This window comes from Anolis sagrei, chromosome 1 (genome assembly GCF_037176765.1).
Source record: "Anolis sagrei isolate rAnoSag1 chromosome 1, rAnoSag1.mat, whole genome shotgun sequence".
Classification (NCBI taxonomy): domain Eukaryota; kingdom Metazoa; phylum Chordata; class Lepidosauria; order Squamata; family Dactyloidae; genus Anolis; species Anolis sagrei.
The window spans coordinates 164,280,994-164,402,889 of record NC_090021.1 but is presented as its reverse complement, the minus strand read 5'-3'; the positions used below and the strand labels follow the sequence as shown (position 1 = coordinate 164,402,889).

Below are 121,896 nucleotides of genomic sequence, written 5' to 3'. Positions count from 1 at the left end.
GAGAAAGGGGGAAGTTATAACTTTTTATTCAGACTCTGATATACTAAGGAAGACTCTTTCAAAATAGTTCTTGGCTATTTTTAAGTATGCCAAGGTTTGGAAAATGGCTGCTGGGGAAAAAAGAACAGAATCCATTGCTTTCGTGGGAGAAAAAAATGAAGTTTCTCTTGGCTGAATAGAACATGAGACATTTTGCTCACAACTTGAACCTTTAATTGCCTACCAATCCCATCTAAAATTTGCATAGAACTGAACACTGACAAATGCCTTTGACCTCTAGAAAATTTATAAATTTCAGCCAATTTTCAGCTATGTATATCTATTTGGCCATGAAATCTGTGGAAGTAAATATTATCTGGATTATTCCCTGCAGCTTGAGTAGACAGAAAACCATAAACTAAGGTGTATCAGGTTTCCCCAATTTCACTAAGTAGACAGGAAGAGAGGAAAAACATAAATAAATATAAAAATAAGATGAAGTCTTGCTGTGAAAGAGGAAGTGTTGGAGATAGCAACCATCTCAAGCCTTCTCTATTTAATGTTTTGTCTGTTTATAATGTGTTGTTTCTTTCCTGAAGTGTATGTCTTCTTTGGTTTGCAGTTTCCTTAGCTCTATGTACTTGAGGCAGCAGGAGGACTGCAGATCATGTGACTGTTTAGAATGCAGTTTAAAGAGGATGACAGTGGAGAAATGACAGTTGAGACTTGAGTCAGTTTCAGTCATAAGTCTGTTTAGAGTACAGAAGCCAGTGTAGGAAGTTAGAAAACTGTTAAGGCTTGAGTTTCCTTGAAAGTAGACTGGTATGAAAGACAGCTGTACAGAGCAATATATTATTGAAGAGACCATTAAAGATACAAACGGAAACGTTTGAAAGTTAATCTGGCAAAAAATGTGCCTGTATATTTAAATAAATGAAGTTATGAGTAAAACAAACACGTTATTTTAAAGAAGTCTACTTGAATCTTTGTTTGCTGAGAGTATTGAATAGTAACAAGATATTTATGTGCCCAGTGATCTTCCATTACCCAATAAACTAAAGGAACACTTCCATAATTCTGCTACCCAGTGGGTTATGATCCTAACAGGTCATAATCATAGGTTATGGTCCGAACAGGTCATGATCCATTATCCTAATAGGAAACTTGCTGACACAACTTCAAATGTAGCCCATTAATCTGGAGTCTGGAGCCCTAGTTTTGATCCAGCCACCTCAAAGTCCCTGCCTTCCATAAGGACAAAGGAAACAATACATTAGAATTCTTCATGAACAGCTTTAATAGGATCTTGCCATGCAAAATCAGAACCTGTAAGTGATAGATAACTTAGGAGCAAAAGAAAAAATGTCTTCAGTGATGCCCGTCATCTTTCTTTGGTGGGAAAAATGCATATTCAATTGCAATGGATACAACGAAAGCTGCAAATCCCCACTTGAATCCTTTGCCGAAAACATCCATGAGAGTGACAGGTTTTGCAAAGCCACCCATGTATCGCCATGCTTCATTGCTGCGATAAGAGTAATACAAAGACAAAAGATGAATGCAGAACATTTTACAATGCTATTTACTGGCCTGAAAAATTATCAGTATTTTCTGAAGCAAAATTTTGAGTGAAAAGAGCTGAATGATTTGGCTTGTGTCCTTAAGAATAAGTTTTTGAAGGAAGCTCATGGCTGGTTATTTCCTGTCCTTGCCTCTCACTTGAAAAATCAAAAGATGGTCAGAGAAAATTATGTTGGGTAGAATGTGAGATCCCTGACAGAGAGGAATTGCCTAAAATTGTTTTGAGATAGATTATTTATTTTAATTTGATTTATTATATTTATTTACTATATTTATTTACTTTATTTACTATATTCTCACTCTGAAGGGGACTCAGAGCGGCTTATAATAGGCAACAATTCAGTGCTGCATAAAGAGACATACAAATAAAACATATACATATAAGCTCTATTAAAATTTGCAAAAAGAAAGCTTTCAATTACCATTCCCACAAAGTATTTTTTTCTGTATTATTCATTACAGTACACATTTTATGTACAGATTGTCAATGGCCTGTGGTTTCTTAATTACAATCTATAATACTATATTCACAAGGCAACATGCAATTTTCCAGGACTGTTTATCATAATCATTATGTTTCTGGTACCATTTTGGAATGAAACAGCCTTCGAAAGAACAGCTGTTGACATGGTTAGTGTCATGAGATCTTCTTTCAGATTGTCAAAAATCATTGACTAGGCATTGCAACACCTCTAGCAACATGGCAATCAGTAAAGTCTCAGGAAACCAGGACATATGGGCCCCACCCAGTTTGCGGCTCTCAGATCCTTCAAAGCTTCCAATGGGGAAATATTAGCTTAAAGTGTTGCCCAAATTCCCAACCCCCTTGTCTAAACTCTTAAAAATTAGCCATAAGGAAGAACCCACATCCAGCCATAGGGTGAACATGTGCAGTTCTCCACTACACTATAAATGCTGAATATTAACAAGCATTAACTTTTATCTGGGAATAAGTCCCATGTAACTCAACTAAAGTTATATCGAAATGTGCAAAGAACTGGACCATTAGTGTACTGCAGTGGGAGATTCACTTTATGCTTCTATATATAGAGAGCTCTTTCAGCAGACAAATATTAACATGTGAATAATATTTTTATGGATACTGTCAAAATGCTTTCCAGAGCATCACTCTAAATGGTTACTGATCCATTACCCCCCCCCCCCCCAAATGTATTTGTGGCAAGCAGTTCCCTATGTTGGTGAACTGAAGAGGCTGTATTACAAAAGCTTTGTATTGTTCTTTGGATAAAGAACTTCAGAGGCCATATACCTGAAAGATTTTGTAATAGTTCCATTTAGTTAAAAAAATCGGCATTAATAAGTCATGGTATTGGGGGACCAGCCTGCTAATGCCAGTACTAATTGATGTAGAGGTGCTTGATCTAAGAGTACAAAACACTGAATGGAAGAGCACATTAGTAAATAATTAAATGGGACAATGTTTTTTCCACTGAGAGAGACCAGCTTCGGTCCAAAACTAATATTTTTGTCAGATGAGATGAACTATTATAGTATTAAACCAGCAATCAGCAGAGTTAGGCAAATAGGATCCTTTTGTAACCATGTAATCTAAAAATAGAAACCTTCTGAATCTTTTTTCTCCTTTCAAATCAATGAAGTCATCCTCAGAACTAATGCTCTCACCAGCTGCAGGTTCTCAGTTTGGTGCTTTGTACTTAACACAGGGCAAGCAGCTGCTTTTAGGGGATAGAAACCCTGATGTGGGTTTCTAAGACCCCTTCCACACTTCCCTATATCCCAGGATCTTCTTACTCCAGATTATCTGGCAGCAGAGACTCATATAATCCATGGATCAGAACCTGGAATATAAGGACAGTGTAAAAGGGGGCTAAGTGTCTCAAAACACTGTGCTACTAAAATATATTTTTTAAAAGAACTGATTTTATTTACAACAGAAATGGAAAATGTTTGGTCCTTTGGACTACAATTCTATATTCTGACTGTTAGGCACATGGGTGGGCTGGTAGGAACAATAAGCTCAAAAATCTTTAGAACCAAAGGCCTCCATATGAGGAAAACCTTGTGGCTGAGAACACATCTGTTGGGGGTGCTTTGAATGCAATTTTCCTGCTTCTTAGCAGGGGGTTGGATGGATGGTCCATGAGGTCTCTTCCAACTTTATGATTCTGTGATTCTACATTCTATGATTCTACATTAACAATAGCTCTTACCGAAGCCATGGATCCTTGAGTCCCCGCCGAGCCAGCCTTTCTTGGACTACCTCCAGGGGAGTACCTTCTATCTTCCACATTTTGTAATCTGGAAGCTCCATTTTTCCATGACCGTGCTCATGTCCATGTCCCATGTCTCTAGAAAATATTTGTAAAAAGCAGCTCACAAGAGATACTACTAAGATATATTTTGATATAGCATGTAATATTGTCTTCATAAAAATACCTTTTCTCCCTTTTGGCACACAGAGCATCAAACACCATTAGGAAAATTATTTTGAACAGAATCTTTCTAATACATATAGTTTCAGGAAGACTAGCAACAACTGGATGTGCTGCTTGTCCTAAGGCCCTTTAAGACATAATAAGAGAGGGGAAGCACACACATACACATACATACACACACATATATATACACTATATACTATAGAAATATACTATATTTCTATACCACCCCTCTCATCTCGAAGGTGACTTGAGGCGGTTTGCATTTGGTAATCAATGCCCCACAAGATAAAACACAGTCAAAAACAATTAAATATAAAATAACCATATAAGAACAATAAAAAATTAACAATTAAAACCATAAAATACAATTCTCAGCGTCTCATGGTTAAAATCATTTTCCGTTGCATCGTCTTGTCATTCTATGAGCCTCAATCAATCAGTTATATTGCGTCTGCAAATGCCTGCTTGAATAGCCAGGTTTTAACTCTCTTTTGAAATGTCAGGAGGGAGGGGGTCAATCTAATGTCCCTAGGGAGGGTGTTCCATAGCTTGTCCTAAGGCCTTTTAAGACATAATAAGAGAGGGGAAGCACACACACACACATACATACACACACACACATATATATATATATATATATACACACACACACTATATTTGTATACTGCCCCTCTCATCTCAAAGGTGACTTGAGGCGGTTTACATTTGGTAATCAATGCCCCACAAGATAAAACACAGTCAAAAACAATTAAATATAAAATAAACATATAAGAACAATAAACAATTAACAATTAAAACCATAAAATACAATTCTCAGCGTCTCATGGTTAAAATCATTTTCCGTTGCATCGTCTTGTCATTCTATGAGCCTCAATCAATCAGTTATACTGCGTCTGCAAATGCCTGCTCGAATAGCCAGGTTTTAACTCTCTTTTGAAATGTCAGGAGGGAGGGGGCCAATCTAATGTCCCCAGGGAGGGTGTTCCATAGCTGGGGGGCTACCGCTGAGAAGGCCCGTCTCTCATTCCTGCCAACTGGATCTGTGAGGAAGGCGGGACTGAGGGCAGGGCCTCTCCAGACAATCTTAAACACCTAGATGGTTCATAGGTAGAGATGAGTTTGGACAGGTAAACCGGGCCATATGTATGTATGTGTGTGTGTGTATGTGTATATATATATATATATATATATGTATGTGTGTGTACATAAACACATATACATGCAGAGAAAAAGAGAGAGAGAGAGAGAGAGAGAGAGAGAGAGAGAGAGATACTGGGGTTGGGTCCCAACTATAAACACAAAATTAATTTATGTTTCATTTATACTTTACACACATAGCCTGTATACACAATGCTTTTAAATAATTGTGGGCATAAAGCAAAATGTGTGTCCATGGAATCATCAGAAATGAAATACGTCACTATCTCAGCCACCCATCTGGAAAATTTTGGACTTTGGAATTCTAGATAAGGGATGCTCAACCTATAACGTATTGGGTATCATTTCCTGGCCATGTAAAGTGCAGCAAACAGACTGATAACAGGGGATGGAAGGGATAGGTTCTTTCTTTAAACGTTTTTAATGCAATACAACTGTTTTGGTTCGCTCCTGACACGATAAATAAATATCTTTAAAAGTAATTCAAATCAAGAAGGAATAGTATTTATTCTTGTAAAGAAACAATATAGTATTTATTATTTCAGAACTATTTTAAGTTGCCTTTAAATGCATTAAGTTGCCTTTAAAGAGCCTTTATTTGTTACAATTATTTTTAGACTTAATCTTTATAGGATTTGGATCCTGAAAACTTTGCTGTGCAAAGTCATGAAACATCAATTGCTTGAGAACAAGATGTACTGGCTTGCATTAGTCATACTCCAGATCTGTACATAAAAGAAATTAGAATAGGAGGCTTAAGAGACATTCTGCTCTTTTTTGACTCAGCAGCAAGATAAGAACACAGAAAAGTGCCTGCAAATGTCAGATCTAGAATTGTGCAACTAAAAGGTGACTAGAAAGTTAAATTAGCCTCTTTTGATGTTTTAATTCAAACACATTGAAGAGGGGAAGATTGAAGGGGGAAAGTCAGAAAACGATCATAATATGTATATAACCTACATCAGTATTGAGCAAAAATGTTTTCAGCTCCTGAGGAATTTCAAGTTAAGTTAAATGTGTATTCTAACCTCTGTCCTCGCACACCTTGACATGTTCTGCTGATAATGACACTAGCTAGAAAATCACTGAGACATACAAAGAACAAGCATGACGTGTCTGTTGGAGGAACAGTGGCAGCTCATTATTTGTGAACCTATACAACTGTCACAATATGTGGTTGTCAACTGCCACTGCTATGGAGCTTTTTAAAAGTTCTATTGGGCTTGTTTTACCTGTTTGCTCCAAATATATGCCGAATTCTGCTCAGCACTATGTCTGTTTCACTAAGCCATTGTCTTCAATTCACTGATACCTTTTTTCTTGAACCCTAAGAGAGGTTAGAAGACAGTTTTGTGTTCCTGATGCAAGTGTGAATTTGGAATAAGGCCAGATCTTATGTTCCTTGCTGTATATGTTCTACACCAAGAGTTGGCCACTGTGGGAGGGGAGGAAAATGAATTATAAAGGTGCCTCCACCCCTTTCGAAAAAGAATCAAACGTTTTTTTTTTTTGCCAAAAGTCAATTCCAGTCAACTTCTAGTTCTAAAAAAGGTATTTTTGGAGGCTAAATATGGTTTGGAGGTGCCTAATTTGATAAAAGTGCCTTTCACATCTGTACAGGGCATTTGGGAGATTTTTTTTTCTTATATTTGTTTTACCTCTGCATTGGGGGGCGGCGGCAGCGGCTGAGGGCCACAAAATACCGTGGAGCAACTTGAGGTCTGTGCATCACACCTTGCCCATCCCTTACTCTACAAAGTCCACTGTCTAATATTGATGACCATTCTATTCATCAAATATTGTAAAGCCAAAAGCCAGATATTTTAAAAACATTAGCTTTTAGGATATGCAACGTGCAGGGCTTGACGTATGCAAGGCTGGGGTTAAAATTGTTGGAAGAAACATTAACAACCTTAGATAAGCAGATGATACCACTTTGATGGCCGAAAGCTAGGAGGAGCTGAGGAGCTTCTAATCATGGTGAAAGAAGAAAGTGCGAAAACTGGGTTGCAGTTAAACATAAAAATACACCAAGATTCTGACAACCGTACTGATTGACAACTGGCAAATAGAGGGAAAAAACATGAAGGCAGTGACAAACTTTGCATTTCTAGATGCAAAGATTATTGCAGATGTAGACTGCAGTCAGGAAATCAGAAGACATTTACTTCTTGGGAGGAGAGCAATGACCAATCTTGATAAAATACTGAAGAGTAGAGACATCACACTGGCAACAAAGATCCGCATAGTTAAAGCAATGGTATTCCCCGTAGTCACCTATGGATGTGAGAGCTGGACCATAAGGAAGACTGAGTGAAGGAAAATAGATGCCTTTGAACTGTGGTGTTGGAGGAAAATTCTGAGAATGAGAAGATCCAACCAGTCCATACTTCAGGAAATAAAGCCCGACTGCTCACTGGAGGGAAGGATATTAGAGGCAAAGATGAAGTACTTTGACCACATCATGAGAAGACAGGGAGCTTAGAGAAGACAATGATGCTGGGGAAAATGGAAGGAAAAAGGAAGAGGAGCCGACCAAAGGCAAGATGGATGGATGGTATCCTTGAAGTCACTGGCTTGACTCTGAAGGAGCTGGGGGTGGTGACAGCCGACAGGGAGCTCTGGCGTGGGCTGGTCTATGAGGTTACGAAGAGTCAGAAGTGACTGAATGAATAAACAGCAAAGCCTTTATGAAATGGCTGCTGCATTCTTTATCAGTTGAATCCTCTAACCCATCATCAAGAACAGCTCACATAAAATAAGTTACAGCAACCTAAACTCAAGTCACTGAAATCACAAAGGAGGTCTGCCTGCTCTTTTCAGTGGATTGATTTAGTGAAATGCTTCTCCTTTTTGTTATAATCAATGATGTGATGAGTTTTGCTAGACCATCATACTAGAACTGAGAGGTTTGAATTCCCTCTGACTTAGAAACCTCATAGGTCAGACACTATGGATAAAAATAATGCAAAACATTGCCAATGAGGAACTCAAGACCATTCAGAGACTAAAAACCTGAGTAACTGGAGCAACAGAGAGCACTAGCAATGCATAGCCAATCAATATCATGCCCATTTTGTCTGGATTCATTTTCAATCACCTTGCCTAACATCCAGTTGCTGACTATGGCCAAACATTGCTGAAATGCTCAGCAATCTATTGTTGCCTGGAAGTCACTATGCCCAAATCTCTAAATATCTGTGCAGATATATTTTAAGAGACTCAAATAATTTTCTTCACTTTAATGATTAAATTCTGTTGCAAAAGATCATTTCAAATGCTTAATTTTCACCAATCTGCCAGACGATAGCCAACATGTGCATTTATTCAAAATGCTACCATAATATATGTTTCCTTACATCAGAGAATGTGGGATAAAATGAAATCATAATGATAAAGCAGACTAACAAATTCTATTCTGCCAGTCCTGTATATGTGGAGTTAGACTTGAAAAAATACTTGACCCGACTTACATACAAATTCAACTTAAGAACAAACCTATTGAACCTCTAACGTTCATACCAGAATGCCCTCTGGCTTTGGGCCATTCCACACAGCCATATAACCCAGAATATCAAGGCAGATAATCCGGAATATCTCTTTGAACTGGGTAATCTAAGAGCACTTCCAGACAGCATCAAATTGTGGGTTTTCCACGAGGGGCAAAAAAAAAAAAAAACAGGACCTGAAGCAGGTCTGCACACAGACCTGTTGGTCCCAGGATTTGTGCCTGTGACATCCAGACTTGCTGCTTCACTATGGGATTTTGAAGCTTGCAAGATAGACACTGCGGGATGTCTACTGGAAATGTTGGCTTTTATTTTAGAAAAAAAACCCCCTTTAAATACGCAGATATGAATATGCGCATTGTTCATACATTTTGTTCCTGGGTCATATATATCTGTTCCTCATTGCTTTTATTCTGAAAAGATGGGAAAAGTTGACTAGCAGGCGAAAACTTTGTTTTGGCAAGATAAACTTAGTCCTCCACACATTTAATGAAGTTTGTGGCACACAAACAAAGTTTGTGTAGTAGTACTACTACTTTTAAAATCAGGACTACACTATTAAACAGGAACAGATACTTTTAAGCCAAGAACAGAACTTCATCATTACTATTATCATTCAGAGATTGCATGGCCATCTGTCCAGACAGGTTTGGTCGTGTACTTGTGCCTGGGAACAACATTGTGATGTTCCTGGGTTATACATGTCTGTTCCTCATTCCTTTTATCATAAAAACATGGGGAAAGTTGATTACATGGCAAAACCTTTGTTTGTGTGTCACAAACTTCATTAAACATATGGAACGCGAAGTTTCTCTTGTCAGGATAAAGTTTTCACCCTCTAGCCAATTGTTGTCATATTTTAGGATACAATCAATCAAGATCCAACATGTATAACCCAGGAACAAACCAACATAAAAAAATCCCGTATTTTTTTAGTGTAGGGACATACAGAGATTTGAATATCTGCATTTTCTGGCCAGAACTGGGTTATTCCTGCATTTTTAGACCTTTGTAGCGATTCCTTCTGTGTTTTCAGGGGGTTTCATTTGGCCACCTGCCATTTTGAACCGGGAGCTCCTGGGATATAGATACTGTATGGATGGGCCCTAGGCTGGTCTCATCTTTGCGTTTTGGCAATAGTATATTTGACCCTATGGAAAGAGGGAAAAGATTGTATAGTAGCACAACTTATGATTTTTCTGCCTACTACCGTACAACAAAAAGAAATAAGACCCCCGCGACCACGGTATTGATACCTGTGGTTTCACTTATCTGCATTGAGGGGAAAATGCAATTTGTTAGGTTTTCCAGGCAATTCTACGCTATTCTTCCCCTAAAAGTTGCATACTGTTGCCCTAGAGGACCTAGCAATTTTATAGAAAGGATACCTTGCTATGAATTCCTTAGTCCTGTGAAGTGATTCTATGATATTCTGGGACTGGAAGCCAGATCGTAATATCCATAGTTTCAGATCCAGCCAGGAACGTATTCTCTGTGGATTACTTATTGTATTACTTCTACCCAGTTCTGAAAGTGCACTGATGTGGGCGGGTGGGCTCAATTTTTGTTCCATTTCGGACAGTGAAATAGTATGGATGAGTCCTGTGACATGTTGCCATATAATACTCTTTGAAAGCAATATGTAGCTGCCATATAATCCAGTTCAATGTGGATTTTATACAACTGTGTGGAAGGGGCCCGAGAAGATGATGATGATGATAAATAATAATAATAATAAAATTGGTAAAGTATCATAAACCTGCAAAGGTAGTGGAAAATGAACACGCAAAATACTGCGGGACTTTCAAATCCAGACTGACAAAATTTTGGAACACAATACACTAGACATCACGATTGTGGAAAAGAAAGAAGTTTGGATTATTGATGTTGTCATACTGGGTGACAGTTGCACTGAGGAAAAACAACAGGAAAAACTCAGCTGTTATCAGGACCTCAAAATCGAACTGCAAAAGCTCTGGCATAAACCAGTACAGGTGGTCCCAGTGGTCATTGGCGCACTGGGTGCCGTGCCAAAAGATCTCAGCCGGCATTTGGAAACAATAAACACTGACAAAATCATGACCACCTTACTTGGATCTGCAGGCATCATTCAAAAATACATCACACAGTCCTAGACGCTTGGGAAGTGTTCGAACTTGTGATTTTGTGATACGAAATCCAGCCTATAGATCTCATTTGCTGTGATATACCGTGTTTTTGTGTCAGTGAAATAATAATAATAATTTTGTTTTTATACCCCGCCTCCATCTCCCCGAAGGGACTCAGGATGGCTTACAAAGGGACAAGCCCAAGAATTACAGATTAAAACAAGCACAATAAAATGCAATCAGCAACAACAAATCAATATAAACATCATAAACATGCAACATCATAGAAACAACATCATGGCTGAACAACAAATTGATGCTGGGTTCGAGGGCTCAGAGTAAGTATAATGATTCCTAAGTAGAGCCGAGGGAAAGTGGGCTGGGCTGGAAGGGTAATGCCCTTACATGGCTATCATATCTCCTCTCAGCCTTCTCTTCTTCAGGCTAAACATGCCCAGCTCCTTAAGCCGCTCCTCATAGGGCTTGTTCTCCAGACCCTTGATTATTTTAGTCGCCCTCCTCTGGACACATTCCAGCTTGTCAACATCTCTCTTCAATTGTCGTGCCCAGAATTGGACACAACATTCCAGGTGTGGTCTAACCAAAGTGGAATAGAGGGGTAGAATTACTTCCCTGGACTTAGACACTATGCTCCTATTGATGCAGGCCAAAATCCTATTGGCTTTTTTTGCTGCCGCATCACATTGTTGGCTCATGTTTAACTTGTTGACCATGAGGACTCCAAGATCCTTTCCTGTAGTTTCCCATTCAAGAGAAGCCCCACCAACTCTTCCCTTCCTTCCACGACCACCATGTTGAAAACGTGACACCCCTTTTCACCCTAAAAGAGAAGACTTGGAGGAGAAGAAGGCCTGAGGCCCTACCTGGCTGCTTAGTGAGTGACCCTCCGCCAGGACTTCAGGGAGCTTCACCGGAACCGGAAACCCGCTCCGTTTGCGCCGTTACCAGTCTCCTCAGGAAAACATCACCCGCTTCAAGGTTCCGTCAGCAAAACGACCAAAGCTGGCTGTTTTGGGGTTCAAGACACAAACTCGTGCGTTTTCCTTCAGGCTCCGACGGGGCACTTCCCTCAATCTCCGTGGAAGCGCCTCCGTTGTTGTCTTCCTCTTTCCTTCGCCTCGAGCGGACGGGCCAATGAGCGGCGCGGTTGTTGGAGGGCGGGACGGCGCTGGCCCAATGGGCGCGCGCCTTGTTGGTTGCGGGGGAGGCTTGGCCGGCGGAGGCGAGGGAGCCGGGCAGAAGGCGCTCGAGGAGCCAGTCCTTCCTCCGCGGCGGCCGCGATGGTGGCCCAGGCGGGTTGGGCGCAGGGAGGCCTCCGCCGCCGCCGCTGCTGCTGAAGGGAGCAGGAAAGGCCGCAGGTAAGTCTCTCCTTCGCTCCCTCGTCCACAGTCGGAGGGAGGAGGCGGGGATGGAGGGGAGGAATAATAATAATAATAATAATAATAATAATAAGGGGTTGTTGTAGGTTTTTTTCGGACTATATGACCATGTTCTAGAGGCATTTTCTCCTGAGGTTTCGCCTGCATCTATGGCAAGCATCCTCAGAGGTAGTGAGGTCTGTTGGAACTAGGAAAATGGGTTTATATATCTGTGGAATGACCAGGGTGGGGCAAAGGACTCTTGTCTGCTGGAGCGAGGTGTGAATGCTTCAACTGACCACCTTGATTAGCATTTGATGGCCTGACAGTGCTTGGGGCAATCTTTTGTTGAGAGGTGATTAGATGTCCCAGACTGTTTTTTTTTCCAGGCTATATAGCCATGTTGTAGAGGCATTCTCTCCTGACGTTTCGCCTGCATCTATGGCAAGCATCCATATTTATTATTATTATTATTATCATTAATAATAATAATAATAATAAACACCTCTCTTTTGGCTCACGTCACTGTGGAGCTCCCTTCCTGGCCTCTTCTCCTCTTCCCCCATCTGTAGGAATTGATAGAGCCATACAAACCTGCCTTTCTCCCCTTTCTCTCCTTCATCCCTTTTGGACTCCTCTGTAAATATTCTCCCTCCTGATTTTTGTTCCTGGGTTATTGGTGTCATTCCCCAATTAATCCTGTCATGACAACATGGCAAACTACAGATGGGGGAAGAGGAGAAGAAGCCAGGAAGGGAGCTCCATAGTGAGGCAAGGCAAAAGAGAGGCGTTTATTATTATTATTATTATTATTAATAATAATAATAATAATAAATAAACCTCACAACCTCTGAGGATGCTTGCTATAGCTGCAGGCGAAACGTCAGGAGAGAATGCCTCTACAACATGGCCATATAGCCTGAAAAAAAAAACAGTCTGGGACAACCCGCAGCACATTTTGCTCTGGTTTTGTCAAGGAATATCGATCTCAACCTAGTCAACCTAGGCCCCTTCCACACAGGTGAATAATATTCCACATTATCAGCTTTGAACTGGAATATATTCATTTATTTACGACATTTATATGCTGCCCTTCTCACCCCAAAGGGGACTCAGAGCGGCTTACAAGATATATATACTACTACAACAACAATTCTTTATTGATTAGTCAATTTTGACCATATCAAAACACGCAAAACATACAAAAACACACACTTGCCCATACATACAGTAAAACCATATATGAATACAAGGCATCCCGGCCTACTGTCCTGTCAACCCACTCCTAAATGATTGTGCAACTATAAGATAAAAAATTAAAAGATTAAAAATGGATTCATTCCTTAAAGTAGGGTTTGGGCAGGGGGCGCAGGTAGGTAAAACTAGTGGCATGTATATATATATACATATAATAATAATAATAATAAATAATCTTTATTTATACCCCCACCACCATCTCCCCAAGGGACTCGGAGCGGCTTACATGAGGCCAAGCCCAACAACACATCAATAAAAACAAGAAAGCAATAAACAAAAACAATACAATACAATGAAGTTAATATAAATCACATATAAACAATAACACAATATATATATATATATATATATTATTAGCATAGTACAATATCAGTATTATATATTACTATATTATACTATACCATTATATTGTAATATTATTTATAATATTATATGTAATATAAAATATATAATTATGATATTGTATTATTAGTAGTATTATATTGTATTACATTATAATATTATAAATATTATATGTATATGCAATATGTTATATTATTAAAGCACAGGAGACAAGATGGAACTGTCTTCTGCCCCCTTCTCTCTTCACTGTGGCCCAGAGCAGCAGTTGGTGCTGGGGAGGGAGAGGGGGGGCTCTCAACTGATGACATAGGCAGGAGACAAGATGAAACTTTTATGGCAGTGTGGACTTCCAGACAGGCCCTATATTCAAGGATCTGATCTCTGGTTTTCTGCTTTAAAAAGATTGTATGAGTCTGTGCTGCCAGATAATCCGGGGTAAAAAGAAAACCTGGGATCAGATCCTAGGATATAAGGCCTGTCTGAAAGGGCCCTCAGATAGCCTAGTTCAAAACAGATATTGTGCGATTTTCTGCCTTGATATCCTGGGTTATATGGCTGTGTGGAAGGGTCCCTAGTTTGTGTCATCACAAAAAAAAGCCAAGGCCTCTTCCACACAGCTGAATAAAATCCCACATTATCTGCTTTGAACTGGGATATATGGAAGTGGAATCAGATAACCCAGTTCAAAGCAGATATTGTAGGATTTTCTGCCTTGATGTCCTGGGTTATATGGCTGTGTGGAAGGGCCCCAAGTTTCTGGAGTAGAAGAACTTATTTCCAAGTAAAGACCACACAGTTAAACAGGAAATGACACTTTCAAACCAGGAACAGAAGTTTTTTCTTCTTCAAATTTTGTAACCTAGAGTAATATGAGCCTCTTCTAATCCCCACTTTTGTTGTTAGAAACCTTTCATTTCTGACAAAAGGAAATTTGCCTTCTCTTTTTAAAGCATTGCTTTAGAAGGCCTCCCAGTCTTCAAGCTTTAAACATCATTAGGAGGTTTTGTCATTTTCCTTTTTGTGCAATCCTAAAGTTTGAAGGGACCCCCAAGGACCATCTAGTCTAACCCCTTTCTGCCACAAAGGGGCACACTGTGAAAACACTCTTGATAACCTCTTCTTAAAAATCTCCATCTTTCTGCTTGGAGATCCAGCCCTGCAGACTTCCCCTCTATAGGAATGCTCAGGTCCATCTCAGGGCCCTTCCACACAGCCCTATATCCCAGAACATCAAGGCAGAAAATCCCACATTATCTGACTGTGGACTCTGATAACTCAGTTCAAAGCAGATATTGTGGGATTTTCTGCCTTGAAATTCTGGGATATAAGGCTGTGTGGAAGGGCCCCCAGACTGGATCTACACTACACTGTATCCCGGGATCTGATCCCAGAGTATGGGCTTTGAACTTGATTGTCTACACTGCCATATAATCCTATTCAAAGCAGATTATCTGGATTTTATATGGCAGTTTAGATAAAGGCCTCAACCTGTCCTGGGTTTCCCAAACACCTTAACAGGACCTTTTCTTCCTTCCCAACAAATCTTCCAAGAGTGAATCCACACTGTAGAGTTACTGCAGCTTGGCCCCACTTTAACCACCAAGGTTTAATGTTATGGAATCCTGGGAGTGCTGGTATTATTATGAAGCCTTTAGCCTTATCTGCCAAAGATTGCTGATACCTCACCAAACTACAGATCTCAGGATTCTATCGCATTGAGCCATGACAATGAAAGTGGCGTCAAACTGCATTCATTCTACATACGAAGGCTTCCTTCCTTTTTTTTTCCATTCCTTTTTGTCTTCCTTTGCAAGACAAGGCTTTCTTAGCTCTTCTATGTATATTCTTGCTCCCCATAGTAAAATGCATCTCTGCAGGCCCTCCTCAAAAACACACTGCCATTATTTAGATATTTAATTTAGGGACAAAATGGGGCTAACTCAATTAATCCTTTTGCTTTTAAGATATTGATTTGAAAACATCCTGGTCTCAAGTATAAAAAAATATTGAGAGATGCTGTCATTTCCTGAAGGCACTGGAGGTTTCAGTGTGTATTCTTGATAAAGGTAGAAGCCTCTGACTCTGTGCTCCTTTCCTCAAAATAACCTCTTCCCCTCCTTTCTGGCCAAAGCTGCCTGTGCTGTAGTGATCACTGAGATGTTTAACAGCCCACTTTAAAGACCAAGTAAAATTCCTTTTCATGTTGACAGCCTTTAATTGCTTCTTAAGAATATCTGCTTTAATGTGTTAATGTATGATCGCATAGACAGTGTAGCAGAGCAAATGCATAAGCAAACATGATAGAGACATTTCTATAACCAGTTATGTAACCATTTGGCTATATTACAATGCAGATGTTCACTTACAGAGTTGGTGTGGGGCATCCAGACTGATACAGATTATAGAAAGGCTATAACAAAACTATAGGTGCTTATAAGATTTGAGGAGAAAAGGTCACCTTTTTGCCTTTCATACAGTTTATAATAGCTTCCTTAAAGTCATGGGTTGGGCTGTTACAATAAATGCTGCTTTTTCAGGAATTGGCATAAATTACTAAGTAAAAGTCAGTATTTTTTAGCGAGACACTCAATTATCATTTTTACTGCATTCTTACTTCTAATCATTGTCTGTAGGTAATGTCTAGGTTTTTGAAGCTGTGAGTAAATTGGCTTACTAAAATGATACTAATTTACAAGTGATATGTCATTATGCAGGCAGGTTTGCTTATTTATCTGGGCAGTGTTATGTCCTCCCCCCTTCCCGTTTCTGCTATAAGGGCTGAGGATGTTTCTTTTCAGATTAAGCTATTTTCTTAAACATTGTTTTGCATGCATCTGTGGCAGGCATCTCAGGTTTGTTCAGAGGTCTGAAAAAACATCTGAGGATGCTTGCCACAAATGCAGGCAAAATGTCAGAAGAGAATGCTACTGGAACATGGCCATACAGCCCGAAAAACCCACATTAACCCAGTGATTCTGACCATGAAAGCCTTCGACAACAGATTTTTGGAATATTTGAATCACACTTTTATGCAGCCCTATTCAAAGTAAACTTTCATTCGTTTTAACCTTGATTAATAAATTCTTAGAATGTCTTAAAGTTGATCACAGGACAATCAAAGGCTGGAGAAAAGAGCTTGGATCTAACTTTTTTCATTTAGATTAGTGTCTCCTATTCTTATTTTATTTTGTAGCCAGTATCTTTGTTTCTCTTAAATAAGATCTGACAGATGGGTAGCCTCCTCAGTTTCTGGGATGCAATGACAAACTAGGTGGGAGTAAAGTTGCCTTTGCAGGCTTAGTTTTACATAAGATGTAAAACCGATTAGCTTTGTATCTCTAGAGTCTAGACAAAATGGGCATTTTAGATGGTAATATGTGCAATAATTCTGTTTGCTTGATGGTCTGTTACATGCTTTACCTATGTGTAGTTAATATTAAGTGGACATTTTGGGGTTTTTTTTGTTTTTCGCATTATTGATAATGGTAATCATTTAAAAAGAAAGTATTATTTTGTATGCTATTTTTAATTCATTGGACTTAGTGAGAGAATATGAGAGTATTGCCATCCTAGAGGATAAGGAAATTTCCACTCAGTTCTGTTGAGATAAATGAGGATACCAAGGAAGGAATGACTGAGAACATTGTAGGCTACTGTGTTATTGTAGTTTGATCTTCAGTCATTCATTGCATCTGAAAACATAATCTTACTGTCTTTCTTCCTGATCCCCAGATTTAGGGGCAGGTGACACAAGTGTGTGGTGATACCTATGAAGAGCGTTGTGAAGAATCAGTATTGTGAAAGCCATATCAAATAAGGATCAAAATCTGAAAATTGTTCTTGAATTGCCTTATGTTCACTGTAAAAGCACGGTGCCTTCTGCTGCACTACAAGGGAGCATATGCTGTTAGCTTGTTTTCTTGTCATTTAGGTGCTCTAAGTTCTAAGATCTATAACAAAATGTGAAGATTAAGCACTGTAACTGTTTGTTCTCATCACTTGGCCTTCTGTAAGTTAGTGGATGGGTAAATATGTGGCTGCAGCAACTGTTTGAATAATATAGCAATATCAGATTTGCATAGAGGGGAATGGTTGCTACCAAGGTGTTGCTTGTACTCTAAAAAGCTAGGCGGTGCTTTGTTTTCTGGCCAACTATTTGTTCTCTTTTTCTATCTCTGAGCATGGTTTACTCACTTTCTGTGCCTTAATTGCTCTGGCGTCTATTTCTGGCATGTGGAAACCAACAAGATGTCTGGACTTGAGGGTTGTGGTGAGGTGTCTTTGGGACAGGGTGGTATTCAGTTGAATGTTGGGAATGCTCTTGCTCTGAAGTTGTCATTGACAGGCTTATTGAGAACGGAGGGAGATGTATGCAAGGAGTTTAACTTGTTGGTAAGGGTTACATGAGTTCACACTCATTTCCCGCAATCAAAGTCTGTGCAAGGCTTACACATTTGTCACCTGATTCTATTTCCATTAGCCGACAATCTGTGTATATGGAAGCAGTAGTGGAAGTCTCTTGGTTTGGGGCTTGAAGCATTTTGTTTACCTCAACAACCCATCTGAAACAGTGCAAATGCTTTGAATAACTTCTGTTGTTTTTCAGTCTTGCACCCCTGAAAAACCATGCCTTGAAGAAAAGAATTCCATATGTTTCAGTCTCCAACTTAGAACGTTTTGAATTGTGAAGGCAAAATAATGATGGTGCTCTCTGAATGGTCTTCAGGTGACAAACATTGTATTCCTTTTGCTGATTTGTTTTGGATTTGATCAGTGGTGGGCAAAGTGCACCTTTCCAGATGTTCAGCTAGGATCAGCCCTAGTTCGAATCCGGGGAGAGGCAGATGAGCTCCCTCTATCACCTCCAGCTCCTCATGCTGGGACATGAGAGAAGCCTCCCACAAGGATGATAAAAACATCAAATCATCCGGGCATCCCCTGGGCAGCGTCTTTGCAGACAGCCAATTCTCTCACACCAGAAGCGACTTGCAGTTAAGTCGCTCCTGACACGACCAAAAAAAAAAAAAAAAGCCCTTGTATTGGGAGCTGCAGCTCAACTTCACCTGGAGGGCTGTATTTTGCCTGTCACTAATATAAACAAATATAATTAATAGATAGTGGATATTGCAGGATACAACTTCATTCATTTGCACATGAATACTATAGACCAGTTGCATGGGTGGTGTTTACATAAGTATTGCCTTGCTATTCCGCGGTTGATTTAATGAGTCTACTACAAGTTGAGCATCCTTTATTTAGAAATCTGAAATACTCCAAAATCGTCATGATGGGAGCCTGAGATAGTGACATATTTACTTTCTGGTGATCCATTGTACACAAATTTTGTTTCATGCATAAAATTAAGACATTGTATAACATTAGCTTTATGCTGTGTGTATAATGTGTATCTGAAACAGAAATTATTTTGTGTTTACTTCGGGCTCCCATCTGCAAGATATGGCATCTCATTCTGAACATATATGCAAATACAGGTTTTTAAAAGTCTGATAAATCCAAAATAGCCCCGGGATTGTGGCGCAGCTGGCTGAGTGTCAGCTGCATTAAGATCACTCTGACCAAAAGGTCATGAGTTCGAAGCCAGCCCGGGCTGGAGTGGGTGTCCAGCCATTGTGTAGCCCGTTGTCGACCTTTGCAACCCGAAAGACAGTTGCATCTGTCAAGTAGGAAAATAAGGGACCACCTTGTGTGGGAGGCTAAATTTAACTAATTTATGAGGCCATAAAGAAAAAAGACTCCGGGGAATGTGGAAGAAATTCATCGGTGTCGTTGATGGACGATGAAAAGCAGCAGCTCCCCCGGCGGCCAGAAAAAAAAAAGTTAAATAGCCTCGGTGTATTTGTGTGTTAAATGTTGTTTGTCAAACTGGCATTGAATGTTTGCCATATATGTGTTTACTGTAATCTGCCCTGAGTCCCCTGCGGGGTGAGAAGGGCGGAATATAAGAACTGTAAATAAATAAATAAATAAAATAAAAATACTGAACACTTCTAGTCTCAGATAAGGTACAGGCAGTCCCTAAGTTGCGAGCAAAATAGTTTCTGTAGGTTTTTTCTTAATCTGAATTTGTTTATAAGTCAGAACAGGGACAGTGTGTGTGTGTGTGTGTGTGTGTAAGCTTTGGATCGCAAAGGGAAGGGTTAACAGCCATGTAGTGTTTGTTTTTCTGTCTGTGCTCCTGTTCAGAAGATTTCATCTCATTTTCTGTGCCAGTGATGATTGAATTTTGAAAAATTTGGCTTGTTGTGGAAACAAGGGTTGATGGTGAAGCTTCAGTAGAGACACCTTTTCCCCATGATAATAATTCTTCCGGGAGTGTATTTCCCTTGTGAAGGGTAGATTTCTCTCACTTCTTGTTGTCTCACCCCATTCCTTACAATGAGTCATTTGTAAGTCGGATGTTTGCAACTCCTAGACTGCCTGTATACTCCATTTGTATTTGGTTTGGGATTAGTAGTTAAGTGCTGTCCTACATTACTTCATCAAGTAAGGGCTTCTGCAAAACTATAGAGGTAGGAATGGTTTTTCTGTTTCAGAGAGATGAACATTTTCTTTTCTTTTGTGGGGCTAATTTATTTTTCTGTGTGTTCTTTTTGGAAACCCTACATATTAAAAACCCCTGCCCCTAAACGTAAGGTTTCATAAGAAAATCCTACTATCACACTAGGAACTGACAAGACCTACTTTGAATCGAAGCTGTTATATGTATAATATTTTCCCTTGGTTAACATCCTTATATCCACAGATAGCTTTTTGTTTACAGTTTTTGAAGCAACCTCAGGTTCCTGTGCAATTGGTTCTGAAATTGGAGAACCGCCTCCCTGGTTATTATGAGCACAGTCCTTAACAGAATTACAGAATAGTAGTATAAAATACTTATCAAATGTCCCTTTGGTTTGTGACCATTAGTTATAATCCAATAACTGTGAAGTTGATTTTGTAAATTTAGAGGTGCTTCATATTCATTAAGTAGCATCATGTATTTCGTACATACATTAATCAAATTTCATAACAGCTTATGAATAAATCTGCCATGTGCTCACCTCTTTAATTCTCATATTTTAGACTATATTATCTGTTTAAATAATATGTCAGTTCACATTCAATTTCCTTAATCTCTTTAATGAAATCAAAACCTGTTACTGAATACTTTTATCTGATTTTCAAAGGCTTTCTAATAAGGGAACATCCTTGAAGAAAGTAGGTTTCTGACCTTATTGTCCGCCTTGATGGCAGTAGCTTAAAACATCTGCAAGGAATGGCTTTTCTCAATCCTCTATTTAAACTGCAATTCATCGTTTGCATAGATACCAAATGGTGTTAAAACTAATTAAAAAGTTGTTTTAGAAATTCAAACCCACATCTATTACATAATCCTGAAATTATTGTTTGGACATAAAATCCAACAGATGGATAGATACAAGAGTATTTAGTGTCAGAAATGGACAGAATGTAGGACTCTTTCTGTTTTCCTGCCTTTCTTTCTTTAATATTTCATTGCCTTTAACTCACAAATACAACTGTAAATACAGGTGAAGCTAGCCTTAAGTTTCTACATTGTTGGAAGTTTTGAGGACACCTTCTTCTGTAATGGAGCAAGATGTTATGAGGTTTGGAATATTGTTTGTTCAGTAATAGACTTTTGTTTGCTTAAGCAATTTACTGGAAGCATTTCCTAATACGTTTTGTATATCTATACTAGAGGTCCCTTGCCACGTGTTGCTGTGGCCCAGTCTGATAATCTGGAAAATAAAGTAATGAGAAAATGTTAGTTTCTAGTATATGTAATGTCTTTATGCTTATGGGTTAAAGTATTTCTGGCTGTTTCTTTGTCAGTGTTGATGTGGAGATTGTCTGGTTTGCCTACTCTGGAACATGCAACATATAATTGTCCTTCTTTAGGGGTCCCTTTCAAATCTTTGATACTGCATCTGTCATATACATATATGTGTGTGTGTGAATGGCTGGATGGCCCTTTGTCAAGAGGGCTTTGATTATGTTTTCTTGCCCTGGTGAAGGGAGTTGGACTGGATGGCCTTAAGGCAGCATTTCTCAACCTGGGAAGCCAAGACTCGGGGGGGGGGGGGTCACCAGGGTGGTGTCAGAAGGGTCACCATAGACCACCAGAAAACACAGTATTTTCTATTGGTCATGGGGGTTCTGTATGGCAAGTTTGCCCCAATTCTTTCATTGGAGAGGTTCAGAACGCTCTTTGTATGTGAACTATAAATCCCAGTAACTACAACTCCCAAATGTCAAGGTCTATTTTCCCCAAACTCCATCTGTGTTCATATTTGGGCATATGGAATATTTGTGCCACATTTGGTCCAGATCCATCATTGTTTGAGTCCACAGTGCTCTCTGGATGGAGGCGAACTACAACACCCAAACTCAAAGTCAATGCCCACCAAATCCTTCCAGTGTTTTCTGTTGGTCATGGGAGTCCTGTGTGCCACATTTTGTTCAATTCCATCATTGGTGGAGTTCGGAATGCTCTTTGATTGTAAGTAAACTATAAATCCCAGCAACTGCAACTCCCAAATGATAAAACCATAATGTTTTGAGTGATGGTCACTCCTTGTGTTGTGAGACGTTTTGTTGCCAAATCTGGTGTGATTTTGTTCATTTGTTTTTAAGGTACTCACTACGCACAGAGCATTTTTATATATATAGATTGGGATATAATTTTTTTGTTTTACAAGATAGTACTGCATTGACCTTTCTAAATGCATTTCTATATTCTCTGCATAGCTGCTATTTGACATGGTGTATAGCTCAAGGCTACAATGATATAATAATAATATTCTGCTCCTTTATTCAGATCGTGGTATGACAAATTCTGATTAGTTAGAGCCTTTTGTGTATAAAATGAAGTAATGTGTTTGCAGGGATTTCCTTTTCTAGTTTGTTTTTGGAATTGGTCCCACTAGTCAATAAACCACCTCGCAGAGTGTTACTCTTAGAAGGGAAGAGTTTGGCCACTTAATCTGTTCTGTTATGCACTGTCATGTGCTCTTTCATGCTTCTCACTCTCAGACTGAATGCCTGGCTCCTCTACTTTGCACAGCCATTGGACATACTCTGCCCATCTTGAAAATAATTGATCAGCAATGACCAACAAATTACCACATTGAAACTTGGCTTGGGTACTATTGATACCGGTATGACTTGTGAATAAACCATCTGTGTGACACATTTATAAAAGAAATACTATTCAGTATCTTACTGTGCACGCTTGATTCCTTTTTCTTAGCTGTTCAAGAAAGATCAGAGTAGTAAATTCAGTGTAGCATCTCAAGCCCCAATAGCTTGCGTCAGTCAGAGTTGAAGATGATGGGGCAAGTGTTCTCCTTTTCTTTCTTTGTTCTGCTAGTCCAAATGTGAGGGATCTAATGACTGTGCTGTTTGGGGAATCTGAGGATTTTGGCTCTGGAGGGTTCAAAGCTGCTAGTACCGTGGCCAGTTACTATGGTAACTTCCAGTGGTAGCTTTCAGTTCACGTGTGCACAGGATTTTGGTAGCACTTCTGTGGGTGATTTCTTTAAGTGGAAGGCTTTGCAAATGAAAAACTTAAGTTTGGGACAGCATTTTCTGTGTCCACATTGGCCCACAGTGGCCCTATTAATGCCACACGCATCATAGTAAGATTGCTATAACCATCCATGCTTTTTCCCCTGCTGAACTCATGTCGCTGTAAGGCAGTAGTTCCCAACCTGTGGTCCCCAAGAACTAACATATAATGTTGCAACGAGAGTGACTGTTCTTGCAAAACCTTCTTATAGTGTTGAGGCAACAGGGATGTTAGGAGGGGAAAGGCTGACTACCCATAAAAGGCCTCCTGAGTGCTGCTTCTCCTCCTCCTCCTCTCTCCTCCTGACCAGAGCTGTTCCATGTGAAGCCTGGAAGCAGGGATGCCTTTGTCTTCAATTTTTAGGCCTGTTCCTGGGGTTATTTGGGATGCTGATTCAGATAATTGCATTGGATAGTCCACAAGAACAAAAATATGGTCTGTGGCCTCACCATTACCACAATGTCACCTCAAAACCACATGGCAATGAGACGGACTGGTTCCACGAAACCCTCCAATAGTGCCAAGGCAACGGGGATGTTGGGAGGGGAGAGGCTGACTAGCCACACAAGAGTACTACTACCACCATATCAGCTCTAGATTATTAAATATGGTTTTCTGTGGGTGAGCAAATGGCGACTACTGGGTGGCATATGTTCTATATCAGAAACTAGAACTGATGTGGTCTATCCAATGCAATTTTCTGAATCAGCATCCCAAATAACTAAACTGAATCTAAAGTTGACCAAAAACTGATTCATGACCCTTTTGGTACTAATGTTGAAGATTAGTCCCTGGGCAAGTGGTTCCTGTTCAAAAAAGTTTGGGAACTATTACTGTAAGGCAGTGGTTCTCAACCTGGGGTCCCCAGATGTTTTGGCCTTCAACTCTCAGAAATCCTAACAGCTGGTAAACTGGCTGGGATTTCTGGGAGTTGTAGACCAAAATACCTGGGGACCCACAGGTTGAGAACCACTGCTGTAAGGGTTCAGTCCACATTTCCAGTTTTTCACATTATTTTCAGTGACATGGCTGTAGACACTCCCCTTCCCTGTCATGTATGCAAATAAGCATATTTTTTTTGTTACAAGGAGGCAAATAAATTGGTAGGAATGCTAACCTCCCACCAACCAGTTCTGTCCACCACGAATTCCTACGTAGTGAAACAATGACACTTGGAGAACCGGCCATATGCCTAAAAGTCTAAAATTTTTGTAAAACAGATGAAAGCCCAAAGAAAGGCATTGCAGACAAATGGTCACAGATATTATGTATCAGAAATAAAGCACCTATGATGTGAGTATGATTGTTTCAGTCAATGTAGACAAGTCCAAGAGGGCTAGAAGAGAGCAGTCTCTACACTATCCTTCTCCTTTCTAGCCACTGACATTGAGGGTCAGGCTATATCACAGTGGGATAATAATCGGATTGAATATGCTAATTTCCTTCTTGATTATTACTAATGGAAAATTGGAACCATTTAGAAATTATTTTCACGAAGGATATCAAAAAAGTTATCTGAAGTTATCCCAAGTAAAGAGATATTAAACAGTTAGTTATATTTTTTTAAATGTGCAGCTAATTGTGAAGTCAGTTAAAACATGTAGTATAGCCTAACATTTGTTTATACATGCTCTTCACTTTCTTCCTGGATTTACTTGTTTTTCTTCTTTGTTTCTTTTCCCACAACCTGTTCTTAAAACATAAGCCTAACATTGTACTTAATATAGCTCTATCCTTGATGCTAAATTTGTTGCAGAGTATAAAAGACTATTCTTTTTCTGGTTAAAGTTATTGTTGCAGTGTTTGCACCAACCAATTATTGGGTGTAAAATAATTGGGTTGTTGTAGGTTTTTTCGGGCTATATGGCCAGTGATTCCTGCCATGAAAGCCTTCGACAATACATTGTAAAATAATTGTTCCATTACGGATGTTCCAACTGAAATGTTGGAAATGTTTAGATTTCGTTAGTTAAAACTTAAATATTACATTGCTGCCATGTATGTCCAGTCCCTGATGGAGCATCTTTTCTTTGATATATCAGGCACAAAATCATTGCATGTATTTAGTATTCATTAACCATTTACCAGTTTGTATTGTCAAAGGCTGTTTCTCTTGACTTTTCCCAACAGGTAACTGATTAAGTGGATTAACTGAGTGTCCTGAAGACCTTTGTAATACTATTATCATTATTATAGTTCTTGTATTAAAGCAACAACTGTATGTTGTTTTATTGTTTAAACTACCCATCCCCTGACACATGTTGCTGTGGCCCAGTCAGTGTATATGTGTTTTGTGTGTGTATATATTTATGTGTATATGTATTTACATATATATGTGTGTGTGGTTTTGCGCATGTGTTGTTTTTCCTTTTTAAGTCTCTTCTGCTGTGTTTTTCAGTGTTTTTATGAGTGATGGTCACTCGTTGGCCTTATAGGTACGTTGTGTCCAAATTTGGTGTCAAATTGCCCAATGGTTGCCCACAAACGAACTTTACATTTTTATATTTATATAGATGAGATGGCATATGTGGGCAAATTGTAAACTATAGGTCTGTGTCAGTGGTTCTCAACCTGTGGGTGCCCAGGTGTTTTGGCCTGCAAATCCCAGCCAGTTTACCAGCTGTTAGCATTTCTGGAAGTTGAAGGCCAAATCATCTGGGGATCCACAGGTTGAAAACCATTGGTATGTGGAAGGAAATTAGAAAAAAATATGTGCTTCTGAACAACTTCAGGCAGTTCTGTATCTGAGATACAGAACCACCTTGGAGAATACAGAAAAGTGGACCCAATCCACTTCACATTTAAATTGGAAAAAAAAATTAGTTGAACTGCAGCTCGTGGGGGGGGGGGGGGGTTGTCCTGGGGTCTTAAAATGAGCTCCCAGTCCTTTCCCAGGCGCCCAGCATTGTTTTAACAAATAAAAGGCCTAGCTTGTAAGTGCATGTTTAAGTCTTTTGTCTTACAGAAATGGATACTGAGCAATTTTAAAAATACCTCCTTTCTTCAGATGTATGTAATGCTTATATCTAGATTGTTTTGATTCTCTGAGAGCCTCAGAGGCAGACTGTCTCCATTGCTTAGGCTGGCAAAGTAATTAAAGAAGCAAAAGGTTTGGAAAGCTGGTCTTTTGACTACTGCAGTTCTTTTTCTGAGCAATCTGTTCGGAGTGGCCGTTGCCACAGGGGTTAGTAGGTCTCTTGCAGTTCTCTCCTGTTTGTCTTTGGAGCATGCTTGCCTTTTTCAGAGGAAATACAGAAGGGTTGTCAGCCATGGAGAGAAATTTTTTGTCACTTTTCAAATGCTGTTGCCACCCGGGTGACACAGGGGAGCAAGTGTTGTCTTCCACCTCACCCCACCAGTGCTTCCCTTGCAGTAGCTGTTCCTCATTGCTCTGGTTTCTGCTTCCTACTAATTTTTCCCCATACAGTTCAAGTATTTCGAGTGTCTGTATATGGAGAACAAACCATAGGTTGTTGGCTGGTTGCAGAATTATTTTTCTTGCTTTTTGCCCCCTTCAAGGGAGTGTTATGCCCAGTGTGTGTTTCAGAAGCAGGAGGTAAAATGGTAAATTGTTGGGATCATCAGCTCAAATTGTGATGAGGAAGAAGATGCCAAATGTTTCTGTCCTGATTTTTAAAAGAAACAATATAAAGCAGCATTCAGTTTCAAAAAGAAACACATACACAAGTGTATTCAAAACCCAGATCCTTTGAACGGCTTTCATGTAACGTTTAGAAATCTTCGTTTTTTGAAAACAATGAACAGAAACATGTCAGTGTCTGTGGGAAATAGCTTTAAAGAGCAGTGAGCTTGTACTGAGATGTCAGCTGTTTTAACTGCAGGAGAAGCATCTGTTTATAGCTTGTGTTTGTGCTCCAGGCCAATGTGTACTGAACAGTAATAATGCATCTATATTAGGTTGGTATACACATCTGTAAGGCTAGTATTATTAAGTTATAAAATCAAATATTATACTGTCAGAAATAAACTGCTTCTGTATATAGCCTCACAGATATGCTATTCACAGATATGTGTATAGCCTTATGCCACCTTGCTATTGCTAAATTGGGAAGAGTAGTCAACTAAAGATACACCAAACATTGTCATATTGAAGGGATGGGGGATTGCTTGCCCTCCAGATACTGGTGTTGATTTTTACTATCTATATATATAAATTTGTTAGGGGCATCCAACGAGGAAACAAAACTCAAAAACCCCCCAATGAAACTTAACCAAAATTCCCATGCCCAAAACACAACCCACAAGGTACAAACATATCTACTCAAAATGAAAAACAACACAACAACACACTAACAAAACGGCAAAACAACAAAACTCAAAAATCCCCCAACGAAACTTAACCAAAATTCCCATGCCCATAACACAACCCACAAGGTACAAACATATCCACTCAAAATGAAAAACAACACAACAACACACTCACAAAATGGCCAAAGAACAAAACTCAAAAAAACCCCAACAAAACTTAACCAAAATTCCCATGCCCATAACACAACCCACAAGGTACAAACATATCTACTCAAAATGGAAAACAACACAACACACTCACAAAACGGCCAAAGAACAAAACTCAAAAAAACCCCAACAAAACTTAACCAAAATTCCCATGCCCATAACACAACCCACAAGGTACAAACATATCCACTCAAAATGAAAAACAACACAACAACACACTCACAAAATGGCCAAAGAACAAAACTCAAAAAAACCCCAACAAAACTTAACCAAAATTCCCATGCCCATAACACAACCCACAAGGTACAAACATATCTACTCAAAATGAAAAACAACACAACAACACACTCACAAAACGGCAAAACAACAAAACTCAAAAATCCCCCAACGAAACTTAACCAAAATTCCCATGCCCATAACACAACCCACAAGGTACAAACATATCTACTCAAAATGAAAAACAACACAACAACACACTCACAAAACGGCAAAACAACAAAACTCAAAAATCCCCCAACGAAACTTAACCAAAATTCCCATGCCCATAACACAACCCACAAGGTACAAACATATCTACTCAAAATGAAAAACAACACAACAACACACTCACAAAACGGCAAAAGAACAAAACTCAAAAATACCCCAACGAAACTTAACCAAAATTCCCATGCTCATAACACAACCCACAAGGTACAAACATATCTACTCAAAATGAAAAACAACACAACAACACACTAACAAAACGGCAAAACAACAAAACTCAAAAATCCCCCAACGAAACTTAACCAAAATTCCCATGCCCATAACACAACCCACAAGGTACAAACATATCCACTCAAAATGAAAAACAACACAACAACACACTCACAAAATGGCCAAAGAACAAAACTCAAAAAAACCCCAACAAAACTTAACCAAAATTCCCATGCCCATAACACAACCCACAAGGTACAAACATATCTACTCAAAATGGAAAACAACACAACACACTCACAAAACGGCCAAAGAACAAAACTCAAAAAAACCCCAACAAAACTTAACCAAAATTCCCATGCCCATAACACAACCCACAAGGTACAAACATATCCACTCAAAATGAAAAACAACACAACAACACACTCACAAAATGGCCAAAGAACAAAACTCAAAAAAACCCCAACAAAACTTAACCAAAATTCCCATGCCCATAACACAACCCACAAGGTACAAACATATCTACTCAAAATGAAAAACAACACAACAACACACTCACAAAACGGCAAAACAACAAAACTCAAAAATCCCCCAACGAAACTTAACCAAAATTCCCATGCCCATAACACAACCCACAAGGTACAAACATATCTACTCAAAATGAAAAACAACACAACAACACACTCACAAAACGGCAAAACAACAAAACTCAAAAATCCCCCAACGAAACTTAACCAAAATTCCCATGCCCATAACACAACCCACAAGGTACAAACATATCTACTCAAAATGAAAAACAACACAACAACACACTCACAAAACGGCAAAAGAACAAAACTCAAAAATACCCCAACGAAACTTAACCAAAATTCCCATGCTCATAACACAACCCACAAGGTACAAACATATCTACTCAAAATGAAAAACAACACAACAACACACTCACAAAACGGCAAAACAACTGAGCATGCGCATTGGCGCCCAGCCGCAAGTTCCCTGGTGCGCGCACATGGCCTTCCGGCCAATGTTCCCTCTGCAGAAACCATGGCCACTCCAAGCCCCGCCGCGCTGCTTCCCGCACACACACACCCCCTGCCGCACACACACACACAACCCCACACTCCATCACTCCCCCCGCCGCCGCACACACACACGCAACCCCACACTCCATCACTCCCCCCGCTGCCGCACGCACACACACAACCCCACTCCCCCCGCCGCCGCACACACACACACAACCCCACGCTCCATCACTCCCCCCACCGCCGCACGCACACACGCAATCCCACTCCCCCCGCCGCCGCACACACACACGCAACCCCACGCTCCATCACTCCCCCCGCCGCCGCATACACACACGCAACCCCACGCTCCATCACTCCCCCGCCGCCGCATACACACACGCAACCCCACGCTCCATCACTCCCCCCGCCGCCGCATACACTCACGCAACCCCACGCTCCATCACTCCCCCCGCCGCCGCATACACACACGCAACCCCACGCTCCATCACTCCCCCCGCCGCCGCATACACACACGCAACCCCACGCTCCATCACTCCCCCCGCCGCCGCACGCACACACGCAATCCCACTCCCCCCGCCGCCGCACACACACACGCAACCCCACGCTCCATCACTCCCCCCGCCGCCGCACACACACACGCAACCCCACGCTCCATCACTCCCCCCGCCGCCGCATACACACACGCAACCCCATGCTCCATCACTCCCCCGCCCCAATCTTACCTTCTTTTACTTCACGCCACCTCCAAACCCCACCCCGCCCCTTCCTGCCCTGTCAAAATCTAGGAAAGACAGGAAGGAAGGAAAGAAGGACGAAAGAGAAAGGGAGGTAAAGAAAAAGGGGGAAGGAAGGAAAGTTAGAGAAAGAAGGAAGAAGAAAAGGAAAGAAAAGGAAAGATGGAAGGAAAGAAAAGAGAGACAGCAGAAAAGAAAGAAAAAGGGGGAAGGAAGGAAAGAGATAGAGAAAGAAGAGGAGAAGGAAAGATGGGAGGGAAGGAAGGAGGGAAAGAAGGAGAGAAAGAGGGAAGATTGGCCACAGCAACACGTGGCGGGTAAAGGTTGTTATTTCTATTATTATTATTATGCTATTGTTCCTATGAGACCCTTTTAGGGGGAATGGGAGAGGTGTCAGGTCCCAGAGGCAATGCATTGCATTATTGTTATTGTTATGATGGTGGTAAAATAAAAGGAAATAAAAAGTGAAAGAAGGAAGCAAACAGGGAGGGAAGAAAGGCAAAGGAAGAAAGGGGGAGGGAATGAAGGAAAGAGAGAAGGATGAAACCAAGTAGTGAAAGAAGGAAAGAAAGAAAGAGGTAGAGAAGGAAGAAAGGAGAGAAAGGGGGAGGAAAAGGGGGAAGGAATAGGTAGGGACCTCTCTTTCATAATAGTCCAGATATCTACCTCAACTTTGATAAGTTTTACTATAGGCCACAGCAACGCGTGGCAGGGCACAGCTAGTAATTTATAATCTTCTGATAGTCATGTCTGATTACAGAAGGACAGTTAGGAATTAAATGTTTTAAACAAATATGAGGTCCTTTCTTAAACCCATCATACCAAATGGGTGCAAACATTAAAAGGGATTTAAATAACAATTATGTATGTACTATGGGATAACATTTAAGAGCCACCAGACCCTGAACATACCAGATACACTGCTTTCAATAGCTAGTACAGATTTAGTATCCCTTCTACAAAACACATGTTTTTGGATTTTTAAATTTTGTGTAATATTTGTATTTCTATATGTGTACAAAATGGAATCTTAGAGATGGGACCCAAATCTAAACAAGAAAATTATTGTTGTCTTATGTACACTTTACACACATACCCTAAAACAATCTTATATAGAATATTTTAAAAGAATTCTGTGTCTATTAAATCATCAAAATCTGTGTTTGAACGATCAATCTCTTGACCACCCATTTGGACAATTACAGATTTGGAGTATTTAGGATAGTAGCGTTTGTATAATCTTGCTGTTAGTTTAGCATTCTAGTTTGTTGGAATCCAAGCATGATTTGGTGATTTTATAATATTATATTGAATTGGGTTTTGGACTACAGGTCAGAGACTCCTTTCGCTATTATTCTGAGAATTTTAGTCCTTAAAAGTAACTTCTTACATCTGGCTCGGCCATAGGTTTTTAAATCATTGTGTGTTATTGTCTATGTGTGAGTCATATTAATTGTATTGTTTATTTTGCTTATTGCTTGTTGTTTTTACTGATGTTCTGTTGGGTTTGGCCTCATGTAAGCTGTTCCGAGTCCCTTGGGGAGATGGTGGCAGGGTATAAATAAAGATTATTATTATTATTATTATTATTATTATTATAACTTTCTTGAGTTCTAGGGCAGCATGTGATAGGTCACATTCAGAACCTAATGTATATTAACTAAATTTGCAATTGAGACATTATTTACTCAGATTGGAAGTTAACTGAATTTCCACAATGTGTAATTTCAGAGATCTATAAGGTTTGTGGCCTACTTTGGTACATAAATATCTAGGTTTAGTCCTTGGCTGCTAGGGTGAGATGGGGCTTGGACAGCAAGAATAGGGAAGACTTCTTTCTTGGACTCTTGAGAAATGACTCATGTATAAGTCAACCACATTTATAAGTGAGCTGCAAGTTTTGGTGCCATAATTATGGAGTTTGCTTTGACCCATATATAAGTTCAGGGTTAAAGTTAAGGGCATGTAGCAAATTGTTTCCTCTCCTTTTAAAATGTCATAGAGGAAACATACTTAAGAAGAGCTACAGAGGAGGAGGGGATCTGTTTATTTGTTGGGTTACAATAGCTGATCTCAAAAAAAAAAAAAAAAAAAAAAGAAAGAAAAAAGAAATCTACTGTACAAATACAGATAGGGAAAGGAATATTAATGAAAATTAGCAACAAAAATGGCAGGAGAAAATAAGAGTATTTGTCAAGTATCCCAAATTGCTGATGAACTCCATTTGGGCAAAAAAAGAAGATGTGGATTGGGGTTGGGTGGGATGAACTTTTTTCCTCCTGTTCAGGTAAAGAGGTGGAAGGTTTTGTTTTTTTACTATGGGCTCTTCCACACAGCCCTATATCCCAGAATATCAAGACAGAAAATCCCACATTATCTGAGTGTGGACTCAGATAACCCAGTTCAAAGTAGATATTGTGGGAATTTTTTCCTTGATATTCTGGGATATAGGGCTGTGTGGAAGGGCCCTGTTCCTGTTGTCACTGCCTTTGAGCTGTGTCTCTCCTCCAGCATTGACTCATGAGTAAATCAATCCAGTTTGGGGGAAAGTAATTTTTTTTACTTGTATGTAGTTATATACAGTAGGTACTTCTAAGACAGTGGTTCTCAACCTGTGGGTCCCCAGATGTTTTGGCATTCAACTCCCAGGAATCCTAACAGTTGGTAAATTGGCTGCAATTCCTGAGAGTTGTAGGCCAAAACACCTGATGACCCACAGGTTGAGAACCACTGTTCTATGATGAAGTAATGCGTGTTCAGTCAGCTAGTGATCTGGCTTGTTTCAGATGTTAAGTGTTTGCTTTTTGAATCACACAAGGTCTCCGACAGACCTCTGAGTGTCTCTTGCATTGTTGGCATCAGATCTGAAGAATAACTGTACTGTGGAAACAATAGGCAGCATTGTATTTAACTATTCAGTAGCGCAGTGAATTATTAAACTAGTATTAGAGGGTAAAGGAATGGGTTTATTGTTTTACAGAGCAATGCCTTGTTTATTTGTTGCTGTAGTATGTTTTGCTAAATGGCCATAATATGCCATTTGGCAAAAAGATACCATAAGCAACATTATGAAAAATTATATTTTTAAATAGCAGTGGCCCCTTTTTTCATGATTGTTGCAGGTTGCATGTAACTGATACGTGACCTTAATAACATTTGATCTGCTTGTTCTTAATTAGTGACATTATTTATTGTTTGAACAGTATGAGTACTGTATTTCCTGGCTTCATCTTGGTGTTTTGCTTCTCGAGAAGCTATGTTGGGGTTGAGACCACCTTCTATTAGTTAGTTGCAGTGTTGTCATTGGCTGTTCCTCTTTACAGGAGTGGATTTCCACTTAGAAGAAATGCATCATGTACATTTGAGGAAATAAATGTAAAACCTGCCTTCTAGTTTCAGAATTTGTTCTAGGAAAACTCAAAACATACAACACAGCCTTTTCCAGCATTGGTTTCCCAGATATTATATCTTTTCCATCAGTATAGTGTGGTAACTGGGATTTATGAGAGTTGTGGCGGAATGACATCTGGGAAACTGAGCCTGGGAAAGAATCTCGGAATAGATATATGATTGTTAGTATTCAAAACATAATAAATGTATTCTCATCTTGAGCAGGAGGGCATAACAACATGAGGAATCAAGGAAAGATTTGAGGTCTTCTTGGTCACTTTAGCCAACAAACGATGGTCTTCATTGGTCATTGCTTTATTTGAGCGTACTTTTTGGTTTGTAATCTTTTATGATGTTTGACTATAAAACAATGGAAAATGTCTATGTATAACACCAAGATACATTGACTTCTGGAAAAATTAAACAGGTTTGATTCTCACATTCAAAAAAAGAAGGATATCTTCAGGTAGCGATACGGTGGTAGTATAAAGCTGTTTTAAGTTTTCTTTCCTTTTCTGAAACAGTCTACCACATTTTATTACATAATAGTCACCATCGCGAAATAGTTGCATCCCTATTTTTTGGATGCCCAAAATCGTATTTTTTTGTTCTCTTGCATAATAGTTGCACCCACAGTTGATAAGTGTGACTATTATGGAAGGGGGCAACTCTCCATACCTTGTGGGGAGAGGCGATCAGGTCTTTCCCCCCAAAAGGGGTGTGTGCAACTATTATATAGTCTCACCCCCCCCCCCCAAAAGGGGGGGATGCAGTGAAATATGGCATTTAGTTCTATATGTATGTTCATTGTAAAATACATACTGGTCAATGCATCTGTTATTTTGGAAAGGCAACCATAAAAGCACTTGATTTATATTGTGTCACTTCTGCCTTAATCCTTGGGTTTTCAGTGTCCAGTAAATGTTTATCATGCGCTGCTACTATATTTTGTGACATTGGTCTGCAGCACTCCAGTCAAGTCTTTATTTGATGGTAGAATAAGTCTTTAAAATATGGCATCGTTTTTTTCTGTCTCAAGTACAACTTAAACATATGGTAGGAACCAAGAAATATAGAGGAAATAATAACCATAACAACAACAGTAGCAGCATTTTTTTTTGTCGTGTCAGGAGCGACCTGAGAAACTGCAAGTCACTCCTGTTGTGAGAGAATTGGCCGTCTGCAAGGACGTTGCCCAGGGGACGCCCGGATGATTTGATGTTTTTATCATCCTTGTGGGAGGCTTCTCTCATGTCCCCGCATGAAGAGCTGAAGCTGATAGAGGGAGCTCATCCGCCTCTCCCTGGATTCGAACCTGTGACCTGTCGGTCTTCAGTCCTGCCGGCACAGAGCTTTAACCCACTGCGCCACCGGGGGCTCCAGTAGCAGCATAACTATCTTACATTTCACATCTGGTTGCTAATTTGAGATACCATCCTTGTGGGAGGCTTCTCTCATGTCCCCGCATGGGGAGCTGGAGCTGACAGAGGGAGCTCAACCCACTCTCCCTGGATTTAAACCGCTTACCTGTCTTTCAGCAGTCTGCCGGCACAAGGGTTTAACCCATTGCACCACTGGTTGCTAATGTGGTTATTAGGTAATACTGGTTTTCATCAGAAATAAAAGGTGATAGCAGTGGTACAATAGACATTGATCTAGTTCAAGTTATTTTACTGGTGTGTGGGGAAATCGTAATTGGTAGAATTGTTTGTTTCTGAATGAATATATATATCTTTTCCTGGATTATGATAGTTTTTGATCAACTTTGTTTTTACTTTCTGGTTTTTAAATTCTAATTCCATTGAAGCATTTGAACAGCATTTTTGAAAAGCTAGCAGCTTCCTTCATCAGTTAGCAATGCTGTCAACACATGCAGACAACTGTTCACTTTTTATTTATTCTACTTTCAACAGCTTAACATTCTGTTGTTCAAATGTGTATTTTTTATTTCTGGAGATTTCTGAAGTTTCTACCACCAAATCAATAATAAGGGTGAAGATGTAGATCACAGTTACAGAAATAGTAGGGTTTAAGATGCTTCCTCCTCTCCCCTGTTCCTTTGCTTTTTATGAATGTTTGGTCAAATTGAATACCTGTCTCTGGCCTACAATGGAAAGAGACTTTGTTAAGATGATTAATGATAGAGTTTCTGTTCTCCTTTAATAGGTTACATTCTGTGCTGGGCTTTTCAAACATTGAAAATAGTTGGCTGCAGCACTTTTAGTTAATATGTACCTAAATTCGCCCAAATTATGCTCATGCTACAGAATGATGAAGAGCGCAATTGCTGTTGTACTCAAGTGAGAGAATTCACAGTGTACCTGTCTAAAAAATCTTTAAGGTGTTCATCTTCTGATTATCCTAATATAATTACAAAAGGTTGGATTTATTTAGTACTTGTACTGCACATAAATTTCTTTCCATGGAGTATTCAGGCCCTAGGCCTGCTTAGCCTCAGGTAGGGAGTTGTGTCCCACCTGATGGTAGCGTGCCGTCATCACCATTGCAATGAAAGTTTCAGCTTGCAGACCCTGGCCTTGAAATAAATTCTAGTTGATCGATAATGTTCAATGGAGAACTCACTAGATGTCCTCTGATCCTTTTCTGTTTTCATTGGGAACTTTCCTATTTACCTTCTCTGGTTCCCTCAACTTTTGTTTTCATTGACACTGTCAACAAAGGGTATGGATAACCTTGCTGAAATGCCTTAGCAAACTCGAGAGAGCGACTGAACAAAGGTGAATGCAGTTGCCCTCTGCTTCCTTCCAGGAGTGGTGGAATTGCCTTTGTGTCCTTATGGAGAAGATATTGTTTGGTTTTGCTGGAGTATAGAATGGGAGCTTCTAAATATGTGGTGTCTTCCCTAGAAGGTGAAGCATGTATATCTTCCTAAGTTGCTTGGCCATAGAAGTCAATTAAAACCTTTCAGAATGAGAACTAATGTGGCTACTTTCAGTGAAGTATTCTTCTTTCACAGTGTAAAAGAACGTATCTGTATAGATGAGAGTAATATTGTTGTTCCTTAAAGGCCCAAATACAAACTTAGTTTTCCCATGTATCTTTGGGAATCATAATAGAGTGCATATGATTGAAATTCTTGAGATTGAAAGGATGTATGCATAGTGGCTTCTTGGTTTATGAAGTTTCCATACAAATTGGGCTTGTATATGGTATAACCTCAAAAATCACAACACAACGGATAGAAATCATCATGATCTTGCTCAGTTATTTCTCCTGCTGCATAGCCCCACTTGTCATGAGAGAGGCAGAGGGAAGCTATTCAATCCATTCCAGCAAGGAAAACATCAAATGTCAAGGGGAGGAATCAGAATGGTGTCTTTCTCGATTCCACTGTCTTCCTCTGATTATATATACCTTCAAGGGGATATAGTCATCGTATAATACTACCGTCTGCTTTTTAGTTAAGAAAAAAAGTGACTGTATTTGTTTGTATACATCGAAATGGATGTGCAATGTGTATTTCCCAAAACGTGAATGAGAAATTGCTGCTATTTGGAGCAGATTCATCCAGATTTTTGAAAACATTTGTTTGGATATGTCTTGATGCCTAGTGTGACAGAACAGATGGATTCAAAAAGGACAGAAGTCTTATTATCAGAAAATGAGAACAGATCTGAGAAGAAGAAATTCCATGCATGAGGACAATGGAAGTGGGTTTTTTTTTAAAAGAACAAGCAGTATTCAATATTACATTTCGCAGAAGAGCAAACCCTCTTAGAGGAATTGATGAAAGATGGACTAGTAATCTGTCTTGATTTGCGTTGGTTGGGCTATCACACAGTAGCTGACGAGTCTTTTAGGCTTAGTGTAGGATGACTGCATGATGTTGTTTCTAGGGAAACTGGTGGTGGGAGCATGTAAAAAGGTAAAGAAATCTGGTCTCAAACAAGCACTTGCAAGCAGTACTTCTGTGTTGCATTGAGTTGTTTAAGAAGATGCCATTATATTTTCCCCCTTCTAATTCTGTTTTCAGAAACTTAAGAATGATGGACTGTATTATATCAAATGTTTATATTAAAACTGAATGTTTTTGCATTTAAGTACTGCAAAGTTGTCATTTTCTCTGGGTCCATTTTTTTTTATTTTGACGTAGTACACGTCAGAATTCCTGATACACAAACACATTTTACATAGCGCTAATTATTTTGTTATAGATATATTTGTATGTTGGTGATTAAATACGTATCAAACATAAATTATTATTGCATACAATCATTGGTATATGAAGAGATTCTTTGAATCACTGTGGTAATTTTATATCCTGCACCTTGTTATGTTTACATTAATGATGGGATGCATCAGAACCATATTGTCATTTTCTTATTTGTCATATTAAGTGTGTAACTATATTAGGAGATTAGGGAGAAATATAAGTTAATTTTATTTTGCTGGTGGCAGCAGTGTTTTTTGTTTCACCATTTCAAATGGTAATGATGTTGTGAAGTGATTGCTTTTTTATCTAAAGTTATATGCCCAGAGCCTGTGCAATAATAAATGTCTTTAATAATCATGATGATGCGCTATGATTCTATAGATAGCAATAGCTGGAAGGAAAAGGAATGGTTGCAGCCATGAAAGAAGCATGATTAAGGAAGAGAGGTTGCTTAGCGTGACCAAATTGTGTCTAGCTTTCTGACTATTTTAACTGTATTCTTCTTTTGTGTCTCTTTGTTGGCAGAACTTGTGATCATTTGAAAGGCAGACAAATGCATTCCAAACTAGAAAATGGCGGCATTCCTCCATCAATTCCTTTAGAGGACTAACTTATTCAATCAGAGGTAAAGTAAAACATTCCTATATTCTCCTTTACGATCAGGGTGGCAGACCTAAATGTCCTCCCCAAAAGTGCCAGGTCCTGTCTGATTCTGGAACTAAGCACGGCCAGCCCTCGATAGTACTTGTATGAGAGATTGCTGGCAAATGCCATATGCTGTAGACTATATTTCAGAGGAAGGAGAAAACCCTATGAAATTCATGAGGTCGCCATATGGCAACGAGCAACTTAAAGACAAACACACAGAGACAAACTAACCATAGATCATTAACTCTGATTTTAATATAAACGTACGTGCCAGTTTTCCTCTGGCAAACAATTCTATGGATTACAGAAGGGCCAGTTCACATACACATAGGATATTGTTTGATATTTCCTATATATTTGCTGTATTTTGGTTCCAAGGTCCCCCTGTGTATGATTTGAAACCCCGGATACAGAAAAAGCAAACCTAGAAGGTCAGCTGTAATTTTACTTGTATTTAAAATGTGAATTTGACTTAACATGTGAATAAATCTGAATTTTCTATAATTCCTGGACTTGGGGAACTGTGTGCAATCATTGTTTCTTGTCTATCTGAACAGTCTTGATTGTAGTTTGTTAAAAATACACACACACACACAGATTTCAAAACCTAGCTTGGTACTGATTTGAAAGGTACAGCAACTAGTCATTTCTGCCTTTAGTTAAGAGACAATTATCAATATTAAGATGACTACTGAAAAGTTGCTAGAAAATATTTCAAACCCCAAAAATCAAATAATGGTACAAATGCATGTGATAACTAAATCTGTCTGAATACCAACATACTTTAATCCCTTTGTACTTAAAAAAAAAAGGAGATTCCAAAGAGAAGTTGAATTAAAAGTATTGGGTTCTTCCTTCCTCCTACATAGCCCTGTTCTCTGGAAAATTCCTTTAGGACATCAGTGAGCTCCCTTGACAGTGCAGGACAGTATGGGGGGCTGCTGAAGGAGTCTCTAGAGACTATTGAGAAGTAGAAGCCCTTCTCTTCCTCCACCTTGTGCATCTTTCAGCTCAGTGGCTGACATGAAGAATGCATCTGTTCCAGAATACTGGGAGAACACATGTTTGACTTCTTCTGTAAAGGAACCTTAGTACTAAGGGAACATTTAGCTCATTGTCAGGATATCTTTCACACAACTGATCTATAAAGAGAAAGGAGACGTAATACAGGGCATGTCCCAATATGCATGCATGTGTGTGTGTATGTGTTTGTGTGTGTCTATCTATCTATCTATCTATCTATCTATCTATATAGGGGCTTCTCTAATAAGTGTTGAGTAAAATCAGCGTATTGTTAGGTAATTAAAAAATCTTCAGCATTTTTTCTCCTTATTAGTTAGGAAAATCAAATTCTTGGCAGGGGGTTGGACTGGATGGCCCACGACGTCTCTTCCAACTCTATGATTCTATGATTCTACTAAACTTCCACTACCCATTATTTATTTACTTACTTCATTTATATACCACTTTTCTCAGCCCTTAGGTGACTCAAAGCGGTTAACAATAGCAAAAATTCAATGCTAAACATCATAAAAACAGTTAAGGGACAATTAAAACAATAACATAGTAAACAATTAAACATCAATATAACATCTCATTAGCGTCTCATCAGTAGAATCAAGATCCAATCTCATCATCCGTTATTCCGTATTCCTATATTCATTACACTGCCTATTCAAATGCCTGCTTGAACAACCAGGTCTTCACTTTCCTCCGAAATGCCAATAGGGAGGAGGGCGATCTAATATCTGTAGGAAGGGTGTTCCACAGCCGAGGGGCCACCACTGAGAAAGCCCTGTCTCTCGTCCCCGCCACGCGTGCCTGTGTTGTAGGCGGGACTGAGAGCAGGGCCTCCCCAGATGATCTTAATGTCTTAGCTGGTTCATAGGAGGAGATACGTTCGGACAGGTAAGTTGGGCCAGAACCGTTTAGGGCTTTATAGGCTAATGCCAGCACTTTGAATTGTGCCCGGTAGCAGACTGGTAGCCAGTGGAGCTGGCGCAACAGAGGAGTTGTATGCTCCCTGAGTGCCGCTCCTGTTAGTATCCTGGCTACCGAACGTTGGACCATTTGAAGCTTCTGAGCAGTCTTCAAAGGCAACCCCACGTAGAGAGTGTTGCAGTAGTCTATACGGGATGTAACCAGAGCGTGGACTACCATTGCATTACCATTCAAGTTTACAGATGGTTGCTAAGCAGTTTTTGCTTTGCAGCAAAATCCAAAAACAAGTCAAAAAGAGCAGAACAGCTAGGTGATTTTTCCTACTATAGATCGCAGTCTGAGGCTTAGTTCAGACTGTGATCTATAGTAGGAAAAATCACCTAGCTGTACAGTACAGAGATTAGCATTTATAAAACCATACTTAGAAATTTAGGAGATAATTTTATAACTTCAATAAAGTCTCTTATTGTTTTCTAAATGACCATACTATGTATCATGAGGCTGTTATTTGCTGAATAGAAGTTTCAGAATTTCTCAGCAACAGGTCAGGGAAACGGATATACCACAATACCATTTGACTTCAGGACATTATTTTCCTTTGTTCCATGGCCAAATTTATTGTTAGAGGACATCACATGTTGTGAGTCCATAATGTCTTTCAACTTTTTCTGATTGATCTTTGCTTATATTATATTTGATAAGAAAACAAGCATGGTTAGTGTATCTTGAAGATAGTGCTGCTTCTCCCTTTGTATAACCAATTGTGTTTAAAAGCATGATTATAACTTTAGCCTTTAGAAATACATCAACATGAAAAATATTTACTCCATCTCATGTTATCCTGATTTCAATAGTATCCCTATGTTCTTTGTTGTGTGTCCATTTTTTTTAAAAACTGGTTTTTTAATTGTTTACACGTGATTTTACTTTTTACCGATTGTGTAAAAAGGAAGCAATAAAGATTATTAAAGGTAGCAATCAGATCACCTGAAATAAAATCACACTATCAAATATTTGAACAGCTTCTTCTGAGTTTGTCTGCCTTGTAGCTGACACTGTTCTTCATTACTGCTTTTCCCTCTTAAAGGTGAAAGAGGAGTAGAAGTTGTAAGAAGATGCTAGGATCAGAACGTGGTGTGGTAGAAGAATGGCTATCAGAATTCAAGGTGAGTAAAATGATTTTAAATAGTAAGCATGCATCAAAACTGCCCTATGTTGTGGCAGTATGTAAAAGTATTTTGCACTTCACCAGCCTGTTTTTTCCTCCCTTTGCAGTGGCCTATTGATATAGGAGAATGAATTGGAAGTTGGTGATTTGCTTGCTTCAGTCAATGGCAAGAAATAAAGTAACCAAACTTTTCTCTTCTTCTCCTAGGCATTACCTGAAATACAGATCTCCAATTATGCGGCAACACTTCACCGAAAAAAATCTTTGGTGCCAGCTCTTTATAAGGTCATTCAAGATCCAAATAATGAGGTATGTGGCTTGCCACTGCTTTTAGAAGCAGTGGCAAAATACATAATAATACATTTCTTTTAAAGAGATTTATAATTGCTTTTCCATTAACCTAACTAGGGCAGGTGAAATTTTGCTTTCATCTATCCTACTTTATTCTACTTCAGTAATCATTAACTGTTGGGAGATTTTTTTCCCCCAGTTGCATGCACTCTATTTAAAACATTTAATTGTATTCAATATATTTTCTTGATTTTAATGGTAGTCAACATAGAGGGTGTTACGTTTCATTTCATTCAGTATTGCATGAGGTTAGCCATATGTTTTAAAACATAATAATTACGTACATTTGGGTCTAGTTTATTAATAGATTACTCAAAGGAATATATTTTCCACACTAGTCATGATTAAACTGCCCTGGCTTTTTAGCTTTAAATAAACCAGAGTTAAAGGTAAAGGTAGTCCCCTGACATTAAGTCCAGTCATGTCTGACTCTGGGGTGTGGTGCTCATCGCCATTTCTAAGCCGAAGAGCCAGCGTTGTCCGTAGACACCTCCAAGGTCATGTGGCCGGCATGACTGCATGGAGCGCCGTTACCTTCCCGCCAGAGCGGTACCTATTGATCTACTCACATTTGCATGTTTTCGAACTGCTAGGTTGGCAGAAGCTAGGGCTGACAGCGGAAGCTCATGCCGCTCCCCGGAATCGAACCTGCGACCTTTCGATCAACAAGCTCAGCAGCTCAGCGCTTTAACCCACTGCGCCACCGGGGGCGCAGAGTTACAGTTATGTAAATAATGGGTTTTTAAAAAGCTACTGAATTATAGTTAAAAGCAGAAAGAAGGACACTGGATGGAGCAAAAACATAACAGCGGTGCAGCAGACAGCTGTTATTGCACCCAGTGGACATTTTATGGGGTGGTGTTGTTTGAAATTCCCTGCCCTCAGGGTCAGAAGAACTTTTCTAAGGAGTTTTTGTTTTGGTGTATAAAAATAGCAGTTTCTTAGTTCCTTAACTTTTTGTTAAATAAAATAAATAAATACACTTTATTTATATTTTGCTTTATCTCCTCGGCGGAAATCAGAGCTGTTTACAGTATGTATTTAAGGCAAATATTCAATGCCTATTTACATGAACAACAACATACAGTACATAGATAAGGTAAAGGCCTTCCCATTTTTTCCATCTCCGGTGTCTGGAGGCGATGCTCAATTTCTGGCCATGGGGAAGTGCTCTTATTCAGTTTTCCATGTCGAAGGAGCCTTGCAGTCCTTTGGGTGAATTCCTAATGTAGTTTTCAGGATCAAAAAATGTAAGATAAAGAGGTAATAAAAAATACAGATTTCTGCAGTTATATCCCTTGAAACAATAGTTCCCAAACTTGGACCCCATGTGTTACTTATTACAATTCCCTGAATAGTTAACCATTGACTACATTGACTGGGACTTCTGAGATTTCAAGTCCATTTTTTTTTTGTTGTGTCAGGAGCGACTTGAGAAACTGCAAGTTCCTTCTGGTGTGAGAGAATTGGCTGTCTACAAGGATGTTGCCCAGGGGACGCCAGGATGTTTTTGATGTTTTATCATCCTTGTGGGAGGCTTCTCTCATGTCCCCACATGAGGCGCTGGAGCTGATAGAGGGAGTTCATCCACACTCTCCCCGGATTCGAACCTGTGACCTGTTGGTTTTCAGTCCTCCCGGCACAGGAGTTTAACCCACTGTGCCACCGGGGGCTCCAGATGTCAAGTCCAATGACATCTGGAGACATAGGTTTAGAGACCACTGTCTTAAAGAATACGCACAATGTGCACGAGTCTATGTTAATTTCATAATTATGAAATTTCACTTCTCCTGTGTGTTCTAACATCCTGAGGCCTAGGATGTGAAACAGGGCCATGGAGTTCCTTATTTTTAATCTTCAAAATGTTAAGAGCTTGAGTTTAGCTTTTGATAAGGATTGAATGTAATTTTGTTCCAGTTAGTTTTTTATTGGTCTCAGTCTGACTGATTAAAAGCATTCTAGGTTTTAATGTATTTGCTGTATGATACTTTGAGGTTCTTCTTTGAACTGAAAATGCACTACAATATATTTCAGAAGGAAAAGAAGTACATCAAGGAAACAGGTTTTTTATTCTGGATTCATTCAGTGAATAAATTCTCTGAGGCAATGCTTTCTTTGTCTCTTGCTTGTCGTCTTGGTTGGTTTTCTGAATCTTTTTCAGTGTTTTCCTATCATCTTGTTGTAAAAGGTTGAGAAACTCAATTTCAGTAGAATTGCAAAACCAGTTTTTAAAGACCAGCATGTTTCATTCTTGGCAACTTTGCATTTATCAGCATCCTTTGTGTGAATTAATAGATCATAATAATAACCTTTGATCTGTTGTTTATGCTGGGCTTTTTTTTTTGGGTCCCCTTCAGCTCCTGGAACCTGTCTGCCACCAACTTTTTGAACTCTATCGTAGTTCTGAGGTTCGTCTGAAAAGGTTTACATTGCAGTTCTTGCCAGAATTGATTTGGGTTTATCTGCACCTTACTGCCAGCAAAGATAGGCAGAGCAATGGCTGCATTGAGGCCCTGCTTCTAGGGATTTATAATTTGGTAAGTAAAACTGGACAGGTAAATAATTGAAGTGAACTGATCTTTCTATATAGTAATGATAACACAAAACACTGCATCACATTCTGTTGTATGTCCCATAGACATACAAGTCGCCTATTGTGACCCTATGAATTTTATAGGCAAGGGATACAAGATGGTTTTACCAGTTGCTTCCTCTGTGATGTAGCCTATAGCATCTAGTATTTGTTGGTGGTCTCCCACCAGATACCAACCAGAGTTGACCTCATATTCCTTCCAAGATCAGGCAGTATCTAGGGCTCTTAAGGCATTGCACTTGGTTCATATTGTGTTAGGAGTGCCTAGATCTGTTACCCAGATTCGGAGTCTTGTCTCTTTCTCCTGAAACTCTCAGACCTGCTCCAAAAATATTTTAATCCTCTGAAACAAGTGTTCAGGGTGTATGGGACATTGTGAGCTCCCCTCACAATAGCTATAGCAATATAGGATACTGTCCAGGATTTCCAAGATTCATACTGTTTTAGAATATTTATATAACTATAGTTTAACTTCTAATAAAATATAGAACCAGGACTATAAAAGGAAAGCGAAAAAGTAGTTATTGAAAACATGTTGCCATCAACGTTGTGCTTTGGTATGCTATTCAGATGGGTCTTCCGTAGATGTGTTGGCCTTCAACTCCCAGAAATCCTAACAGCCAGTAAACTGTTTTGGATTTGTGCAAGTTGTAGGTCAAAACATCTGGGGATCCACAGGTTGAGAACCACTTATTTAAATTAATGTGATGTTATCATCCAAGACAATTTAAATTTTCAATATTATTTCTTTTTTTGTAGGAAATTGCTGACAAAGATGGGAACAATAAAGTGTTATCTTTTACCATTCCTTCTTTATCCAAGCCATCAATTTACCATGAGGTAAGAATACAGTTGTATTACTGAGTGAGTCTTTCTAATTGTCCCTAGCATTCATTTGTGGGAGAACAACAGGTTATCTATAAAAATTATACTGGAGTTTCTATGTGTGTCTGGTGGACTGTAATGGGATGGTCATATGTTATTCTTTCATGCTACCTTCCCATGTCACTCCTATTTCCTGCATTTTAATGGTGTTTTGAAGTTAAACAACCTTTTGATCTTTTTTGTACACCTTAAGCCATCGACTATTGGATCCATGGCTTTGACTGAGGGAGCTCTGTGTCAGCATGACCTTATCAGAGTGGTTTATAGTGATCTTCACCCTCAAAGAGAAACATTCACAGCACAGAACAGGTGAGTGTAAGGTGCACCTTTTTTATTAATGGCCTGTACATATATTTTAGACCATCAAATATGAAGAGAAGAATGTTTTTAGGCTTTAGGGTGTAACAATTATATAGAAGTGAAAATATTAGATTTTCTAATATGCAATTTCTAATATTCTTTTATTCTAATACTCCTTTATTTACATTAGATTTATAGTAATTCCTGCGATAGCATTAATTTTAAAAATCCTATAAATCATTGTGAATGTCTAAGATGTGTACAAAACTTTGGAGTATATGTATGATTTCCAGTTCTAATTTAGCACACTGTGTAGAATTACGGAAATTCTTTGCTTTTTATCTAATATTTTTTCAGTAGTTAACTACATCTTTACATCTTCTAACCTGTATTCCAAACCCAAGTAGGATGAAGTAGAAAAGATGTATGCTTTGATAATTCTTTTGTCCTAGAGGACCCAGCAATTTAATTATTTAATATACAAAATGAGAATCCCACTGTTTTATTGAACTTGTGTCTCCTTAGGTTTGAGGTTCTGAGCTTTCTTATGCTCTGTTACAACTCTGCTATTGTCTATATGCCTGCTTCTTCCTATCAGTCACTTTGCAGGATGAGTTCCAGGTGAGAAATTTGAAGTTGTTTCAGGAGTATGTTAACTTTGTATTGATGGTGTAGAGGCGAATATGTAATCAACATTCAAAGGAAAACACTTAAGTTTCGTGCATTGTTATATTTGACTTAACACTGAAGTATCTGGTTCTTTCTTATATGAGAAGTATCCATCTCTGTCCCTATCCTATGCGTTTGATCATATGGTATGTTTAGTCTCATTTATTGGAGACCCATAAAGGAACGTAGATCATCTAGATCAGAAGTTTCAAACTCATTTTCATCAAGAGACACCTCAGCCTTATGGTCACCTTCAAAAGACCATTAAATCCATGGATGGAGAATCCATGGATACAGAGGGCCAACTATAATTTTTTTCATAGTGATTGGTAATCTTTAGTTTTTACTCAGTTTTGGTTCCCAGATGTTATTGAATGACTACTCCCATCACTTTTGATTATCCGGCACGTGGACTGGGGCTAATGGGAATTGCAACCCCCAGCCCTTTAGCTCTGAGGTTGGGGAAAGGTTAAAGGGTATTTTGAAATCAGACATAACTTCCACAAACCTTATATCTGAATTAATCCCACTTTCCTGACTAAACAGAATAAACAGTAACATACCAGATGTTACTGTATTATGACTGATGATTGATTGATGAGATCTAGTCATGATGTCTAATGATTAGGAATACAGGAGTTGTAGTCCAGCATCTGGAGGAGGGACACATAAAATGACATGGAGGGCTGCGGATCTTGCGTTTGACATATGCGATTTAGATATTCTCTATTAAGTCAAGTAAACAAGATTCAGCACAGTGAATCACTGTATTTAGGCTAGAATCCAAAAATCTTTTTATTTCATTTTTTTATTTTGTATTTTCCCCCTGAATGAATATTAGTTTGATAGTGGATTAGATTCTTTGTGTTGAAATTAATGAATAAGGAATAGAAAAGAAAAGGAGCACCCAAACTGTGTTCCTGAAAAATATATATGGAGGAAGATGAATTTGGGCACCAAGATATGCATTATCAGAGCTCAGTTCCTTCTCCGTTTATCATTCTTTTAGCGGCCAAAGGGTTACTTGCTTTTGCTGATAAAGGACTGTTACTATTATTATTATTTGTTATTTGCCTCTCCCCATAACTGGAGACGGGGTATAACACAGTCAAAACTCAACAACATAAATTACATACATCAAGCAAACACACACTATTATAAAGTAGAGACACAAAAACACATGATACAAAGAGCAAAATACAGCAAACAGACAATGCAAATCCAAAACTGATGGTTCAGAGTTGACTGGGTAGGCCTGCAGGCCAAGACGGGTCTTTAATTATGTCTTAAAAGTTTGACAGCTCATTTGGCTGTCAGAGCTCTTCTGGCAGGTCATTCCACAGTCTTGGGGCGGCTGATGAAAAGGGTTTCTGGGTGGTGGTTGCCAGTCGGGTTCTAGCTGGTTGGAATAGCCACCCCTCAGAGGACCTAAGTGTCCTAAGGGGCTGATTGGGTGTATGTGTGGGAAGGGGGAGGGGAGGAATTGGCCCTCTGATTTCCAGAGCTGCCTCGCTTCTGAAGAAACTACAGGAAAGGAGATTCCACCTGAACAGGAAGAACTTCCTAACTGTGAGAGCTGTTCAGCAGTGGAACACTCTGCCCCGGAGTGTGGTGGAGACTCCTTCTTTGGAGGCTTTTAAACAGAGGCTGGATGGCCATCTGTCGGGGGGTGCTTTGAATGCGTTTTTCCTGCTTCCTGGCAGGGAGTTCGACTGGATGGCCAACAAGGTCTCAACAAGGTCCAACTCTATGATTCTTTGATTCTATGAAACCCATTGAATGCAGTGGGACTTCAATTAGTTTGACTTCCCCCATTGATTTCACTGCTCCTCTTTCTGTATTATAGATTAGAATCTGTCTCGGTATGTACGGTAGTTAACATTATGAAAATATGTTAGTCCATTTCTAATAAACAATCTTTTCCCAGACTCTGTGTGTGTGGGTTTCCACGGCAACATGAAAAACCCTGGAAGGAAGAGTATTGCAGAGTGGTACTGGATCCTGAATTCATGGTACAACTACTCACTGGAGTCTATTATGCTGTGTAAGTATGTGAAGTTTGTATATGGAAGAGTTCCCTGGTATTAATTAAACCAGGCAGGGATGTATTTTTTTTAATCACATTCCTCGAGCATTGAACACTAGCCCCTTTTGTCATTGATTTTTTCCTTCTGATTTGCCTTATGAGCCTCTATTAGCTTGTGAATCCATCAATGTAGATCCTGAAGGTTTGCACTTCTGGCTTGTTTTAGACTTATCACATCAGCATACCTTTAAAAAAGAGAATTATATACTCCTACAAGTAACTGTATACATGTGAGTACACCTAAGTTGTTTGTGTGTCTATGTGCACAGAAAAAACAATAATGAAAAAAGTTGAGTCTGCCTGAATAACCCGCTGTTGGAGTACTTAACAAATAGTTAACCTTTGTTCTTTGTGAATATGTTCTTTTGTGTGATGTGCTGCTGTGGAAAATAACCTGATTGTGTATGTATCTGAAGTATATACCGTATATATTTGAGTATAAGCTGAGTTTTTCAGCCTTTAATTAGGCTGAAAAAGGCCCCCTTGGCTTATACTCGAGTCAAAGTTATTTATTATTTTACTCTGTTATTGTTATTATTATTATTATTATTATTATTATTATCATTATTACATTTTTTATTTTACTCTATTATTATTGGAAGGATACGTAAGCGCATTTACATTGAAGAAGGTAAGAATAATGGTTTAATCAGAGTTGGACAGTTAATTACAGTTTTATGTAAATGTTCAAAAACATTTAACCCACGGATGCCTCAATTAATGTAATGTTATTGGTATCTATTTTTTATTTTGAAATTTACCAGTAGCTGCTGCATTCCCCATCTTCAGCTTATACTCGAGCCAATACGTTTTCCGAGTTTTTTGGTAAAATTAGGTGCCTTGGCTTATATTCAGGTTAGCTTATTCTCGAGTATAGACGGTATATTTTCTACTGAATTATAATCTTACTAATGACACTATTCAGACTGGAAGGCAAGCAGAATGCAGTTGGAATGATTGGTTGTCAATCTAATTATTGATCCCGCAAAAGTACAGAAGACCTGTGTTCAGGAGCTGTGTTTGGAAGATAAAAGATGAGGATATAAAGCGGTGGTTCAGAAAAGTAATCACTTGCTTCCTTTTTATCCATATGCAGTTACAACGGGCAGTGGGAAATTGGCCAAGAAGCGCTGGATGACATAATTTACAGAGCACAGCTTGAACTCTATTCTCAGCCACTTTTGGTAAGGGAAAAAATGCTGCAGTCCATTGATGTGATTAAAATATGCATGCATTACTAATCTCAATAGGTTACTCCTAAATGGCTTGCATAGCATTCTGATTCTCTTTCCTATTTAATTTATTCTTCTGGGCAGTAGCATCTGTAATGCTATTTATTTTCCATTTTGTTATTAATTTTGCTATTATTTAGTTATTTAAGCTGCACTGGGAACCATTTTGTCTGAAGAGTGGGAAAAATGCTCTAAATAAATATTCTTAAAAAAAATGTCCCACCCTATATCTAAAGATCTTGGTATAGCATACAACTTGACTATTAAAGCAAATTTTAAACTGAAAAAATAACAGAAACACACTAGCAAGGATAGTAAACAATTTTACAAGTTAAAGCCAAACAGTTCAAAACCAATTCAAGCAGCTTAAAATAAAAAATAGCATTTCTAGAGATATTTTAAATGATTTTGACCTAAGAGGCTTTGGAACACGAAGCCAGAATGATACTAGAATTTGTATCAATCAGGCCTTTTTATGGGAAAGATATTCCACAACTGGGGTGCTACAGAGGTGAAAGCCCTCTCCCATGGCCTCACAGGGTATTTTGTCCCAATAGGTGACACATGGAGGATGACCTTAACCCTCAGACAGGATTCTGTAGTGGGAGACTCCTTCAAAAATTGAGATCCCAAGCTGTATAGGGCTTTGAATAAGCAGATTGATATCTCATGTAAATTCAGGATGAGTGTTAAGCAGTTTCTATGCAGTGTTCTGGTTGACATCTAGCTGGTACATTTTTCCAGTATCTGTAATATCTTCAAGACCTATATCGAGCATGTTGCATTAGTCTAATTGGAAAACTACTGTCACATCAACTGCTCTGTCTATGTTATCTCTGTCCAAGGAAGACTGTAACTACAGTACAGTTTTATGAAACTAGGAATGCTTGGGTCCTAATTAGCTTGGTATCCAAGCTTCAGCCCATTGAAGATAGAGATGGGCAGGTCACCACTCAACTGAAAGAAGATTTGGAGGTAAACCAGTGAACTTTTCTTTCACTAGTGCTATTGGCCAAAGTGATCTTGGGGGAATGAAAGGAGGGTGAAAGTGAAAAATGTGTCAAGAGGAAGGCATGTCAAGCCAATCCTTGTTGGGACTGTCTTCCATCTGGAAATTGATGTCCTTATTGCAAAAGAACTTGCGGATCAAGAATAGGTCTCTACAGTCACCTATGGACCCACTGCCAAGATCCTACTTACTTACGTGATCCCTTGTAGCCTGAGGTTGATGGCCCTCCAAGTGTAGTGTCTTGGCAGTGGAAACGTAGGTGACCGTGGAGACCTATTCTTGATCCACATATTCTTCCGCACTGAGGACATTGGTTTCCTGGTGGAAGGCAGTCCCGATCGGGGTTGGCTTGATACGTCTTCCTCTTGGCACGTCTCTCCCTTTTACCCTTCATTTGTGCCTCTTCGAATTCCACAGCACTGCTGGTCACAGCGAATTTCCAGCTACAGCACTCGAGGGCCAGGGCTTCCCAGCTCTCGGTGTCTATGCCACAATTTTTAAAGTTAGCTTTAAGCCCATCTTTAAATCTCTTTTCCTGTCCATCAACATTATGTTTTCCCTTCTTGAGTTGGGAGTATAGTAACTGCTTTGGGATGCAATGATCTGGCACTTGGACAATGTGGCCAGTCCAGCGAAGTTGATGCCGTAGGAGCATCGCTTCAATGCTGGTGTTCTTTGCTTCTTCCATCACACTGACATTTGTTTGCCTGTCTTCCTAAGAGATTTGCAGGATTTTCAGAGGCAACATTGATAAAATCGTTTCATGAGTTGAATTGTGATGTCTGTAGACAGTCCACGTTTCACAGGCGTATAGCAGGGTTGGGAGGACAATATCTTTATAAACAAGCACGTTGGTCTTGCTACGGATGTCCCGGTCCTTAAACACTCTCTGCTTAATTCGGAAAAACGCTGCACTCGCATAGCTCATGCGGTGTTGTATTTCAGTGTCAATGTTGACTTTTTGTGGAGAGGTGGTTGCACCATTTTCTAATGTTGCACCATTAAGCTGTAACTTGGAAGGCAATCATACTTGGTGATGATGATGGGCAGAAAACCACTCAAGAAGATTTGGAGGTAGACCAGTGAACTTTATTTTCACTGGTGCTCTTGGCCATACTGATCTTGGGGAAATCATACACATGTTTGCTATGTTTCCAGAGTATAAGTGGAACTCGGTGTATCAGTTTTTGAAAAGGGCCATATAAAAGGATTAGCTTGATCTAGTTTCTGCTGGCCAGCACTATGCCACTCTCACCTTCACTTCGTGATTCAAAGAAAAGCAGATTATGGCACAGCAAAGGAAAAAGGTCCCGGAGTTAGAAAGCCAAGATTTCTACTACCAAGTACTGCTGATAATATAGCTCCTGCTCTGTTGAAGATTCAAGCCAAGCTGGAACTTAAATGAAGGGTGGTTTGCCTTCCAGTTTTCAAATAAATTTGTGTGGAAATAGAAGAAACATCTTCTAGTCTGGCATGTTATTTCCCCACACATCTCTCTCTTTGAAGGCCAAGGTAACAGGATCAGCGGTTAGTAATCTGAAGAGCTTCCTCAGGCTGCCTGAAGTGTGTTTATCTGCTTGCTGTGAGCCCCTCTACTTACAGCCCACACTTGTATGTTTGCTTTGGCAGAAGGAATAGTAAGCAATACAGCGGCTGTACATGTTTTTATTTGGCTATTCATGGGAATGAGTATGGTTAGACATTGCAGTAAGCAGGAACCTTATCTTTTAAAAGAAAAACATGGCTTACCAGGCATAAGTCTGTGAGCTGGTCCATGCTGTTCGACTGTTCTTGTTTGCTGTTGCCCCTCCCTGCAGAGGCCATTTAAACAAGCTAGGGACTGTCCATCTGAGATTCATTTAGTGCGAGATTCAAACTGGCTACACAGCAGCTGGAGTCGTAAGCCATGGTTTGATCTTGGCTTATGATGGTACTTTGTCTTTTCCTGAGAACTGAGATTTCCTATTTCAGATATCACATTGAAACAAAACATGGATGGAGAGTCCTCACTATTCTGACTAAGAGAAGAGCCAAGTGAGCAGGATGAGAAGGATGCAGACCTCTTTATGGTTAAACTAGATTTTTGGGGGGGAAAATGTTAACCAGAAATTGTATTACACATTTACTTTTAATTGATGTTATTCATGAACGAATGTGTATTTATTTTTTGGTAAACAATGTTTATTCTCCCCCATTTGTGAGCTATTTTGTGAATGGCACACAACTAGCAAAGATTTGTGATTCAGCATGGCTGACATTCACCCACTCCTAACATGAGAGGCTTGTGCCAATGGTTATTTTTCTCCTTTACCACGCAGCTGATTTCTCTGCCATAGCATATAATGTTTAACATTTTATTTTTATACCTCTCACATTTTCAAAACCAGTTTGCTGTGCAGAATCAACAGAAAAGCAAATTTGATGTTTCTCTGGATTCATAATTAAGTTGTTGGCTTAACAAAGTCTGGTCTTCATGCTCTAGTTGGTTATTGACATATTAACGTGTGAATAGCAGCAGCATAAATAACATTCCAATATATAAGATATTGTGATGCTAGGCAGAAAGTTTAAATCACATCTGATGGGACCATATGCAGTCCTTCAGCATGGTTGGGAGTTGAACAGATACATGGTTTGATTTTCTCTAGTTCGGGTCCTGCCTATCTTTGTGACCACATTCCCACTTATGTACCTGTGCAAGTGTTAAGATCTTCCAGGGAGACCCTCCTCGTGGTTCCACCACTGTCACAAGCGCAGTTGGTGGAACAAGGGAGAGGGCCTTCTTGGTGGTCACCCCTTGGCTTTGGAATGCCCTCCCCAGGGAGATTAGGCAGATCCCCACAGTGTCCTCCTTCCATAGAGATTTGAAGACTTGGATATTTCAACAAGCCTTTGAGAATGTCTAGCCCCAATTGTCTGCAATTAATGACACGGCACTGCACTTTTATCCCGTGCTCTTGGTTCTTAGCTACAATTTGCACTATCCCATTCCCTCTATTGCTTACCGTTTGGCCATGTCTTACGGCAGTTGTCACCATAGGTTATTGGGCATTGTTCTGAGTTTTAAATTGTTGTGTTTACGTGCTTTTGGTTTTATTTTTGATTTGTATTGTGTGTTTATTTTATACATTGTTTTTAGGCACTTAGTCTCATATGTGAGGCATCCTGAGTCCCTTTACGAAGATGGAAGCGGGGTACAAAATAAAGTTATTAATATTATTATTATTGTTATTATAGTTTCATACAGATAATTTTGTGCAGACAGGCAGTTATGGTACCTAAGAAATAACACTCCCAGCACACATTTTGGGCTTTCAAATATTAGCCCTGTTTCTGGGTATATTTGACCTGCTGATTCCAAAAATTGCTCCAATTTTCCCCTATCGGCTCTAGTTTTTGAGATACAGAACATATAACATCTGCCAGTATTGATCTGCTTGCCCATAGATAATCATAATAACCATAGTGTAAAAACTGATGAAGTTGTTGATTTTACCTATATGTACACATACATACAAAGAAAGAACTGATATTGAAATGGGAGTTCAACGTCTTCATCTATGAGTCATGATGGACAAGATGAATATATAGAGAAAATGGACCAATGGGCCAGCAATTAATTTCTGTAAAAGTGTCACTTTGACAAGGAAGCAGTAAAATAGGCTGCTGTCAATTCATGTTGCACCCATCATCACCTTCTACCTGTGCCCTTCCCTTCTAGACTATCTATGGATAGGGTAGGACAGGTTTGAGACAGGTTTGCAGCTGCTAATGTGGAAGGATGAGTATTTTGTTTTTGTAATTCAACATGTGTATTGGAGATGGCATTTAATTTTGTTTTATAATGTACAATGACAATAAAATTATTCTAAAGATGTAGGGCAGAGTATTGATACAAGGTGTATTTCATAAACAACGAAGTATTGCTAAATCATATATTCTTGCAGAAGAATCAGATAATCATACTGAAGGAAAATAAGTAAGTGTGGAGGAAGCAGAGGTTTAAATGCTAGCCTTTTGGCAAGGGAATACTGTGGGATCATTTCTTGGCAAATGAAAAAAGCATTTTAATCTTTCCAATAAATTTAGCTAAATGTCCCTCTTAATGAATTACTGTTGGCAAGGATATATAGCTGTATGTTTTTCAATATAGCAATATAAGTCCTCCTCACAGTAAAATGTCGGAGCAGGTTTTTTCTTTCAGACATGACTGAATGCACTACTAGATTGAAAATGTAAATAAAACATTGCACCTGCTATGGGGCTACCTCTGATAGCAGCTAGACTCAAAAGCTTGAAGGTGGATTGATATTTCAGCTTATGTTTCATTTTTGAGTAAAGCTGAGCAGTGAGCCCAATAGAAACTTAAACTGACAGCTATTCCTGTTTGATTTGCCTTATTTTGTAGTACTAATATAGGAGCAATCACATCTTCCTTTCAATCATTTGTTAATTCTTTACAGCCCACTTTCTTCTCTTGGAAGTGTCTTCTTTTAATTAAACATTAAACTGAGTGCAGTTTATTTCCAAGGAGGTCTCAAAAGTGTTAATCGGGTCCTAGAAGGATGGATTGTCTGCCTGTGACCTTGAATATTCTTGTTCTCACATTCTGTTTCATTTTTCTACAAAGACAAATGCAGTGTCTGGCTTCTTACAGTAATGCTTTAAATAATATTTCAAATATGATTGAAAATACAGGTCTGTATTGTATCACACAGGGATTCTTAACTTGTGGCCCTAGGACCCCGAGGGGGACATAGATGAGCTCAAGGAATCAGTGAACCATACGAAGAGAGAAATATGTTTTTCTTTTTATTCCCTTCTAGTTACAAATATTGTGTTTAACTGCATAGCTTTCATCAGATGCTCTGAGGGGACCATGACACCATAAAGCCTAGCTACTGCATTAGCGTCACATGAATGTGCCTTGTGCGTCTCATTTCCCACCTACCTCTTTCCTCCTCTGGGAGTATATTAATAGCTTTCATTTTCAATTAATCATGGCTTATTTTTATATTTGGGGTCATCTTTCAGTACAGGGAGTCCCTGAGTTACAAACAGCTGACTTAAAACTGACTCATAGTTACAAACAGGGTGAGACAACAGGAAGTGAGAGAAATCTACCCATTGGAAGGGAAATTCACTCCTGAAAGAGTTATCATGGGGAAAAGGTGTATCCACTGAAGCTTTATCACCAATCCTTGTCCACAACAAGCTATTTTTTTCAAAATCCAGTGATCTTCTGATCAGGGGCACAGACAGCAAAAAAACACTACATGGGTGTTAACCCTTCCCTTTGTTACACAATTTCATATATGTGTGCGTGCGTGCGTGCGTGTGTGTGTATGTAGATATATATATATATAGAGAGAGAGAGAGAGAGAGAGCACATATATGTATGGATGGACGGATGGACAGACAGACAGACAGACAGACAGATAGGCTGGAGTTACACTTAAAAATGTACCTGTTCTGACTTCCAAACAAATTCAACTTAAGAACAAACCTACAGAACCTACCTTGTTCTTAACTGGGAGACTGTCTGTACTTCACTTTTTTTTCCACAGTAAAGGCAGTAATCATGCAACCGTCCAAGTTAAACTGTTGCCCACAACACCCATCAGTATTGACTATGCTGGTTATGACTGAAGGGATAGCACTCTAACATAATTTTCACACCTGCCATACAGTGGTGTAAAATCTCTCTCTCTCACTCACTCACTCACTCTTTCAATTGGGAAAAGTAAACATCATGATTTTGCATTTTATCTTGTATTTTATAGTTAGCCACATAAGGGAGGATTTGTAATGGAGAGCAAACAACAACAACAGCAAATTATTCTCACGTGGGTGCTGCACTCTGCCCTGCCCTTCTTTCAAGGAGGGATAGTGAGGTTTTCTTTTCTTAATTTGGACAATACACATGTAGATTGGGTTTGTCTGAGTATAACTCGTCCTAAGTCTCACAGCAGGCTTCTTCTGCCTATTAAGCATGACTCCTTGGGTTGCAATGATAAATCTTTCTCACCATTTCCTTATCCAAACTTTAAAAATATCTGTTTGTGGAAAGGTAACATTTATATAAGGTTTTCCTGTTGTCATAGGTTGCAAATGCTATGAAGAACTCATTACCCTTTGATGCTCCAGATGCATCACAAGGAGGACAGAAGGTCTTAAAAGTAGAAGTTACTCCAACAGTTCCGAGAATTTCTCGGACTGCCATTACTACGGCTTCAATCCGTCGACATCGCTGGAGAAGAGAAGGTAAAACTTACTTTACTTTAATGACGCATTTTTCACCTACATTGCTTCAAACTGATTTCTGAGCTTGATTATTAATATCAAATTCATTAGTGTACATAAGTGCAGATCATTTCCATACACTATCTGCATGAATGTGTAATTATGGTTGCATCTTGTGGAGGGATAAGTATTATCCTTATTTTATCTCCTGGGGAAAAGGTTTAAGTTACTTAAATGGTGTCTTGGGTACAGAAAGTTTATTATCAGGACTGGAGATTGTGGCTTACTAATAGCTTTTTTCATATGTTGTGGTATGGGTCATATTGCCTCCCGTTGCTTAAATTGCTTGAAACTGCACACTTTTCATGTAGAAAATGCCAGCGGTTTGTGTGCAACTGCAGCTAAATAGTTTCTTTGAATTTGTATCTTTATCGAAGTATTACATTTTTCAAAATGCCCCTTTGAATTGTTTGGTAATTTGAAATATGTATATGTGTGTGTATATGTATATATATCAAATTCCAGAATTATAGTTAAACAGAAGACAAGGGAGAATTTGTATCTGGGAAACTATGGATATATTCAGGGTTTACTGACAAACTTGCTAAATGACACTTGAATCCTAACTAGACTGACATTATTTCTTAAGCAAAGCTTGTATCATAATAATATCCCTTGGAACTCTAAATATTATATTACTTTAATGGATAATACATAATAGAAGTGCATCATGTCTTTGATTCTAAAAACAACATCTGCCCTTTTGCATATTCTTAGTTATGTTTGTCCTTTCTATTGATGTGCTGCTGTCTGCTGATCTGCTTTATACAGTAGAGCTTGCCTACGTATTTATATGCTGTCCACCAGACCTTTGGCATTAAAATTAAAATCAGGTGGCATGCTTGTATATTTCATGTAAACCTTCCTTTCCCTTCCTGGGTTGGAATGTTTAGGGAAAGAGTAGAAAGGCACTAAAAATATTATATGTTGAATCCCAGATGGCTTTGACTTCTCAAATGATGCTGACTTGAGCATTCCCGGATCTCCGATCCTACACGGCTCCACAGACCTAGGGATCAAACGCAAGGAAGAGGGGGACGTGCTGGTGCTCAGGAGCCCTGAGCATGCCTCACCGGAGCCCAACTTGGCAGCAGCCACAACTGAGGGTAGGACAGAGATGAGGAGGCAGCAGTCAGTAAGGCAGTGACTTGGGCAGGATCCTGGTTCTTTCTCCCCAAGCAGAATTCCTTGTCACTCTAGAGCGTGTTTCCACTATCCCAAAGTGTACACTTTTCTCTTCTCTTTCTAATGTGCACATCTCCTGTATGCCTTGCACCACGTCGAGAGAACTTTCTTTTCTGACACTTCGTTTAATACCCAGCTTAGCATGGCTAGAATAAGGCAAAAAATCCACACCTTGCAACTTTGGGATTAAATGGAAACACCCTGTTACTGAGCATGTTAACTCTTGTTTTTCTGGGATTTTTAAAAGCAGAATAAGAAAATGCACCAAGTAAACAGATCATTTTGGAAATTTGAAACCCACTTAGGATATATGAAAATCATCATCAATCATTGAGGAGTTTTTTAAAAAAAAATCAAGATTTTTTTCATGTGCTGCTTTATTTCCTGAACATTCAATTTGCAGCATTAATCCTTTTATCATGAGACTCCTGTGAGAGGATCGGATATTTCATAAAGGTGAACTTATGTCACCATGTATTTAGTTATTTTGAGATAATTCTTCTCACCAGGTTGTCCTGGTAGGTACCTTGCATCTTGTGAAAAAAGAAAAAATAGTGCCTCATATATTGATATTCTTCAGGATATGAATTCTTTTTTTCATGTATATGCAGTGCATATAATTATTCTGTAATCTCTATGGTGATGGTGTAGGGGTACTTAATTTGCTGAGCAGTTGATAATATATTTTCTGTTCTTCCCTTCTTCCAAATCTGTCCTCTCTTTGGTGCAGCCTTTTGGCACTGCTGGCATTATACTTTCAGAGTATGTACTGCTCGTGCTTTGCACTTGCCTTAAGGAAGATTAATATCCAGCAGAGTTAATATTATGTTAGGGATGAATTCATCATGTGTAATCAGACATTTAATAGTGACAGGGGAATCAAGGCCCCAAGGGTCTGTGGAAAATTGTGGAAGCACAAAGCTTTTAGTAGTTGCTCTTGGTGCAGAGTGAGTTTGAGCATGCTCAGTAAATGAGCTCTGAGAAGAACTTTTCTCCATTTCTTTCAGCTGGTCTTATTTTGTTGTACTAACTAAACATTGCATGTGCATGACCAGACGGATGCTGTGAAATCTTCACACACTGATTTTTTTTTTATAAAAAAGAACAACAGCTACAGCTACAGCACTCCCTTTCCTTAACACTTCAGTTTTTAAAAACTTTGTAATAATTTTAAATGTTGTACCGTATGTATTTTTCCCCCCTTTGGAGTGTGCATCGTCCAATATGGAGACTGGACAGATAAAGTGAAGAGCATAGTTCTGAAAGCAGTAAATTAAAAAAATAAGTTTTTATTCCAGCTGAGCAGAACCTGTCTTTCCCAGGGGTATTGTAGGATTCAATAAAGAAATAGGTTTGAGTTTAGTCACAAAACCTCGAAATCCAGATGGATAGTCCAATTTCATTTCTGGTACTGTTTTAGAGTGTATGTCTCACAGTAAACTAATAAATAGTTGGTCTTCAACATTTGCAGTTTATTTTTGCAGATTTGGCTATTTACAAATTTGGTTAATATGTTTTTATTTAGGGAACCTCTTGGTTCTCCAGTGCAATTCTGTGGTCGTAAGTTGACCTTAGTTGCGATGCAAGACCTAGAAATTCCTACAGAGAACACATTTCCAGGCAGTTTCTAGGTTCTCCAATGTGATTCTATGGTTTATTTTCAGTGGAGGACCTTGAAATTCCTTGAGAGGTTTTCGTGTACATTTTTAAAGCTTCTTTTATTTGCTTTTTCCCACTATTGCAGGGCTTCTCCATTCCTAATACCTGCAAAAGTGGAGGATGTCCAGCACTCTTGTTTAAATATATTGCTAACATCAGAATGGGACCAACATTTTTCCCCCTAGCTACTGATTATTTCTGATGTTGCAGTTTTTTAGTGCTTTTAATCAAATATATGATATATGTAATTCTTATCATTTTTATGAAATAGTTAGTGTCAGTTCTGGATGAATATTCTGCAGATTAGCCAGAAGTGCAGCTCATCTTTGGGGGAGAAAAAATAGTGTACAAATTGTATATTTGTATATGTATTTATATCTTGATATATACGTAAAGGTAAAGGTTGTCCCCTGACATTAAGTCCAGTCATGTCCAACTCTGAGGGTGGGTGCTCATCTCCATTTCTATGCCGAAGAGCCGGCGTTGTCCGTAGACACCTCCAAGGTCATGTGGCCGGCATGACTGCATGGAGCATCTCCTTATATGTATATATATAGATACAGATTTATTTATTTATTTATTGTCATGTCAGGAGCGACCTGAGAAACTGCAAGTCGCTTCTGCTGTGAGAAAATTGGCCGTCTGCAAGGACATTGCCCAGGGGACACCCGGATAATTTGATGTTTTATCATCCTTGTGGGAGGCTTCTCTCATGTCCCCACATGAGGAGCTGGAGCTGATAGAGGGAACTCATCTGCCTCTCCCCGGATTCGAATCTGCGACCTGTCAGTCTTCAGTCCTGCCGGCATCTGGGCTTAACCCACTGTGCCACCGGGGGCTCCATAGATACTGTGGTATAAGCACACTGGCATTTCCTCCAATCCATACAGATGAAGATGTATGTAAGAATTGGAGCAAATGCCAGTGTGCTTATACCACAGTAGATAATGGCATCAGCCTTGAGGCTCAGTAGTAGTTTGCAACTCTGATTAAAACAGAGGTTAATACTAGGTGGAGCCAAAATGAATTAATATTTCATCAGCAGAGAAAATGAGCTGTTTACTTTGGTTTTGTTTGTTTGTTTGCTTCCCTTTTTTTCTTTTCTGTCACTGATTTTAGTAAAAAACATTTATATTTATTGTTTTGGGGAGAATTTAACTGCTTGTTTTCCCTGCCACAGCCTTGTTTTGTTTCAAGGCTTGAACTACAATAGGATAGCGGATATCGATATACTGAATTCTGTGTATTTAAAATGATAAGGTATCAAGTTACTCAAACCTTACTCTGGAGTGTCGCTGATCTGGCTTGAACGGCCCTCCCCTGCATGCTGCCTTGCCCACCTCTCACTCTGGAGCGCTGCTGGGCTGCCTGGGCTGCTGCATGGTGGTAGCATCCCAGACATTCACACTGAGCCTCTCTGACTCTTTTCTCAAAGTGGAGGGAACACCTTTCGCAGAGATGCTCTCTGGTCTACTATCTTGCTGTTTATCCTTGGGCATCATCAGACTGCAGCTGTACAGATGGAAAACATTGACCTTGCAGCTCATTGGACACTCCTTGTGCTCTCCATTAGAATAAGAAAGGGCTGAGAGAGGTGGTGTGTCGGTGACAGCAATAGCTGCCGCTGTTCAGCCCAACCGCACTATCATCTAGCTTTGCATGTTGGTCTAATTCACTAATATGAAATGCTGCATCTGATAAAGGGTGCTTTTGTTTTCAGGGTATTCTGTCTTAGGTATGTATTAAATGGCTTTTTTTTCCTAATGGGGATGTGAAGAATACCATGTGCAAAGTGGCTATTTTTTAAATGTCTTTCCTGATGTATTGGTAAGCATTGTATAAAAAGATATAGTGCTTCTAAAGAGCTGTTTTCATTATCTAGAAATGAATAGAACAGATTCCCCGTATGAAAACTGTTGTGTTCCCCTGACTGTTGAAATTAATTCTAGATTCTTAAGACTGCCACTGTTACAATCTTTTCTCTGGAGACTTTGGAGAGATGAAAGGCAGGATAAATTGAATTAAAATTGCTTGACAAAATAGAAGATTGCACAATCATGATAATGAATTGAGCTAGAACAATGGCTTCCACGTTGTGCGATGGAAGATAGCAGTAAATTGTCAAACTATCGTAGTTGAGCATTACAGGTGCATTTATTAACTAGTTAAAGCTGTTTCTGTCTGATAATACACGAGGCCAATCTTATTTACATTCTTACTTTGAGTTGGTCCTATAAATGTTTCTATACGATATCAGCATTAATGATTGAGGTCCTCACTATGTGAATGTCATAAAACGTGACAAAACTTTGTATTGGTGCTCTCTGTTTCAAACGGATCTGATATTGGCAAGGAAAGTGCTAACATCATTGGGGTAAATAAGTGCTAGTAGCTTTCAAATGACATTTCACAAGATAGAGACCACTACGAGAGAGTGTCTTAGGAAAGTGATGCATATTGGTAATATCAATACAGAGAAGCAAAGTCTGCCAAGTTTTGATAGGAATTTTCCATTAACCATCTCCAGTTTTCCATTATCCATCCAATTTTCTATTTCCATTAGCCATGTATTAGGGGAAGTCATAGGGAGGAGGGAGTTTGTTTTCTGCTGCCCTGGAGACTAGGACGCGGAACAGTGGCTTTAAACTACAGGAAAGGAGATTCCAACTGAACATGAGGAAGAACTTCCTGACTGTGAGAGCCATTCAGCAGTGGAACTCTCTGCCCCTGACTGTGGTGAAGGGTCCTTTTTTGGAGGCTTTTAAACGGTGGCTGAATGGCCATCTGTCAGGGGTGCTTTGAATGCGATTTTCCTGCTTCTTGGCACAGGGTTGGACTGGATGGCCCACAAGGTCTCTTCCAACTCAATGATTCTATGATACAAAGCTGATTATGTACTTCCATCTTTCATACATTATAGTTTCAAAAACAACATTGTTGTGTTATTAATTTTGTTAATTTTGAAATATTTCATCTAAAGGCAGAAATATTGCCTTATAAATGTTGGTAGCAATACTTGAGAGTATATAGTGCATATATAATATAATAGTATACATATAATTCAGCAAAGCCTAGAGAAGACAATTATGCTGGGGAAAGTGGAAGGTAAAAGGAAGAGGGGCCGACCAAGGGCAAGATGGATGGCATCCTTGAAGTGACTGGACTGACCTTGAAGGAGCTGGGGGTGGTGACGGCCGACAGGGAGCTCTGGCGTGGGCTGGTCCATGAGGTCACGAAGAGTCGGAGATGACTGAACGAATGAACAACAACAACAATACATATAATTGTAGTTTTAATGTTTGTTTTTCTAAATTACACCTGCAGAGATCATTTCTAATAAAGCAACAGAGCAACAAAGAGTTCCTTTCATTGGGACAGTGAAGTGGAGTGTACATGGGATGTAGAAGAGTTTTACTCCCTCTCCCCTAATGCAGTGGTTCTCAATCTGTGGGTCCCCAGATGTTTTGGCCTTCAACTCCCAGAAATCCTAATATCTGGTAAACTGGCTGAGATTTCTGGGAGTTGTAGGCCAAAACACCTGGGGACCCACAGGTTGAGAAACACTGCCCTAATGCTTCACCCTCAATGGTTATTAGTCTTCCAAAGCTGCTAGTTTGAAAAAATAGACACATTAAATATCACATTCTATTTAATCTCCAGTTTGATCTTTAAGACTTAGTTTCAGAAAAGTAAGCAACCCTAAACATGTCCACTCAGATAAAAATTACTTCCTTCCTACTTAGAATTATTTTGCAATCTTTGGTATGTCTTATCTGTTTCCAGAGAAAAGGTTTAATGCAGTCAGTCCAGTATATTAACCAGTAGTAGTAAATAGTAATTTCTGATAACTTCCCTATTGATATTGTTTATGGTAAATAGATGTGGTTTAAGATGTTGGGTCTCGAGATGTTTCGGCCTTCAACTCCCAGAAATCCCAACAGCTGGTAAACTGGCAGGAATTTCTGGGAGTTGTAGGCCAAAACACCTGGGGACCCACTGGTTTAAGACTTTGTGGCTACAATCCTAAGTATGTTTGGTAGGGAGGATTAAATTCAGTGGAATTTTCCTCAGGACTGCAATGTTAAGCGGCTTTCCTAAAATAAAGCTACTGCAACCCAGAGATAGAGTTAACGAAAGGTTTGATGGAACAAAGATTAATTGTATTCAGTGCAGTCTTTAACATGCTAAAAAAAATTCCCAGTTAAGTTTTAATTTCTGAGTCTGATTTCTTTTGACTTTTAGGTGCTGAGGGTGTGAATGACAGAGAAGAATCTGTGAACCTTAATGATGCCGACGAAGGGTTTTCTTCTGGGGCATCCCTGAGCAGCCAGCCGGTTGGGACCAAACCTTCATCTGGATCCCAGAGAGGGAGCTTAAGAAAAGGACCAAGTGGACGTTCAGCCAAGGAAAAAGAAATGGCCTCAGCCACCAAACCCACCGAGAGCCCCCGGGAATCTGGCCGCAAGCAGTATCTGCACCAGTCCATTGACCTCAGTACAGACGCAGTTGAAATGACACCTACGAAGAAACACTTGAGCCTACCTGCTGGGCAAGTGGTGCCAAAAGCCAATAGTGTGAGCCTGATCCGGACTGCTAGTGCTTCTTCCACAAAATCATTTGACTATGTGAATGGCAGTCAGGCAGGTTCCGGTGTTGGCGGTAATGGTGTCACTAACTTGGCAACAGGCAATACCAATCGGTTTTCAACCATCAGTCTGCAGGAGGACCGCTTGGGCCAAGCTGGAAATGGGAAAGATGGCCTCTCATCAGGAGCTCCTCTGACCAAGCAGTCCCGATCCCCAAGTTTCAATATGCAACTGATATCCCAGGTTTAACTTCATTGTCCTTCCTATCTTTTTCCCGCCTTTATCCAGTTCTTCGCGCAACACCTCCAGTCATCTTCCTATAGTGTGAAAATCCTGGCTTTTGTGATCTTGTTCAATCCATTTTAGATACCATACTATATTTTGTACTGAAACAGCAATAAAACCTCCTCCTTCCCTCCCTCCCTTCCATGCCCCCGATAAATGTGGTTGTGAAGCAGTATAAAATGTACTTTTATGCCTTTTCCATGCCTTCCTTTCTCCTTGGGTGATGTGCAATCCATTGTAGGCCGATCAGTCCCATTTCAACACTGTGAGTCTTGAGAAGATCGGAGGAAATGGTGAATGTGATCCCTATAAAAATGAAGCTTTTGCTTTTTTGTTTTTGTTTTTTTGAGAAATAGAAACGGGTTAGTTTTCTCAATCTATGGTTCTGCAAAGACTACTGGATTGTGACTTTATTTTTTTGTCTCTTGGAACCAGGAGTGCCTCAGAGATTCTAGTAGGACTTTGGACCTCTGAGTTAGTGCAATCGATTCTGAGGGAGGGAAATGCTGCCATTGCTCCTGGTGGATAAATGCACTTTGATGTAAAAATGAGAGTAGTCCTTCTCTACCATCATCCACTCTTCCCCCACCCCTAAAGCATAATGTTCAACAACTCGGAGATATGTGTTATTAGGTTGTCCCTCTGTCCCACAAAGAGAGTGGGCTGTGAAATTGGCAGTGGAGGTTGCAAGGCACTTTTTAATGGCGTTGTAGCCATACCAATTGTTACATGTCTTCCCCCTCCAGGACACAGGGTTGCCCTGCCTATGTGATAGGACTTTGAAAGATGAATTGTGTTTTTTTAAAAAAAATGAGATGTAGAAAATAGGCATACAGACCTCCCGCAACCCATCAAAAAATTACTTTTCCTTTGAAAAGAAAGTTACGGTTTGTTAGCCTATGGTTTTTGAAATGAACAAGGACAGGTATAGCTTGTGTGATGGGATTTTTTCAGGCTGCTTGCTGTGGTGTGACTCACTGTTGTCACAGAACAGGCTTAGAAACCCACAGTAAAGACAGAATGTTCTCCCACATGATGTGCCAGGGACAGAGGCAATGGCTGCTGGAAACCTTGAGGCAACAGGGTCCTCTTCAAATTATTGCCTAAATTGTGGTATTTTTAGCAGCCCTCTCTCTTTCTCCCTCTCAGAAGGATAACACTTCACTGCTTATTTTGATTAATCCATTGCAGTTGTCATTATTTCATCCAGCTAATGTAATGGTTCATGGGAAATGTTAGAGACAGTTTCTTTCCCTGCTGTACTAATCTGGAAACTCATCACATTGAACCTAATCTTGAATGCATGTGAATGGTGTGTGAGCAATAGTTGACATCTGTGCTGTAGATCACTGCTTTAAATTGTTTTTCTTATTCTAATGGAAGCTATTCAGCATGTATCAGATGGTCTTGTGTTCACATAAGAAGAAAAAGAGGGTTTTCACCCTTTTATTCCTCGTTATTGATTGACCTGGAAATATGTAGATTATTTATTGTAAGGAGCAGATGTAAATTATGTGTTCCTTTGGCTGGCATTTTGCGTGCATTATATCAGGGAGGAAAGTTGAGAAGAACAGATACACAATAGATTATTTTTAGATAGATAAAATTATCACATTCAGAACTATGAAGTGCCATTACTCTGCTAAAGGACAATTAAAACATTTTTAAAAATGTCATGAACAGCTTCCAGTTCGTCTGCTGTTTTCCTTCATGACTTCTCAAGTTAAAACTGGATTTTGTTCCCAAAAGAAACAGCCAAGCTAATAATATTTTGTTGTTGTAGTAAAATTGACATAGGGTGTTACAGCTGTCCTGCAGACACCCTTAGATAATTAAATATTGTATAATTGAGACTCAGGAAAGTTTTGCGTGTGGGTAAACACAATTCTAAATATCCAGAGTAATACTAAATGGTATGTATAATGTAAACCCAGCCTCTTTTGCTTCTGAAACCAATAATTCAAGCTAAGAAGAGTAGAGCTTGGGGGAAAATGTTTAAGCTACAACTCCCAGAATCCAGTGGTCAGGCTGGTGAAGGATTCTGGGAATTGCAGTCCCCAAAAATAACTTTTCCAGGGCTTGATCAACACAGTACACTTTTGTGAAAGTGTTTATGCTTCACAGAAATTGATGTACGTGTTTATCATGCCTATCAGTTTTCTAAAGTGCTGGTGGAATTTATTCTTATTCAATGGCCATGATTCTGTAGAAATGCTTCCCTTTTTAACATTGAAGAAACGATGGCCAGGATCCAAAGAGTTGTATGAATGGGCCAAAGGATCATTTTTTGATATTCAGCAAACACCCTGCCAAATGTCAAACCATGTTGGAGCCGGAGAGGACTCCAGATTGGTTATTTTATGGCCAGGTCATGGGCATAATGGTGCCTCCAATTCAAAAGAACTTTTTAAAAAATCCCAAAAATCTAGGAGAATGCTTAGAACTTCTGATTAAATCCAGCTCTGTGTAAACTGTAGAGAGGAAGCCAAAGGGGACATTATGTTAAAAGCAAACAATAACAGAGATATGACTAGGACGAAACTGCTTATTTAATTTTTTCTTTTTGAAAGGAACAGAAAGCAGGTGGTTAAGTTGATTTTAAAGGTAAATGCCAGTATACTCGGGTGTCATTGAATACAAACAAGATGCAGACGTCCTATACGTACATGGCCTTGCTATCACATATGAACGTGTTTAGCAGTAAGTTTTCATTTGGGGGTGGGTTGTATCTTGTATATTATAACAAACCAAATCAAGTTTTGTTGTGGCCTCAGCACATTAAAATGGCAGCATTTTCAGGTGTATATGTGTATTTTGGATCGGAGATTATTCATATGTGGGTGTTGAAACCCAAACTGGTTAGCTGTTTGGTTCATTTCTGTTGTGTAGTAAAATTTACCGTAATTTGTTTGTTTTTAGTGCCTTTTGGCATGTTAGGAAATCAAATCTCTTACAAATATTTGCATGCTTTTTTGCCTCAAACATTGTTTTTCTTGTACGCTTTTGACCCAGCTCTCAGATTCTATCTCTGTTTGAATATGCAATTTCTCTGTATAGTGTGCTAAATAGTATGCTTATGTCATTCCCATAGGTCTATATGTTCTGTGATGGATAACTGAACATCTTTCCTTAAAGCTATGCTGCGTACCTGCAGATGCTAAGCAGTCATTTTAAGGGGTCATGTTGGTGCTGTTTCTGTATCTCTTTCTGTATCTGCTGCTCTCTGCTAGGGTGACCCAAATTTCCACTGAATACACTGTACTGATGCTTTATGGTTGTAAGTACTGGTTCAATGCAAATGGAATATTTCCCTCCAATATCTCTTTATTCCCCCCTTGGGGTTGTACAATCATACTCTTCTTCACCTCAGGTACATCCTCCTTTTTCTATTGAATTATGTTTTAGCTTTTAAAAGTACCTTTTTATGAACTGTAACACAGAAATACAAATTCATAACACCTACTCCACCCCAAGTATTCAAATAATCAAGTACTAGCTTTCAGTCACTAATTTAAGGCTACCTGTTAGCTTTCAGCTTGAAACAGATACCTTGGAAAGGAAGGGGAGAAAGGCAATGGAGAACCTAATGGATGGTTCTTACTCTCTTGGGCCCCTTCTACACTGCCCTATATCCCAGAATCTGATCCCAGATTATCTGCTTATCCCTGATTATATGGCAGTGGAGACTCATATAATCCAATTCAAAGCAGATAATTTGGGATTGGATCCTGGGATATAAGGCAGTGTAGATCCAGAGATTGCAGACCTTCACAAAGCTGCTCCCCATTTTTAAGGTGAACAAAAATAAAATGACCCTGAATTAACATACAAAGTTTAGAACGTTCAAATGAACTCACAGGTATTTTTCCCCACCTGGTTTTTTACACACTAAAATTTAGGTAACTTAGTTCTCTGATAAATATGACAGATTCCTGTATTTGAAGTCCTTTATCTGTAATCACCATCACAGATTCAATTATGTACTGTAATGTTCATAGTAATTTGTGGTTGATTGTTGTGGATGAAGGCAAACTACTATAAACCATTATCTTCAAAGAGTTAGTGGGGGAAATTGCACTGGAATTGCAAATAAGGTTTGAGTAGAATTGGTTAGTAGGATAGAGCAGCATTACTGGTATGTTATGTCTAGCTATTTCCATAATTCAAACAGTATGCTACCATTAATGTTGCCCTAGGCTATACATAGGAAGAGAAAAACAGATTGATCATGTCTCTTTGATTATATTATTTAACACTGGTTATATTTTTAGGGGTGGGCTGTTTTTCATAATGTAGGTAGCACTTGAAACACAGTGGTTAGATTGATCCAAAACAGCATTAAGCTATTGACTATAATGAGTGAATGTTAATTCTATAAAAAGCTGCAGAAATGTGAACCTTTTAGGTTAATTAAAAAAATTTTTGGTGTGAAACCATATCTACTTCCTGCCAGGAAGGTTATATTCATATCATAGCTAATACTTATCACCTGATAAACTTTAAAGCATATAGAAAAGGTTACTTGTTTCTGATACATATTTTTGTGTGTGTCTGGTATTGTGTTCTTCTTTCTACATTGAAAATTGACATATTCATATATTTGCCACTGAGGAAAAAAAATCACAATTGTTTCCTATCTTTTTATTTGCACTATTTAGCAAACAGTAGATGGGGGAAATGTTTGGTTAGTAAGTGGTGTGAATATAAAAAAGGTACATACATTTGTTGTGTTGACAATCAGTTATTCGTAAGCTATATGTAAGTACAATTATTGAGGTCATATGATAAGTCTTATTCCTAAATAGTTAGAAAACTTCTGCTTTATTTTTTGCTTCTCAAAAATAAATCTTCTCTTTCATTTTCAGTTATCAGTATTCACCTAGGGTCCTTTCTACACTGGCCTGTATCCCAGGATCTGTTCCCAGATTATCTGCTTTAAACTGGATTATATGAGTCTCCACTACCAGATAATCTGGGATAAGCGGATAATCTGGGATCAGATCCTAGAATATAGAGGCAGCGTGGAAGAAGCCTGGGGAAAAAATACTTCCAATTGTTACAGTGCGTTCTGAAGGAATAATTTTGACAGAGGAAGTGCTACCTAAAGGTTTGTTTTTATTTATTTTTCCACTGGAACAGACAAGTAGTCATATGATTTGCAAAAAGAATAGTTAGGGAACTTAGATTGATATTTTAGTTGAAGAATGATGTTATGTATTAAATGCAATAATAATATATTATCAGAACATACAAAAGGGGAGTCAACCCATAGAAAACAAAATATAAATAAAATTACAATTTCAGGAGGTTGATTTCACAAAAACGCATCACTTTTCATAGGAAGATGCAAAACATTAGCATTAGTACCCAAAGTTTAACTTGCAAAATGTAGTGATTGCCAAAGGTAGTGAAACTGTAACCTCATCTACCTTTTCCCATTAAAACAAGGCATGCAGGGAGTGTACACCTTGTTTTGGAGAAGATTTGCACCTTTGGGAGCCGTTGAGAAGTGCATGACTCACATATAGCGTGTCATGTTCCCTCTGTGCTTGTTGTTGTTGTTTATTTGTTCAGTCGCTTCCAACTCTTCGTGATCTCATGGACCAGCCCACGCCAGAGCTCCCTGTCGGTCGTGGCCACCCCCAGCTCCTTCAAAGTGAATCCCTCTGTGCATTTTGTTTCAATGATGAATTACGTTAGGAAGAAACTGGAAGTGAGAGTACTATTCCCTTCCTATTGGTGCATATTACTGAATGTATAAATGTTTCTGGCTTGTGTCATCCCAGTTACTCCTAGTCTCACATGTTACTTTTTGAAAAGTTGGTTGTTATTTGTTAGCCTCCAGATATTATTTATGTTCAACAATGGACACCATCACTGACCCCTTGGCATCCTGCAAACTGCTTTTGAAATTTTCTTCCAATTTTTACAGTTGTTTACCATATGGCATTGAAGGGTGATTGGTTGGCTGAAAATTCATCTCCATCACCCTACTTGGATTTATGAAGCTATTTGTGGTGTTTAGGACTGTGGCCACACTTTATAATTTCATAGAGTATTCTAACTTTATGTGCAGTAAGCAATATGAGTAACCTTCCTCCAAATAGGTGGAGATAACTCCCTGAGTTTGGTGGAGAAGAAAGAATGTAAAGTCATGAAACTTGAAGAATCCCAACAATCAAATGCATCATGTTTTGAAAATCAGAGATGTGTCTATCTTCATAGCCATTTTTATCAAATGAAAATACAAAGCTAATATTAGCCATTTTAGGAGCAGACGTAGTCATTTAAGTTCTCTTTCAATGCACCGAGGTTTAGAGATTGTCAAGACTGGAGTTTGTCATTGGATAAATCCAAGTTTGTTCAGAACTTGTAGAATTTTAAAAACCTATAACATTTAGAGTACGTGTAGTGTTGCAATATTGCTTTTAAAAGCTCTTGAAAATATTTGTTTGAAATTCATCCAGTAGACATCAGGAACCTTTAGGCTAAGGAGGGAGGATGTTTGGCTCTCTTCGCTGTTGTGGTTCGGAGATTGGAAGTCACAGCCTATTACACATTTTCCCCACCCCTGCTTTAGAGCAAAGGTTTGAGAATCAGTTTACTGTCCTTTTCCAGAAATATGACTGGATGAAATCCACTGTAATAGATGATCATTTCCATGTTAAGTATGAAAGAGAGATTTCGTTTTGCAAAGATTTTAGCACAAATGGGACTTTTATATATTTTGACTATTGTTTATTTGAATAGCGATATTAAAAAGGTTCTTTTTGTATTGGATATTGAAGAATTTGGATACAGAATATATGTTGGTAATAGAAAAGCCAAGATCCCTCCCTTTCTAATACTATGAATTCCAGCAAGCAATTGCCCATCTAGTTTCCCCAAGATCCAGATTATATGTATAAAAGGACCTTAAATCAATAGGGAGGGGGGCATACTGAATTTCCACCAGTTTATCCAACTTTCTCATTGACTTGAAACTACATTTATGACATAGAAGAATTTATATAGCTTCCAAGCTGTAACATTTTGATTCACTGACCATCTGTAGAAGCATGTTTGTGAAAAACATTCATGGTTGTTTGACTTTGAGTGTGTGTGTGTGTAAATCCTTTCTTTTAAAATTAGGGAAAAATTGTGGGAAGGCCACAAGTTAATCTTCTCTCAATATTCTTTGGGAAATGATTTGTATGTCAGCTCTTTTGTGGAAATAATGTTATTTCCACATAATAGACACATTACAGGGTTATTCATTTAAGAGCTACTTAATTAAGTTGTTATAAAATGACAGGTCTCAGTCTTCTAGGTTGTGAATGGAGAAGTCCTGTTAAATTTGTAATATTTGTAATATGAACAGTTGGTCTATAATAAATCTTTTGATTTTTATTGTTTCCTGCAGCAGTTGCAGTCGGTTTGATGAGCAAATATATAATACAGTGTCGAAAGCTCCCCCCACCCCAGGTTCTTTCTCATACAACGGTTTACTTCTGAACTAAGATTTTTGAAGGATTTTTACTCTTTTGGCATTACGTAAACCTGTTTTACCTCGTTCACAAAAGGAGCATAGGCAGCAAATAACCCACCTACTGTAAACAAAATCTATTTGGCCGAAAAACTTGAACTATGTTAATATTTCACCAGCATGAGCATGCATGGTGGTATGATCTGAAATATTCAGCCCCTGGTGCTGGTGAAATGCTGGTTGAAATGGGTATGTAATAAACACAGTCTTCGCAATGTTGGGACCATAAACTTGGGACCATGGCAAAACTTGTATTAACAGAGATCAGATGACATGTTTGAAGATCATTATATTGGTGCATGTAAGCCATTATCTTAACTGTCTTACTGAATCTGGTTAATGCTGTTGACTGTTGTTGAAATGTGAAATGTAGTTAGTTGTTGACCTTGTAAATATCTGCCAGAGATAGAGAATATTTTAAATCATTGTAAATACAAGTGTATAAAATTGAAACAAATCTGCAATGCAGAAATATATATATATATACATAAAGATATAAAGATGTTTAAATAAATATCGTGCTGTTTCTCGAAAAGTGCAATACTGTCATATGTCTTCCCAATTAAACTGTTGTTTATGAAGCAGAGGGGAAAACTTTTCATTCCATGAAGGAGATTCAATAGGAGATATTTTCTCAGTGAAGGGAGTACATATTGTTGGTGTCAGTGGCAAGGGGAAAGGCCAAAAGAGACAGAGAATGGTATCCAAAATGACCAATATAGTTTAACTTCTTAATTACTACAATTAAGAAGCTGAAGGGGGAGATTTTAATTTTTCAGAAAGGGAAGATCCTGTACAGCATAGGAAAACACTGTGATGTCACAGGCAGGGGATGGGGAAGCCTGACTTTGCTCTCTCCCGGGGCCAGACTTGTCTGCTTTATATCTTTGAAGACGAACCTCTGATAAGACGGGTTTCCCTTGTTTAGTGCAGCAGTTGAGAAATATTTTGCATTTATTTAAATAAATAAATAAATAAATAAATGAAATGATATCTTGACGTAAGAGTTTAATTTGTTCCGTGAGTGAGATCTTAACTTAAAATGCTCTTATCTCTTAAGAAATTTTCCCATGAAAATGTTATTATTCTGTTCCAGCTCTCCCCCCCCCCCATTTTTGTTATCTGTTTTTAAATAAGAAAATGGACTTTATAAACAACAAATAATGTGCAAATGTTCACTCATACGGAACAATAAAAAAGAAAGATCAACTTTAAAATGGTAGAAGCACAATGTTGTGGCACAGTGGTAGAAACACAACGTTGTGGCAAGGAAGCACAAAGTGAAGAGGCAGAAGCATCATGTTCTTCATACTGAACTCATTCCACCCTCCCTCCCTTTCTTGCTCCTTCTCCCCCCCCCCCCCCCTCTCTCCATGAAGTCAAACATAACAGGAAGAAAACCAACACAAAATCAACTAACTCAGAGTGGACAAGATCAAAGTGGACAGCAATCTCCCAAAGCGGACAAGGACACGAGGCATGGAGGCTGCTCCCCTGAAGCCCTAAAGCCGTGTACTCTGTGCTAGTGCTCCCTCTGGCACTAGCTCTTAACTCAAAATGCTGCCCTTATATCAAAGCAAAAACTGGGCTGAGTGACAGCTCTTGACTCAAAATGCTCTTAAGTTGGGATGCTCATAAGTAGAGGCTCAAACTTTGTTGTTGTTCAGTCGTTTCTGACTCTTCATGACTTCATGGACCAGTCCACGCCAGAGGACTGCTCAGTTGCTAGCAAACTACAAAAATGTAATGAATATGTGTTTTATCTTTTAAACCAAAGATGGGTAAAATATGGCCACATGTGTCTTCAGAGTCTCTTGGGAGGTCAAACATTTATGGTAGCTTTTTAGGAAAAAAAGTCTATATTATATATTTTTTATCTCCAAGTGGTATTTTTACCACACTTTTGGATTTCTCTGGGACAATCTTAAGTCCAGGAGAGGTTACTTGTGCCCACTTCCTAGTGTTCATAATTTTTGTTGCTGGGTCTAAAATGGCCCAGATGGTAAAATATGGCACTTTCATGCTGTCAAGAAGGCATTTGGAAATATTTTTGTGAGAGGTACTATAATAATAATAATAACCATCATCATCATCATCATTTATTTATACCCCGCTAACATCTCCCGAAGGACTCGGTGCGGCTTACAAGAGGCGAGGCCCAACACATCACGAGTTGCAGCCTTCAACATCATCTTGTGGGAGCTAGTATGCCCTCTAGCCTTTCACAGTTCTCCAGCTCTCTTTTAAACAAATAGCTAGCAGAATGCAATAACATAACTGGGTTTTTTTGTTTTGGAAAACTGGATTGTGGCTTGTGCATTTGCAATGTTAACTTTATATAGTGTATTAATGTGTAACATTTTGATTTCACAACTAGGTTTGTTCCACTATTCCAACATGTGGATGCTTCAGGACAATATTTAAAATTAAGTTATTTTTCTGTTGCAACAATATACACAATTGGCTATTCTTTTCAGATCAAAGCCTCCTGACCTGGAAATAGACAAACAGACAATGAGCGCCCAACCATTGCCATGTAATCCAAAAGGCTGATGCTGCATATGACCAAAGATACAGCTGAGATTAAAAATGTAGTTCCAAACCAACCATGCTGTTCTGCTTAAAATGGTTTTCAATCCAGTCTTTAATTCTGTTCTCTACATCAGATCTTCACAACAGATTCATGCAAATGTCTAAAACAGCCACTATATGATGTTCAGAAACCATTTACTGTTGCCAATTTTTTTGGAACCTCAACACTTGAGTTAAGGGGATCCCATTTGGGATCAGGACTTGCAGTTTAAGAAATAGTACTCTACAGTGTATTAGGATAAGGCATTTTATGTAATATGTTACCTACTTTTGAGGATGTATATCCAAACAATAATTCTTTTTTTTTCGTGCCAGGAGCGACTTGAGAAACTGCAAGTTGATTCTGGTGTGAGAGAATTGGCCGACTGCAAGGACATTCTCCAGGGGAGACGTTTTTATGTTTTACTATCCTTGTGGGAGGCTTCTCTCATGTCCCTCTGGAGCTGACAGAGGGAGCTCATCTGCGCTCTCCCTGGAATTGAACCTCTAAGCTGTCAGTTTTCAGTCCTGCCGGCACAAGGAGTTAAGCTGTTGCACCACCAGGGGCTCCTAATAATTCTGTTAAAAACAAAACACAAACAAAAAATGCATCAACTGAACAAAATGAATGTAGCATAAAAACATAATTTAAAAGAAGTAAAAATCTCCAGAATGAAGAACTATGGATACTTCATGGACACACATTTCCAATGACAGATAATTATTTCAGTAGAAATAAATGCTTAAGGTTGCCAGTTCAGGATTGTCCCAGGCCTTTTGTTTCCAGACCAAGATCTGAGATCTAGGGATGGCCCTAGTGATACTATTAAGTTTTATGCATTTATTATCACCCACAGCTGTGAACAGCTTGTCATTCAAACACACACAAATATATTTTCCTTTGAAACTCAAGGCAGAAATCTTAGCTAAGGATGGGGTGAAATGAGATTATTCCATCTCGTTTATATAGGAACATGGGAGGAGAAACTTTTAATCTAGCCTACTTGCTTTTTAGGCGGATGCAGAATAGCAGGCAAGTCCTGGCTTTATAATAAGGGTAGTAGAAGGCTAACTTAAATACACTGATCCCTGCTACTTAAACTGTCGGCCCTGACCCCAGGGTCCCCTTAGTTCAATGTTGAAGTCCCAGAAATGATAAAAGGTTTCTGAATGTCATCTAGTGGCCGTTTTAGACATTTGCACAATCCATTATGCATTGTTTACAATGGACTCTGCAGAAGAATATTTATTTAATAAAAAAGGAAAAAACAGTTTGTTTAAAGCTGATTTGTTATCAGTTAATGGTTGATTTTTATACCTATTTTATATACCTATATACCTGGGGTTATGTAAACATTATCAGGCCAAAAAGGGGTCACGAGTAGAAAAGTTTAAGGAGCCCTGGACTGGAACTGAACTCACCAAAGAGAACAATTTGTCTATAGGAAGATTTGAATTATTTTTAATTTATGGAATTAATAAACATGCTTGAGGGTTCCATCATTTAAATTCACTATTATTTGCTCAATGGATTTATTTATCTATTTATTTACAACATTTCTACCCTGCCCTTCTCAACACCCCCCCCCCCCGGGGTGTGTGTGTGTCAGATACAGGCATGTAGCAGGGGGGGCGGGGGCTTGAGGGGCTTCAGCCCCCCCCCCCGAAATTCTCATGGTGGTTCACGAAAAGGCCTGACTGGTGCATTATTTAAACTGCTATGTTTATTCATATCATGATCTGATCACCATACTCAATCTATCCCATATGCATGGGGTATTGGGGTATTGATACAAAAGGTTTGCTAGGCTAGACCCTCTTTCACTCAGACTCAGCCCCCCCCGAAACCCCCCCTGAAAAAAAACTCACCCACCCACCCACCCCCCCCACCCCCCGCGAATCGAAATCCTGGCTACGGGCCTGGTCAGATATAACCAATAATAACACAAATCTATTTGGACACTGTTCTTGCGAGTGGAGGTGTTGGTTAGTGCCTTAATGGTGTGAGCAGATGTCCAAACTCTCATGTCTCATTTGTATCCTTTATATACCAATATAAGGAATTAAACAGGTTGCCTGCTGACTGACATCCAAAGGCTCTTCCACACAGCTGAATAAAATCCACATTAAACTGGATTATATGGCAGTGTGGACTCAGATAACCCAGTTCAAAGTAGATATTGTGGATAATCTGCCTTGATATTGTGGTTATATGGCTGTGTGGAAGGACCCATTGTCCTTATATCCCAGGATCTGATCCCAGATTATCGGCTTATCCCAGGTTTTCTGGCAGTGGAGACTCATATAATCCAGTATTAAACAGATAATCTGGAAAGGGATCTTGGGATATAGGGGCAGTGTGGAAGGGGCCCAAGAGGGTTTGTGTGCAGTCCCAGATCTCCTGGAAGAGAATAACAAAAAGTTAGTCTGTTAGCAGTATGTGAGCATGTTGAAAAGTTCCTAAAACTTCCAAAATACATTAATGGCGCCATCTTGTGGTGAAACGAAAAACAGCAGTTCAATGAGTTATCGAAGGCTTTCATGGCCGGAATCACTGGATTGCTGTGAGTTTTCCGGGCTGTGTGGCCACGTTCCAGAAGCATTCCCTCCTGACGTTTCGCCTCCACCTATGGCAAGCATCCTCAGAGGTTGTGAGGTCTGTTGGAAACTAGGCAAGTGAGGTTTATCTATCTGTAGAAGGTCCAGGGAGGGAGAAAGAACTCTAGTCTGCTTGAGGCAAATGTGAATGTTGCAGTTGGCCACTGTAATTAACACTGAATGCCTAGTTTCCAACAGACTGAGGATGCCTGCCATAGATGTGGGCAAAACATCATCACTTACATCACTTATACCCCGCCAATATCAGCCCGCAGTCTATGATTCATCTGGAGAGAATGAATCATAGAATCAAAGAGTTGGAAGAGACCTCATGGGCCATCCAGTCCAACCCCCTGCCAAGAAGAAAGAATATTGCATTCAAATCACCCCCGACAGATGGCCATCCAGCCTCTGCTTAAAAGCCTCCAAAGAAGGAGCCTCCACCACAGCAGAGAGTTCCATTGCTGAACGGCTCTCACAGTCAGGAAGTTCTTCCTCATGTTCAGATGGAATCTCCTTTCTGAAATGCTTCTGGAACATGACCCCCCCCCCCCGAAATGTTTCAGATTTTTTTTAAAAAAACCTGGTTTACTCATGAATTTTAACTGGTTAACCCAATCCCCATGCTAAGTCTATGAGATGCAAAAAATCAAGAGTCCCTCCAGAACTGCAAGCACTATCTCAAGCAAATATTAGCAATTTATTCACACTGTCATTACTTGCAGCAATAGCCAATGTAGTTGTTCTGGTACAGCTGTACCAGGAGCTCCAACTTTATTTGCTTTGTATTAAATGTTTGCTTGCAGTCCTGGGTTTCAGGGACTCTGCAGATAGGTGGCTTCTTTGGTTGCAGTCATAGGGCAAGTCACCTGTCCATCATTGTTAAGTTTTGGTCCCGCCCCTTGCTCAGGGCAATTGGGAAGGGAAGAGAGCCATTTTAGAGGGACAGAACATTAGTGAAACAACCAAGTTGGGGGGGGGGGGATGTTGAATGCTCTCATTAAGGAGGCCAGACTTGGTGGAGGTGGTTGACGGGGCGGAGCTTTAGGCTATTGGAGGCTGCTCTGCCCTCTGCTAAGCTATTTGCTTCAGCGTGAGCTAGGAGGCAGGTTTCAACCCCCCCCCCTCCCATGAAATTTTCAACCCCTCCCGAAATTTTTTTCTGGCTACGGCCCTGCATACAGCCCGGAAAACTCACAGCAACCCAACAGCAGGTAACTTTCATAAACAAGAAGTAGTTCTTACTATAGTGTCTTCATTCTCAATGGACGGTTTAAATAATGGTCGAACATTTTTGCATCTTCTCAAACATTTCTGCGACCTTCAACAGCTACTACAGGAGAAGGATTGAGGCGGCAGCGTCTTCTCGCAGTTTGGACTTCAACTCCCAGAACCACTGACAATTGTAAACAGTGGCTGAGGCTTCTGGGAAGTGGAGTCCCACATTCAAGTTGGGGGCTCATCACTGAGCATGCGCGGCAGTCTTGGAAAGCGTTTGGCGTTCCTCCCTGACAAAGGTTCACTGCTGGTTCGCCATTGGTTCTCCGCAGGGCCAATGACGGCTCTCCTCGGAGCCGCGAGGGAACGGAGAGGGGATGGCCCCGCCCACCAGAGGCGAATGGTGACGCCCCTAAAGTTTGCGTTCGGACATTCGACGCACCTTCCGGCGGCGCGCGGCGAGCTGTTTTGTTGATTTGATTCTTCCTCTTTGGCGGCGGCGGTGAGTCGGAGCGGCGTGGGCGGGGCTTCAAGGCCGACCTTGGGGAATGTGTCTGTCGCGCGCGCGGACCTTAGTTGGTGAGTTAGTGGAAGGGGAAGAGCCGTTGCTGAGGGGCGCGTGGCTTGAAGGCGGAGGGAAGCTGTTTTCCTGTGAGGCGGGAGACTTCCTTTCCTCCCTCTCTTCCTTCTTGCAATACTGCAGTTCTCTGGAAGGCTCCTCTTTTTCCTCAGGCAAGCCACGTGGAAAGGAAATACTTCACGAACCTAGGAGTCTGGACTCAGGCACACTGTAGAAATAATGTGGTTTGACACCACTTTTAACTGCCACTGCTCCGTCCTATGGGATCCTGGGAGCTGTAGTTTTCACAAGGTCTTGAGCTTTCTTTGCCCAAGAGTCTTGGGGTACCTCACCAAACTACAACTCCCATCATTCTATAGCACTTTTTCTCAACCTTCCTAATGCAGTGACCCCTTAATACAGTTCCTCATGTTGTGGTGACCCCCAACCATAAAATTCTTTTTGTTGCTCCTTCCTAAACGTAATTTTGCTACTCTTACGAACTGTAATGTAAATATCTGATATGCAGGATGCACTTTCATTCACTGGACCAAATTTGGCACAAATACCCAATATGCCCAAATTTGAATACTGGTGAGGTTGGGGGGATTGATTTTGTCATTTGGGAGTTGTAGTTGCTGGGATTTATAGTTCACCTTCAATCAAAGAGCATTCTGAACTCCACTAACAATGGAATTGAACTGATCTTGGCACACAGAGCTCCCCTGACCAACAGAAAACACTGTAAGGGTTTGGTGGGCATTGACCTTGAGTTTTGGAGTTGTAGTTCACCTACATCCAAAGAGCACTGTGGACTCAAACAATGATGGATCTGGACCAAACTTGGCACAAATACTCAATATGCCCAAATATGAACACTGGTGGAGTTTGGGAAAATAGAACTTGACACTTGGGAGTTGTTGTTGCTGAGATTTATAGTTCACATTACAGTTCACCTACAATCAAAGAGCATTTTGAACCCCACCAACCACAGAATTGGCCCAAACTTCCCACACAGAAACCCCATGACCAACAGAAAATACTGTGTTTTCTGATGGTCTTTGGTGACCCCCTCTGACACCCCCTTGCGACCCCTCCAGGGGTCTCGACCCCCAGGTTAAGAAACACTGCTCTAAACCTTTCATCATTTCATCATTTGAGTTGCCCTCCTCTGGACACATTCCAGCTTGTCAGTATCTCTTTTGAAGTGTGGTGTCCAGAACTGACTCCATATTCCAGGTGAGGTCTAACCAAAGCAGAATAAGAGGCATCATGACGTACCTCAATCTAGACACTATACTGCTTTTGATGCAGCCCAAAATCACACTATTGGCTCATGTTCAACTTGTCGACAAAGACTCCAAGATCTTGGCACACAGAACAGCACACAGAACTCCCATGACCAACAGGAAATACTATAAGTGTTTGGTGGGCAATGATCTTGAATTTTGGAGTTGTAGTTCACCTACATCCAGAGACCACTGTGGACTCAAACAATAATGGATCTGGACCAAACTTGGCACGAATACTCAATATACCCAAATGTGAACCCTGGTGGAGTTTGGGGAAAATAGACCTTGACAGTATAGAGTTGTAGTTGCTGGGATTTATAGTTCACCTACAATCAAAGATTATTCTGAACCCCACCAATGATAGAATTGGATCAAACTTCTCACAGAGAACCCATGACTAACAGAAAATAGTGTTTTCTGATGGCCTTTGGTGACACCTCTGACACCCCCTCGCGACCCTCTCCAGGGGTCCCAACCCCCAGGTTGAGAAACGCTGTTCTATAGCATCGAGCCACGCCAAACTGCCCTTGTTCTGCAGTGCACTCTGTATCCTTCAAAGACAATCAGATAAAGGTAAAAATACCCTTAACATTTGCATTACAAGGAATATCTGACTGGGGACTCACGATATTTCAGCCACTTTTAGTTTAGTGTGACCCTGAACTCAAAAATATTATTTATTTACTAGCCGTCCCCTGCCACGCGTTGCTGTGACCCACATGGGGTTTCTGTGTGGGAGGTTTGGCCCAATTCTATCGTTGGTGAGGTTTGGAATGCTCTCTGATTGTAGGTGAACTATAAATCCCAGCAACTACAACTCCCAAATGTCAAGATTCTATGTTCCCCACACTGCACCAGTGTTCATATTTGGGCATATGGAATATTTATGCCAAGTTTGGTTCAGATCCATCATTGTTTGTGTCCACTGTGATCTCTGGATGTAGGTGAACTACAACTCCAAAACCAAAAAACACTGCCCACCAAACCCTTCCAGTATTTTCTGTTGGTTATCGGAGAACTGTGTGCCAAGTTTGGTTCAGTTCCATCATTGGTGGAATTCAGAATGCTCTTTGATTGTAGGTGAACTATAAATCCCAGCAGCTACAATTCCCAGATGACAAAATCAATTTTTGAGTGAAGGACATACATTGGGTTGTTAGGTATCTTGTGTCCAAATTTGGTATCAATTCGTCCAGTGGTTTTTGAGTTCTGTTAATCCCACAAACAAACATTACATTTTTATTTATATAGATTTATTTAATCTATTTATTTATGGCATTTATATGCCGCCTTTCTCACCCTGAAGGGGACTCAGAGCAGCTTATAAAATATACATACATGCAATATATTATTAGCATAGCACAATATCAGTATTATAGGTTACTATATTGTACTATACCATTATTAGTAATATTACATATAATATAAAATATATAATTATAATTTATTATTATTATATTGTATTACACCTATATAAATAAAAATGTAATGTTTGTTTGTGGGATTAGCATAACTCAAAAACCACTGGACGAATTGACATCAAATTCGGACACAAGACACATATCAGGCCAACGAGTGGCCATCGCTCATAAAAACACTGAAATACAGCAGAAAAGACTTTAAAAGCCAAAAAACAAAAAATACATTACAACTCATGTGCAAAACCACATAAATATATACATACACAAAGCACATATACACAGACTGGGCCACAGCAACGCATGGCAGGGGATGGCTAGTCTATATAAATAAAAATGTAATGTTCATTTGTGGGATTAACATAACTCAAAAAGCGCTGGACGAATTGCTGCCAAATTTGGCCACAAGACACCTAATAACCCAAGGAGTGACTATCACTAAAAAAGTTGATTTTGTCACTTGGGAGTTGTAATTCTTGGGATTTATAGTACACCTACAATCAAAGAGCATTCTGAACTCCACCAATGATGGAATTGAACCGAACGTGGCACACAGGACTCCCATGACCAACAGAAAACACTAGAAGGGTTTGGTGGGCATTGACCTTGAGTTTGGGAGTTGTAGTTCACCGACATCCAGAGAGCACTGTGGACTCAAACAATGATGGGTCTGGACCAAACTTGGCAGGAATATTCCATATGCCCAAATATGAACACAGATGGAGTTTGGGTGAACTAGACCTTGACATTTGGGAGTTGTAGTTACTGGGATTTATAGTTCATCTACAATTACAACTTCGGCGTCTTGGAGGCTGTGCTTGGTTCCAGTCACGGAGGGAGGGGGTTGTCTAAAATACATAAGTTCTTAAATATGAATAAAACCCAGTAAGTATGTTTTTAAGGCTTTTATTATCTCAGGCTTCTACAGCAATGCATAGCAAATACAAATATTGCCGTACTTCTAAGCAATTACACACGCCCAGCAACTTAAAAGAGTGCATAAATTTAATCCTAGTTTTAAGGACCAAAAGCCATAAGTTGGTTGCTCTCATATATCTCAGGAGGGGAGTGTTCCACAATTGAGCTGTGCTGTAGAGAAAGCATGTCTCATACACTCACCAATTTAAGACACTTGGGGTGGTAAGGGGTGCAGCAGAGGTCTACTGAAGTTCATATGGGAAAAGGCATATTTCAAATATCTTGCCCCCAGAATATAGATATGGTCTGATGCACAGTATAAATGTATGTAATTAAAATTATCTTGTGTTTAACAATTTCAGCAGCTATGAAGAGAAATAAGATCATTTCAAAGTGTTGTCAAGCAAATATAAATGGTTATCATTACTATTACTAAGACATTCCAGGGTTTTTCATACACTGTGCATTTCAGGGTCTGTGCTTTGCTAGAAATGACACACTATTTTATTCTTGGTTTTGTACAGCTTGCTATGAGTAATCCAAAGATAAAGAAGATCTTGGAAGTCAAGTTTATAGGAGATGAAGATGTTCTGAAGCACATTTCTGAGGATGCAGGTATTGATTGTTTGCCTATAGAAGGCTGCTTTATTTTAGTATTATTAAAATGAGGAACCAGTTTCTGCCATTTGCAATTTTCCAAAAAGTAACTAATAATTTTATATGTACTTAGATGCCTTTAAGAAACATCGTTTTAAGAATGGTAGTGGCTGGTGTTCAGTACAGTATTTGCCACCTCAAGCTTTGAGTTGGCTTTGACCCAGGCTCAGGATTTAATATGTTTCTTGAAGAATTTCACTATAGTTTGCATTATTTAAAACTCATAATATTGGTGAGTCTGTATTTAAGAGAAAATCTGAACAGGAACAGAGACTAAGGGCATTCTACACAACCACTTAAATTGAATTAGGAAGTGAATTTGAATATGGGAATTTTTTTTTCTTAATCTATTTGCTGACAATTGGTGGTGTGCATGAGCAGAGACATCCAGGGGCACTGGGATGGATCTCCCCTGCCCCCAGCTGATCCCATTGGCTCCCAGCAGATGTTCACACAAAAAAGGACTCAGTACATTTGCAAGCATAATCCAACACTTAGTTCATTCAGCACTCTCTCTCAGAAGCTAGGGCTGACAGCGGAAGCTCACACCACTCTCCGGAATCAAACCTGCGACCTTTTGGTCAACAAGCTCAGCAGCTCAGTGCTTTAATCCACTGTGCCACCGGGGGCTCCATAACCTTAATAACTGCGGCACAAATACAGAGAACTGGGAAGCCCTGGCCCTTGAGCATTCTGACTGGAGGTCAGCTGTTGCCAACAGTGCTATAGATTTTGAAGGGGCATGAACAGAGGGCGAAAGGGAAATGTGCCAAGTGGAAGGCAAGTGGAAGGCACTTGTCAGGATTGGCTTCCATCTGGAAATCTATGTCCTCACTGCGAAAGGCCATGCAAATCCGGAATAGGTTTCTACAGTCACTACAGACCCACCACCAAGACTCTACCCTTAGAAGACAATCACATTTGGCCACAAATGGTCACCTATGATGATGATGATATGACCCTTAGCACTAGCGCATCCATAATAGTGCTCCTCGTGGAATGGCTCATTTCTCAGTTTGCCTGGGGTATGCAGTGCTCACGTTTTTGCCTTATTTCGGACTTTGTGACATTTTTTTAGCATACTGCTTCCAGCTTAATGCATGTTGCAGTGTGCATTAGAAGAGTACCCCATCTTCAAACCAGCTGCAGACTTCATTATAGTACCTGTGTAGAACTACCCTAAGTGGGATTTAATAATAATAATAAATAATAATAATAATAATAATAATATTTATACCCCACTACCATCTCCCCAAGAGACTCGGTGCGGCTTACATGAGGCCAAGCCCACAGTACATCAGCAAAAAACAACAAAAGCAGTAATACAAAACAATAAAATAAAGCTCATAAACAAAAAATAGGCAGTAAACATCGACAATAACACAATAACATTTAAAAACCAATGGCTGGGCCAAATGTAATAGTTAAAATTTAAATTTTTATTTAATTTACCTTTGAAAGCTCAACTGTTTGGTGAGTATATGTGAATAAATTGAGAGGAGCATGTATTTCACTGCAACTGGGATAATCGTTCACTATTTTGCTGCTTTTCTTTTTGTATCTACAGGTATTAAAGTTCGGAAAACCAAAGTTCTGCCTACACTAGATATTAAGAAATTGGTGAAAAAAACAGAGGACAGCTCAGAAGAGGAGGATCCTGTTCCGTTTAAAGAGCAAGGCTATGTGTCTAACCTAGGGACGGTCGTCCAAGGTACTAAAGAAAGAAGCTGTTTTGGAGAAATTCATCTCTGTCACAGCCATAATCATTTGGAAGCTTGCTAAAAATATCTAATATTTATGTCAATCATGATTGTGAGGGTTGGCCCACTAAATTTAACTATAGAGTTTAAACAGTCTTGATATTTATAAAATAATTGGTTATTCAGCATACATTTTTTGCAATATTTCCTGCTCCCAAAAAAGTGTATCTGTGTTTTGTGTTTGTTTAGGATCTTTGAGAAATGGCTGTAATACAGGTGGCGGCGATGTTTTCACATTCCAAACTCCAAAACGCTCTAACAAGATGGCAGAGACAGGTATTCTGTTATTTTATTTTATATGTGTCCTACCTTTTCCCTAAGATAAAGATGAACCATATAAGTCAACATAATTAAATATGTGAATGTTAACACAGAGTTAAACTATAAAAAGAATTAAAACCAAGTCCAAGCATAACTAAAATTAATATAGAGAATACAGTGCATTATTAAAATCCTTCCCCCATGTCTAGTTAGTTCTCAAAGGTCTGCTGAAACAAAAATATATTTACTTTCTCTAACTAGGAAGGGAGTTCTAGGAAATACAGGGATTTCCTGTGTTACAAACATCTGACTTAAGTAATTCATATATATATAAATGGAGGCTATTACTGTATAATAGGGTTTCCAGGCTGCAGCAAAAGCATGTTGTTGTTGTTGTTCATTCGTTTAGTCGTCTCCGACTCTTCGTGACCTCATGGACCAGCCCGCGCCAGAGCTCCCTGTCGGCCGTTACCACTTCCAGCTCCCTCAAGGTCAGTCCAGTCACTTCAAGGATGCCATCCATCCATCTTGCCCTTGGTCGGCCCCTCTTCCTTTTGCCTTCCACTTTCCCCAGCATAATTGTTTTCTCTAGGCTTTCCTGTCTCCTCATGATGTGGCCAAAGTACTTCAACTTTGTCTCTAGTATCCTTCCCTCCAGTGAGCAGTCGGGCTTTATTTCATGGAGGATGGACTGGTTGGATCTTCTCGCAGTCCAAGGCACTCTCAGCACTTTCCTCCAACACAGCTCAAAAGCATCGATCTTCTTTCGCTCGGCCTTCCCTAAGGTCCAGCTCTCACATCCGTAGGTGACTACAGGGAATACCATGGCTTTGACTAGGCGGATCTTTGTTGCCAGTCTGATGTCTCTACTCTTCACTATTTTATCGAGACTGGACATTGCTCTCCTCCCAAGAAGTAAGCGTCTTCTGATTTCCTGGCTACAGTCTGCATCTGCAGTAATCTTTGCACCTAGAAATACAAAGTCTGTCACGGCCTCCACGGTTTCTCCCTCTATTTTCCAGTTGTCAATCATTCTTGTTGCCATAATCTTGGTTTTTTTGACGTTTAGCTGCAACCCGGCTTTTGCGCTTTCTTCTTTCACCTTGATTAGAAGGCTCCTCAGCTCCTCCTCGCTTTCGGCCATCAGAGTGGTGTCATCTGCATATCTGAGGTTGTTAATGTTTCTTCCAGCAATTTTCACCCCAGCTTTGCATTCATCCAGCTGATAGAATTTTGCCAGGAAAACTCGCTGTGTATAACGAATACTCTCTTCCAACAACCTAAAAGACGGCTTTATACATGGACCTCACCAGATGGTCAACACCGAAATCAGATTGACTACATCCTTTGCAGCCAAAGGTGGCGGACATCCATCCAGTCGGTGAAAACAAGACCTGGGGCTGACTGTAGCTCAGATCACGAACTTCTTATTGCCCAATTTAGAATAAAACTAAAGAGATCAGGGAAAATACACAGACCAGTTAGATATGATCTCACTAACATTCCTAGCGAATATACAGTGGAAGTGAAGAACAGATTTGAAGGACTAGATTTAGTAAACAGAGTCCCAGAAGAACTATGGACAGAAATCCGCGACATTGTTCAGGAGACGGCAACAAAGTACGTTCCAAAGAAAAAGAAAACCAAGAAGGCAAAATGGTTGTCTGCTGAGACACTGGAAGTAGCCCAAGAAAGGAGGAAAGCAAAAGGAAACAGGGATAAGGGGAGATATGCCCAGTTAAATGCGCAATTCCAGAGGTTAGCCAGAAGAGATAAGGAACTATTTTTAAATAAGCAATGCATGGAAGTGGAAGAAGACAACAGAATAGGAAGGACAAGAGACCTCTTCCAGAAAATTAGAAACATTGGAGGTAAATTTCAGGCAAAAATTGGTATGATAAGAAACAAAGATGGCAGGGACCTAACAGAAGCTGAAGAGATCAAGAGAAGGTGGCGAGAATATACAGAAAATCTGTATAGGAAGGATAATAATATTGAGGATAGTTATGACGGTGTGGTGAATGAACTAGAACCAGACATCCTGAGGAGTGAGGTTGAATGGGCCTTAAGAAGCATTGCTAACAACAAGGCAGCAGGAGACGACGGGATCCCAGCTGAACTGTTTAAAATCTTAAAAGATGATGCTGTCAAGGGGATGCATGCCATTTGCCAGCAAATATGGAAAACACAAGAATGGCCATCAGACTGGAAAAAATCAACTTATATCCCCATACCAAAAAAGGGAAATGCAAAAGACTGCTCAAACTTCCGTACAGTGGCCCTTATTTCTCATGCCAGTAAGGTAATGCTCAAGATCCTGCAAGGAAGACTCCAGCAAGACATGGAGAGAGAGCTGCCAGACGTTCAAGCTGGGTTCAGAAAAGACAGAGGAACGAGAGACCAGATTGCCAATATCCGCTGGATAATGGAGAAAGGCAGGGAGTTTCAGAAAAACATCTACTTCTGCTTCATTGACTATTCTAAAGCCTTTGACTGTGTGGATCATAATAAACTGTGGCAAGTTCTTAGTGGGATGGGCATGGCAAGCCACCTTGTCTCTCTCCTGAGGAATCTGTACAAGGACCAAGTAGCAACAGTCAGAACTGACCACGGAACAACAGACTGGTTCAAGATTGGGAAAGGCGTACGGCAAGGCTGCATCCTCTCACCCAACCTTTTTTTTTAGCAAAAGCATAAGGAGGGGAAAAGTCACGAGAGGAAGAGTTCCACAGAACAGATGCATTGGCTACAAAAAAGCTGCAAGAGGTCAGGATATTGTTGGCTGCCCCAGCGGTGGCAGCACTTAACTTGCCTCAGGTTTGGGGGCAGCCATGCTAGCCAGCAAGCAGTATGCCTGGCCTTTTTCCTGGCTGGTTGTGAGTTGATGGTGTGTGTGTGTGGGGGGGGGGAGGGGGGCCTCATTGGCCACCTGGGGCGTGGCAACACTCCCCTTCTCATTCATGGCATCATAGGAGAACCTGAGAGCAGGCAGGCAAGCCCATTACACGTAAAATGTATTGTTTGTTTTATATGGCATTGAATTGTTGCCTAATCTGTAAGGCCACTCTGAGCGCCCTTCAGGGTGAGAAGAGTAGGGTATAAATATGGTAAAGAAATAAAAAAGTACTTGTTCAGTCTATATATATAAAAATGCTCTGTGCATAATGAAAAACATAAAAACAAAAGAACCAATGAACGAAATCACGCCCGGCCATAGGTTTTTAAATGCTTGTATGTTATTGTTATTGTTTATTTTTTATTTTTTGTTTATGAGATTTATTTTAACTGTTTTGTATTGATTATTTTGTTATTGTTATTATTTATTTTTTATTTTTTGTTTATGAGATTTATTTTAACTGTTTTGTATTGATTATTTTGTTATTGCTTTTGTTTATTGATGTACTGCGGGCTTGGTCTCATGTAAGCCGCACCGAGTCCCTTGGGGAGATGGTAGCGAGGTACAAATAAAGTTTATTATTATTATTATTATTATTATCATCTTTTCTTTGTAATTATTACACTATTACTACAGTATTTTACCAGGGTTACTGACCAGTTGTAAAATTATTTCTAGTGTGACCTTATTTGTTACATATGCCCAGCCATTATTTATATTGTATTAGTATAATCTTTAATCATTGATATCTCAATCTTTAATATATATTTAATCTTTTTTTATTCAAAAGCCTCTGAGCTAGCACAGAACCTTGGAAGAAATCTAACAAAGGACAATTTAATGAAGCATGAAAATGAAGCACAAAGTAAAAGTAAGTTCAACTGAAATAATAATAATAATAATAATAGTAATAATAATAATAATAATAATAATAATAATAATAATAATAATAAATGATTGGATTTCCATCTTGAAAAGATTTTGCTGTGCGAGAGGTTCTGGATGTGGCAATTGCTGGTTTGGAGAATCATCAGATGTCACAAAATGTCTCCCAGGCTCAGAGGATCACACTTGTGTGCCCATATCTTTTTCCTCGCATCTTGGGAATGTGTGATAGTGTCACAAAGGGGCAGATGGAACAGAGGGAACTGGAAGAGTAACATTGTGTCCTTCCATAGGCTGGCCAGTTAAACAGAGCACACCCAACTGTATAATTTCCAAGGACATGTAAAGCATCCTCAATGTTGAGGATGCTTTACATGACCGTGCTAAGATGGATAAATTGTTGATTTTGATACTCATAAGTTGTTAAGTGATTTTAATAAGGATTGAGTGTTAATAATTGATGTTTGAGGGACCATGGGGGAAAATTAGGAGTAGTGGTAGGATTTGAAGAATTGTAGGATTAATAATTATCTATCTACAAACATTACCTGGAAAGTTGGGAGTCATGTGTCTTCCCCTTTATAGTTTTTATACAGTATGTATATTCTGGCTGAGTATATAGTATGTTATTGGAGCCAACTGTAATTGCTATAGTTTTCCTTGCGTGTTCTTTTACATACAATTGTGTTTGTTGATAAAAATATTTCAAAAATCTATTGTTGAATAATTTTTGAATGATTACTTGCCGGTCATTCTGAGGAAGTTACAATCTGGCTTTATAGATTTGCTGTTTTCTACTGGGCTGTCATTTTCTTTCTTGAAATAAAATGAGAAATATATTTGTACAAGATCCCTGTATAAAATAAAAACATATACAGGTATTTCATCTTTGAGATCACGTGTTCAGATGATTCAATTTGTTATTGAGGAATAGCAAGTGTTTATTCATAAAAGACTATGGCATTATTAGCATTGACACATGAAATAATGTTCAAGTAATTTTAAAAGCGCTTAAATTGCATAAGCTCCAAGAGCTAGATATAGAATTATAGTAAAATAATAATAATCATCATCATCTTTATTTATATCCCACCACCATTTCCCAAAAGGGACTCGGGGCAGCTTGCAAGACTCTTCAAGTGCAGCATAACATAAACAATATATGATCAAAAAACAATATCACATAAATATTATAAAAACAACCAGTATCAGCACATATAAAACAAGATAAAACAATTTAAAAAACAATCTGTAGCTAAAACAAGCTGCTTTCAATTCACAACTAAAGTGCCAGAGTGTCAACCTCATGTGGGCCCATTTCAGCCTACTTGAGGCCAAAAGCCTGCTTAAAAATCCATGCTTTTAGGCTGGATTGAAAGGATTCAAGGGTGGGGGCTAATCTAATCTCTTTTGGAAGGGTATTCCAGAGCCAGGGAGCCACCACAGAGAAGGCCCTCTCTCTTGTTCCCACCACTTGAGATGGTGGTGGGACCGAGAGAAGGGTCTCTTTGCTGATCTCAAAGCCCGTGTTGGTTCATAGAAAGAGATGTGATTTCAAAGATAGGTTGGGCCCGAAGTGTATAGGGCTTTGTAGGCAATAACCTGCACCTTGAATTGAGCCCGGAAACTTGTGAGAAGCCAGTGGAGCCAGTTTTAGTGGAGGCATGGTACGTTCCATATAGCTAGCCCCAGTTAGTAATCTGGCAGCCGATCTTAGCACTAACTGCAGTTTCCTAACCGTCTTCAAAGGTAGCCCCATGTAGAGTGCATTATAGTAATCCATTCTGGATGTAACTAACGCATGGCTTCAGAATTATTACATGAGAAGGTACAATGGTGATTTGATCACATGTCCATAATTAGGTCAAGGAATTGGAATGCCTTTTGAGGTATGCAGTAGGTCATGTGATACTAGTTTATGAACACCTAGAAACATTTTATTTGTCAGCTATCTGTGACACAATTTTTGTTTAATTTTCAGGCAAAGGCCAGGAAGAGGTGAGTGACATTTTTGGATGTTAGAAAGGGTGACCATTGTTGCATTCAGAGTATTCTCTTCCTTTCCTGATTTATTAATTACTCTTATATTCTTTGGCTTTGTTAAATTATTATATGAATACTCTAAACATCAAAATAAGTAGCTGCCTGATCTTCAACTGCTATCTGATTGGTGGGTCCCCAGGACAGGGCTGCTTTGGTTGCTGATATTGAACTCTGTAGCCCTTTTTCTGGTCATATATGGCAAATTCTCTTTCTTCCTATTCTTAAATTGTCTGAATAAAAATAAATAACCTTATCATTTTCTGCTTTTGTTGTTGTTATTATTATTATCATTATTATCATTATCGACCCCTCTTTATCTCTCTTAAAAGAGGCTCAAAGTGGCTAACAATAAAAGCAATAAATATATAATTTAAAACACACAAACATTAAAATAGATATTAGGTCTTATTAATTGTATGGCGGCTATGTCTTTGTTATTTTACGTGTGTGTTCTTTGTGTGATGTAGCGATGTAAGCAACTTCGATAACTGGTGCAGGTTTACTCTTGGGAAAGAGGAAGAGCAGTTGCTCTGGATCTTTCTTCCATGGTAGCCACAGAAGCACAAACACTGCTGCAACAGGAGGCCACATCAGTGTATGTCATTTACAGTTTTCCAATTTCTCCTAGTCTTTAGTAAATGAACATATGCCTCTGTTTAAATATAAGTTTCATCTTAAGATAACAATCTGAAATGGTGTAGGAAAGCTGAATATCTTAGGATCTAGTGTGAGCTGATGTACACATTACCAGAAATAAATACCGTATTTCAAATGAAATACAAATTGGATTCCTAATTGCCTTTGCTTGTTTTGTAGATTCAAGCATTGTGAGATCCCACAACCAGATTTTGCCAGATGAATTCAGTTTTTGTGTTCAGACACTATATGGTTAGAAATGTGACTATTTAAACAGAAGGGATTTTTTGAAAATATTAATATTTCTGTTGTTTTTAGAAGAGTAGAAGGAAGGTGTGCATATCAAACACACCTTACAGACTCAGGAAGAGAATTACAGGTAAGTGAAAGCATTTGCAACAAATTCTAGCTAATGCAGTTTGATGACATTATAATATGAGAATTCATTCTTATATATAATCTCTTCAGCTTTAGAATGTTTCCAGAAGGGCGCATTCAGAAAGTGTTTTCATTGTGTCAGGTTTCACACATCACTAACTCAATTGTGCAGACTGATAATCTGCATCATAGGTATAGTATGATTTACAGTTGTGTTGCGTCCACATGCCTCTGGTGTTGCTATAAAAAGTCCTCCATTGTGCATGTGGCGGGGCTCAGGCTGCATTGTAGTAAGTGGTCTGTGGTTTGCTCTTCTCTGCACTCGCATGTCATGGATTCCACTTTGTAGCCCCATTTCTTAAGGTTGGCTCTGCATCTCGTGGTGCTGGAGCGCAGTCTGTTCAGCACCTTCCAAATCACCCAGTTTTCTGTGTGCCCAGGAGGGAGTCTCTCATTTGGTATAACCATTGATTGAGGTTCTGGGTTTTAGCCTGCCACTTTTGGACTCTTTCTTGCTGAGGTGTTCTCGTGAGTGTCTCTGTAGGTTTTAGAAAACTATTTCTTGATTTAAGTTGTTGGCATACTGGCTGATACCCAAACATAGGATGATGAGCCAGAGATGTCATTGCCTTGGTCCTTTCACTATTGGTTGCTATTTCCCGGCGGATGTCAGATGAGACGTGTTCATATGATTTGCAACTGTGTTGTGTTCACATTAAAAGTGGGCCACTCAGCTTGTTACGTTAGTGTTAGACCTGTCTGTTTTGATGTCTGTCCAGGAAGATGTTGGCCAGGAAGAAGATGGATGTATCAGCTTATTTCACAGTATACATTCACAGACCAAGTATAATGCCTTTAGTTTGTTGTATTCAGTTCTTTGATGTTTGTCCACATTTTATTTTAATACTGAAACTGCTTCTGCCGTATTTGGATATTACATTGTTATAACACATTTTTTATTTGTCATTTTGTTTTATACTAAGGGCAAATACTATTCTTCAATAGATAGTAACGTTTTGCCTGCAACTCTATCTATACTTCCAATTACAGTAAGTTAGAACAGAGAATCTGTTTAGCTAAACTATATGTGTGTGTAATCTGTATTTTTCAGGATACAGTATATGCAGTATTTTAAACAGGATGATTTTTAGAAAGAACATAAGAACTGGGGATTGCATTGAAGGGTTGTCAATCCAGCATCCTGTTGTGCACAGTGAATAACAATATATTCTATGAAAACCACATGAGCAACTGATAGTCTTGGCTGTCTCTTTTGTTTTTTTCCAGGATTGAATATGTGCTCTGATAGTGAAAGCGATTATTCTGCTTCATGCTCCGAGGAAGAGGAGGAAGAAAGTTGTAGCAAAAGTGCTGATGCAACTCTTCACACATCTGCTCACCCCAATAAAGAAACACCAGCTAAGAAACCAAAGCCACATGTTCCTGTGAGTGTGGATGCAGTTCAGTTTACGAACAAGAAAAGTATAAGAAATTATGTCATGTAAAAAGTATTCAACGATAGTTATGTTAGTTATGCAGTAAAGTGCAATACAGTCTATACATCAAGATGGTACCTTTATTAGGTTAGCCAAAAGATGCAAAATACATGGCGTTAGCTTTCAAAGTTCACTGTCTGCTTATCTAGTAACGAATTAAACAGCATCTTAAAAAAAACAGCCCAGGCCTCCATCTTGTTTCAGATGTTTGTTTCAGTTGATATTTATGGAGGGTCCGTGCTTTTGACTCCACTCCTTTTTGGGACTGGGGTCAAAAGCAGTAAAAAGCAAGTAATATTTCTTTCTCTATTAGCAGCAAAAGCAACTCCTTTTGAAACAGAGACCATATCTGTTCTGTATGACACTGTAAGCCATTTGTTAGGTAGGGTATAGTGAGTTTCTCTTGAAGCCTTTGCATTGTTGCATCTGGAAATAAGTTTAGATGTTGTAAAAGCTAATGTGACAATGATGGCCTAACTCAAATTATTTTACATTTTCCTGGAAGTAAAAACCTCTAAAGGTAATACCTAGTTTCTTTGCTCCTTCTCTTTTAGGGTTACCAATTTAACAAGGATACTTTAAATGGCTTTCTAAGCAGACCTTCAAATAGGGTTAACACTAGTTTATACCTGAGGACCAAGCACTTGTTTGGCTCAGGCACTTAACATGACTGAAATTGATATGACTATTTTATCTGCAGTCATCACTGCATTTTATTGAGTATTTTAATGTATAGGAGTTTTTATGCTGTTTTTAAGTACATCTGTTTTGTTATTGATGTTATTTTTTTTTTACAATTGTTATGTGTTTTACTGTGTTTGTATAATCCACTGCACTACCATGCGCTTTGTAAGCTGCCCCAAGTCCCTTTTGGGAGATGGTGGTGGGATATAAATAAAGTTGTTGTTATTATTATTTGTGTATAAATCAGTGGTTCTCAACCTGTGGGTCCCCAGATGTTTTGGCCTTCAACTCCCAGAAATCCTAACAACTGGTAAACTGGCTGGGATTTCTGGGAGTTATAGGCCAAAACACCCGAGGACCCACAGGTTGAGAACCATTGGTATAAATCATCCTTGTGTATAAGTTGAGGACAGGTTTTGGGCCCAAAATATGACCCATGGATTATAATAATTATTATTATCCTTATTATGTTCGTTTATGCCTCACTTTTTCTCTCCACAAGGAGACTCAAAGCAGCTTACATTGAAAGCATTTCAGTACAATTTAAACTCTATAATAACTTGGGAACCTAAAAGAAGGGTTAGCCTATGTTCTCCTCTCTTCCATGGCCCTACTTTTGGCCTTTTGGAATGCCTGATCAAGAAAAGTGTTGCATTTCAAAGACCTGACAGAAAGAGATCCTTCCATTGACTTGGATATCAGTTGACCCAGCCTTTTTGATCAAAAATTCTTTTGTCCATTTTAACTTTTACACAAATAATTTGTAATTTAAAAATGTATCAGAAGCCAGTTCCTCTTTCCGCAATACCCTCTATTCATAATTAGATGTATATTTGATTGCGGTGTATTTGAAGAAGTTTTAAAAGGTGTCAATTTTTGACTAAGTCATCAAAATGGCAGTAGGACAGGGGTTGCTGACTTTTGTCATATTTTCCTTATATGCGCTTTTAACAAATACAATTGGATCCCTGCAATTGCATTTCTAAAGCTGATGAAATTCAGCCACCATTAATTAAGTGGTGGAGGGGCACAATTACCCTTTTCAACCCAAATGTAAGTTTTCATTCAAAAGCAGCATGAAGGCAAGTACACTTTTTGACATCAGAGAGGCAAAAGTATTTGTTCTAAAGACATGCATGCTTTTATTTATTTACTTACTTACAACATTTATATGCCACCATTCTCACCCCGAAGGGGTCTCAAAGCGGCTTACAAGTTATTTAAACCCATAAAGTGATTTCTTCTCATATATTTTCTTGTCTTCCTATTGTTCTTCATTATGCCATTGCCAAATCAGCTTTGCACTCGGTCACTATCCTATATTAATGAAATGAAGTCGCCAGTTCGTCGATTATTTCATTATATTGTCAGAGAATACATTATTGTGCTTGTGTGTTTTCTTTTATCAGAGTGATTTGGTCGAAGAATATTTTGAAGCACACAGTAGTTCTAAAGTTTTAACCTCTGACCGAACACTCCAAAAGATTGAGAAGAAAAAACTGGATCAGGTGCAGTATGTGCCAGGAGACACTGTGTGTGTATTAGAGTTTATTTTTGATGCTTTTCTCATAGAGCCTGTTTGTAGTTTTTACTAAGATTTTCTTACCTTGGTCAGGTTTGATAGTTAATACATCTTTGTACCTTAGTGATATTATGTCACAACTTGAGTTTGCAAATGCTAACATTAAAAAAAAACTATCAAGGTTATTGTTTTGGTCAAAAATATGATCAGGAGTAAAAGTGATACTATAGTTAGGTAGAACACAATGTTATTGTTTCATGTTGTCCAGCATTCTGTATAATTTGAATGGAGAAAGATAGATTAAGTGTAAGATATTATTACTTTACTTAGTCATAAAGGCTAAATCCAGTTGTTAGTCCCAACTATAGAAGATCAATTGGCTCAATGGCAGCCTATAAATCAATACATTTAGAAATTCCATTGACTTCATGAACCTCTTCTAGTTGAGAATAACAACCTTTTAGGCCATAGCTTGATAGATATATTACTATTTCCCTCATTTCCCTCCCATGATTTTGAAATTTAATTCAATCTCAACGTGATGGAACTGCTACTAATGTAGGTAGAGTTGTCTGATTTGGATGTTGGTGTTGGGATTGGGAAGGATAGCTCTTCTTCTATAATATTAGTTTCACAGTTTGGGAACATGTGGTTTTTGTGGAATGTGCTGCTTTTTTACTTACTTAGACTGATACGGTAAATACAGATCTACATGAGGAGCATATCTGCAGTCTCTGCTTTCATAATGTTCTGTTAGGACTATTGTGCATTGTACTTGAAGGCACATGCACTCATGCATATATACATCCACATTATATAAAAATGTGGCAGAATCTCTTCGTAAAAATCTTCACATGGTGTATCTTGATTAAAACCTTAGCGTGGAAAAGGTATCACTCCCAGGCTTTGGGATTAAGTTTTGGAATGCCTTTCTGAGAAGACTTGCTCACATCTAGTCTGATCTATTTGGTACCATGTGAAGGCCTATATTTTTTAATTTAAGTGGGTCTTGCAAGAGCTTTTGTTTTTCTTGTAATATCAATGTTTCTGATATTTTCAGACTGGTAGAACATTTACTTTAACATATCTGCATAAACTTAACTAGATGTAGAAGGTAAGTGTTGGAAGTCCTCTCCCTTTGGTAACAGAAGCCTCCACTAAATTAAAAGGAAGAGCACCACTGGATGCAACCCGTTGTAATTATGTACTTCATGGATATATTAAATAGTTTCCTTCAGTCTTGCATACAGTCTAAAAGCCGTTTTTTCCTCTCTTATCCAGGAATCCCTGCAAAACATCTTAAATAAAGTACCTGTTGCTTTTGCTGCTGAACGTGAAGCATTAACTAACCAATACAAAACCTTTTTTTATAAATGGATGCTGCAGTTGCAGTAAGTGCCCCATTTGTTCCTGTAACAGTATTTGTTACAGAACTACAGTAGTTGTATCAGAACCATTACAATTCAATAATTGTTTCATAGATAGACCTTAGAAACTGTTCTCATTGCAACCCCCAATTTTCTTGACAGAATATTATTAAAAGCTAATGTATTTTGTTGAAATCAGCTTTGCATAAGTAGGCACCACCTTTTCATGGACAACCTTATAGATTGATTGTTAATGTGTTAGAACAAACAAATAACTTCTCAAGGCTCTGAGTTACCGTTTAGTGTTTCTGTTTAGCAAACGTCCATGCTGTATGAAATAGATTCTAAATTGTAAGGGCCCATAAGCAAACTCTTGCTTTCTTTTTCCAGTTGAAATGTATTGAAGATAAAATCGGTTTATATCTGGAGGGTTCCCCAAACTTTTAAAGTTCAAAAAAAGTGCCTTAATGAATTTCCGAAATAGAAACTGAAACTCACTTCTATCTGTGTTTTGGGCCTCAAATTGGCCATAAACAGAATGTCGTGCCACATCACAGTGTCAAAATGTATCCTTTACATCCATCATAACTGTATGCTTTGATTGTACAGTGATATGCAAACCTCATTTTTTTTTTCTTACAGCTTAGGATTCAATATTTTGCTCTATGGACTAGGCTCAAAGAGAGATCTGTTGGAAAATTTTCGTATTTCTCTTCTTCAGGACTGTGTTCACATTGTTGTGAATGGATTCTTCCCTAACGTTAATGTTAAATCGGTAAGCCAAACGAAAAATGAGAATTCATTCATACTTTCAGAGTAGTTTGTGAATGCTGAGGTACAGATTGCGTAGTCTAAATAACTTTTCCGATTCCCCTGCTTAAATCAATTGACTTCTTTGTAGTTTAACTTGGTTATTTGCTATTTTCACTTACAATTAAAAATACTGGCTATTATTTACAAATTACACTAGCGATATTGAAACAGAGTATGGCATTCTAAGATTAATAGATCTTTTTGCTGCATGATTTTTTTTGTAGGATATAACCCATTTTCTCACATGCTGGATTACAATCTAGATGTTGAATTATATATACAGCACATTATTTCGAATAAGGTGTTGATATTGAAGTCAGAATGAATTCAGATGGAATCCTGACGATAACAACTGCGTTATTAAAAGTGGCCATTCCGAAAACCACTTGATAACAGGCTATTTGTAATAAGCTTGTAATACAGCCAAGACAGTTAGCATATGTCATGCAATTTTATTGCTAACTGCCATCTAATTGACTTCAACTTACGATGATCTATGGATAAGAGACTTGTTTGTCATGCATTTTCAAATGTCAAGTGTCCATTCATCCCTCAAATCCAACCTGTTACATTTGAAGGCTTGGGTTTTGGAGAAGCTGGAATTTCAAACAAAACTGGTTGCGAACAGTTTTGTTTGAACTTACTAGCCAGCATTTGAGAAGAATTATTTCTTTTAAGGTGGCAATTTTAGTCTCCGTAACATTAACAAGACGGGTGTCAGGGTAGGCAGCTTTATTAGTGAAACTTAATTTCTTCCAGTTGAGCAGAACAAAATAAAATTAATAATGTATCTGGATTATCTGTCTTATTGCTTAGTGAGAAAGGTTAACCAGTGGAATGGGGATTCGAACCTTCATCTCCGGAGTTGCCAAACACTCAAACATTACATCTCATCTGCTGTCTCTGTTGTAGTAGACTTAGACTGTACTCTGGTACCTTAACATTAATCATCCACAAAATTCTTATTGATAGCCCACACAACCTGACAGACAAGACAATTAATAAATGCTAAGAAATCAGTATCCTGATCTAAAACTTTAATGGTTGAATAGAAAGTATTAGTACGTTATCAGATTCTCTGCAATTTTTTTTGGTTCACAATAAACTCTTTAAAGGCAGCGACTAAGGTCCTGAAAGATTGAAGTATTCTGGAACTGGTTTTTTTAACCTTGCAAAAATTTAAATCTTTAAATCTGAGACCAAGATTTATATCTATTTATAATAATAATAAATACTTGATTCTCTCCCCCGAGGGGAGTCAGGGCGGTTTACATACAAAAGGCAAACATTCAATGCCGTAGTCAACAACACACACAAATCAAAACAATACAAAATAGCATCAATAAGCTTATAACTATGAGAAAAATAGAAATAAACATAAAAGAAAAATATTTAAATAAAATATTTAAATAAAATATAATTACACTAAAGCCCATATTGCATTCAAAACTTAATACATTAGAAGATAAGCAAGAGAATCACTGTTGTAAGATAAGAAAAGAAATTTGTTTCAGGTGACATTGTTGTAGTAATGATTTTTCTGCATTAGACCTGGAGAATCTAGAATTTGTAGCTGGTTCTTATAGTAATGTTTGCATCATGTTGTATGTCCTGTTATTATTTGTTGCTAATTATTTTAGTGAAGGGGAGATGTCTTGTCAGGAAACATAGGCATACCTCCAAAGCTCTTGGGAGGGAAGTATAATTAAATGGGATGGAGAGTAGCTGTACAGAACCTTAAGGACTGTTTCGCATCATACGGAATTTGTACTTGGAAGGAACTTCTGTGCATTGTATATATTAATTATTTTCATTTCTTGTAACTTTGAGTGCAGTACTTGTGATAATGTGTTGATATAGTTTCCATAGTTGGAGTTCTGTTTTTACCCCAGCCTTGGTTTTCTTAAAAGATCTATTCTATTTTTTAAATATCTCAAAGAAGATGATAATCTGACTTTTCTGTGTTAGATTCTGAACTCCATCACAGAGGAGGTGCTGGATTGCAAGAGCACTTTTCGTAGCCCCCAGGATCAGCTGGATATGGTCATGACAAGATTTAAAGAAGGTAATGAAGAGGGATTCGTATCCTAGAAATTTGAATTCTGCTGTGTATTTTTTTTTAAAAAAATAGTTGTATCCAATTACACTACGTAACAAAATTTGAAAAAAAATATTTTCCTGTTTTGAAAGTGTGCAGTATTATTTTGAAAGTAGTTGTTATATTCCAGAAATGTGTTTTTGTGGCTGCCATAAACTATGTTGAATTGGTTGAGACTTGCTGAGATATTCATTGAAAAACTAGAGCAAAATGTGCTGCAGGATGTCCTGCAGTTTAATAAACCTTTTCCATGTTTTTATGGTAGAACCAATTGGGAAATGATATTTATAACCCAGGAACAAAAAAATTGTTACATGGTGTACTTGAATGTTTTGTGTTTAAACGTATACATTTGTGCACAACTTCATATTCAAATACACATGCTGTTCATTTGTAATATGCAGTAGAACAGAAGAATTCTGAAACTTGCTGTAATAGAGTTTGATATATTGGCTTGTGTGTATTATGGTCAACTGTTTTTATTTACAGTTACTATATATGTAAACAAATCTGTTTTGAAACAAATGTGTAGAGATTTGGATGGCTGCTTTAATCTATACTACATAACAGCTGTTATGCATTACAGCTGAAAACAATATATTTTATTTTATGTCAGTGCTAAATAGCAGTAGGTTCATGTAGTTGTCATGACCTCACTTATCTGTATATAGAATAGTGTTGTGGTAAATAGGTATCTCTGGGTTTGACAGCTGGAAGGTAGATTATTATTTTGGATCGTCTAACTAGAGACTGCATTAGCACACTCTTAAATCCTATCTGCAAAACCAGCATCTTCTGGTCCAACATCTTAGTTTAGAAACCTTAAACAGTAACAGTGGACTTAATACCAAAGCAGACCAATAAAAGGATTTTGATAAGCAAAAGATGAAGAAAAGAAATAGCTATATCTTCATTATTGTATGGAATTGATGAAATAGGCTAAAATAACTTTAAGTAATGATGATGATAGCTATGTTAAGGTAGTAGCTAAGACTAATATACACAAGATTTACCTCACCAGAATAAGAATAAGGCCTACAGGAGCAAAAGCATGTCCTGAGGAATGAAATAGCATATAAAGCTATGGGGTAGTGAGCAAAGGACTGAGCCTATAGCAATCCAGATGTGCAGCTTTCCATGCAAAACTACTTGAAAAATTATCCCAAGTGCAAGACATAACTTTGAGGAATCAAAGCAGGAAATTATGCTGGTAGACTTGAGTTTTATACTCTCAGAAAAATAGCTTTTAGAAAAAGCAAAAATGTTGGTTTTTTGGCATATGTATGTTTGTTCTCTGGAGGAGAGCCTCACAGTGAGCTTATCATCATTTGAGTAAACTGAGGATCTTCTTGGCACCTTGTTTTTGACTTTGTCTGTTGGCACTTCTTTGTCACCAGATCCTTCCTTGGAGCTTTATCTGCTCATTCATAACCTGGACAGCCAGATGCTGCGAGGAGATAAAAGCCAACAGATCCTTGGGCAGTTGTCATCCCTTCCCAATGTCTACCTCATCGCCTCCATTGATCATATTAATGCACCCCTCAGTGAGTATTTGGATCTTTCAGACTTGTGTCTCTTCATAGCTAACAATTTGGCTGCATTCCAGTGTAATGCTTAACAGTGGCTTTGTATTCCATCTGAGTGAGGTCAAACTATTGATTTTATTAGAATACCATGGACATGAGACCACATTTGGAATCCTTGAACTTTCATTGAAAGGCAAGCAGTGAAAATCTCTCACAAACCATGGCTTCTTTGGGTGAACAAACCAGGATTTGAAACTAATTTAAGGATTTTTTAAAAAAACCAGTTTGTGCTAACACTATTTTTTCCCTGTTACCTTTGACTTTAAACAACAAGCATATCACAATTAGAGTCATTGTTATGCCATCAAGATGGAAACAGCTTAAAAAATCTTCAGAGGCATGAATAAATTTCCAAAGCTGTTGCAGCCCAGGATAGAGTATAAATGATTCCAGGCCGCATCTAATAAATTCCAGAAGAGCACCACAAAGTATTCAGGCAGAAGATCCATTTATGAAATAAACATATTAAAGCACTTCATTGTTGAGTTTGAAGTAGTATAGATCAGGGGTCCTCAAACTAAGGCCTGGGGGCCAGATACGGCCCCCCAAGGTCATTTACCTGGCCCTCACTCAGGGTCAACCTAAGTCTGAAACAACATGAAAGTACACAACAACAATCCTATCTCATCAGCCAAAAGCAGGCTCATACTTCCTATTGAAATACTAATACATTTATATTTGTTAAAATTGTTCTTTATTTTATTGTATTGTTTTAAAGAGTTTTTGAATTACAAATAAGATATGGGCAGTGTGTATAGGAATTCATTCATGTTTTTTTAAAAAATTATAATCCGGCCCTTCAACAGTTTGAGGGACTGTGACGTGGCCCTCTGTTTAAAAAGTTTGAGGACCCCTGGTAGAGATAGTTACACTGAAGTGTCATCATTACTGAATTTCAGCATTGGAAATTCTCTGTAAATATATGTAGGCAATTGTTTTGTGTGTCGCTGCAGAGAAAAAGGATAAGCTTGCCTCCTTAGAATAGTATCTGACAAAATAATTTCTGAAAAATGTTTTACCACACTTCCAGAATCTTATTCCTGTTTTATTCTTTCTTTACTTTTATTTGTTTGTGGATCTTCTAGTGTGGGATCAGGCAAAACAAAGCATGTATAACTGGTTATGGTACGAAACAACTACTTACAGCCCTTACATAGAAGAAACATCCTATGAGAACTCTTTGTTGATTCAGCGGTCTGGGTCTTTGGCTCTGAGCTCCCTCACACATGTTTTGCACAGTCTCACTCCTAATGCAAGGTAAGAAATGGTCAGTGAAGCATGGCATCTTGAAATCCTCACTGTGCCCTGGATTCACTTATCCAGATACTTGAAAAATGGCTGAAAACAGATCATTTGGTATCGGAAAATGGGATGTTGAAATGTGGTATTTCCCTGGTGCCTCAGAATTAATTTGCCACAACACAACTGGGACAGGTCCTTGTTGTTTTCTGTAATATACACAATTCTTTCCTAGCTTCTGGTGTTCTCCGTACATGGAGGACCAAAGCTCCCAGCATTCCTAACTATTGGCCGTACTATTGGCTGGATGTTGGAAAAATCTGGAGAACAGCAGATTGTTTGGAAATCCTGTTGGTCATGTGTAATATAGTTCTTTGCTGATGATATTGTTGTTCTTTTTGTTTTCTCCGAGAAGAACTTTTTAAATGTATGTGATGTTTACCAGGTTGTTCGTACCCATACAAGTTTGTTGAATGTGTATGTTTTAATTTAGCACCTGAAGGTAATGGTTTCTAAAGGAGGGTGTTCCTGTTTGGAAAAAATGGAAGAGGTTAAAGGACATAGATTTCTTTATGGTCATCCATGGGTTTCAAACCTTTTTAAATTTTTGAACCCACATGTTGTTGTTTCTTGAAAATAATTCACTTCCAGGTTTTTTCAAAATGCCTGTGGTTTCCCTTCTTTCTCCTCAGGGGGATTTTCAGGCTTTTGGGAGAGTGCCAACTAGAAAATAAGGATAACCCTTCTTGGCCAGGTAGGTCATCAATCAATTGTTATGAAGTGTTCGTTCTTTCTGAAGATGAAGCAAAAGCAGTTTCATTTGCAATTACAACATTCTTTGTTGGGAATTAATGATATACTTCATCGTAACATTTAAAAATGGGATGGGAAAATGTAGGAATTTAGAGGACTATATTATCTTTCCCAGGACTCCCCATCTCTCAAAACAAATTTTCTCCAATCAAAATGCCTGTCAGTCCTCTTCTAGGAGGCTCAAGAGTTTTCTGTGGCCCTTGGACCCTTGTATGGCCAGGAAAAGCCTTTCCCCCCTTCAAGATGAAACTTGAATTTAGCCTGCAGACGAGAAGGCTGAGAGGAGACATGATGAGGGCCATGTATAAATATGTGAAGGGCAGTCATAGGGAGGAGGAGCAGGCTTGTTTTCTGCTGCCCTGGAGACTAGGACGCGGAACAATGGCTTCAAACTACAGGAAAGGAGATTCTGCCTGAACATGAAGAAGAACTTCCCAACAGTGAGAGCTGTTCAGCAGTGGAACTCTCTGCCCCAGATTGGGATGGAGGTTCTTTCTTTGGAGTCTTTGAATCAGAGGTTGGATGGCTATCTGTCGGGGGTGCTTTGAATGCAGTTTTGCTGCTTATTAGCAGGGGGTTGGACTGGATGGCCCACAAGTTCTTTTCCAACTCTATGATTCTATGAATTTAACTTATTACAGGAAAAGGGCACTTTGAGGGAGATCTTTTTGACATTTTTTTAAAATGGTGGCTGCTACAAAGCCCTAGGAACAACAAAATGGTCTTGTAATCCCCAAGTGTACTCCACAAGCAACCAGCCTGAGGTTGGTGAATATATAGTGTGTACAAGTAAGTTCCATTGGAAATAGGTGCAAACACTTTGAATTCACAAATCTGTTCCTGTTGAATATTCACTTGTTCTGTGTTCTTTGCCAGGCACTGGTTCTCTGTACTGTAATGATCAGTGAAGCGTGATCTAGTAGACACTCACCTGTTGTTTTGAGGTCTTTCCTGTGCAAGGGATTCCTGGAAACAGAATGGGAAGCCTGGTCAAAGGCCAAACCATTGGCTAGAGTTAGTAAGATTCACATAGAGAGAATATAACAGAAGACAGTGAGAGAGGGAGGAGGAAATCTATCACTGATCATTGCAATTATGATATATATATGTTGACCTCATGCATAATAAGTTGAGGGCAAGTTTTGGGGCAAAAGAATTGAATTTTGATATGACCTGTTGATGAGTCAAGGGTCATCCTGTGGAGAACCACCCTAGGTTATTCATAAAGTACATTGTCTTTTTGAAAAACACGTAACAAATTATGTTCAGGAAGTTTCCGCCAGAACAGATTAATAGCATTTCAGTGGAGAAATTCGCTTTGAGATTACTTAAGAGCTTGTCACTGAATTCATTAAACTCTTAGGTCAAGGTATCACTGTGTATATTAAAGCTGAAGTATAGTTTCCTCCCTTATAACAAAAGGAACCATTCTCATCTCTGAGTATATTGGCAAAAGGCGAGAGCTTAGTTTGTCCCAAGAGAACCAAAATGAAGGACTGACCCCCTTTCCTCTCTCCATACTCCTTTCAGGGGAAGGGCCAAAGAGCTGCCATCTCCCCACTCGGCATTCATAATGGCCAAAAGCAGCCTATGGTAGCAAGCGTAGAAGGGAGAGTATAATTGCTTCTCCTCTTCACTGGACATTATTTTAACGTGTGCTATTTTTGTTCCCCATCTTAGGCCTTTCCTTTCAAGAGTTGTATCAGCACTGCCGAGAAGCCTTTTTAGTAAACAGTGACCTCAGTCTTAGAGCTCAACTTACAGAATTCAGGGATCATAAGCTTATTCGGACCAAGAGGGTGAGTAAAGTGATGGTGTATGTTAAGCATTCTAGCGTGGCTGCTTGCTTTACTATGCCACTACTTCTGAAAGGTTTATGAGGTGGTAAACGTCAACAGAACTGCCATTACTCCTACAAGAAGCCCCTCCTTATCTGACAGGTCAGTGACCGGAACATTGTGAGAATTGACTGGAAAGTGGAACTAAGATTCTTTAACTTGTAAATGAATTTTGATTCCTGAATATGAAAATAACTATGTGTCACTCTTGAATGTGTTCAAGAATTCTTGATACATGTAGTTTGTAAAGAACTAGAAAGCCTGAGCCTATAGTTAGCAGCCTCTCCTCAAGGTCTATGGCAGCTTCTGCATTCCTCTTGAGCACATCCATCTGTGTCTCTAAAGTGGCAGCATTTCTGCAGCCATCAGCATTTCTGTGCAGGACTGGTTCTTGAATATGCATTTATTTATTTACAGTATTTGTATACTGCTTTTCTCACCCCAAGGGAGACTCAAAGTGGTTTACACACAAGTCATGGCAAAAATTCAATGCCAGTACAAACAATTACAATTATACATTACAATTAAACATAAATCAAATTGAAACAATACATCCATAAGCAATAAAACAATCATTAAAACAATAAAACAGTCTCATCCGTCGAATCGCCGTTCCAGTCATAGTCGTTCCAAAATGCTGCATTCATTTACTTCTACTGCCCGAAGGCCTGGTCCCAAAACCATGATTTTTATTTTTTCCTAAAGGCCAGGAGGGAGGGAGCGGATCTTACCTCATTTGGGAGTGTGTTCCATAGGAATATCAATTTAGTTGCTGATATGAGAGTGAGTGCTGCTCTTTTTCTGTCAAGTCAGAGTGGAAATCACTCATAGGTGTGAGGACACGAAGAATAGGCTGCTTTGCTTTTGCTGTGCTTCCTTGAGTGGTCATCTGAGTGCTCACATAACACTGTAACACAAATTTTGTTTCTGGGTTATAAATGTCATTTCCTAATTGGTTCTATCATAAACACATATGAAAAGTTTCTTATACTTCCAAAACTTTGTTTTTGCAGGACATCCTGCAGCACATTTTGCTCTAGTTTTTCAGTGACTATCTGATAGAGTCTCAACCAATTCAACATAGTTTGTGGCAGCCACAAAAACGAAGTTCTGGGGTAGAACAACTACTTCCAGAATAAGTACTGCACAATGAAACAGGAAATAACACTTTCAAACCAGGAACAGAGAAATTTCCAAATTTTGTTCCATAATAAAATTCCACCCTGCCTTCCTCTGTAGGCGTCTCTTCCTTTTCCTGTTCTTTGTTCTCTTGCTTTTTGACACCGTGAAATACTGGAAAGTGAATTAAATCCATGCTCTGGGATCCATCATACAGAGTCAGTAGGGGTTCCCTCCAAAATTCTGGGGTCAGCTCTACAAGGTTCTCACTGGCTCTGCGTACCATAGAACGCAGCTCTTAAGCTTTTTCTCTCAGGACCCCTTTCCGCCTGAAATTGTTTTACGTGGCCCCGGGTAAATAGAGATTGAATAACTCAGACATTGACTGATAATAAATCCTCATTTGCATGGCTTTCTGAACAGGCGGATTTCCCCTTTTTATGAAATATGTTTAAAGCATCTTCTGCAGAGTCCGCTGTCAACACTGCACAATTGATTTGTGTAAATGTCTAAAACAGCCACTAAGTAGGTCAGTGATTCTCAACCTGTGGGTCCCCAGATGTTTTGGCCTTCAACTCCCAGAAATCCTAAGAGCTGTTAAACTGGCTGAGATTTCTGGGAGTTGTAGTCCAAAACACCTGGGGACCCCCAGGTTGAAAACCACTTTCCGAGAATGACCATTCTGCATACGTTTAGAGATGATCAAAGACCGACAGTTTAACATGCTATTCCTATCAGTAAACTGGCATTCTGCTGACAAAAGCTTTATTCTTACACTGTGAACAATACTGTGTTCTTTTTTCCAGAGTGCTGATGGAGTGGAATATTTATTAATTCCTGTGGATATGGGGACCCTGGCTGAGTTTTTGCAAAAAGATAACGAAGTCTGAAGGCTTTCAAATGTTTATCCGCAATTGCTTTTTGTGGCTGCTGAACTCCTCCCTGAAGGGCAGTCTGGTTTGAGATCTCAGGACTCTTCTGTACCTACGAAAATGGGGCAAAGACTTGTGTAAGCAAGACCAACTTTAGATCTGTGTAGATCTCCTCGGGCTTCCTTGTTTGTATCATGCCTTGCTCCTGTTCGTTCCATTACAAATGAACATTTTATCCATCGATAATAATGCTTTTTTCCACAATCCTCTCAAAAAATGACTTGGCTGGAGTTGCCTGTATTGGAAAATACATGCAATTCGCAATGAGCAGCTTGATGTTTTTTTCCACCTTATGGGAATGGACAAATGTCTTCCAACATACCATGTATATATAATACGCTACTGATTTTATAATACGTGTCGTGTGGAAAAAGTTAGGGGCGAGAACTGTCTGACGTGATCCAACCAAAATAGGAATGCTAGAGACCCAGGATATTCGAGATACTTTGTTAATTGGGAACAGAGAGACTTTAAATACAACCCGTTTTAAGATTTAAGCGTTAGGTAGCAAAAGTTTCTGTCAATAAACAGGAAATCTGCTATTTTTAAAACACCAATGATGAATAGAGAAGGAATAGCTCAAAACTTAAATATTTTGAATACAATAAGGTGTGGTTTTTATTGAGCTTTTTGTATTTTTATAATGTGTCGCATTAATAACCAACCGAGTTTTACAGATTTAAATATTTTGGAAGAGGAAGGAGCATGAGAACCTTAAAGCAAAATTGCATGTTAGTGAGTTCGAGTGGCATACCTGGCTACTAGGCCAGTTCAATCCCATAGTTTTATGTAGCAGTTCAGTCCTACTAACTTTATTGGGACTTGTGTCTTAAGTGAGCGTTCATAGGATTAAAGACTAAATTAGATCTACCTCGTTCTGATATAAAAATACAATAGTTTCAAAATTGTGATCAGCCCAGAAGTTACAAATGCAGGTCTTGAGATGTACAGTGGTTTCGCTACCTGGCTTCCAGGTCAAGCATTCATAATTTTTGATATTCGTGTGGGTTTTGGAACTGATCCCCAGGAGATATCCATGTTATTAGTTACATGTTTAAATGCTGTTTTCTTACATATTTTTTCTTGTGCAGTGTAATATTCCAAAGTGGTATTGAGACATACTCTTTTGTATTTAAATAAAAAAGAATTAAAACTTGAATACTGTGTGTTGAGAAAGATTGAATGTAATTCTCTGTGGCAAAGCGTACACCAACAGGATGCTTCCTGCTTTACCCAAGGACACATTTTGGGTTTGGCTTCTTCTGTGTGTGTGAGTGTGTGAGTGTGTGTGTACACAGATAGATAGAGAGAGAGAGAGAGAGAGAGAGAGTTTCTGGTCTTATTTCTTCCTTAAGCTTTGATTCTATTTCATCTTTTGTGGGGCAGTTTATATTTACATGCTTAATTTTAATTTTAGAAAATACACATTCTGTCCCTTTCTCCAATTTTCACTTTTTCTATTTCCGTTTTCCTGTTGAACTTTTTTGCTTGCTGGGTTTCTTTCTGTGCCTGCCTGCCTGTAACTGCAGTAGAGGAGGTTACAGCCAAATGAAATGAGCACTTACCAAAACAGCGGTGCAAACAATATACAAAAACACTTTGTAAAAGTACATGTGAAAGTAGGATTCCCTGAGTTGATTAGAGGATGAATCCCCCCAATCTGGGTTTCTCTCATCATTGTACTGACACAAGCTGAAATTTTTCAGAAACTGGATTTTAAAAAAAACCAAAACCTGATCTCCCCTTTGCTTGGCCATCTTAGCCCCCAGTTTTTTCCTGCTTATTTATTTATTATTTATTTACTATATTTGTATACCGCTCTTCTCAGCCCTCAGGGCGACTCAGAGCGGTTAACAAAGCAAATACAATCCTGAAACATGATAAAAACAGTTAAAAACAAGTTAAAAGAATAACATTATAACAATCAATAAACATCATAACATCTCATCTCGTCTCATAATTAAAATCAAGATCCAGTCTCATCAAATGCCTGCTCAACCAGGTCTTCACTTTCCTCCAAAATGTGAACAGGGAGGGGGCCGATCTAATTTCTGTGGGAAAGGCATTCCACAGCCGAAGGGCCACCACTGAGAAGGCCTTGTCTCGTCCCCGCCAACTGTACTTGTGATGCAGGCGGGACCAAGAGCAGGGCCTCCCCAGACGATCTTAACGTCCTAGCTGGTTCATAGGAGGAGATATGTTCGGACAGGTAAGTTGGGCCAGAACCGTTTAGGGCTTTATAGGCTAAGGCCAGCACTTTGAATTGCACTTTGAATTTGCTTGTGCCCAGACAAGAGTTCTTTCCGTTGCTCCTCATTTTCCGTAGCTTCCTATTCCCTTCCTTTTTCCATTTCCTCTTTTTCATTTCTTCCTTCCCCTATTTCATTTTTCCCTCTCAATTTTTCTCCCTCTGTTACGGCTCCAGTCATTGAAAGGAGCGCTTTGTCTGTCAAAGAGAGGAGAATGCCTACCGCACATCGCTTAGCCCTGATTGTGAACACGCAAAGACATGCCAGGGAAGCTCAGGGCAGTCTGATGGCACAGAAGGCTCAGTCTCAGAGAGGACCGAGGAGTAGTTCCTGAAGTTCCACATTCAAAATGATTAAAGATAGGTATAAAATTATCTTCCAGTCTATTTAAGATACCTATGAAGCCTAAATAAAATTTGTGTTTAGACTTGAGTTCCACTTCCACGATATCTCATCATATACACGCAATCCCCGAGTTACAAACATCCAACTTACAAAGGACTCATACTTAAGAACGGGGGTGAGACAACAGGAAGAGAGAGAACTCTACCCCTCGGAAGGGGAATTCACTCCTGAAAGAGTTGTTATCATGGGAGAAAAGTGTCTCCACTAAAGTTTTATCTCCAATCCTTTTGTTCCACAACAAGCCAAAATTTTCCAAACTCAAGGCACAGAAAGTGAGGGGAAATCTTCTGTGCAGGGTCACAGACAACAAAACAAACACCACAGGGGTGTGAACCCTTCCCTACGCTATCCAAAGCTGAAACATATTTGACTGCAGTTACACTTCAAATTTACCTGTTATGGCCTCCAAACAAATTCAACTTAAGAACAAACTTACAGAACGTCTCCTGTATTGTCGAAGGCTTTCATGGCCGGAATCACTGGGTTGTTGTAGGTTTTTTCGGGCTCTATGGCCATGTTCTAGAAGCATTTTCTCCTGATGTTTTGCCTACATCTATGGCAAGCATCCTCAGAGGTAGTGAGGTCTGTTCGAAGTAGGAAAATGGGTTTATATATCTGTGGAACTTCTTTTGTTCGTAAGTTGGGGGATGTCTGTATAGGCAGTCATTCTGGGTGGAAAATAAAATTTGAAATCCAAAACACTTCTGGCCCCAAACTTTGCATATAAGGGATATTCAACCTGTAATTCAAGAAGGCAGCCTGTGGGGTGTGTCTGTCAAGGGACTAAGGAGATCATTGAACCAGGAACCACATCTCTTTTGCTGTTTACGAATGTTCAAGAAGATAGTGAAAACACTTGGTGAAGAAGAGCTTCCTTCTTAGAGGATGTGTTAGTTCTCCCATTTGATGACTTCCAAGCCCTGTTCCGGAGGAAGCACCATGAAGAATAACATTAATAATAATCACAACAATAAGTACAATAAGTACAGGTGGAACATCCCTTTTCCAGAATCCGCAAATTCCAAATACTCCCAAAATCCAAAATCTCCCAAATAGGCTGATACCTTTGCTAATGATTCCATGTACAGAAACTCAGTTTCACACTCAAAATTATGAAAGATACTGTATATAAAATTTCCTTCAAGTGTATATAAGATGCACAAGAAACCTAAAGGAATTTCATCTTTAGACTTGGGTCCCACCTCCAAGATATATCATCATGGAGATGCAGTCATTCCAAAATTTAAAAAATCTGAAATCCAAAACACTTCGGGTCCCAAGCTTTGCATTTAATGGATATTCAACCCTTATGTGTCTGTACCAACCATGACTAGAATATTCATGGGTGACATCACTGGGTTCCAAGTTCTATGTTCCCTCAACCGACTAGAACCCCGGCAGTTGTTTCCAGTCACCTCGTGAGTGGGACAACTGCTCTTGTTGCTCATTTCAGGGTCAGTAAAACCAGGGTTTTTAAATTATTTTTAAAATAATTTTTATTGTGGGGATTTTTTACAATAAGGTTGGGATTAGGGTTAGGTTAGGGGTTAAAAAAAAGAAATGGGAGGGGAGTGGGGCGTTTGAAGGGGGTGGGGGTTAATAAACGACTTCCGGTTCAATCCACAGAGATTAACTACGCAATTCCTTCTCATTTCCTCGGTTATGCCGTTTTCCTTTGATCAAAGTTTTCTTTAGTCCACCTGTATTTTTTTCTTTTCCTAGAGCTCTCTTCTTATTGGGAGCCAATCCGTTTTGCTTCCTTTACTTTGATCTTGGGTCAAGAGCAGTAAAGAGTCCATGTCCATATATATATTCCCTTATTTTTATGAACCATGCCTCTGAAGTCGGCGGTTCTTTGTCCTTCCATCTACGTGCTAATATAGTTCTAGCAGACGCTATCAGATAGAATAATAGCTTATTGTTATTTTTCCCTAAAACAAAGTCCATTAGATTTACTAAGTAATCTTCTGGCTTTAGATCAATCTTTGTTTTTAGGATTTTTGTATATGGGCATGTGTTTCCTCCCATAATTTCTTTACCACTTTGCAGGACCATCAGGCATGAAAATATGATCCTACATGTTCTTCGCATTTCCAACAGATATTATTCAAATTCTTATTGTATTTAGCTAGTTGTTTGGGTGTTTATTTATTTATCGTGTCATCAGCAACCAGACCATTGTATTACATTTCTAACAGAATAAAACAAACAAACAAACCGATAAAAAACCACAATTTTTGCAAACTTGGTGGTTGATTAAATGTCCTTTGACCAGTATCTGGCCACTTGGAGTGCCTCTGGTGTTGCCGCCAGAAGGTCTTCCATTGTGCGTTGTGGCAGTGCTCAGGGTGCATTGCAGCAGGTGGTCAGTGGTTTGCTCTTCTCCTCACTCGCATGTCGTGGATTCCACTTTGTGGCCCCATTTCTTGAGGTTGGCTCTGCATCTCGTGGTGCCAGAGCGCAGTCTGTTCAGCGCCTTCCAAGTTGCCCAGTCTTCTGTGTGCCCAGGGGGGAGTCTCTCATTTGGTATCAGCCATTGGTTGAGGTTCTGGGTTTGAGCCTGCCACTTTTGGACTCTCGCTTGCTGAGGTGTTCTAGCGAGTGTCTCTGTAGATCTAAGAAAACTATTTCTAGATTTAAGTCGTTGACGTGCTGGCTGATACCCAAACAAGGGATGAGCTGGAGATGTCTCTGCCTTGATCCTTTCACTATTGGCTGCTACTTCTCGGCGGATGTCAGGTGGTGCAATACCGGCTAAGCAGTGTAATTTCTCCAGTGGTGTAGAGCGAAGACACCCCGTGATAATGCGGCATGTCTCATTAAGAGCCACATCCACTGTTTTAGCGTGGTGAGATGTGTTCCACACTGGGCATGCATACTCAGCAGCAGAGTAGCATAGCACAAGGGCAGATGTCTTCACTGTGTCTGGTTGTGATCCCCAGGTTGTGCCAGTCAGCTTTCGTATGATATTGTATCTAGCACCCACATTTTGGTTGATGTTCAGACAGTGCTTCCTGTAGGTCAGAGCTCGGTCCAGAGTGACTCCCAGGTATTTGGGTGTGCTGCAATGCTCCAGTTAAGTGCCAGTGGAAAAACATCTTGTACTAGCTCTCCGTTATGCCGGTAAATCTTTAATATTTTAATCCCTCCCCCCCCCCCCCATATTTCCTCCCAGTATTTTAGTAAGATAGAATGAGCAATATCTTTTGCCCATTTGCTCATGTTGTCTTTGATAAGCTCTGTTTCAGTATCCCATTCCAGAAGTTTCCAATATAGTATCATTATTATTATTATTATTATTATTATTATTATTACTTTTCATTACTAAGTCCCATGTCATCTCAGGTATTGCAAAAACATTGTTATTGTCGATCTTAAAGCTGTCCATTATTTGGAAATAGTTTTGTCTGTCCCTCTTATTTCATCTAGTGATTTCATGTATCCCCTTGTTTTTCCAGCAATTGTTTATATGTATACCATTTATCTCTTGATATCTCTCTTTTATGGACTGCCTCTGATGGAGAGAGCCAGAGAGGTGTATTGTCATCAAATCTTCTCTTGTGCTTTTCCCACATTATCATTAGGGTGGATCTAATATAGTGATTGGTTCGATTTTGGTTTTCGATTTTGGCTTTTTCATACCAATGAATGCCAGCCGTGCCTAATATCATAGCCCTCTAAATTCAGCATCTTGCTTTTTGTCAGTGTGGTCCAATCCCTTACCCATGTCTAAGCACATGCTTCGAAATATATTTGGAAATTCGGAAGTGTTAATCTGCCTCTTTCTTTCTGTTAATATCTGGTATTTAATCCTTGCTTTTTCCCCTCCCCATATAAATTTCAGAATGTCTTTTCCCCATAAGTTGAAACGTAAATTGGTCCTTAAAATTGGGATCATCTGAAATAAAAAGAGCATTCTTGGCAGGACACTCATTTTTATAACTGCTATCCTCCCCACTAGCGACAAATTAATGTATTTCCAGTCCTCTAGTTTTTTCCGTATGTTCTTCCATGTGATGTCATAATTATTATTTTTAGCAATTGTGAGTTGCTAGCGGTTATTTGTATGTACTTTATTTTATTGGTTACCTCCAATCCTGAAATTTCCTGAAGAGAGTCTCTTCTAGTTTTTGTCATATTTTTGGTTAAGATTTTAGTCTTGGGTTTATTAATTTTTAGTCCTGCAATCTTCCCGAAGGACTCAGTCTTACTGATCCATTTTCGTATTGTTTCCAAGGGGTTTTCTATTAGACCAGTGTTTCTCAACCTGGGGGTCGGGACCCCTGAGGGGGTCGCGAAGGGGTGTCAGAGGGGTCGCCAAAGACCATCAGAAAACACAGTATTTTCTGATGGTCATGGGGATTCCATGTGGGAAGTTTGAGCCAATTCTATCGGTGGAGTTCAGAATGTTCTTTGATTGTAATGAACTATAAATCCCAGCAACTACAACTCCCAAAAGTCAAGGTCTATTATCCCCAAGCTCCACCAGTGTTCACATTTGCGCATATTGAGTATTTGTGTCAAATTTGGTCCAGATCCACCATTGCGTGAGTCCACAGTGTTCTCTGGATATAGGTGAACTGCAACTCCCAAACTCAAGGTCAATACCCACCAAACCCACCCAGTATTTTCTGTTGGTCATGGGAATTCTGTGTACCAAGTTTGGCCCAATTTTATCATTGGTGGGGCTCAGAATGCTTTTGATTGCAGGTGAACTATAAATCCCAGCTACTACGACTCCCAAAAGTCAAGGTCTATTTTCCCCAAGCTCCACCAGTGTTCACATTTGTTCACATTGAGTATTTGTGCCAAGTTTGGTCCAGATCCACCATTGCATGAGTCCACAGTGCTCGCTGGATATAGCTGAACTACAACTCCCAAACTCAAGGTCAATACCCACCAAACCCTTCCAGTGTTTTCTGTTGGTCATGGGAGTTCTGTGTGGCAAATTAGGTTCAAATCCATCGCTGGTGGAGTTCAGAATGCTCTTTGATTATAGGTGAACTATAAATCCCAGTAACTACAACTCCCAAATTACAAAATCAATCCTCCCCCAACCCCACTAGCATTTACATGTGGTTGCATTGGGCATTTGTGCCCAGTTTGGTCCAATGAATGAAAATACATCTTGCATATCCGATATTTACATTATGATTTATAACTGTAGTAAAATGACTGTTATGAAGTAGCAATGAAAACAATATTATGGTTGGGGGTCACCACAACATGAGGGACTGTACTAAGGGGTCACAGCATTAGGAAGGTTGAGAACCACTGTATTAGACAGACAAGATCGTCTGCAAAGGCTTTGAGTTTGAACTCTTCATTTCGTGTTTTGGTGCCTTTCAGCTCCTCATCTTTCTTTACCTCCTCCAATAATATTTCTAGCATCATAATAAACAGTTAGGGGGATAAAGGACACCCATGTCTTGTAACTTTTTGAATTGTTATGTTCCCCGTCTATTGTCCATTTATTATGAAACTTGCTTTTTGATTGGAGTAAATTGTCCTTATTGCATTTAAGAAATAATTATTGCATTCAGGATGGCCCTCTGCCTTTCTGGGATGGCTGTCAAGACACTCACTCCTCGGTTCCGCATAGGAATTGAGGGTGGATGTCTGTACTGCCAAAACACAAGGGAAAGCCCAAATCTTGTGCAGGATTTGGACTTCCCCAAGTATTTTTAACCCGAGAAGCAGCCACATTCAATGGCTTTCTCCAGGTTCAGTTGCAAGTGTTGTGTGGGTGCTCACCTAAAAAACCAGTGTAGACGCACCCTAAGTCTACTGAAGTTTTCATGGACCTTGCTAATCGGGATCTCTCACATTTGCAGCTTCTTTGGAAGATTGAAATATGCAACGGCGGAGCGAGAGATTGGCTGCCCTCCAGCCAGTTTGCTACAGAGAAACAAGAGTCAAGAGGTAATATTTATTTATTTATTTAACATATCAGAAGCAAACTGAGGGTACAGTTGTAATGTATTTTTAAAAACACAGAGTTTAAAAACTTCACATTCTATTAAATATATAATATATAGAAAAACCACAAAATTCAAAACTTGGCATAATACTAAATGTCCTTTGACCAGTAGCTGGCCACTTGGAATGCCTCTGGTGTTGCTATAAGAAGGTCCTCCATTGTGCACGTGGCGGGGCTCAGGTTGCATTGTAATGGGTGGTTTGTGGTTTGTTCTTCTCCACATTCGCATGTTGTGGACTCCACTTTGTAGGCGCATTTCTTAAGGTTGGCTCTGCATCTCGTGCGGCCAGAGCGCAGCACCTTCCAAGTCACCCAGTCTTCTGTGTGCCCAGGGGGCGATTTTCTCATCCGGTCTCAACCATGGCTTGAGGTTCTGGGTTTTAGCCTGCCACTTTTGGACTCTCACTTGCTGAGGTGTTCCTGCGAGTATCTCTGTAGATCTTAGGAAGCTATTTATGGATTTAAGATGTTGGCGTGCTGGCTGCTATCTGAACATGGGACGGGCAGGAGATTTATTTATTTATTTATTTATTTATTTAAAAGTTTTGTATACCGACCTTCTCACCTCTCTTGAGGGACTCAGACCGGTTTCCAACCATAATATCACATACAATCAATAAAACATCATAATACATATTACAGTAAAACATTAAAACAGCAATTACAATCAATAACTATAATGGTCAGTCGTCACATTAAAATAGTTGCTCATCATCCTCCATCCATATCTCAGGGTGTTGGCTCACTCGTCGAATGCCTGTCTCCATAACCAAGTCTTCACCTGTTTCCTAAATGTCAGGATAGAAGGGGCGGTTCTGATCTCCAGTGGGAGAGAGTTCCAGAGTCAAGGGGCCACCACCGAGAAGGCCCTGTCCCTCGTCCCCACCAGACGTGCTTGCGAGGCCAGTGGGGCCGAGAGCAGGGCCTCTCCAGACGATCTTAATAATCTTGATGGTTCATAGGGGAGAATACGTTTGGAGAGGTAAACAGGGCCGGAGTCGTTCAGGGCAGCAGGAGGGTATGGGAAGGGAAGCAGAATAAAACCTCGAGGTTCTTTTGAGCGTACAAATCAGGATCTTCTTTTTCAGGGTCTTCAAAAAGATCCGCAGGAGAAGCCAGTCTTCTGCTGCTATGACAAGAGTCTTCGAAGAGTATGACATGACGGACAGCATCCCTTGCTGTGGTAAGTGTATGTTTGCTGGCCTTGGGGTGAACTTGACCATTTAGAACTTTTCAACTTATTTATTTATTTATTTATTTATTTATTTATTTTGGGCTTTTATATCCCGTCCTCTCTCAACCTCCGCAGAGGGACTCAGGATGGCTAACAAATCGGCACCCCCATGATGCCCATACCAGAACATAAATACACAATTTAACAGCAGTATAGAAATAAAACAGTATAAAACAGTATAAAACAATAGAAAAACCATCAGGCAGTCAGCAGTCGCTGGTTTGACTCATCATCCAAGGGGCAGTCAGTCAGTTCTATAAACGTCATGTCAGCAAGTCAACCTATTCTACAAAGTCCTGATCCCATAGCCGGGATTTCACTTGTTTCCGGAAGGTCAAGAGGGATGCAGCAGATCTAATTTCACTTGGGAGGAAGTTCCATAGCCGAGGGGCCATCACAGAAAAGGCCCTGTCCCTTGTCCCCACCAGTCGCCATTGCGACAATGGGGGAACAACGAGTAGGGTCTCCCCGGATGATCTTAGGGCCCTAGGTGGATCGTAGTGAGAAATATTTAATGTTATCTACTTTTTAAAAATCTTGATAATAACTGTTTGCTTTCAATAAATCTAAAAAGAAAACAAATGTCTAAAAATGAACAAACATTCCACAGATATATAAACCCAATTTTCCTAGTTTCCTACAGATCTCACAACCTCTGAGGATGCCTGCCATAGATGCAGGCAAAATATCTAGAGAAAATGCTTCTGGAACATGGCCATACAGCCTGGAAAACTCCCAACCACCCAGTAATTCCGGCCATGAAAGCCTTCAACAATACATAAACAAATAAGCTTTTCCATGTATGTTTTGTAATATGTTTTGTATTCACTTAGGCGGCGAATGTCCGCCTTCTTATGTGTAAACCGCCCTGAGTCCCGTCAGGGAGAGAGGGCAGTAGAGAAATAAATTATTATTATTATTATTATTGTTATTATTATTTCTCTTAGACCTGCCAGACGGGCACAAAGGCTATGCTGATCATGTGGTTTGTTGCCCCTATTTAGAAACTTTGGGGATAAAGGTATTTATTATAAAATCCCCCTCTGGGGGCACGAAACATGAACGTTAGAGACTAACCAATCTTTTCTTTTCTTAGCCCCCACTTGGACAAATCCAAACAAGCACCCAAGGAAGTCTCCCTGGACGGAGCTGCGTATCCTGGCACTGCTACTCATTCTGGGGATCTCCTTACGTGAGTTGCAGAGTTTGTAGCCAGGCCCTAAGGCTGCTGTTGTGGCCCACATTGTTAAGTTAAAATATATACAAAGACCAACATGCACACAGTTAATAATCAATGGGGAGAAAACACAACAAATCGAAATTAGACGGGGTACCAGGCAAAGCTGACCATTATCACCACTCCTTTTTATTATGTGCATAGAGATGCTCATAAAACAAGTAAATGAGAACAAAGAAATAAAGGGTGTACAGGCAGGAAGCAAAGACTACAAGATCCGTGCCTTTGCTGATGATATTGTCCTGACTCTGGAAAATCCCAATGACTCAAAGAAGGAACTAAAAAATATCCTTACAAACTTCTCAGAATTAACTGGGTTAAAAGTAAACCAAGAGAAAAGTCAATTCTTAACAAAGAATCTGACAGAATTGGAAAAAAACAAGAATTAAAAGAAAATGCAGAATACAATATTGCACAAAAAGTCAAATATATATAACAACAAAGAATTCAGAGCTATTTAAATATAACTATGAAAAGGTGTGAAGAGAGATAAGAAAAGAATTAGAGGAATGGACAAACGAAGACTTTCCCTATTAGGAAGGATATCATCCATCAAGATGACAACATTACCCAAAATGTTATTTTTGTTCCAAAACATACCCATAATCAACAATGATTTTTTTCCAAAATTTGGCAGAAAGATATCTCGAAGTTTATTTGGGTTGGAAAAAAACCAAGAGTAAAAATGAAGATACTTAACGACGATAAAACAAGAGGTGGCCTTTCTCTTCCAAATCTACAACTCTATTTTCACGCATGCTGTTTTGACTGGATTAAAGAATGGGTGACCTTAGAAGACAATGAACTACTCGATTTAGAAGGCCTAAATCTTCCATTCGGATGGCATGCATATTTGGACATACAAAAGACCAAACCAACAGGCATATTTAATGATCATTATATACGGAGACCAATTCTAAATACCTGGAACAGATATAAAAACAGAATTTACACAAATACACCGGAGTGGATGTCCCCACAAGAGGTATATTATAAAAGGGAGAACATCTTTCAAGGGAAATGGCTAACCTACAGGGAACTGATCCAGACTGATTTAGAAAATCCAGAAATGAAATCCCTAGAAGAATTGAACCAAAAGGGCCTTAAATGCAATTGCGAGAGAAATTTAAAGAACAACTTAGAACCTCAGGCTTCCAGACAGCGAAAACATGGTTTGATGTGGCAAGAAAGAGAAAGAAAATTTGGAAAAATTTGTTTTACACAACAGTGGCAGCTGGAATAGTATATGCTAGATATTGGAAAACCCCAGAGATACCTCCTTTAGAAGAATGGGAAAAATATATAATAGATATGTTGATAATGGACAAAATAACTGTATTATTAAGAGGAGAAATATTAGACAACTTCGTTAATGAATGGCAACCAATGATTCAACACCTTAATGTAAAGTTAAATTAAAAATGTATATAGAGGATCCTATAAGATTGTAGACAAGTAAGAAGCGGATGTAAAGTAAGAGTCTATGATATCTTTCTATGTATTATTTAGATAGTAGACTGTGACCCCTTAATGGAAATATATTATCAGATAAATGATTATCGAACATTAATAGATAAAAAGTATTGCACTGTATGCAACAAACACTTGCAAATGTATGTCTACTTAAATAACATTAAAAAAAAGCTTCTGTGCTGGAAGCTAACACAATCCCCGCCCCCCAATCATTTAAGGAAGAAGTGGAGGAGTCTTACCCTTCCTTCCCCTCCCTAGATGGCTTGTGGGGTATTTCCAATAGTTTTCATTATAGTAATATGAGGGTTGAGAGTCTAGTGTGCTAACAACAAGGCAGCAGGAGATGACGGGATCCCAACTGAACTCTTAACATCTTGAAAGATGATGCTGTCAAGGTGATGCATGCCATATGCCAGCAAATATGAATAACACAAGAATGGCCATCAGACTGGAAAAAATCAACTTATATCCCTATACCAAAAAAGGGAAATGCTAAAGGCAACTCAAACTTCCCTACAGTGGCCCTTATTTCTCATGCCAGTAAGGCAATGCTCAAGATCCCGCAAGGAAGACTCCAGCAATACATGGAGAGAGAGTTGCCAGATGTTCAAGCTGGGTTTAGAAAAGGCAGAGGAACGAGAGACCAAGTTGCCAATATCCGCTGGATAATGGAGAAAGGCAGGGAGTTTCAGAAAAAACATCTATTTCTGTTTCATTGACTATTCTAAAGCCTTTGACTGTGTGGATCATAATAAATCGTGGCAAGTTCTTGGTGGGATGGACATAGCAAGCCACCTTGTCTCTCTCCTGAGGAATCTGTACAAGGACCAAGTAGCAACAGTCAGAACTGACCATGGAACAACAGACTGGTTCAAGATTGGGAAAGGCGTCTGGCAGGGTTGTATACTCTCACTCAACCTATTCAACTTGTATGCAGAACACAACATGCAATGTGCGGGGTTTGACGAATGCAAGGCTGGGGTGAAAATTGCTGGAAGAAACATTAACAACCTTAGATATGCAGATGACACCACTTTGATGGCAGAAAGCAAGGAGGAGCGGAGGAGCCTTCTAATCAAGGTGAAAGAAAAAAGCGCAAAAGCTAGGTTGCAGTTAAACATAAAAAGCCCAAGATTATGGCAATAAGAATGATTGACAACTGGGAAATAGAGGGAGAAAACATGGAGGCAGTGACAGACTTTGTATTTCTAGGTGCAAAGATTACTGGAGACGCAGACTTCAGCCAGGAAATCAGGAGACACTTACTTCTTGGGAGGAGAGCAATGACCAATCTTGATAAAATAGTAAAGAGTAGAGACATCACACTGGCAACAAAGATCCACATCGTTATTTATTTATCGAGTCAACAGCAACCAGTCAGTTATATTACATTTCTAACAGAACAAAGCAAACAAACCGACAAAATACAAAAATACAAAATACAGAATACACAATTTGTGTGTTTGGTAGTCGATTAAATGT

At 39.2% G+C, this 121,896-nt stretch overlaps 3 protein-coding genes across 6 annotated transcripts; 2 read left to right on the top strand and 1 right to left on the bottom strand.

Annotated features, from left to right (window-relative positions):
• Positions 1-1,258: 1,258 nt before the first annotated feature.
• NDUFB3 (NADH:ubiquinone oxidoreductase subunit B3) lies at positions 1,259-11,914 on the bottom strand. Of its 2 annotated transcripts, none has more exons than XM_060783323.2 (3): positions 11,640-11,914; positions 3,753-3,888; positions 1,259-1,504 (listed from the first exon to the last, which is right to left on the bottom strand). In XM_060783323.2, exons 2-3 carry the CDS (start codon positions 3,884-3,886, stop codon positions 1,348-1,350), a joined length of 291 nt encoding a protein of 96 aa, XP_060639306.1. In that variant the 5' UTR covers positions 3,887-3,888; positions 11,640-11,914; the 3' UTR covers positions 1,259-1,347. The 2 variants fall into 2 exon arrangements, with proteins under 2 accessions (XP_060639306.1, XP_067326131.1); XM_067470030.1 differs by lacking the exon at positions 11,640-11,914 and adding an exon at positions 11,540-11,561 and having other exon boundaries at positions 3,753-3,890.
• A 54-nt stretch (positions 11,915-11,968) lies between these two features.
• On the top strand, positions 11,969-72,774 carry HYCC2 (hyccin PI4KA lipid kinase complex subunit 2). 2 transcript variants are annotated; one of them, XM_060783313.2, is made up of 13 exons: positions 11,969-12,134; positions 38,340-38,439; positions 41,491-41,569; positions 41,779-41,880; positions 44,280-44,459; positions 45,275-45,355; positions 45,594-45,709; positions 46,226-46,321; positions 48,297-48,413; positions 49,552-49,639; positions 56,801-56,960; positions 57,938-58,105; positions 64,086-72,774. In XM_060783313.2, exons 3-13 carry the CDS (start codon positions 41,519-41,521, stop codon positions 64,676-64,678), a joined length of 1,752 nt encoding a protein of 583 aa, XP_060639296.2. In that variant the 5' UTR covers positions 11,969-12,134; positions 38,340-38,439; positions 41,491-41,518; the 3' UTR covers positions 64,679-72,774. The 2 variants fall into 2 exon arrangements, with proteins under 2 accessions (XP_060639296.2, XP_060639301.2); XM_060783318.2 differs by lacking the exon at positions 57,938-58,105.
• Positions 72,775-79,014: 6,240 nt separating this feature from the next.
• Positions 79,015-108,995, top strand: ORC2 (origin recognition complex subunit 2). 2 transcript variants are annotated; one of them, XM_060783332.2, is made up of 17 exons: positions 79,015-79,128; positions 83,338-83,428; positions 85,038-85,181; positions 85,420-85,506; positions 89,178-89,258; positions 91,254-91,270; positions 92,270-92,330; positions 93,617-93,774; positions 95,919-96,017; positions 97,313-97,422; positions 98,041-98,173; positions 100,180-100,276; positions 101,707-101,853; positions 102,981-103,152; positions 103,827-103,888; positions 105,628-105,746; positions 107,711-108,995. In XM_060783332.2, the coding sequence occupies exons 2-17, from the start codon at positions 83,344-83,346 to the stop codon at positions 107,792-107,794; spliced, it is 1,656 nt and encodes a 551-aa protein (XP_060639315.2). In that variant the 5' UTR covers positions 79,015-79,128; positions 83,338-83,343; the 3' UTR covers positions 107,795-108,995. The 2 variants fall into 2 exon arrangements, with proteins under 2 accessions (XP_060639315.2, XP_067326126.1); XM_067470025.1 differs by having other exon boundaries at positions 79,123-79,205.
• Positions 108,996-121,896: the final 12,901 nt, after the last annotated feature.

What these genes read in the sequence shown, in the direction of transcription:
- NDUFB3 (XM_060783323.2), bottom strand. Translation starts at nt 3,886, where the DNA reads ATGGGACATGGACATGAGCACGGTCATGGAAAAATGGAGCTTCCAGAT. An exon ending in CTCAAGGATCCATGGCTTCG is followed by an intron (nt 1,505 to 3,752) that starts GTAAGAGCTATT and finishes CTCTTATCGCAG; the next exon opens with CAATGAAGCATGGCGATACA.
- HYCC2 (XM_060783313.2), top strand. Translation starts at nt 41,519, where the DNA reads ATGCTAGGATCAGAACGTGGTGTGGTAGAAGAATGGCTATCAGAATTC. An exon ending in AGCCATCAATTTACCATGAG is followed by an intron (nt 45,356 to 45,593) that starts GTAAGAATACAG and finishes GTACACCTTAAG; the next exon opens with CCATCGACTATTGGATCCAT. An exon ending in ACATTCACAGCACAGAACAG is followed by an intron (nt 45,710 to 46,225) that starts GTGAGTGTAAGG and finishes GTGTCTCCTTAG; the next exon opens with GTTTGAGGTTCTGAGCTTTC.
- ORC2 (XM_060783332.2), top strand. Translation starts at nt 83,344, where the DNA reads ATGAGTAATCCAAAGATAAAGAAGATCTTGGAAGTCAAGTTTATAGGA. An exon ending in GCACATTTCTGAGGATGCAG is followed by an intron (nt 83,429 to 85,037) that starts GTATTGATTGTT and finishes TTGTATCTACAG; the next exon opens with GTATTAAAGTTCGGAAAACC. An exon ending in ACTCAGGAAGAGAATTACAG is followed by an intron (nt 92,331 to 93,616) that starts GTAAGTGAAAGC and finishes GTTTTTTTCCAG; the next exon opens with GATTGAATATGTGCTCTGAT.